Below are 112,072 nucleotides of genomic sequence, written 5' to 3' on the forward strand. Positions count from 1 at the left end.
ATACATACTATAATATAGAGAAATATTTATTTACTTATTTATTTGTTAGTCTGCAAATTTTACAATTAATCAGACTAAATATGAATGAATGAATGAATATAAATGCGGATTACAGTGTAAAATTAACAAGCATACATAGTGAGCAAAATTATATTATAAAATATGTATATACATATATTATTGAATCCGTTGTCGGGATGGACTGTGATGCCGAGCAACGGAATTGATTATCAGTGCTGTCGGAATGGACGTGATTTCGAGCAGCTGATGTATATTTAACACACAATTAGTAGGGCTGCGATGTGTGGGAGGTTGGAAAGGACGGATTCCAAGCCACCCGCCCAAAGTAATTATTGATTATTAGTGATGTCGGAATGGACGTGATTTCCAGCAGCTGATGTATATTTAACACACAATGAGTAAGGCTGTGACGTGTGGGAGGTTGGAAAGGACGTGATTCCAAGCCACCTGCCCAAAGTATTTATTGATTATTAGTGCTGTCGGAATGGACGTGATTTCGACCAGCTGATGTATATCTAACACACAATGAGTAGGGCTGCAATGTGTGGGAGGTTGGAAAGGACGTGAATCCAAGCCACCCGCCCAAAGTAACTGGAGCAGGTAACAGATTTAGTTTAACATATGATTTTGAAACAGTTATGAGTTCAAGGCAGTGAGTATATATTTTTTTATACTGTAAAGTGTGTCGCAAGTATCAATATTATTACAGTGATTATTGAAATCTTGACACAGACAACGAAGAGGTTCATGCATTTGAAAATTCGATCTACATGTATTTAAATATAGCGGTTCGAAATACCGAGAGGGTCTAAAAGGGACATTAAACATCACCTCGCCAAGCAGAAATGGACTGTTTATCATCCCCCTTAATAGTTTTACCATAAATAAAACGCCAAGCATCTCCCTACGGCTCTGTAGTGAAGGCAGCTGTAAAAGTTTTAACCGGCTGCAATAGGGCGGTAGGTTCCTTGATGGATCCCAGGGCAACTGATTTAAAGCAAAGAGCAAAAATTGCTTCTGGACCGATTCCAATTTATCGCTATGAACCTGATAACGCGGGTTCCAGATAATGGAAGCATATTCCAATATAGGTCTTACTAATGATAAAAAAAGAGTTTTAGTGACATAGGGGTCATTGAATTCCTTTGACCACTTTTTACGAAAGCCAAAGCGCCTCTAGCCCTATTCACACACGATTCGATATGTAATTTGAAGTCCAGTTTAGGGTCCATTATAACGCCAAGATCAGTAAAGTTTGTGACTTGCTTAATGATATAATCGCCTATCATGTACTGATAGGTTTTAAAAGATTTCCCCGTAAAACACATAAACTTGCACTTCGGTAAATTTAGTGACATGACGTTCACGTCACACCACTCAACCAGGTTATTCAGATCCGATTGAAGAAGTGCCCTATCTTCAGGTGAGCGAATGGGCATAACCAGTTTGACATCGTCAGCGTACATTAGCGGTATGCAGCGCTTCAAAACATTTGGGAGGTCATTAATGAAGAGCAGAAACAACACTGGACCAAGGTGACTGCCCTGTGGAACTCCAGAAGATACATTGATGAATTCAGACAAGCAATTGTCACAACGGTTTGCTTTCTACCTATCAAGTACGAAGAGACCCAAGAGAGAAGCCGTGATGGAAAACCCAATCTATCGAGTTTTAGTAGGAGTAATGAATGGGAAACTTTATCAAACGCCTTACTGAAATCAGTGTAAATGACATCAACTTCGCAGTTCGTCCTTAAGCTATTGGATACGAGGGTTGTGAACTCCAGCAAGTTAGACACAATGGATTTACCCCTGCAAAAGCCATGTTGTGAAAGGTTCACTGCCGAAGATACTGCAAAAGCCAGTTGATTTGTGACAACTGATTCAAATAGTTTTGGAATAGCACAAAGTTTGGCTATTCCTCTATAGTTTGTGACACAAGATCTACTCCCACTTTTATAAAGTGGTATTATAAACGACTCCTTCCACTTCTTAGGGAATATCCCTTGCCTCAAAGAGGCATTAAATAAGCAGGTAAGGGGTTGACAAAGAAATTGAGCGCAAGTTCTCAGCACAACAGATGGTATTTCATCAGGTCCACTGGAGTAGGAAATTTTCAGACTTTCCAGATGCCTTAGTACCTCATCTGTATGAATATATGGGATACCTACTGAGTAAAGCGAAGGTAACATGTATTGATAATCCACCGAAGGGGAGTCAGGGATAGTCGAGTAATTGGATTTAAAAAAGTCAGCAAACATATTTGCAATCTCAGAGTCAATACTAGAAATCCGATCGTCATACTTCATTACAGAAGGAAACCCTTTAATTTTTCTTTTGGAGTTGACGAAGGAATAAAATGCTTTTGGATTGGAAGAAATCCGATGCTTAATCTTCATCAGATAATTCTTATAGCATCTTATCTGTAGCCTGTTGTACTTAAGGCGCAAGATGGAGTATGCAGCATAGTCACTATTAGAGCCAGATAATTTGAAACGCTTGAAGAAGCGTGTTTTTTGTTTTTTAGATAATTAAGTTATCTAGAGCTCCAAGCAGTAGCTGGAGATGCTGAGGAGGTTTTGGAAAGGGCACATTTGAGGAATATCGCATGTAAAACGTTGGTGAAATGGACGGAGCTCGCTTCAATATCTCCGTCGTACTCAGGCCACTTTATTTTAGAGACTTCGTCAAGACCAATTGGCCTTTCTTGCTACTTTGGACTAGGTAGGCAATTGAAAAGTAAAGTCCTCTCTCGGCGAGCGAAAATCATACTCTAAAAGTCACTTATCGTACCCGTCCTGCTATATGGGGCAGAAGCATGGACCATGACAACAGCAGATGAAGCGGCTTTGGGAGTGTTCGAGAGAAAAGTTCTTCGAAAGATTTATGGACCTCTACGCGTTGGCGATGGCGAGTACCGAAGAAGATTTAATGATGAGCTGTACGAGCTATACGCAGACATCAACATAGTCCAGCGAATTAAAACGCAGCGGCTGCGCTGGCTAGGCCATGTTATGCGAATGAAAGATGATGCTCCGGCCAAGAAAGTGTTTCTATCGGAACCCGCCTATGGAACCAGAGGTAGAGGGCGGCCCCACTCCGTTGGAAGGACCAGGTGGAAAAAGATGTAAACTCCCTTGGTGTGACCAATTGGCGCCGGTTGGCGGAGCGACTGGCGCGCCTTCTTGGACGGCCATAACCGTTTAGACGGTTAAGCGCCAATTAAGTAAAGTAAGTAAGTAAGTAATTGGCCTTTCTAAACAGAAACCGGCGCGAAGACGCTTTCGGATCGCTAGTGTTCCGCACCGGTAAGCTAAGACAATCCAGGTAAATTGAAAGTGCTGGATGATAAACATCCTCAGGCAATACCACTGGATCACACCGAGTAACAGAACAATTCGATGTGTCGTCTGAAAAAATCAAATCAAAATATTTTCCGAATTTATTATGAATTCTGTTAAGTTGATAAAGCCCAATGTCTTCCAGGTCATTTAAAAACTCGTAGAATACAACATTACAAGCAGTGGGAACTAGCATTCCGCCAATAAAATTCCACGACACAAAGGGCAGATTAAAATCGCCAGTCACTAAGACAGAATCAACAGACCTTGACACAGCAAATATAAATTTCAATAGGGAAGAATGTATTAAGTATACAGAAATATCTGACTGGGGCGGAATATAGGACGCAACAAAATATTTATAAGTAGATAAAAGTTTAACTCGCACGCAGAGGATTTCAACATCAGAAGAATCATCGAAGTACACTTCTTCAGCAGAGAACCTAGTATGTACGGCGATTAACACGCCTCCACCAACTCTGTTTCGTCGGTCTTTTCTAAAGATCTCATAAGAATCTGCTAATATCTCAGAGTTAAACACAGTTGGTTTCAACCATGTCTCAGTAAAAACCAAAACGTCATAACAGAGTTCATGACTACGGAGAAAAAGATCAACTAGTTTAGTATTTAGACCCCTAACATTCTGATAATAGACGTTGAGGCCATTATGAAAGGTGTCAGACAAATCTATGACTCCGCGGGAATTTCTACATCTTTTCGAAAAAAACGGAAGGGCTTAATGTATACGTTACTGGGCCAAAGAGAAGCATTGAAAATTTTGCTATATTCACTTTCAATCACTCGAACTTTAAAAGCGACACTCACTAAAGTGTTAATGTCGACATCTCTCTTTACTAACTTAAAACAAGCGACATTAGAAGCAGCAATGCCAAAGTGATCAGAGATGTATTTAACAATACTCTCCTCAGTGACCGATGGCTTAAATGAAGACAAATGAATCCATTTAATGCCGGAGTCATTGGTGCCGTATGTCGTATCGCTGTATCCGTATACCTAACGTAATCAGCTGTTTATCGTTACGACGGTAAACCAAAACCCAATTGGTTGGCTACGATACGGTTACGACCTTAGCGGCACCAATAATCGATTGCATTGATTCTCATAAGGTTGGTCGATTCAGCTGTTAAAAGGTTACCGATACGGTTACCGATAAAGCAGCAATGTCTCCAGCTTATACCGCACAAATACATCTAATTCATCATTGTCATTGCTACCACTAACAACGCGCGATTTTTGGGTAATTTGTTTTGAAGCACTCTTTCGTTGTCTGTCAGAAACATCAACAGATGGCACATTTGCATTAACTGCGCTAGCTGCAGCATCTGCATACGATACAGGGCCAGCAGAGCGCGACACTGCACTAGTATTTGTCACATTGTTGACAATCATTTCAGCATCAGACGTATTGGAATTTTCAGAAGGCGCATTTGATTTATTTTTGTTATTGTTAGCTTTAGTTGATTTAGATGTGGATGCAGTAGATTTAGTTTTAGATGTAGAATTGGAACTAATTGATGTTGATGTATTTCCAGAAGTAGATGTAGTTTTAGACGAATGAGAGACTGTAGAAGATGAGGCGTTTTTAGATGTAGATGTAGATGCAGGCGAAGTAGAAGTTGTCTTTGTAGTAGAACTAGTAGAGAGAATTATCGATGTTTGCGGCTGAGTAATAATAGCAGCAGTTTTAGATGTAAGAGTAGTAGTAGGTGCAGGTGATGAATCATTAGCTCTCAGATTATCGATAGGAGAATTAGAGAACTCCGTGCCAAGCGGGGTAGCGGGAAAATCCATTAGGTTGCTTTGTATTAAGTTGTTGTTATTGGATGCCATGGGGAGAGCAGAAATAATAACCTTGTTTTTGAGCCACAAGGATAGCGTTCAAAATATTAGACAGCTTGTCCGGCATGTTCACACACTTTTCACACAAGTAAAGCAAATGCGGGTTAGCCTTGATTAGCTTTACTTCATAGTCCGATATACCCTCACTACAGGCTCTGTGGAAAATCCTCTTGCAGAACCCATTACACGGCACTAGAATATTGTCACCAGATCTGGAAAATAGTTTATTACACTTTCCACAATATTCATCCATTTTTGGTACTTTAAAGTAAAAGAAAATATAAGAATACGTGAAAATATGAGAGCGATTAAAAAACACGTCCGTACGCGGTGAGAGAATTGTTTCTTTATTCACGCAAATGCTAAATAACATAAGAATATTCGTAGTAAAAAATATAAAAGTTGTATTGCCCCTCTTCATTTACCTTCATTTTAAATTAAATTCACTCCGATAATTCTTTCCGACACAATACCTCTTTAGTACTTTGGCATATGATCCTCTGCGGGTGCTCCATGGAGTACTACAGTGAAAGTACTTTGGAAAGTACTCTCACGTATGTACTCTATGGAATACTCACAAACAAAGCGAGAGTGGGATCACCTACTCCTCTCCTAGGACATCGCTATGTTAATTGGAGCATATTTTTTGTATGAATACAAATTAGTTTTGGATTACTCCTATACTCCCAAAGGAGTATTCCTTACATTATTTATGGTGTACTCGCGTTTTTTTAAGGGGGTTTTTATTTGCAAATATATTAAATTTTATATATCGTTATGCACCAAATGTCAACAGTGAAAACATTACAGGGTGAGCCATGTAAGAGAGCTTTAAATGACATTAAGTACAGAGTGAGATTGAGTGCGTTCAGCCAAGGGATAAAGGATTTTGTAATTCGTAAATTCCTTGCTTTGAATGCGACTGGTAGAAAGATGGATAAAATCAAGATTCAATTACAAAAGGAGAGGAAAAAGGAGAAGAATTCAGTCCCGTTTTCAAAAGTAATAAAATTTTACAAAACGTTATGGATTGAAGTTACTAATATTGTTTTAAATAGCATATAATATCTGACGAAGGTAATGAAAATAAATTCCCGGTTTTTCAGTGCCAGTTTAAACTCCGGTTGAAGTTGACTAGAGTTTACCTTACGTTTAAAACCATAACCAGATAAAACATCTGATCGAACCTACCTTATGGAAATATAATGTAATCGATTAATGGTGCCATACCATAACGCTAACGCCATAATCATACCCAACCAATTGGTTTTTGGTTTCTCGCCATATCCATAAACTAAAAATATTTGAGTTGGTGAATTTAATAACTTTTTGTAGATTTTATGCATAGTTTTAGATACGTTATTACTAAGAGACTTATTTTTTGTGGAATATGTTTGTAATTTTTTGCGTTTTCTTCATTTTTATGAAATTTTCACAATTTTTAGGTTAAGCCACCATTAATCGATCACATTGGAGTTGGTTATGGATATGGGTATGGTTACGACTATGGCGTTAGGGTTAAGGAAGTTTAATTAGCCCTTTAAGCAAAGATGAACCGCAAAACTTTATGTTATTGAACAAAAAGGCAATGTTAAATTCTACTCAACTTTAACTGAAGTTTAAACTCGCACCGAAAAAGCCGGCCTAAGCATCTTATTTGCAAAACTAGCCCGGAGGCCACAGTGTTGAATTACCTATAAACATTTTGCCGCTCGAAGCCAGACGTTCTGTTCAAAATTTAATGTTTATCATCGACATTATCGATAACTCTTCTTGGACAAATTTATTTTAATGTTCCCAATAGAACCCTTCGTTCTTATAACATATTTTATCTAATAAGATCTAATAATCTTAATTTTGCACCTCTCGTTAAGCGCCAATACACGACACGAACATTTCCGCGAACATTCCGCAATCTTGTTCGCAGCTTTGGCCATACACCATACGAACTTTTGGCCGAACATTAGTTCTCTTTCAGACAGCGATGAATACGGACAACAATTGTGCTGCAGCAAAATTACTCTCTTTTTTTTTATTCACGCCGGTATTGCGCCCGCAAACTACTTATTTTTTTTATAACTGTATCCTTTGTGGCATCATTTTAATTTTTCGATTAAAGTCGCATAATCATTATTCTTTTTAATTCTATTACAATAATCTTTGCTTTTTACTTGCCACAATGATGGCAAAGATTTATACATTTCAATAAATTCACTCAGAAATTTTTTATTGTCCATTTTACTTTTCCGCGCACGTCTGTTCCGTTCAGAAATTCCTACGATTATGAGCTATTTCGCCATACACGCACGAACAGTTCGCGCTAATGTTCGCGAAAAATTAAAATATTTTGATTTTTGGCGAACATTTACGCGAACTGGCAAACACCACCATACACGACAGAAAAGGTCGCAGAAACATGACATAACGGGAATGTTCGCGGAAATGTTCGTGTCGTGTATTTGGCGCTTTAGAGGACTTGAAGAGTTTAATTGGATCTCTAGAAGTCTGGATCTTAACTTTACGATGTCAAGAACTTTGTTTAAGTTACTGATTGAGTCTTACTACCGAGCAAATACAACTGTTCCTTGACCTAATTGTTAATTGGTTTTAAGTTAATTTATAACATTGTAAATCTAGTCAGTAAAGTCTTTTGCCATTGACTTAATAAAGATATGAACATGAATATGAATATGAATATGAATATGAATAAACTGCAACTTCTTTATGGTCAACTCCTTTTATACCTCAAAAGTAAAATTGTTTTGTATTTAAACACAAGAACTGAATTTATTTATTTATATTAAGTGTACAGTACAGAGCACCCAACAGACTGCACTGATATTGATAATCTCATTTCTCCATATAACTTTACACGTTTATGTCAATCACGTATGCATATTATAGCACGATTTTGTTTGGCTTCTTCATAGGTATATTTCACGGAAACGAGAAAATAAACCAAAACGTTCATAATAATCGGCTAAAAAGTTACATAAATGGCCAAATTGGTCGGTGTAGCGCCTAAGCACACTGCGTATAGGCACCTACATCCAACAAATCATAAAATTTGTTCCATAACTTATTTGATTTTCTATGCTTGAACAAAACATTTTCATCTCAACGTCCCACATCTGCTAAATACTAAATACACTCTTCGGATCCTCTGGGCGTTATTTCACCTAGCTTCTACACATGCTAGCATGCGCAAAGCATTGTACAAATTTCAAATAAATACATGGCGTTTTGTCCATAAATACAATTTTACGCCTTCGGTCTCTTCTTCGTAGGGCACATCTTCATCGGGAATCGATATCCTCAGGGGCCAGTGTACATGAGCTTAATTTTATAATTTTCTATTTAATTTCAAGCGTAAAGATCTTTTATTCGCCTAATTCATGGAAGTAAATGTGTTATGGAGAGGGACGCACAATTTAGATTAAAAAAAGAAAATAAAGCATAAAACCAAAATATAAAGAAATTTTGACAATGCAAGAAAAATATCTTATTTTTTAACGGATGAGAACAAAGTAAACAATCAAAATCATATAAGTGTACCTATCTTGTACTTTTTTCCTAAAAGTAAAACTTTAAAGACGTTTTTAAAATGGGTGTTCAATATTCTGAATGTACAGGGTCACATTACGCTACATGGGTAACCTTGTATAATTAAACCATGGGTAAATTGACGCAAATATTCAAGCTTTTTGGGTGGCTCTCCATATAATTTTAACATTTCACCTGCTGAGGGGAATATCACCGCTTCCAAACGCCCTATCTCAGAATTCATTTGAAGAACGCCCTATCCTAGATTATGTTTCCAAAACTCCCTATCTTAGCTCAAACTGAATACATTTTGACATCGGAGTGTTAATGAAGAGATGTTGAGGTAGGGCGTTCTCGAAACAAATTGTTAAATAAGGCGCTATTCAAACGTTTTTAGAGATAAAGCGTTTTCGAAGATAGGCTGATTTTCTACTAAGCTGTGGATTGAATATTGCTTTTTATACTCAGCTCAGCAGAGCTCACAGAGTATATTAATTTTGTTCGCATAAAGGAACCCGCAACGGCATAAACTAATCGAAATAGATATATATATCAAAATCATCTGGGTGAAAAAGAAAAATCATTTAGCCATGTTCGTCCGTCCGCCTGTTCGTAAACACGATAACTTGAGTAAATTTTGAGGTATCTTAATGAAATTTGGTATGTATATTCCTGGGCACTCATCTCAGATCGCTATTTTAAATGAATGAAATCGGACTATAACCACGCCCACTTTTTCGATACCGAAAATTTCGAAAAACCGAAAAAATGCGATAATTTATTACCAAAGACAAATATAGCGATGAAAATTGGTGGGTGGGTTGAACTTATGACGCAAAATAGAAAATTAGTAAAATTTTGGACAATGGGCGTGAAACCACCCACTTTTAAAAGAAGGTAATTTAAAAGTTTTGCAAGCTGTAATTGGCAGCTGAGTATGTAATGTTCGGTTACACCCGAACTTAGCGTTCCTTACTTGTTTTCATTTATTTTTGCGTGATTCAGTAAACTCAAGGACGCGACTTGCCTACCGTAGGTTATACTAGGTTGAACTGACCGGTCAATAAAAACCTCACATAGCCTGAATGTGTACATAGTGTTACCAGAATTGGTTTGACGACCAAACGGAGGAGCCTCAATCAGGTGCCAGGACATATGTCATAGAATAACTCCAACACCTTTGCAAATACTAGCAATTTTCTAGGACCCAGCTTAATTGCTGCCTCGAGATCTGGCAACTCTGCTCCCCCTAATAGCTGGAGCCTTGACCTGGCGAGAGCAAGACAGGAACACATAACGTGCTGAACCGTTTCTTCCTGCACTTGCTGTTACTGACGAGACCTAACTTATAAGCATATGACTCCAGTATGTCCATTGCCAGCCTTAAGTATTCTCTCTTCAGATATATGACCCACTTTGTGAGTCTAATATGGCCTTCTGCAACCTTCTTTGATTTTTATACTTTCTATCAAAGAAAGAAAAAAGCAGAGGCACAAACGCGTGAGTGCGAGCCAGCAGAATCAACGCCAGGAAAATGTATCAAAAACAAGTAAGGAAGGCTAAGTTCGGGTGTAACCTAACATTACATACTCAGTTGAGAGCTGTGGAGACAAAGTAAGGGAAAATCACCATGTTGTAAAAAGAACCTAGGGTAACCCTGAAATGTGTTTGTATGACATTTGTATCAAATGGAAGGTATTAAAGAGTATTTTAAGAGAAAGTGGGCCATAGTTCTATAGATGGACGCCATTTAGGGATATCGCCATAAAGGTGCACAAGGCCTGGCTCTAGAATTTATTTGTACGATATGGGTATCAAATGAAAGGTGTTAATGAGTATTTTAAAAGGGAGTGGGCCTTAGTTCTATGGGTGGACGCCTTTTCGGGATATCGCCACAAACGTGGACCAGGGGTGACTCTAGAATGCGTTTGTACAATATGGGTATCAAATAAAAGGTGTTAATGAGTATTTTAAAAGGGCGTGGGACTTAGTTCTATAGGTGGACGCCTTTTCGAGATATCGCCATAAAGGTGGACCAGGGGTGAATCTAGAATTTGTTTGTACGATGTGGGTATCAAATGAAAGCTGTTAATGAGTATTTTAAAAGGGCGTGGGCCTTAGTTCTATAGGTGGACGCCTTTTCAAGATATCGCCATAAAGGTGGGCCAGGGGTGACTCTAGATTTTTTTTGTACGATATGGGTATCAAATGAAAGGTGTTAAATGAGTATTTTAAAAAGGAGTGGGCCTTAGTTCTATATGTGGACGCCTTTTCGAGATATCGCCATAAACGTGGACCAGGGGTGACTCTAGAATGTGTTTGTACGATATGTGTATCAAATTAAAGGTATTAATGAGGGTTTTAAAATGGAGTGGCCCTTAGTTGTATATGTGAAGGCGTTTTCGAAATATCGACCAAAATGTGGACCAGGGTGATCCAGAACATCATCTGTCGGGTACCGCTAATTTATTTATATATGTAATATCACGAACAGTATTCCTTCCAAGATTCCAAGGGCTTTTGATTTCGCCCTGCAAAACTTTTTCATTTTCTTCTGCTTAATATGGTTGGTGTCACACCAATTTTACCAAGTTTTTTTCTAAAGTTATATTTTCGTCAATAGACCAATACAATTACCATGTTTCATCCCTTCTTTCGTATTTGGTATATAATTATGGCATTTTTTTCATTTTTCGTAATTTTCGATATCGAAAAAGTGGGCGTGGTCATAGTCGGATTTCGGCCATTTTTTACACCAATACAAAGTGAGTTCAGATAAGTACGTGAACTGAGTTTAGTAAAGATATATCGATTTTTGCTCAAGTTATCGTGTTAACGGCCGAGCGGAAGGACAGACGGTCGACTGTGTATAAAAACTGGTCGTGGCTTCAACCGATTTCGCCCTTTTTTACAGAAAACAGTTATCGTCCTAGAATTTAAGCCTCTACCAAATTTCACAAGGATTGGTAAATTTTTGTTCGACTTATGGCATTAAAAGTATCCTAGACAAATTAAATGAAAAAGGGCGGAGCCACGCCCATTTTGAAAATTTCTTTTATTTTTGTATTTTGTTGCAACATATCATTACTGGAGTTGAATGTTGACATAATTTACTTATATACTGTAAAGATATTAACTTTTATTTTAAAATTTTAATTAAAAAATTTTTTTTTTAAAAAGTGGGCGTGGTCGTTCTCCGATTTTGCTAATTTTTATTAAGCAGACATATAGTAATAAGAGTAACGTTCCTGCCAAATTTCATCATGATATCTTCAACGACTGCCAAATTACAGCTTGCAAAACTTCTAAATTACCTTCTTTTAAAAGTGAGCGGTGCCACGCCCATTGTCCAAAATTTTACTAGTTTTCTATTCTGCGTCATAAGTTCAACTCACGTACCAAGTTTCATCGCTTAATCCGTATTTGGTAATGAATTATCGCACTTTTTCGATTTTTCGAAATTTTCGATATCGAAAAAGTGGGCGTGGTTATTGTCCGATATCGTTAATTTTAAATAGCGATCTGAGATGAGTGCCCAGGAACCTACATACCAAATTTCATCAAGATACCTCCAAATTTACTCAAGTTATCGTGTTAACGGACAGACGGACGGACGGACGGACATGGCTCAATCGAATTTTTTTTTTGATACTGATGATTTTGATATATGGAAGTCTATATCTATCTCGATTCCTTTATACCTGTACAACCAACCGTTATCCAATCAAAGTTCATATACTCTGTGAGCTCTGCTCAACTGAGTTTAAAAAATCGGAGACAGATAGAAGGTTTTAAGCCTACGGCAAACTCCCCACGGCGACCTGTTAACCGATATCCAGAGAGTACTTAGATTATGGAGGGGCACTTCTCTGTGCTCCTCAATGGAGTTAGCAATGGAACACCTAGGGAAGATGTAGAACACGATGCCGCAATCGATGAATTATTTATGTGACCCCGTATCGTGCCATTTGATGCTGGAAAAAATTTTACTAACTGCAGAACTTAACCGCTTTGCAACGATATTCTATAAGAGCGCATAATTACTGGCGTAAGCTGATGACCTTGACATCATAAGCCTGAACACCCGCGCCGTATGTTATGATGGTGAATTGGAACAAAACGAAGTAAATTCTGTCATCAAGCAAAGGTTCGGCCCAATTGAGTCTTGGCAGCAACGCCACTGTTGACAACCATAATTTTGAAATAGTATTAGACTTTGTTTGTTTGGGAACCAGCGTTAACACAAACAACAACGTTAGCCTTGAAATCCAGCAAAGAATCACTCTTGCCAATTAGTTCTACTTTGTACCAACTAGGCAACTGAGGAGTAAACTTCTGAGGGTACTGACAACGTCTGATGAAGTGCTCGAGAGGAAAGTTGTTCGAAGGATTTATGAACCTCTACGCGTTGGTTATGGCGAGTACGAAAGATTTATTAATGAGCGATATGAGCCTTACCCAGACATTAACATAGTGTAGCGAATTAAACCACAGCGGCTACGTTGGCTAGGCCATGTTATGCTCCATCGGCTACGCTACGCTAGGAAGGTTTTAAACTTAACCCCTGTCTAGAGAAGCGGGTTTGCTGTCTTTTCTGGAAAAAGAGTACACTGAGGGCGGTCGCATTCACGTCAGTATGTCAGGTGTAAAGGATGGTTGGTTGCATCGCTCGCGGTATTCCGCGGACCTGCTTGACTCCAGCATCCATTGATCTCGTAATATCGATAAAACTTATGTGGTACCTTGCCGCTCTCGCCCTAGGACGTCTCGTAGTTCTCGCCTAAGCGCTTCCAACTAACTTGCAGAAGCAATACTACCAGCAAGCCCCAGATCAAACGACCACCCTACATGGCTACAAGCTATTTATCTTATTCGGAAACAATACCGTGCTTATTCGGGTGCAATTTCCGGCATAAACATACGAATATGTGAGGGAAATAGACTCCTAGTCCCTGTCCCATATGCACTGTCTGCCAGTACGGAATATATACGTTTGCGCCATTTGCTCAATGCAGTTCCTGTCTCAGACAACGCAATTTTTGAAGATGTTCTGGACCCAGCAAAATTTGCTCTGCCGGCCTACTCTAGCTTTAGCGTCGACAGAAAATATAGCGTTTTCTTTGGATGGGGCACAGTTACAAGAAGAAGATGGCGCACTAATTCTACAAAACCAAATATCATGGATTGTTGTTGTTGTAGTAGTGCTTCGCCCCACCTAACAGACGCGACCGATCAGAAATTGTCATCAATATCCTCTAACGGGAGTTCATGGAAACTTGCTGTTTCAACAGGGGTGGACCATAATGAAAGGGGTGTTAGAGGCGTTGGTTACACATTACAATTAAAGAGATGGTTGGTGTCATGTGGGGACACATTGCAAGCGGGGCATAAATTTTGTATGTCGGTGTTGATTCTGGATAGGTAAGAGTTTAACCTGTTACAGTATCCAGAACGAAGTTGAGCCAGAGTGACTCGCGTTTCCCTGGGGAGTATGCGTTCCTCTTCCGCAAGTTTTGGGTACTGTTCTTTGAGTACTGGATTCACAGGGCAATTCCTGGAATAAGGGTCCGACGCCTGTTTGTGGAGTTCACCAAGGACTTGCTTATGTTTTTTTGCTTCATACGGCTGAGTTCTCAGGTACCGTATTTCCTCAAAATGCTTAAGGAGATGACTCCTTAAGTCCCTAGGCGGTGTTTACTCATCAATCAGATGTCTGTTTGGACTACGGGACGTCCTAGGGCGTGAACAGCATGGAGCCACAAAAGATTTATAGAAGTTACGTGGATGTCTGGTTTTGGGGTCTAGCCCAGAACAACCTGTCCGAGGCAACCATCCCTTACACGAGACACAATGACAAGAGTATGACCGTCCTAAAAAGATTCTTTTCCGGCAGATGCAGCAAAAGCATTTCTCAGGACCGGGGTCAGGAGAGGGACCCGAATTGGGTTCGATACCTTCCCGGAGCAAGAGAATATGGAGCAGTCCCGCTGCAAGGAGCTGCTGGGAGGATGACAATTTGTGGGAGGGACGCAACAAATTAAATGGGGTTACACTGAAATGACAGTCCTTGGTCGGGAAGAATCCCGAGTCGTTCCGGTACATAGAACCGACTGCCTTGGGAAGCGAAATATCATAGATCGTACTTATTTGTTCATTTGATTTCGTCATACTTACCTTAAAGTTAAATGATGTATGTCTCTAAAACAAAATAGTTTGTATATAGGAGCAAACGAGCAGTTGTCATTTTTCACGAAACTGGTACTATGATAGCACTTCTCATGTATTAAAACCCCTCAAAATAGAGAAAGTCAATCACTTTTACACGTCACTTTCCCACTAAGTATAATGTTTTCGCATATCACACAGCAAAATTCATAAAAAATGTTCTATTACATCTTGCTATTAAAACGTCTATACACATATCGAGCTGCCCCTAGCCGACATTGTTCGCCTACAGAGCAAGATCGGTTGAGAGTTTATTTATCCTTCTAAACACGGTTGACACTTTGATCCATTTTAGAGGGATTCAAGGGGTTGTGTAGCGCAACCCTCACAAGGGGTTTCCAGCGCAATATATAGCTTCTCCAACCCAATTGTCAACCTCACCTACCCGCGGCGAATCCTGTTTCATTAACAGACGAGGCTCTGGCGACCCCAAGCTCCTCATGGAACCAGGGGGTGGGGAGGTAGGGATGGCATTGAAGGTTTAATGTGGCCATATAAATCGTTCCCGAAATGGTCGGGCTGGTACCTTAATGGTGCTTTGTTACCGGAGCGTACCAGATCTGTATCCGGCAAAGGACCATCAACATCGATAACACTCCCCAAAGCCTTCGGGGAGTGTCTTTATCGTTAATACAACAAAGACAACATCCATTGTAGACTAAATGTGACTTTATTTTAGTTTAGTGTTTGGCCATTTCATTGCACCAGAATTACGGAGCCAAGAAGAGGAAATGGTAAAGTTTTAGTCAACGGAACTGAATTACTAGATCTGGAGAGTATTATTATTTTTATTATTTTCAGTACAAATTTAACTCAGTTTGACAGTTAAACTACGCTTAAACTTATTCTGCAGTTGTTCAGTCTACTTTAACTAAAGTTTAAGCTGAGCTTAAGCAGCCAATCTGGCAGGGTTAAACTTTAGTTAACCTACCAGTTATTTGCGTTCGTTCGAAATGGCGTCGAATATACCCAACAAGCATTTGCAAGCTCATGTTTATAACTAGACACACTTCTAAAATATCAAGAATTGTTTCGAAACAGCGGCTCAACTCGAGAATCATAGCATACTCAGCAAAAGAGGGAATTTTTTATAAAGCCAAAAATGGTATTACTTAAGTTAAAAAAATTTAATTCCCAACTTGTGGTTCTCTAACTGGACTCAAATGTAAGATTCCATATTACAGTGTTTTCACGAAACTAAAAGGAAATATATATAATTTAAAAAATATATAAATGTGAGATGAGATAACCTACGAAGAGATTATAGGCCAACCTTCTCTTCCAATTTGCGTCGTGCTCATTTTAATTTTTCCTACAAAATGGCGGGACGGGACCTACTTGTTTTATTCCGAGTGAGTTTTCACTGAAAGCTTTTGATGGCAGAAATACACTCTGAGTGTTTGCCAAACACTGCCGAGGGGCGACCCCGTTTAGAAAAATTTTGTACTAATTGAAAAACCTTGTTTCTAGAACTTTGATGTTAATTTGCCCGGGCTCTGAACCCTGGATCTTCGGTGTGGTAGAGGGAGCACGCTACTATCACACCACGGCGGCCACCTATATAATTTATTTTTGATTAATTACGCTTCATTACTACTATCAACCAGGTATTTATTTCTCACAATAAGCAGCTGTTGGTTTTGGTGGTACCTCCTTGGAGATTTTTTTCAACTCCACCTCGAATCTCGATATGCAATGTAGAATATCAACTGTAGAAATGTGTTGCATATTCATTTGAGAAATGTAAATTTCTCAAAATCTCTCGAAATTAGGATAATAATTGGAAAATATTAATGACGTTAGGGATCAACTCGAAAACTTTTAATTTTACAAAATTTCTGCAAGGTTGGATAGTGATTGGAGAATGAAGTTGAATATCAACTCGAGAACTATCTGGTTTAAGAATAATTATATAATGATGTCGGATATCACTTCCGGAACTAGATATACATATATTTCGCTGGAGAACCTTTTTTCCAAGTTTGTTGGGCAAACAAAATCCAGCTGTTGCCGTATCTACAAAATATCTAGATAATAAACAAACCAATGTTGAGCACAAAGGCGGGTTTAAACTGTGACTGAAAAACTGCTCAGTAGCAAGGCGAATCCATACCAGGTGGTGGCAAAGCATGATTCAATTACTAGAGGTTTGTTCTTCAATGACGGGAGAACTTTGACACTCCCAAATTGAAAAATCTGGACGGGTTGCTTTTACGAAGTAAGGAAAACGGGTAATAATTCAATCCCCTTTAGCGAAAATTGTAGTACAAAAGTACCTTTAGTAGTATATTAGTAGTGATAAAAAATTTGTAAATGGCAACAGGTTTTGGAGGAAATAATTAATTTTCTACTAAATATTTCATGAATTTATAAAGAGCTATGTTGGTTTAGAATTTTATTCAAAAATACACTATCACAATTTGTTTCAAAAACTCCCTATGTGAGCATAAGTTCAATGCATTTTAACATAAGGGGGAGTTAATGAAAATCGTTCTGAGGCGTTCTTCAATCTAATTCTAAAATAGGGCGTTTTTGTGACAAATCATGAAATGGGAAGTTTTTGAAAAATGTTTTGGGATAGGACTATATTTAAAAGGCAGCTGACATGGTCTGCCAAAAAAAATGTAAAAGAAAATGGCTTATTCTCTTAGAACTTTATATTCCGGTCTTGACTTTGACAGAAGAGTTCAGCTTTTATGCGGTCCTGCTGCACAGGGAGTATTCACCTTTTTACTCTGAAATTTCGGAAAGCTCCTTTACGTTGAGTATTCATAGAAGTCTTCCGTTAATTTAGAATATTCGGAACACGTTCGTTTCATACTACCTCACGAAGTCCGAATATATCAAATAAGTATATACTACATAATATTCCAAATATAAACCGATTCCCCAAATTCTTAAATGGTGACGAATTTTCCGAACGTACGGAATGAATAAGTTAACATGCTCAATGAGTACATTTCGTTATGGCATCTCCGATATTTACTAATTACATTTTTACGTAAATCGATTAACTAGTCGAGTTTTTGACGTTGAACGATGAATTTTGAAGTGGTTTAGGCTTCGTCTGTTCATAGGTTTACGAAAGTGCACGATTCCTTGATGTCCGTACTTTTCAAAAAATTACCTATGTTCAGCCACACTAATAGATCATGGCATAGTTAATAAATTCATCATAAAATTAAAATAAATGTTCTAAGGAATTATGCACTTCAGTACTTATCGGGGATTTGTAAACTGATTGCTTCCTATGTCTACTACTAATATTTTTCGAAAAATTGCAAAGAAACAACACTGTTAACGGATGTCAATTCGATTTGGGAGCAAAATGGCTGCAATTGTCAAAAAATTCGTCTGTCGAGCAAACCTCTTCTGATTGAATCATGGTGGCAAAGTGAATTCAACCAATTCGCCGTGCAGAAGAATGTCAAGTCAAAAGAAAATTTTCATTGATTTCGATTAACTGACATATTGTTGTGCAATGCTTTGTATGGAAAATTATCAAGAAGCAATCAGCTGTTGGGATAACACCACCTCTACTGAATTCGCTAGTTTAACTGGCGTTTAAATTTGACTAGAGTTTAAGCAAACTTAGTTTAAGATTAGCTTAAACAAATACTGAGAAACCGGGCCTAAGAGGATGAAATGCCAAGAGGAAATGGTAAAGTTTTAGTCAACGGAACTGAATAACTAGATCTTGAGAGTATCAGGCCTGGTTTTTCAGAACAGGTTCAACTCAGTTTGTCAGATAAACTACGCTTTAACTTATTCTGCAGTTTTTCAGTCTACTTTAACTGAAGTTTAAGCTGGGCTTAAACGGCCCATCTGGCAGGGTTAAACTCTAGTTAACCCATCAGTTATTTGCGCTCGTTCGAAATGGCGTCGAATATACCCAACAAGCATTTGGGTTTGAGTACCATTAGAGCTCATATTGATAACTAGGCACACTTCTAAAATATCGAGTTTTTTCGAAACAGTGGCTCAGCTCGAGAATCATAGCGTACTCAGCAAAAGAGGGAATTTTTAATAAAGCCAAAAATGGTATTACTTAAGTTGAAAAAATTTAATTCTCTAACTGGACTGAAATGTAAGATCCCATATTAAGTGTTTTCACGAAACTAAAATCAAATATATATAATTTAAAAAATAAATAAATGTGAGACGAGATAACCTCCGAAGAGATTATAGGCCGACCTTCTCTTCCAATTTGCGTCGTGTTCATTTTAAATTTTCCGACAAAATGGCGGGACGGGACATAATTGTTTTATTCCGAGTGAGTTTTCAATGAATGCTTTTGATGGCAGAAATACACTTGGAGTGTTTGCCAAACACTGCCGAGGGGCGACCCGTTTAGAAAAATTGTGTACTGATTGAAAAACCTTGTTTCTAGAACTATGATGTTAATTTTCCCGGGTCGTGAACCCTGGATCTTCGGTGTGGTAGAGGGAGCACGCTACTATCACACCACGACGGCCACCTATATTTTTGATTAATTAGGCTTCATTAATGCTATCAACCAGGTGTTTATTTCTCACAATAAACAGCTGTTGGTTTTGATGGTACCACCTTGGAGATTTTTTTCAACTCCACCTCGACTCGATATGCAATGTAGGATATCAAATGTAGCAATGTGTTGAATATTCATTTGAGAACTGTACATTTCTCAAAATCTCTCGAAATTAGGATAATAATTGGAAAATATTAATGACGTTGGAGATCAACTCGAAAACTTTTAATTTTACAAAATTTATCCAAGGTTGGATAGTGATTGAAGAATGAACTTGAATATCAACTCGAGAGCTATCTGGTTTAAGAATAATTAAACATTGATGTTGGATATCACTTCCGGAACTAGATATATATTTCGCTGGAGAACTTTTTTTCCATGTTTGTTGGGTAAACAAAATCCAGCTGTTTCCGTATCTACAAAATATCTAAAAATAAATAAATGTAAGGCGCGATAACCTCCGAAGAGATCTAAGGCCGAGCTTCTATTCCAATTTGCGTCGTGCTTCTCTTGATTTTCCCTACAAATTGGCCGGAAAATATCTAGATAATAAAAAAAACCAACGTTGCCGCACAAAAAAGCATACCCCAAAGGCGGCCTTAAACTGTGACTAAAAAACTGCTCAGTAGTTTAATTGAAATTTAAATTTGACTAGAGTTTAAGCAAACTTAGTTTAAGATTAGCTTAACCAACTACTGAAAACCGGGCCTAAAGAAAAAAAAAAATATTAGATGTGCCCAATTTCGAACTTGGAAAGCCAATATGTAGCTATGTTTTGGAGACTACCTTGGCGATCAATTTTTTAAAAAAGTGTGGGTTGTTGTACTGAGTAAATACTAGACACAGTTGTTCCCTTGTAAACTTTAGCCATCATCCGGTGGCAAAGATCCTGAGCCAGATAAATAATTTTGCATGTAAATGCAACAACAAAGATTTGAGCCAGATAAATCCAGATAGAGGTATGGTTCGATTTGTGAGCAAGATAATTTGTTAATTACTTCTTTTTAGTTTGGTAACGCTGCCTTTAATAAACCTACCTTTTCAAAAATAGATGTCGCTGCTTAACCTTTCGCCGTATGAGTTAAATGAAAAACAGCGGCGACATCTGCCTATCACATTTCACATCTGCTTCTCAAGTCCCTCAATGATCCAGAGCATTCCCGTGAGAATTGAGCGTGAGCCGGAGCTGTAAAACTCACTGGATAACGGCTTTTGTCATTACATACTTACTAACTTACTTAATTGGCGCTTAACCGTCTAAACGGTTATGGCCGTCCATGTCATTACATAGTACAACAAAATTATAACTTTTTGTTGCAACAAGCAAATGCCTTGCCAAACTTGCAAATCGCATAAACTTAGTAAATTTGCATGGAAATATCGAGGTTGCCGAGGCGTTAACGAGCTTAAATGGTATGCCCTAATGTGATTGCAACCGCATGTAAATATGAATTTATTTAAATTTTTTCTTCAAATCTATGTATGTATGAATGTTTTTGGTATACTATATACTTTGTATGTAAGTATGTATGTATTTACAATTTTAATTGCTACGCTTAATAATGAATTTGGTATATATGCTTGACAAGATTTTTACGTTTGATTCGTTTATTTATAGTTTCTTATAATTTTTGTTTTGCTAACATCCGTTTCGTACTAATTACATATTTATTTTTACTTATTTTTAAATTATTATATTAAACTTTTTGATATTTTCTACTTTGCGTTATTTTTTGTTTCAACTACGGTGAAATGCGTTTCAATGAATTTTTATTTGTTTGCTTTTAATGATAATTTCGTCAGTTTTTTTCTACTTTTTACTGTTGTTGTGATTCTTGTTTGTGATTTTCCTCTTTGTTTCAAATTATTGTTTATAATTTTTTTTTTATGGTTTTAGTAATTTTTTTATATTTGAAATTTATTTTTTTGTTCAATTTTGTGAACATTGAATGTCCTTTTTTCCTCCCGAGCTTAAACTTAAATTACATAACTACATATATATATGTACGTGTATATGTATGTAAATATAGTTTATATGTATGTATTATGTATGTTTGTATATCAAGTTCATTACTTAATTTAATCCTTCCTTGCTCCATCAATAAACTTTACACGCTTTTTTATTGTTCTTATAAATTAATTGTTGATTTTTTGTTTCATATTTACTTAAAAATGTATTAGAATGGAGGGAAATAAAAAAATTTATTTGTTTTTGAATTATTGAAAGTTTTGAAACCAAATAAAAAATTTAAAGAAATATTTCGAAAATAATTTAAAGGCACCTCATTTGAACTCGCTAAAACCCAACAAATTTTGCAATCAACTTTATTTTGATTCTGAAAATCGACCAACGTAGGCTTGTCGTGCAAGAATTGCATGCAAGAGCGTGGTAGGCATGCAACTTCTGTTGATCAACTTAATTTTCGTAAAAAAAAAAAACATCAACGGTATTGAACGTAATTATGTATGTCAAGATACAACAATCTTCCTCCGAACCGCATTAAATTGATTCCAATATTGATCAACGTCAACAGAACTTTTAGCAAACTAAAACTATTGTTTACATGGTTTCCATGATAATGAGGCGTTCGTAGGTTGAAATAGATTGCGCTAATAAGATTGTCGGAACAAGAAGTTCTGTTCAGAAAAACAAAAAAAAAATATAATTTGTCTACAATGGGCCCAATTTTGCCCGCAGACCAAATTTGTAAAAAAAAGTTTGAAGCTAGCTAGTTGTAAATATATGAGCCCGAACTCAATGGTGCTTTTTTAGTTTATTAAAATAAATAACAGTCGGAATTTAATAGCAGCAAGAACTACTGCGAAAAACTAATTTTTTTCCAAAATATGACAAATTTGAGCCCAAAAATTTTTCCTCAAAATCGACAACTTTAAAAAATATGCCTTAAAATTAAGCAGCAAAAAAATTGTATGAGATTTGCAAGTTTGGATATTGAACTGTTTGACATCTTAAGTTGGAACACCGACGTCGATTCGTTTTTTTAAGTTAACGAGTGAAAATTTTAAATATTATTCTTACGTACGCTAAACATTTCTAGAATCTGCAAAATATAGATGTATAGAGATATCTAAAAAAACTGTCTAAAATTTGTTTTAATATCAGTATTTTTTTTTTATTTTTTCCAAAGAAATCTAATTTCAACTCAGGACAAATCTGTTTTCCAAACTTTATTTATGTCGAAAAATTAAAAAAAAAAACAACTTTCCATAAAAAAAATCGAAAATGTGTATCGAAATAATAAAATTTTTTTTAAATTTAAAAATTAAAAAACAGAACATTTAGTTGTGTAGCATGTTTAATTTTAGTCAAGTGTGCACTTTTTTTTAAGCTATCAGCAATTTTCTGCTATATCAAAATAAGACAATGAGCAATCGTCCGCGTTTTTACTGTCAAAAATTAAGTGAAATAAAGAAAAATAGCAAAGAGAAAAGGAATATAAGCAATAAATTCAGAAACTTTTGTATTGAACCATTAAAAATATGCTAAATTAGGATTTCCTTCAAACAGATGTGGCTTTTGCGAACTGACGGCCAAGACAGGGTGATATTTCACCCACCCAAATTGTCTACTACTTGCTATCCACTTATTCAGGGCTACTCGAATTCGACCCCAAATATTTGATGGATTTTAGAAACTTAGAGGAGCTCTTCAAATCGAATTCGAGAAATTCTGTAAATTCTGTCAAATTCGAAAACTTGAACAAGATACATATTTTAATTCCAAACTACATAAGTAAACAATATTTTTTTTTATTCCGCTCCTCCGTAATGCATATACAATTTTAGTTGTTCAATAAATCTTTTTTATATACATGAAATGACATCGGCATTTTCGAGAAAAAAAGTGTGGATGTGTATATTTTTAACTAGCTTCTCATCATGATGCATATTACTTGTGCTTTCCTTCCCCTTTCAATCCACCACCCGCTTTTTCTAACTTTAATATTTTAACAAGTACACATCCAGAATTTTTACATTCTTTTCTTCACATTTTCCCGTATTTATTGCGTATTTGTGATTTTGTTAAAAATTTTGTATTTTATTTTATTGTTTATTAGTGTTTGTTTTCCTTCTTTTGTAATCTCAATGCGGCGGGGAGTTATATTGGTTTAACAAAAAAACATCTCATTTTTCTTGTCATCAATTCAAAATTCACAACGTTTCCTAATCTATAAACTAATTGAATGTTTTTTCTTGTTTTAGTTTTTTTTGTTAAAAATTTTATTTTTTCTTTTACTATGCACATGTGTATATGTATATGGCTGCGTTTATAATTCAAACCAAATATTAGCAAAAAAGCGGTTAATATTTAATGAAATACGCATAAATCTTATACAAAATAGATTAACTTAGTAACACAATTCCAAGTCTGATTTACTTCAATAGTGTCATAACTCAAAGGACTCCAGGAGAGCCATTCAAAGATTTTAACTGCAATATGTTGCCCATATAAAGGCATATTTTAATTTTTATAGCACGTGGTAAATTTTTAACTGATCACAACGATTTTTCTATACTATATAGATCATGATATTGGGTACGTTTATATGTTATTAACTCAAAAATCGTGTTTTTTGAGTTATGACACTATTGAAGTAAATGAGCGATATGTACATAAAATAAACAAACGCACACTGGGCCAACAAAGTGTGCAGCACCATTATTTGTATAAAGCATTTTCATGAATATACACTACATATGCACAGTGGCTCAAACAGTTGATTAAATGGCTTAAAATGGATGTCAAATCTAATTATACGTTATGCACTGAACACAACCCTTCGGCTGTCGCTGAACGTCTATAAAGAAATCATTGAAACCAACAAAGTTTTTGAATGTGCAGCAAGAGTTTGCTATTGTCAGTGCGTAGCTTTATGCGAGAAAGTTCGAGAATGTTCTAACACGAGGGTGTTCTGAATGAACTTACCGTTATAGATGTTAGGGTCTTTATACCCAGGAACATGCTACTTAGCACCTTAAATTGCTTTGAGTGGAATAATATCTAGTATTTGTGAATACTCGTTTGCACCTCTAAGAAAAGGACGAGAGCATCAGCTGATCGCATATACTTTTCGAGAAAAGATGGGGTTTAAGAAGGCCTGCCATCTAGAAGCTATGATAGGCGAGAAGCAATTTTCATTTTCATATGTTTTGCAAGCTTGAAACGTTTCTCACAGTGCCAGAAACTGTTAGAACTTAACATAAGATATCATTTTCATAGCTTTCAATCTTTATATTAAAGCAGCGCTTCTCGCATTGAAATCGTGAAATTAGGATTTATTTAGAATTCTTTTATAGTTTAAGGCTGAGGTCAGAGTGAAAGCTTTTTCGAAAGGGGAGAAAAAATAAAAATACACGTGTATCGGCGATTTTCATGTACACGTCAGATTTTTTTTTATGTATAAAGTATAAAGTTCGTAGTGTCCGCCTGTCCGCCTGTGTGAAAAACTTTGGATCGATTTTAGCCCATTTTCCGTGATCCAATCGAGCTGAATTTGTGCAGCAGACTCGTGGAAATGTCTGTATCACGTCAAAATTTTTAAAAATTTATCAATTCTCAGTTTTTCCTGATTTTTTTTTTTTTTTAATTTTTTCGGCATAACTTGAAGGGACTCCAAATTTTTAAGCTACTAAAGCGTTCCGAAAAAAATAAAAATTGTTTTTCGACCCATGAAGTAAGCATATATTTGTAGTTTATCAAGAGTAACTTTCTAACAATAAACTGTTTATGACTTTTACAACACTTACAACTGGTATGACAGATGAAACATTGAATTGCACAATCAATATTGTGTGTTTGTTCCGATCAGCTGACAATTGATTTTTTAATGAGCTGAAACCGTTACAAAAAAACCGATAACCATTTAAAAACAAAAAATGTTAGGAAAATCTGAGAATTGATAAAAATCTATTTTTTTTTTTTAATTTGACGTGATACAGGCATTTCCACGAGTCTGCCTGCAAAAATTTAGCTCGATTGGATCATGGAAAAAGGGTTAAAAATGGATCCAAAGTCTTTCACACAGGCGGACAGACGGACACTACGAGCTTTATAGTTTATACATAAAAAAAAATTCTGACGTGTACATGAAAATCCCCGATACACGTGTATTTTTATTTTTTCTCCCCTTTCCGAAAAAGTATATTTGGTTCATAGGACAGAACCAAAGCTCGTTTTTGTAACGCAGTGTAATATACACCTTAAAGCAAGTACTTGACATCAACCTAAGAGATTGAAATAATATGGAAATATTTCCATACTTAGGTTTATATCCACTTTGAAGTTATTTAACAACTTCTTAGAACCACATTGTACATTAGGGTGCGCTTTATTTTGAAACAAAATTTCTTATAAAAGTGCTCCTAGATCATAAGAACGTGCTTAGTAAAAAATTTATTTCAAATGAGATAACGAACCCTATAAGTTAGCAAATATACGAAAATTGTCGCAATGGAAATGGATGGAATCATAGCAACGAAGCAAACTAGACTCAAAATTAGTGCAAGTATAAACTACAGTTCAAGCTTTGCTTGACTGACAAGCAAATTGGCTTCACAAGGTCAATTTTAGTTCCAGCACAACATCACACTGAAAAACTTTGCATTAAGCTAATATTGAGTAAGCTCAATGTATACGAAGCTCTAGGAAATCCCTGAAAATACCACACCGACACCTTTATGCCAAGGCCATTTATTGAACAACAAAAGCTGATTTTGTTACAGCTTGAATATCTGTCACATTTAACTTAGAAAAGCTAGAACCTGTCGCTGAAGTTCTAGAGTTGGAAATTTCGTAGAATATGGCAAGGAATAGCATGCCTTCAACATTCCAATTTCTGATTTTTAGAATAATATGGAGACCACATTTTTATGCCTTAGGCAACATCTATAAAGAAAATCTTGCTTTGTAGCTTTACATAGTTTCTCTATAAGAATAAATAAAACACACCCTATTGTAAATTCATAGATATGTATGTATGTATGCATGCGACGTTCAGCATTCCAATAAAGATTTTTGTTCAATCTTAAATATACGTTGATAGCGTATTTGAATTAAAGGGCATACGTTAGATCCCGTTTTTCATATAACATAATGCCGACTTACACAATCCCGAGATACTTAATCCAGACATGAGCTTGAGCATACAAAATATAGATAAAACAAAATCTGGACATAAATCCCTACAAAATTTGAACATTATTAAAAATAACTGTTTAAAAATTACCTCTCTTCAGTACAACGACGGCTGCGTACAATATCACAATATCCCGGTTACCAATTCGAAAATGCCAATTTTGGATTCGGTTTGAAGAACGCCCTACCTAAGAATTTAATTCAAAAGTGCCCTATCTTAGATTTTCTTAAAGCGCGCTCTCCAAGCATTAATTCAATAGGTTTAGACGAGAGATATGAGCTTTATTTTGATATAGGGCATTCTTCAACCGAGTTCTGAAGGTGATAATTCACTCAACAGCGCATATCGACTGCTAAGTGGAATATCGCCCTATCTCGCAGGCCGTTTCAAAAACATCCTATCTCAGAAAATTTTTGAATAACACCCTATTAAATTTTTTTTTTTAAACGCCCTATCTCAGAATTTGGTTGAAGAACGCCTTATCTCATAATTTGTTTCAAAAATCCCCAGCTTATGTCGAAATGTATTGAATTTGAGCTTCGATAGGGCGCTTTTTAAACAAATTTCGAAATACGGTGTTATTCGAACGTTTTCTGAGATAGGGCGTTATCCAAGCGGCAGCCGAGATAGGGTGATATTTCACTCAGTAGTCGATATATGTGACCCGGTCTATGAAAAGGTGGCTTATGACTCAAAAAAGAAATTGCGAGAAACAGCTGTTAAAGATAAACAATGCATTTCTTCAGTTTCTTAGTAGTTTTTCTTTTGCATTGTGAACAGTCATGCCCAAAAGGCAAAGCACAAACCAGTTTCTGACCGATATTTTGGCTCCATTGCCATCTAAAAAATGCTATCAAAAAAATCTGAGGATGCTTCACCAGCCACCAAAGTGGCATTGAAAGAACCAAAGCTTCATCGTCTTTCATTTGTGCTCTTCTTTCTCTACATTTTTATTACACTTCTAAGCAAGTTACCACTTTCTAGTTTTCCCCACGTGAAAGAGCGTCTCAAAAACTATCGAAACCAGAAAAAAAGTGGAAAATTTTTTTGAGTCATAAGCCACCTTTTCCTAGACCGGGTCACATATATTAAATTTTTTACAGAAAATTTGCCTGAATTGTGTCCTTTCGGAATTACGCTTTTCTAATATTTGTATTTTTGACTGCCTGCACTGTGTCTTGCCGGAAATTGTGAAATTGTAAGGAATATATTTTGTTGTATTCAGAACGCGCCTTTTCAAACATTTCATAACTTATACTAAAGCTTTTCTTTATTGAGATGTGATATTCTTGCCCATAAATAAGCTTTGCCGTTGTTGCTGTTATTATAATTGTTCTTTTTCTCCTTTCTTTTTGTTAAACATTTGTTGTTATTCAGCAGAAACATGACTTTATAAAATTAAATCTCACTGCGTAGCTGTTTTTGTAATATAGACTGCTTTTTTATTGTTGTTGAGTTCAATGCGATTTGTTGCTTGTTGTTGCATTAGTAACTTCAGTTTCTTGTTCCTCCTCGCCTTCTTCTTTAGCTACCACTACGCTTACAAACATACATATTTATTTTTGCATCTCTCTCAACCTAACATCATTTAAGTATTATACAATACAATTTAAATCACAACAAAACTATTGTATATATGTATTCATATTCATAAAACGGTAAGACACATAAACTATTACAAACATACAATATATATCTTATCTTTTCTTATGCTTGTATTTTGTATACTTAAAATTGTTTTTTTTTTTTTGTTGTTAGTTCTCATTTTTACAATGTTAATTTTTTTTGTTTTTCATTTAATTTAAAGTTTATATATATACTATATGTGTGTATGTATATTATTATTTCCTATTATTACGTCACAGTATAAAAAAGAATTTACAACTAATTTCTATTGTTATTATTATTTTTTTGTTGAATATAGATTCTTTATCACTAGGTTCATTATTACTCAAATACATTGATTAGTTATGATTCCAATTAATGTCCCTCCACTTAAACAGTTCTGTATACGTAATTGAGAAAAAAAATTAAAACATAAAATATATAACAAAAGGTAGAAGAGTAAAACAAATAGAAAAAAGTAATTATAAATTTGAGTAATCGTATTATATATGTATTTATATTATTAGCTAATTTACTTAGTGAGGTTTAACTAGTCGCCGGGATGCTCGGGGCAAGATCGATTCACCTCGAACCATCGATCGATGCAGCTGAAAGACAGAAAGAGAGAGAGAGAGTGATGATTATTGGATTTGGATTTTGTAGTGAGTTATAGGCAGAGCTGAGTAGTAATTATTACTTTGAGTATTAAATAGCTCTCGATCAAGAAATGGATTATTTTTCCAATTTTCCACACAAAATTTCTTTTACTCTAAGACCAATTTTAGATATAACGAGATTATCTACATTTTCTTACTTAACTCCTGAGCGGTGAGAATATGTAAGATTATATTGAGAAAGTGTAACTAACATAAATTATAATAACGAGAAAGCCTAAGTTGAAATGAGAACGCGTACATTCAAATTGAGAAATTTAAGTTTAAAATGAGAACATTGAGTTAAATCACGTGAACTGGACCCCCCATTCACCACTTGAGCCCAGAAATAAAGTCCATGTATTTTTTTCATAAGTAGATACCATGAAAAATTGAACCCCAAGATATTTTTAAAAAATTTTTATTTTAAGAGTACTTTTTTTTAAAAAGAAAAATTTTGGTACTTTTTGTTCAAAAATTAATTATAAATCAACCGTGAAAGATAAATTGATGAAACTTTGAGGGTTTATTTTTAAACGTTCATATTTTATAAAAATATTTTTATCATTCAAGGTTCGAATCGAGCTCAAGGCCAGAACAATAATTTTTTTCTAATGATAATTATTGTTATTTTTTAATTTTTCTAAATTTGAAAAATTGTATTTTGTTTTTTTTTGGAATAGTAAGTAGAAAATTTTTCAGACAACCTGCCATAGCTGCGCAGATAGATCCATTTCGAAGGGTGCTAAGCCTTCATCATCAGTACGCTTTAGGCATGCTGCGCTAACCATTTAGCTATACAGCGGTGGTTTGTTTGACTGGCAAATTTGCTACTTCTATTCCTTTTTACCAACTATATTTATTCAGTCTTGCGCCATCTGGTGCAAATCACTGATAATGCTGGATTTTTGTTTATTGTCAATTACTTTGTTTGACATTCCCAAGTGCTCATGGTTTATTAACAATTGTTTTTGTTTTTATCGGCCTATTGATAAATCATGATGATGATTGATAATATGAAGAAATTCTGAAGAGAAACTTTTTCGGGCATCAACCTCTAAATGGAAGCACAAAACGAAAGAGAAACGTATAGTTTTTTTTTCAAGTCTTTTGAGATTATTTGAAACTGTGGTGAACTTTTCTTTTAATTCTTATAACCAAAAACTGTGAAAGTATTTTTTTATCCAGCCTCGTTACAAGAAATTGAGCATTTTTTTTTATTTCCTTGATACCTATCTTTGACATTTCTGTTAAGCTAATTAATTAATTAGTGCTAAATTGAATTCTTAACATAAGTCTTGAGAGATTATGGAAATGTAATGCCAATTTCAGACAGAGGCTTAATAAAATAATTAATAAACAATTAAGTTCAATCGTACATACAATCTTCAAATTCTTAATTATCTCATTATTGCTCGAATGCATAATGTAGTGAAAAAACTAGTCTATTTTGTTTGGGGCTTCTATTGTCAATTAAACAAATGACAATCAATAATTTACGAAAAAAAGAAAATGTTTAGATAAATGCATATTTTTATTTTTGCAGCATTTGCATCATTGTCCATTTTAACTATTTTTCGAAAAAAAGCATAATACTTGTTTGGGGCTACTGACACAAAGATGTTCGTTGACGAAGCAAAAGGCCCTGTGTGAAAAGGAAAAAAATTAATTATTTCATTCAACGAAATTGTGATTCCATTAAGTTTCTGTGTGATACCGATTTCACAATTTTTCTAGCTCTGGTTATAACTAAGATAGCTTAATTAACTCACCCTTTATGATAAATACATAAGCACGGCAATCGCGCAATAATATCACCGGGGTTTAAATCTTCTAAGCAAATTACGCACTCGCCCTTGGCATCCGATAAAACATCCTCTGAAAAATATAGAAAATTATATTAGAATTGTCTTTGAGAGTCTAATTTAGCAATTAAGTAACGGTTTAATAGCATAGGTGAGGAGTAAACAATAAATAAGGTAACATTAAAGGACCATCAACATCTATTAGGCTCTCTTAGGCTTTGATTACAAAAGATGTCAAACTATCAGCCCTGTATTCTGTCCGGTGCAGATGGCTGATTCTGTCCGCTATCGGTATGAAGGCTACTCGAGCCGTTCTTCAAGATTGCGGGACGTGATTCAGTTTTTATGCAACCCTCAAAGATTCTTGTATGCCATTCTACAATTTTTCTACCCGCCATCTGCAACAAAGTAGGGAATAACCCGGTGATTTGAACTAGGCAAGAGTTTTTATAGCCCATTCAATTTGGCTATTTGTCACCAATCCTGGTACTACTAGCTCCTAATTTGGAGTGTAGACGTTGTAACACAATTCATTCATCTCCTGATGGAGAGTGTGTGCTAGGTAGCGCCACAAGGGACTCTCCACCTTTGTTTGACCTTTTTCCATCCTTATTTTATTAGTATACCTTAGATGGAATTTCATTCGATGGAGCATTTCATGTATATAGGTATTTAGTTAAGACCAAACTTTATTGCGCCCTTTTCAAAGGCTACTTTTTGTGCCTTATTTAGCCATATTTTGACCCCCTATGTAAGCTTATGACGTTCGTTCAAAGTCCTATCAGCGAATACTAAACACCTATTGGCTATATTGGATAGACCAGTATGTACCAATGAATGAAAATACTTCCGCCGTGGGAGTATTCCTTCCGATATCCCAACGCTTACCAAAAAAGGAAATGGTTACATTCCAACAAAGATCGTAACTGTATGTTGAACACAACCATATTCTAAACAACCCACGCATACTCACTCCGAAAGAGGGGAGGGTTTTTTTCGTCGCACCAAAAACAAGTCTACGCTAAGGTATTATTATTGCTTTAATAGCAAGTAAGGGATTTATAGTGTGAAGTGTTATCTTAGCAAAACAATTTCACAACAAATCAATAAAATTTAAAAATAAAATAATAAGCAAGTATTAATTGCTGTTATAAATAATCATGTTTTTATTATTAGGGATTTCGATTAACTAACTCACCATTATATGACAGTCGCGGCTTTGTGAGGCACATAACTAAATGGCATTCAATGTCGTCGGGCAACACAAATTTGTTACATACTGGACATTTAATACCTGAAAAGTCACAAAGAAACAAAACAAAAAAATATAATTAGTTATCATGCATAGGATATATGGTACTTAAAATTATTAGCAAAACATTGACGTAAATACATATATAAGTACATATAAAGGTGTAAGTGCTAGTGATGGATAGAAACAGGGAAGCGTGAATCGGGTTTATTGCATAATCGGTTCTGACTCTTGAAAATCCGACACACTGATTTAAAGTGACAGAAACTCCATTCCAAAAAATGTTACAGAAGATTCGAAAAATTGTTTCCAGATGCTCGAAAAGTGAATAATGATAACAAAAATTAAAATAGATGAATGATACATCTTCGGAAAGTATATCGACTACTGAGCGAAATATCACCCTTATATCTCAGCAGCCGGTTCGAAAACGCTCTATCTTAGAAACGCCATATTACAGAATTTGTTTCAAAACCGCCCTATCTCAGAATTTGTTTCAAAATCGCCCTATCTGAGCTCAAATTCAATACATTTAATACAACAAAATAAGGCGTTTTGGAAGCGGCAGCCGAGATAGGGTGATATTCCAATAAGCAGTCAATATGCCAATAGTTGATAAATTACGTTTAATGACCAAACAAGATTATAACTAGAACTCTTCAAGGTTTGAGAAAATGTTAATTCTCAAACTTATCTCAAACGTTGATCCTTAACTAAAGTAGCAGCTGTGAAGGTTCTGAAAAGGCCACCTCCGACAATATTTGACACCACAAAAAGAAGCTGCCTACATGAAGCGAAGTCTAGAGTTTGGTTTTCCCGAAAATGACGTTGAAAAACATCATCAGCTCAGTCAGACACAATTTGCAAATAGTACAACACTTCGTTTATTTGGAAACCAGGATTTACACAAAAAACAACATCTGACCAGAAGTTTGGATACACCGGCTAGGCCATGTTTTGCAAGGTGATGCTTCGGCCAAGAAGATAATCTTATCGGAGCATGCCTATGAAAGCAGAGTGGGAGCGCGGCCGCCAAGTCGTGAACGGCCTCTTTACCTATTCTAAGTTGCATTCAGTTTAACAAGCCTTGTCCTCGTGGCAGCTTAAGTGCAGGCCGTATGGACATAGCAGTAAAGCGCCAGCTAATATAGGCCGAAAGGATTACAAGGTTCCGTGCCTGAGCTTCGGGAATCTATACTGGATTCCCGTCATAAAGGGATAGAAGGTAACGAAAGGGCCAATGAGTTGGCAAAGGAGGGTGCATCACTACATGAATTTACGGTCTCAATCTGCTAGGGAAAAATCAAAAGGAGGATGGGAAGGAGTTGCATTTGATCGTGTTCTGCGCTCACGAGGTCAAGGCTCCAGCTACGGGACGGTAAAGTTGCAAACCTCAAGGCAGTAATTAAGCTAGCCCCTATAAAATTTCTACTTAGTACGAGGGTTGCTATTTATATTTTGAGCCTAATAATGAAAGGATAGTAATTTATTATCGAAAATGGCTTTATTGTTTTTCGAAATATTCTCCATGATAATCAATACACTTTTGCATTTTGTATCATTTTTTCCACTCCGTTTGAGGTATTGGGAATTGAGCTTTTGTCAAATTATGCGGGCTCCAACGCGAACAAATTTTTTTCAAAGCTAAATGTTCATGCAATATCTTATTGATGCTCGTCATACTAATGCCCAAGGAAGAGCCATACTCACGATAAGTCGTATGACGATCTTGCAATATAAGTTCGCGCACAGCGTCAATGTTATGTTGCACAACAACTGATTTTGGACGAACTTCACGACTTTCGGCCCTGAGCGAACGGCGGCCACGATGGAATTCGTTATACCATCGTTTCACAAAGCAAAGGATGGGGCTTCATCACCAAAAGTGGAAGTAAGTTGTTCAAAGCACTCCTGTCTTGATAATCCACGTCGAAAGTTGTAAAAAAATCATCGCACGAAAATTTTCACGACTTAATTCCATTTTTTCGCAGAGGTACAATTTTTAAATTACTGTAAACAACAAAAGTTGTGCTCAAATGTCAGAAATTTCTGAAGAAGGTTATGCTTAAAAATGTCAAACTTTCAATTGAAAACGTCAGATGGCGCCGGCAAACAATTAGTGTTGGCAAGGCTCAAAATATAAATAGCAACCCTCGCATTTACCAAGAGGACGGAGGTATTTTATAACATAAGTCCTGGTGCCTAGTTTGGGGTGTTAGTTTGGTCGTCAAAAACAGTCTAGTAACACTATGGACACATTAAGTCCATGTGAGCTCTTTATTGACCGGTCAGTGCCACCTAATCTAACCATGTACCGAGGTGTTTCGCCCATGCACAATAAAAACGTTTTTATAGAATTATGTACATGAAAAACAAACTCAAAATCTTAATTGCCTTATAACCATGGAAGCATCGCAAATATAACGATTTTTCATATGCATTTGCGAGTTTTACAAGGACTTTGCGTGGGATTTGCGAGCTTTCTTGAGTTACCCCATTAAATTAAGGAAAAATTCAAAATGTTACAGTTATCCATTCCCTATATATCTGCCTGGCGGAAAAATTCCGTTGAAGTATTTCTTGTATCTGTGAAATGAACTTATATCGCCTTAATAACTACAAAACGTAACGAATTAGTTACTGCTTGGCGAAAGACCATAAAATGATCTGGAGATTGCTAGCAGGGCTGAATCATACCTTCAATTTTTTTCCTGTACTTCTCTTTTACCATCCGTAATTTTTCCTTTTAATTTTTCTTCTCATTTTTCATGTCTATTTCTCTTCTCCAACCCTTGGTTTTTGGATAAAATTGCCGAAGTAGCAGTTCCGTAGAAATAAAATAATTATGGTCGGATATTTTTTTTAGCCAATCTCACTTTGATTGTCTGTTTTTTGAATTAGATAATATTTGATTTTTCAATGGCACCTAGCTTGGAAGGAAAGTGGAAGTACATCCGGAATTAGACAGAACAGAACCGGGTCTCAAAATACTCTACATTACCCATCACTGATATATACTAAAAATATTAATTAATCGCTGCGTTGGGCTGTATAAGTTATTGCACCAACTCATTTTTGCTTGGAAGACCAAATCAACATACGATTTCCTCGATCAAATGTTCTCACGACGAGTTTTACTACTGTTTTATGGAGAAATAGACACACACTTACACAATGCAATACATACATACGCAGCTGTGTTATAAATTTAACATTGCATTTACGATCTGATCTTATTTAAAGGTCATATGCGGTTATAGCGCGTAACAAATTCATATTAACTTAGAATCTTAATAAATTGTTCCACATACAGTTATTCCAATTAATTTTTCCTAGTACTTAATAAGTGAACGTACTTGGTTTTTTGTTGGGCAATTCTTCAGGCAACTGCTTTAAATATCAAGACTGTTTTCTCTCCCCACTGACTTAATAAATTTGTTTTGGTGAGAGACGGTCATATCCATAGAAATGCAAGCCACATTGATAATCTGAAACCTTGTCCAACCATTTATGCGGTGTTTCAAAGTGTCGAAGACCACGTGCAGATCTTACAACTTAAGACTAGCAAATCTACTCTTATATTTGAAAAGAGTGGATTGTAGAGTGATGATGGGTATTCTGACTGGACACTGGCTTCTGGCGTCACATGCTTTTAAATTAGGCCCTGACAATGATAACAGATGTAGTAAGTGGTAGAGTTCTGGAGGAGGAAACGATCGAGCGTTTGCCAGACTAAGACTCCAGCTATTAGGATTGGCACAGCTATCAGATCTAGAAGTAGGAAGTGGCATAGGTCCTAGAAAGCGTCGAGTATTTGCCAAGTGGGCGGAGTTATTGCATAACATTGATAGGGTTTTTCAGTTTAGTCGTTGAGCAAACCTCTGGTAGCACTGTGGACTTATTCAGTCTATGTGATGTGATGTCCGATTTCAAAATTTGTATGAGAACCGTCTTATCTGAAAACACTCTTTGTACACTTAGAGTGTTGCTGAAGTTGCAGTTGGCTATACCACATTTACTCTCTTAAGATACTGCGCCAACTGTCTTGGGGACGGTTTGTATGGGGCCGACGAAAATTCTTCGTAATCCCAAGCCCTCACCTGTTTTAACGTGTCTAGAGTATACATAGATATTTGTAAGAAGATTTGACTCGCCAGCCAAGTTTGACCCTGAACAAGCTATTCACTTTAGAGCACGTCTTTATTAGGGATACCATTCATACGCCTTTATACGGTTATTTGTATGAACTCGTTATGATCTTTTGTACGTACATTGAAACTGTTGGTTTCAAGTGTTCAGGCAACTATAATGAGAAAACTTTTTCATGTTTCCGCAATTTAAAAATACTAACGAAAGCAATGGGCGGCCGCCGTGGAGTGATGGTAGCGTGCGCACCGTACCACACAGATCCCGCGCTCACGCCGCGGGCAAAGCAACATCAAAATTTTAGAAACAAGTTTTTTTCAGTTAGAAGAAAATTTTTCAAAGCGGGGTCCCCCTCGGCAGTGTTTGGCAGCACTCCGAGTGTATTTCTGCCATGAAAAGCTTATCAGTGAAGACTTATCTGCCTTGAAGTTTCCGTTCGGAGTCGGCACAAAACAAGTAGGCTCCCTCCCGCCAATTTGTAGGAAAAATCAAAAGAAGCACGACGTAAATTCGAAAAGAAGCTCGGCCTAAAATATCTTCGGAGGTTATCGCGCCTTACATTTTTTTACTAAAGCAATGAAAAGTGTATATCTTAATTCGTTGAGATTTCCGTCTTACTTGTAGCAATTTATCCCAAGTTGAGTGAGATTAAGAAAAGCATTTGTATAAGTGGCAAGGAAACAAAGGCGTAGCAATCAAAGGAGTTGGATTACCAGGAATTTGCATAAATTTTAAGTATTTCAAATACAAATACAAAATAAAAACCATCATAACAAGAAGTAAGTTAGCAGGTCATACCAGTGACACTTGCTTTGCGATAAGAGACGCCAGTTAGGAGCACCAAGGAAGGTCAAGTCTTCCTCTACTTGTTTCTCGCAGATCAATAGATGTCTTTCTTTCCTCTTCTGCCAAACACGTGTGTCGATAAGAATGCTCTATGTGCTGCACCGCCTCTATCCATCACATACAAAGATCTAGGAAGCACGACCTTTTAGCTTTTATTCGCTGCACTAAATCATATCTGCCCAAAGCAGAATTTTTCTTTCGAACACTCAAAGAGCCATCCAATCGTATCTCGACACAGTCCATGAGAACGAACCGTACACAGATATGATGAGAGACCTATACAATGTGATTTTGGTTCGTCAATAGAGAACTTTATTTTTAATTCCCCACTGAGTTCAAGATAGCGCTAATGGGAGATAGTGATTCTTCATTCGATTTTAAGACTGACATTGGTTTTGGTTTTAATGCTAGTTCCCAGATAGACGAAGTTTTTTACAGTTTCGGAGTTATTTCCTTTAACAGTGACGTGGCTGCCAAGGCGATCATATGATCATTCATTCCTAGATGATGGCAAACCTGCCTTTCCTTCGATCACTACAAGGTGTTTTCGTCTCTTTAACAATTAACCGAAGGTAGAATTTAAGACGTTTGTTAAGACCAAAAAATATCGATAACATGACCATAATAGATTGTGCCTTTACGGTTTAGATATGCTCCTAGACCGTTACGGAGCTGAAAGTGTTCTTCAATGTCATATGGGTTGGCAAATGAAAGTAAAGCTCTTCATAACTAGATATACACGTCGCAATCCGCCTTTTGACGACACATCCTTATTAAATAGGCTTACATCTTGTAGCAGTGCTTTTCCCATCCAACAGGCGCGGTAATTTAAAAATGTTCATAGATATCCTTTAACGGAAATCCAAGGAAACTTTCAGTTTATATATGGTTGAACCAAGAGACATATGACATATAAAAATTTTACGTATACGCACGGGTAGCCAGCGTGTAATTGGTTGGTTTTCAGTAAAACAATATGCTTATTTTAGAAAACGTGGTTGAGATTGTTTTGAGATTGTTTTGAGATTGGTTTTGTTTCATTTATACAGCTAACTGAAGTATAAAATTAACGAAATGTGAAAAATGTAGAAAATAATTAATAAAATTTCCTAAGAAGTGTCACTGCACATGTTTCAGGAACACCCGATTAGGCAAAAAGCCACTAATTCTAGGCCAGTCGATTATATGAATTCCAACGCCTACTCTAGATTTTATGGTTAAAAAAGTCTCCAAAGGGAACGCCCGTAACGAAGGAAACGGCAATGTGGTATACTCAGATTTAGACTTTACTTTTATGGTTTATCTTGAAATGGGAACCTAAGGACGTCCCTTTTTCGAATAACAGTTATCGATTTCCAATCGAGTTCCTGCTATTCGATTTTTAATTCAAGATAAGTGGGATAAGTGTACCACAACTAAGGCATGACGTGGCTGAATGCGTTTGTAACACTTCAACCATCGTAGGAGTGCGGTGTCGGATCCCACTCCCGGGAGAAAAGGCTTTGAAGAGATTTACAAGGTATAATCGAAATAGTTGTCGCCTTGTCCGTCCTGATGCCACGTTGTTTAAATTTTTTCCAAATTATTAAATACAAACCAAAAATTATTTTTGGAGCTTTGAGCTCGATTCAAAGATGGCTCGTTGTGATATCACTAAACGACACCAGTACTCCTACTCTTCGAACCATTTTCAGTACCTGAGATTGGCGACAGTTTATTGTTGTGGTCGCATAGCGAGCTGTGCTTTCATGAAGAAAACTATATTTGTTTAGATCGCGGGTTCGAATCGAGCTCAAGGCCTAACAATAATTTTTTATATTCGTTTAGTATAATAGAGTGTCTCATGGTATTTGCCTAGGAATGATATTACATGTTCAACTTTCACTAGCAAAAGGCATTTTAAGGCATTTTTATGATCTCATAATTCGTTTTTCGAAAATCATTAGCAAACAAGATTGCCAGGGTGTCAAATGTTGAAACATCCAAACGTTTTAGGCAGAGTGCTATTTATCTAAATTAACAAAATTCTTTAAATTTCATTCATAAATGATAATGAAGGGCTTTCGTCTCGAAATATATTCGCAATCTTCTGAAATGGTGTAATGTTTTATTTAGGCTGTGTGCGAGTTTGCCTAAATTGCTACCTAAATACACAAAAGACCTAAATCACTGAAAACTGTCGGTAAGGCAGTGCAAAACAAAAAAATTTTAATTTTTTTGAGCATACTTTTCAACCTACATTGAAAAGTCAAGTTTTAAAAATAAACCAAATTTTTGATTTTTCTAAATATGGTACCAATTAGTTGAGTTTTTGCAGTGAAACCAAATCGCCACACGATGATGGCAAGGAATGTGGATCAAAGTATGCACAAATTTTTTAGAAGTGGTCATTTGCTGGCCAAAAATGTGTAAATAGTGGCATGCTTAATGTTAGCCGCTTCATTTTACCCTAGATAGAGGCAGATCCCCTCAAGATGTGATACAATACGGTCGCCGAAAAAGGCCCTACAAGTTGAATCAGATGCAGTTTCATGTATTGCTATCTTGGGATGCCCACTTAAAGCATGCATATCTGCAGATTGTAAATACAACAAAAGTTTCAAAGTGCAATTTTTTGTATTAAATTCCAAGCTTGAACAAATTAGATTGTCAAAGGTACCCGCACAGTTTTGACAGCTTTGTACCTACATAAATTGTAGCAGTGCTGGAAATTTCCATTGGAAAATTAGTTTAGGTACCTAAAATTTAGGCTAACTCGCACCCAGCCTTAATGACATTTTTGTTTTCTTATTTATTTTTCTTAGAAATGAATTGCATTTTTCCTAGAAATTTTTTATTGCCCTGTGTATTATTTTGCTTCATGCTTATCTTTTAGCGATAAAGAACAATAAAACAGATCTATGTACTTATGTATATAGCAGCAAAATTTAAAGCCCTCAACAAATGCGTCTATTTATTAATGGTGCTGCGCCTAATATACCGAACTCCTGAGCAAAGCAACATCAAAAGTTTAGAAATAAGTTTTTTCAGTTCGCCCCTCGGCAGTGATTTGGCAAACAGTCCGAGTGTATTTCTGCCATAAAAAGCTTCTCAGTGAAAACTCATCTGCCTTGCAGATGTCGCTTAGAGTCGACGTTAAGGACGTAGGTCCCGTCCCACCAAATTGTAGGAAAAATTAAAAGGAGCACGACGCAAATCGGAAGAGAAGTTCGGCGTCAATTCTGTTCGGTGGTATATCGCGCCTTGTATTTATTTATTCTTTTATTGCTTTACTTCAAAAATAAATTCTAAAGGCCTTTTTCTCAAGTAAACTTGAAGGTTTATCTGTTTTATTAAGGTTTGTCTTTATAGGCCAGTTAAATTCCCCGAAGGTTTTGGGGAGTGTTATCGATGTTGATCGTCCTTTGCCTGAACCTCTCTGAAGTTTGCAAGACAACTTTTACGTGGAATAAAATTACCTATTGGGGAATCAAAAAAATTTTCCGCGACCATATTTTAGAAAATATCGAGTGGCACGTCAACTTTGCGTGAAGTTAGCGTGCCACTTTTCGAAAACCACCATGAAGACCAGCTAAGAAAATAATTCTTGCACGTGAATTTGCCGTAGATAAGTGGAATAAATTCGAAAAAAAACCTCATATTTTATAAGTGGCATCACTACATAGTATACAACAAAGTCGCTTTTTCTGTTCCTATGTCCCTATGAATGCATAAACCTTTAAAACTACGTAACGGACAACTATGTTTACGACATGCAAATGCATCACAGTGATGCCTTGGTTTTAAAAGCGGGTTGTAAAAACGCTAATTTCTAATAATTTTTTTTATTTTCTTTTCTATTACTAAGTTAAATTAATTTTTTCATTTACATATGTTCTGACTAAATAAATTTCTAAAGAGAAAAATAAACTCCAAAAAGAAAAAACATAGGCATTTCAAAGTGGGATTTTTCAAAATTTTCCCCTACGACCCAAAGGGGGGGGGGGGGGGGGGCATCAGAATTTGTTTTAGACGTATGGTTCCTTCGGCAAAGTTTCTTATTTTGATCCCTAGAATATGATTTTTACAGAGCAATGGGCGATTTTTTTGCCTCCCCACAAGTCGACCCGGCCTAATGTACATAAAAATATTTAAAATTACAAATTTTTAATTCCGCTTTACTTTTTGCAATAGTAAATAAAATTTATTTCACGAAGTCACTCTTAAAGTTTTCCTGCTTCTAAAAACGTGTTTATTTTAGTGAAAAGTGGTGTGATAACAAATAGAATTTATTTTCGACGTCACTCTTTTCAGAGTTTTTGTGCTGCTACAAACGAGGTTCTTTTAGTGAAAAGTGGTGTGATAACAAAGAGCATTTATTCGACCAATCTTTTTTTTAAGTTTTGGGCTGTTAGTTTTCGTGAAAAGTGGAGTGAATTACAAAATGCCTTCCAGGGCAAGTAGCACTATTGGACGTCGGTCGCGGACAACACAAAATAGGTCCAACGAAAGAGAACGTCGATCAGACGAACAACGGGTACATCACAATGCCATTGACAGGGAACGATATGCCAGGTCACGTCCAGGTCGACGCAACATTAATATTCCTTTGAGTGGTGCCGAATTTCAATATAACAACGATATCGATTATAATTTGCATAAATCTGTGGTAATTGGCATTATGAACAATGTATGTCCATTTTGCTGTGCACTAAAATTTAAAAGCGAAGCGCCTGGAATGTGTTGCGCCTCAGGAAAAGTTCGGCTAGAGGAATTGCAATGCCCACCAGAACCATTAGCAACACTAATTTCTGGTTCAACAGCGGAATCAAGACATTTTCTAGCCAATATTAAATGTACAATTCAAGTTTCCGAATGACTTCGTTTGAAGCTACCAATATAATAAGAGATAACTATATGCCAACGTTCAAGGTAATTTCGGTGTAGGGTTGCGGTCGTGTCGATTTTGTAATTTTTTTCATAATGAAGCAATATGCATGTTATTAACGATATTTTTCGCTCTTTTCTTAGTTCTTAAAACCATCAAAGTAAATTTTTTTCCGACATAAGAACATGAGGAATATAGTTGACCATGTGAAAACTTTAATTTCCCATATTCAGACCACACTCAACGATTGGTTCTATGATTTATTGATTGTCATGATCAGGGGCGTAGCGACGGGTGGGTTTTGGGGGTTTAAACCTCAGGATCATTTGATTTTTTAGGTCGTTACAATTCAAATATTTGATGTTTTTATGTCTATGTTAATAAATTTCTTTATAATTCTGCTACGTATTTACTTTGTTGGTGATATTATATTTTTAATATGCAAGCATATGTATGTACGAAGTGAACACTTATATTTTAATCATATTCTGTTTCATAATAATTCTGCAATTTATTAAATATACAAATGTACATGTTAACTTTTACTATAATTTCATAAAGAAGTTTCCTTGTAAATTTGCCTAACGACCATCTACATATGTACATATCAGAGAACAGCAAAAATCGAACACAACAACGTTCGATTACATTCGGCAACATGATCGTGTTCAATGATCCAACTTGCTTAAACGAACATAATCGACATTGATTTAAAAACAACCAACTTATTGCATGCGTGAATATAATCAATTCAGGCGATTGCTCGTTTGCCTCAACCGCGATTACATTCATCGGAATGAAAAGGCAAATATGAAAACTCCATGCGTCTGAAAGTTTGCATGATTCTTCTCCCCTTACGTCGACAAGCTACATATAAACATTACATATGTATAAACATTGCTTACGGTTCTGTTTGTTTGCCGTACTAAACGATCCTAATTCCCGTGCTTTGATTTTATTCTCCACATTGAAATAATGTTAAATTTACAGCATTTTTTCGAAGTACACATTTCCTATTTTGAAATATAATGCAAATTTGACATTATTTTCCATGTGGAAAACACATTATTATAATGTAATATCTAAATTTTTTTTTCATATCAAAAACACATTTCAAAAATGTAAAATTCAAATTATTTGATAAATGAAAAATAATGTGTTTTTCACATTTTAAAATGTAAAAAACACATTAGTGTTTTTTCCGTGTAGATATGACTTTTTTAAATTAAATTTTTTTCTTTTCGACCAGTTTCTTTCTTTTGATTTTTAAAAAAGCATGAATTCTACTTATTCCTGGAATGCGATTCTGTGGCTTTTCCTAATGTTCACATGTTGTTGAAAATCTTGTGTACGCTTCCAGTAAAAACGGCAACGAACGAGAGATCTTTTTCAACTCTTAGGCTGATTAAAAACTATTTGAGAAACACGATGAGTGAAAATCGATTGAATGGCTGTGCATCACTAAACATCCACCGTGATCAAATTGTTACCGTTGATGAAGTTTTAGATGAAATGGCAAAGAAAAGCCGACGCATGCGCTTGAGTTTTTAATGTAACCTTTTTCATATCATATTCTAAATACACATACTTTAATGTTAAAGCTAAAGACAACATTTTTTTTATTTATTTAACTGAAAAAAAGAAAAAAAATTTTTTTGGACCCCTCCAAGGCAATTTTCTGGCTACGCCCCTGGTCATGATGAAAGCTAGGAGAATTGAAACCTGGATTCGCTAAACTCTAATGTCATACCGCAAGAATTGCATACTATTTGCACACTTGCCATTCATTGTCAACAGAAATTGAAATCATTTCTTTGAAATTCTTGGAATGAGAACTCCCACAACTTTTAAGTTTCCTTTTAGTATGTTCGCTAATTTATGATATTTTTTTTTTCTGATTCATTCTTTTGGTCATAATCATTAACAATTCGTGTGAATCATCGTTATCAGTCTAGGTGCTCTTCAGTTATAAGCATAGTAGCTAACGTCACTTTGTTCGTTCCATACAAAATACCTACGGAAATTATTTGCTTTATATTTTTTTTTTGGGAATTTTCTTAGATATTTTCCTTTTCTGGTCGGAACCAGTCCAGAATTTGGTTTCATTAAATTAAAAAAAAATCATATAATTACATTATTTAATTTTTTAGCTAATTACAGTATTTAACTATTCACCAGAAAATATTAACACAAATAATAAATATATGTGACCCGGTCTATGAAAAGGTGGCTTATGACTCAAAAAAAATTACTACTACTAAGAAACTGAAGAAATGCTTATTAAAATGTATGCATATAGACCAAATTTAGCGCAGAACATCGTCTGCCGGGTCTGATAATATTTAATAAATTCGAAAAAAAAAATTTTTTCTCGGATTTATAAAATATGCCACTTATCTACGGCAAATTCACGAGCAAGAATTATTTTCCTAGCTGGTCTCTAAGGTGGTTTTTCACATGAAGTTGGCGTGCCACTCGATATTTTCTAAAATATAGTCGCGGCAAATTTTTTTGTTTCACGAATAAATTACGGCAAATTCACGGCAATTTTCCCAATAGGTAATTTTTTTGCACGTAAAAGTTGTGTTGCCAACTTCAGAGAGGTTTTGCCTGAAGCAGATCCGGTAGCAAGCATCCTTAAGGAACGATTTAGTATGACCACATTAAACATTCTAGGCCATACCGCGCTCCCAAACCCAAGATACATGAGGAAATTGGGGTCGCCAGAGCCTTGGCTGCTAAAAAAAAAAACAGGATTCGTCACGGTTAGGTGAGGTTGACAATTGGGATAGAGAAGCAATAAATTGAACTGGCAACCCCTTGAAACCCTCACACCTTGTCGTTGGTGTGAGGGCTTAGCCGAACTCCATAGCGCCCGACTATGAGGCGGAGCTGTTTAGGACTGACATCTACGCCGTTTCGCCTCATAGGAGGGCGGCGGGATGTCGGTGACCAAGAACTGCCAACCCCCTAATCTAGGGTGTTATGCCGACGGTGCATATTGGACGATTTGCAGCCAGGGGATAAATTCGGCTGTATTCGAACGGTGCCTTCCCGATACAGGGCCACCTCGGAAGTATTTATGGCCTTACCACAGTAAGGGGCGCTGCTGTGGCGGACGGTTCTTTCGCCATATATAATACAGGACCGCTGAGCTCGCCTTGTCGGGCAGGTGGTCGTACGACCAAGATGAACGACTCATTACCTGATTGTAATAAGGACGATGTAAAGAGGAGGACTGAGTCGCAATCAAAGGATGACACATACGAATTAAGCGATGCGTCGGACTCGGGGAGAGAGAGTAGTGCTGATTCAATGAACTCCGTGTTGGAGAAGCACACAAATGAAAACGGAGTAGAAGAGTGGAGAAGGGTACGGAGCAGAGGAAGTAAAAGAGCTCTCTCGCAGTACCGTGCAGCACTAAGAAATGTACAACGCTTGGGAGCAGTGGTCGACCCAACAGAAGTGGAGATCGAGCGCTTGGAATGGGCCCATGAAGCGGTAGAAGTAGGTCGAAGGCAGTTCAAAAGGTTTGCTGCGACAAACCATCGGTTCTGCAACCGGTACGAGGAGGAAGAAGCGTCGAATGGCAGAATGAAGAGACAGCGTTCGGCGGAAGGCGACAAGCCTGCTTTCAAAAGGCAGAAAGGACCCAAAGCTGTAAGACAGATGGGTTCCAATAGCGAGGTAGCAACTACCTCGAAAGCTGCGAGTCAGAGGGAAGTTCCAACTACGGAAGTAGGAGATAAGCCAAAGGGAGATAACGCTAAGACTCCGGCTTTCTCGGAGGTGCCAAAGGGAGATAACACTAAGACTACTGCTTTTCCCGAGAAGATGAGTGATGTGGCAAAGCAGTCACTGACTGTGGCGCTGGTTTATCGTAGCAGTCCTTTCGGACAAATGACTACTGGAGATCTGTGGAAAGGGAGCTTGTTAGCTGAATGCTTAAGATGATGCGGGAACAACCAAGTAAGTCCCTTCCAACCTTTGATTCGGGGGGATGGTATAATGGTGTGAAGATGATAGCGTGCGACAACATCGCGAGCTTGCGGTGGCTGGAGGAAGTGGTTCCGAACCTCCAAAGGCAAGGCATGAACGCGCGGTTTGAGGTGGTGGATAAAGCGCAAATCCCCACGGTACCAAAAGTTAAGGTATGGATACCATGCGTGATGAAGTCGGAGGATACACTGCGACTTCTGCAGAATCAAAATCCGAACATACCGACACAGGATTGGAAGGTACTTACTGTATCTCGGCCCACCGAGGATGGTCAGTTCTACATCTTTCAAATAAAGAAGCAGGCGGAGGATATTTTGTACACGCAGCTTGGCAAAATGCCCTTTGGCACTGTCAAAATTTACATGCGACTCAGGAAAAGAAGTCCCGAGGATAAAAACCCTAACACGCTAGAGGTGAGCGAAGTCGAAAAGGACCTCAGAAGCCTAAGGGAAAAAAGACAGGTGGAGATCCCCGACGTCACCACGAACGTGTTAGAAGAGGACCAACCGCTAAATGGTGCTGTGACTCGCACAGAGGAACACCCGGCACAACAGTCACGAGAGGCTGAAGGGGGCCACGAATACTCTAAACTAAAAGGGCAAGGGGAGGACGACGACGTCAAGACGAAGGTGCTGGAGGGGGACAAACAGCCCAATGGTGCTGCGAGTCCTACAGATAAACCTCCAACACAGTAAGTGGCGTCGAGCGAACTCCTCCTAACCGTTAAGGAGGGTTCGTTTGACGTGGCGCTGATCCAGGAGCCGTGGCTCTCATCGGGAGGTAAGGTTTCTGCACTTAGCGCGCGCAGGTTTGGCGTTTACTACGCGCAAATGGAAGGACGGATGCGAGCTGTAGTAATGGTAAGGAAACAGCTCCATTCATATATGCTGCCTAATTACACCACTGAGGATCTCGTAGCGGTGGCCGTTGAGCAAAAGAATAAACAGGCATTTATCCTGGCGTCCTGCTACATGGCCCCTGCTGCGGAGGTTCCACCGATGGGGGGCAAAAGGCTAGTACAGAAGGAAGGGCGGAAAGGGCGGTTGGTCATAGGCTCAGATGCAAATGCGCACCACAATGCGTGGGGAGGAGCAGATACGAACGAGAGAGGCGAATCTCTATTTTGTTACATCCCGCAAACCAATTTGCAGATAGCCAACAGGGGAAATGTCCCTACATACATTGGTCCAACATCCAGCAATGTTCTGGATATTACATTGAGCTCGGAGCATGATATATCAAGGTATGATTGGATGGTTCTTGATAGACCATCCTTCTCCGAACATGCGTATATCAGCTTCAGCATCCCCCTAAAGAGGGTAGAGAAGGGAGGAACCTTTAGAAACCCTAGGTCAACGATTCCAGAAACATGTAGAAACAAAACTGGGACAACCCAAAGAGGTTCCTAATGTAGAGGAACTGGAGGAGTCGAATGAATTCCTAACAAGGACGCTTATAACTGCGTATAACAAAGCTTGCCCTCTAAGAAGATTCAGAGGAAAAGCAAAGCCGCCATGGTGGAGCAATGAGCTGAGTCTTTTAAGAATACAGGTAAAAGAAATGTTTAAGCTCGCAAAGACCGCGGAAAGCGAAGCGTGTCGGGACGAGTACAGGGATCTACTGAGGATCTACAAGCGTGAAATTACCAGGACGAAAAAGTTTCTGTACGCATATAGTGTGCTCCAGCGAAACAGCAGGGCTGAAAAAAGTCCTAGCAAAGCGAAACTATAAAGAAAGAGAACTAATAAAGAAAGAGAACGGGGAATGGTCACGTAATAGTGAGGAATCCCTTGAGGTGCTTCTCGATACACATTTCCCATAGGGAGACGGTTTAGAAGAGCCAGCAGACATCACTCACACTTCGATCACGGAGCTAGTAGTGCCGGGCTTGGTGACCGATACCAAGATCGAGTGGGCAGTGAAGACGTTTTCTAAGTTTAAATCGCCGGGCCCAGATGGCCATGCTACAAGTTTCAAGTAGGGCGGTCGTGGAATGGCTTAAAATAATATTCGATGGGTGCATAAGACTGCATCATGTACCGAACTCTTGGAGAACTGCTCGTGTAGCTTTTCTACCAAAGGCGGGGAAGATCGGTACGTGTATCCCAAAGACTATACACCCATTAGCTTAACATCATTTCTGCTCATAACCTTTGAGAGGCTGATAGATGTGTACATAAAGTCCAACGTGGATGAAAAGCTGCTCTGCACAAAACAGCATGCGTACACCAAAGGCAAGTCGGTAGACACCGCATTGCATAGGGTGGTAATAAGCATAGAGAAATCCCTGGAATATAAGGAGTATGCTCTAGGTGTCTTCTTGGATATTGCCGGGGCTTTCAATAATGTTGCAAAATGGGCGATTATGGATGACCTTAATTACATTAAAGTACATCCTGCCTTAATCAGATGGATCGGCTGCATGTTAAATTGCAGAAAGATTACATCACAGTGGGGATTGTACGAGGCCACGAAATCAGTGGACAGGGGCACGACGCAGGGAGGGGTGCTATCACCTCTGCTGTGGACGCTGGTCATCAAACAACTGCTCAGGCAATTCGATGAGGGACCCGTAAAACTTACGGCTTACGCAGATGACGTTGTAATTGTCATAAGTGGAAAGTGCCTTCCAACGATTAGTTCTTTGATGGATCGGGCGCTTCGGGATATTCATACCTGGGCTTCTAATGTCGGGTTGAAAGTCAATGCGGACAAGACGGATATGGTCTTGTTTACAAAGAGGTACAAGGTCCCAAATTGGACCAGGCCTAAGTTAGGAGGGGTGACCTTACAGGAGAAACCTTGCACAAAATATCTAGGAATCACCCTAGACAGTAAGCTGTCATGGAAGCTCAACGTGGAGGAGAGGGTCAGAAGGCCTCAACGGCACTCTACGCATGTAAAAGAATGCTGGGGTGTGTAGGGTTCTTATTTTTATTTAACTTTGTGTTTAAGTTACTTTGAAATTTGTATTTTAATATGTTCCATCAATATTTTAATTTTCAATTTTGATATTTTAATTTTCAAAAATTTTCAGTTGGATTCAATTTTTACCTTCAAGAAGTTATACTCTTTATATGTGAATATTCTTAATAAAAATATAAATAATAAAAAAGGATACTACAATTGGCAAACCTGCCAGGAGGATTTAACTAAACATTAACCTTTAAACAAAAAAGAATGTGATATTTTAAATATTTATTGTACGCATAAAAATTTACTACCCCAAACAAACATAATTTATTAGTGCGCCTAAAATCAGGCAGAAATTCGAACAAACCAAAGATTAGTGTGACCATCAGTTCAAATTCAGTTCTAAAATTTTTGAATTTACAATATATAATTTTTATCAGTTACACCATATTGTTGAACGACAATTGGCAATAAACATTTAAACTAGAATTACAAAACAAAAGCAATTTCAAAGCAGAAATTATAGAAGAAAGGAATATTAAAAAAAAATATTGGTTTTGGCGTAAAACTACATAAATCCGAAAATTTCAACAATAGCAGCTCAAAATTAAACAACAACAAGTACAAACAAATAGCCCAGCAGCACCGACAACAACACATCAATTCAAGAAGAGCTTTCAACAACTCATGTTTTAATTAAAAGTGCATGAATTGCAATAGACCAAATGCAAATTCGTTCAAATCCAGAAATAGATTTCCAAAAGTGACTTACCGGTAACTTAAAAAAACCGGAAAAGTGCGCTGAGTTTAACACAACACCGTCAGCCGTCAACACAGCTCCATAAAGAGAACGTAAGTTACAACAATAACAACAATAACGATAGATATAACAAGCAACACCACATCAAAATAAGGAAGAAATGGTGAGCTGTTATTCAGAACTATGTATATAAATTTTGATATATTTTAAATATATATATAACTATATTAGTTAAGGTTTATCTGAAATTAAAATTTAATACATTTTAAATAATTGTAAACTCTTTCTTCTGGAGATTTAAAAGAATATTTTGCATTTAATAACGTTGAGTTTTGAACGTTATTTTAAAAAATTAATTTTTTGATTTTTGAGATTCCATTTCAATTATGCTTCGCACGCCACCAAACGACAGAAACACGTCTACACCAACACATCGGGTTAACGATTCACTTATTGATTTAGAAGGTGTTTCTTCGCAAAATGATCTAATAAATCCATATGCGAACGAAAACAATAACGAAATTTTTTCCACTTCAGTGAAACTTCCTCAGTTTTGGACAAGTTGTCCTGAGGCATGGTTCATACATGCTGAAATGCAGTTCAATACTAAAAAAATTACTCATGAAACGACCAAATATGAGTATATTATTACTGCATTACCTCAGGATGTCATAATGACGATTTTGGATTTTATTCAAAATCCACCGGAAATAAATAAATATTCTGCATTAAAACAAACTTTGATCGAAAGACATTCCTTAAGTGAGAATGCAAAATTAGATAAAGTGTTGTCTGATTCTGAAATGGGTGATCGCAAGCCTTATTTTTTACCGATCTTTAGTTCTACTTTCTGGTTCTAATTTTAGCCAAGAAATGTTAAAGAAACTTTGGATGCGAAAATTACCCAAAAACTTGAATGTAATTTTAACAAGTTCGAATTTCAATGACATAAATGATCTAACTAAATTAGCTGATAACGTTTGGGAAGTTATCAGTAAAAATGAAATTGCTTTGATAAACAGTTCTCAAAATTCTAAAGGCGAAAATTCTATTATTACTAATTTGGTTAAGACAACATCTTTAATTTGTGAAAATTTTCAAAAATTATCTTTGGAATTAAGTGAAATTAAAAAAGAAATTAGTCAGAATTATTCAAGATCACGTTCAACAAGTAGAAATAGTTTTAGAAGTCCTGTTAGATATCGTTCGAAATCTCGTGATAATCCCAACTGGTTATGTAGATATCATTACAAATTCGGAAATAAAGCTAGGAGATGTGAGGAACCATGCGCGTTTGTAAAAAATAGTAATCCAACAAACTAAAATGTTCCGTTGTTGCAGCGACAAATAACGGAATTTCAGAAATATCAACTCGTCGCTTATTTATATTTGACAAAGAAAACAGGTTAAAATTTTTGATTGATGGTGGGGCAGAAATTTCTGTGCTTCCAGCTTCGAAATTCTCGTGTACAAAAAAATCATCAGATATTATTTTAACAGCAGCCAATGGTTCAACGATTTTTACATATGGAAAAAAACTTGTAAATGTTAATTTAGGTTTAAGACGGAAATTTCCTTTTGTGTTTTTGATAGCTGATATAGCAAAGCCGATTATAGGTGCAGATTTTTTATGCAAATATGGACTACTTATTGATATTAAAAACAAATGTTTAATAGATCCATTAACAAATTTATCAGTTAACACAATTTCGTACTATTGTAACATCTCTCTTCCAAAAATGTTTTCAGTAGAAAATCAATACACAAAATTGTTGAAAGAATTTCCTTCTCTTATAGAAGAGCCAAACTATTCAAAACCAGTTAAACACGCCACAGTTCATAGACTTGTTACAGAAGGCAATCTTCCTTTCTCAAAGCCCAGACGTCTAGACCCAATCAAATTTAAGGTAGCTAAAGCTGAATTTGATTTTCTTGTAAAAACTGGAATTTGTAGATCATCAAATTCTTCTGTAGCTTCACCACTTCATTTAGTACCAAAAAAGGAAAGTAATGATTGGCGTCCCTGTGGTGATTTTAGACGACTTAACACTGTTACTGTTCCTGACCGCTATCCTTTACCACATATTCAGGATTTTAATATTAATCTAAGAAATAAAAAGATATTTTCAAAATTAGATCTTGTTAGAGCGTATCATCAAATTCCAATGGCAGAAGAAGATATTTATAAAACGGCGATTACTACTCCTTTTGGCATGTTTGAGTTCATTCGAATGCCTTTTGGTTTGAGGAACTCAGCACAAACTTTTCAAAGATTCATCAATGAAGTTGTAAATGAATTAGATTTTGTTTACGCGTACATTGATGATATTTTAGTTGCTAGCGAGAGTGAAGAGCAACATATTAAAGATCTCCGTATACTTTTTGAACGTTTGTGTGAATATGGTTTGAATGTGAAACCAAATAAATGCATTTTTGGTGTTACTAGAATTGATTTTCTAGGACATAGTATTTCTGAATTAGGAATACGCCCATCGGAAAATAGAATAAAAGCCTTTTGAGATTTTGAACTACCAAAATCCATTATACAAACTCAAAAGTTTATTGGTATGGTTAACTATTACCATAGATATATTTCACAATTAGCCGAATTTACTGGAGTTATATATGATTTAATTAATAAAACAAGTAAAAACCGAGACAAAACTCTAGTTTGGGATGATAAAGCTATTAAAGCGTTTGAATGCATTAAAGACAAGTTTGCATCTAAGGTCTTGTTAAATCATTTTAGCAAAGATGCAAAATTAACTTTAACTGTAGATGCATCCAATACGGCAGTCGGTGGTGTTCTACAACAAAATTTCAACAATAAGTCTGAACCTCTCGCATTCTATTCGAAGAAACTTTCACCAGCTGAAATGAAATATAGTGCTTTTGATAGAGAGCTATTAGCAATTTATCTTAATATTAAACATTTTCGATATCTATTAGAAGGAAGAGAATTCACTGTATTTACTGATCACAAGCCCTTAGTTTTTGCTCTAAATTCAAAAACTGAACGTAGTCCACGACAAACCAGACATCTTGAATTTATTGCACAATTTACAAATGATATTCAGCATATTACTGGACAAGCAAATGTAGTAGCCGATACTTTATCTAGGGTATTTGAAATAGAAGCAATTCAAAATTCAGAACTTAATTTTAAAATTTTAGAAAAGGAACAGCAACAAGATGATGAGCTAAACAATCTTGTATCTCAACAATCATTTCAAAATTTAAAATTAGTTAAAATTCCTGTTTTAAATTTCAATATATGGTGTGAATCATCCGGAGATTGTCCTAGACCGTTCGTTCCAAATAATTTACGCAAACAGTATTTGATAAGTTACATGGGATAGTGCATCCGGGTACTAAAGCCACTCGCCGTCTAATTATAAAAAAATATTTTTGGCCAAACATGAATAAAGAAATTAATAGATGGTCCAAGGAATGTATTAGTTGTCAAAAATCTAAAGTTTATCGACATACGAAGTCACCAGTTAGTAAAATTTCAATACCGAACAAAAGATTCGAACATATTCATTTAGATATTGTAGGACCTTTACCTATTTCAAAGGGACATCGCTATATTTTGACTATTATCGATAGATTCACACGTTGGCCAGAAGCATACGGATTAAGGGAAATTTTTGCAGAAGCAATTGCAAATAAATTTTTATGTGAATATATATCTCGGTTTGGTGTACCTCTAGAAATAACTACTGATCAGGGTGCTCAATTTACTTCAAAATTGTTTACAGAATTAACAAAGTTATTAGGTAGTCATCAAATTACAACGTCAGCTTATCATCCTCAAGCGAATGGCATGGTAGAGCGATTTCATAGGCAATTGAAATCTTCTTTAATGGCTACAAATGGAACCAGAGATTGGTATGGAGAGCTACCTCTAATACTGTTAGGTTTGCGATCAACATTTAAAGAAGATATTTCGGCTACACCGGCTGAAATGGTTCTTGGACAAAATTTAAGATTACCCGGTGAACTTATTGTTCCAACATCTGAAAATTCATCATCAAATGAAATTTTGGGTAAATTACGTGAAAAATTTAGAAATGTTCATTCGAGTTTAAATCATCATAACTGTAAGGTTGGTTTTTATGTTCCGAAAGATTTGCAAACATGTAAATTTGTTTTTGTTCGTTTAATTAATAAGCGTTCTTTACAACAACCGTATGAAGGTCCATACAAGATACTTGAAAAAAACAAGAAGTATTTTAAAATAGAAATCGATAATGAGATCAAAACTATCCCGATTGACAGGCTAAAACCAGCGATTATTGAAACGTTACCTAACAACTCTAACACTCATCACAATAACATTAAAACAAAGAAGAAAGTCACATTTTATTTATTTAATGTTAATTCTCTGGAAGGGGGAGTATGTAGGGTTCTTATTTTTATTTAACTTTGTGTTTAAGTTACTTTGAAATTTGTATTTTAATATGTTCCATCAATATTTTAATTTTCAATTTTGATATTTTAATTTTCAAAAATTTTCAGTTGGATTAAATTTTTACCTTCAAGAAGTTATACTCTTTATATGTGAATATTCTTAATAAAAATATAAATAATAAAAAAGGATACTACAGGGTGTACGTGGGGCCTATCGTCCTATCTTTCTCATTAGGTTTTTACAGCGATACTATGGAGTTCTTGTTTGGTGGAAAGCCACACAAAAAACAACACACCTAAAAAAATTAGAGGGGGTATGCAGACTATCGATGCTTAGCATTACGGGAGCCCTGAAAACAACCCCGACGGCTGCATTGTATACCATTCTGCACATCCCACCTGTAGACCTGGTAGCAAAGAAAAAAGCGTTAACGACCGCAACCAGGCTCGGTGCTTCGGGGCAGCTTGAGCGCCGACCATATGGCCATAATAGTATAGCGTCATCAATCACAAGAAGAACAGACTACATGATTCCCTATCTGCGCTTCGAGGGAGATCTTAAGGCCACAATAGAGGTGGACGGTTGGCGCAAGGGTGCGCAAATGGCGGACGAGGCGATACATGTGTACACCGATGGTTTCAAAGTAGTGGAAGGAGTAGGGTCTGCTGTATACTGCGCTGATCCGGAAATAAGCAGATCCAACACGCTGCCGGATTACTGTAGCGTTCTCCAAGCGTAACCAATGCAGCCGTGTTAACTTTTATATTGGCAGTCAAGCAGCAATTAAGGCAATAATCTCGCATAGCACAGCATCTAAATGCGTGTTAGAGTGTAAGCAGTCTCTGGAGAGAATCGGGACAGGGAGAAGCATACATCTATATTGGGTCCCAGGGCATATGGGAATAGATGGGAATGAAAAAGCGGACGAACTAGCTAAAAAGGGCGCATCCCTTGAAGCTTGCTCCGTAGACGTCCGAATTAGATTGGGCGAGATTAAGCGAAGGCGAGAGGTGTACATGATCGACCAAGCGGGAAAGGCGTGAGTGCAAGCGCGGGGCTGTAAAGTGTCAAAGATTATGTGTAGGTCTTACAACCTTAGACTAACACAGTTGCTTCTATCATTAAAAAGAGAGGACTGTAGACTCATGACGGGTATTCTGACTGGACACTGCCTTCTGGCGTCATATGCCTTTAAATTAGGCTTGGTCAGTGATAACAGATGTAGTAAGTGCGGGATGGAGGAGGAAACGATCGAGCACGTTCTGTGGCCGTGCCCTGCACTTGCCAGGCTAATACTCCAGCTATTAGGAGTGATACAGCTGTCGGATCTAGAAGCAGCAAGTGGCTTAAGTCCTAGGAGGCGTCTAGTATTTGCCAAGAGGACGGAGTTATTTTATAACATAGGTCCTGGTTTTTGATAGGGTTTTTCAGTTTGGTCGTTAAAACAAACTTCTGGTAACACTACGGACTCAATCAGTCTATGTGAGGTCCTCATGGACCGGCCAGTTCAACCTAACCTAAACTAACCCCTTGAAAGGGTTGCGCTACACATCTCCTTCAATCAATTTGGTATTTTATTCCCCTCTTATGACAGGCATACCTGCCGCGGAGGAAGAAGATTGTCTACAACAATCCTGACAGAACACAAAATCTATGAATCTTATAAAATCAAGTCGCTAAATACCGTTGAAATGCCATAACTTCACACAGAATGCTCCGATTTTAAAATGTTTTTTTTTTGTTTTTGTTTTTTTTTTTTGCATTTTAAAGCTTAGCTTTTTATGTGAGATGACCATTTTCAATATAATTTAAGGTATATAAGTTAACTTATTTCACATTTAAGTTTCCAAAAAAATATATTTTCGGGAGCTTAGCTCCTTTATTCATTCAAATTCAACTTAAGACTAACTTTACAAAATTTGTTATTACTTAAATCTAACTTGCTCTGCCACTGCCTCTGCTGTTGCTTTACTCACTTGACGATTTCCATCACTTGTTGCAGATGGCCTTTTGCTGACGGGGTGCTTCTCATCAATTGTTGCATTCCCAATTGCTTATTTTCAAGGAGTCATATTTCCGTACGTGACTTTACTTTATTTACTTTTCTGTGGAATGTGGTGTCTGCTTGTATTTGTAAGCTTTGAATAAATATCTTTTGAATGTGTGTCGTGCTAATAGCTCCCCCCCCCCCCCCCCTGAGATTCAAACGTCCGCGTTTGAAGTGCTGCTTTTTTGGAATATTTGGTTAAGTCCGTCCATTGCGGCTTCTGTTAGTTCAATAGACCGTTTTTCGCCGGGCCTTTTTTTTGACAGCATTGATTTTGTGAGGAATACGATAATGATTATCAGAATTATTGAAAATAGGCTGATGCTAATGGTATGCTTTAATCGACTAGCTGATTCTGCGTAATCTATCTCTTTTGTATTGTTTAGGTTTAGCTGCTTTAGCATTTGTAGGGAGAGTGTTTCTTCGCTTTTGGTTGATGCCGAAACTGGCTGGAGTACAGCAGGAAGGGGTTTGCTTGAAAGTATCTCCGCATTAGAAAAACTTTTTCCTTTAATTTTTATTGAAGCGTTATTAAAATGAATTAGGAAAGTACCGTTAAGTGGTATAATATCTTCGTTTAACTGTATGTTTCCTTTAAAGTCATTCAGGAATAGGATGTCCGGTGATATTTGTACGACTTCCGGGATATGCTGGCTGTTGGTCACGGTGCAGTTTGGCAGGCGCCTTTTTAAAAGATTGCTTATGCAGTATTCTTTGATTAAATCTACTAACCTATCTTTTGGACATATTCGTAAGGAGTTATATGCTCTGTAATCATTTTTAATTCCAAATGTATTATTTTGGCAACTGAGAATTGAGTTAAACTTTATTCTATTAATTTTTCCATTCTTTTTTACTGCTTTTATTTCTATTACTTTATAAATTTGGTATTCTACCGTGGGTAGACTCATAATATAGATTATCAATTTTCCATTAGTTGCTATTTTTATTTCTGCGAATTCTAGAGCTTCGTCCAAATTAACGAAAGGAATATTGTCTCTGTCGAAAATTGTTTTTGCAATATTTATTTCTTCATTTGACAATATGTATGAATTAATTATGTTGGCTTTTGCCCAATGTATTGCGTACACAATATTTACAATTTCTTCTTTCAGAATTTCCAATTTGTATTTTAATTTTAAAAATAATTCCATCTCTTCTTTTTTCCTTTTTGAACCTCTTTTAATATGTGGTTTGTAATATTTGTATATTCATTAATTTTTTCGATTGTAAGCTTATTGATAAGGACCTGGTTGTTGTTATTCTCAAGGGCATTGTTCACTTTATTTAAAACTATTTCGTGATCTTCATGGTCCGGACTGCCGGCAATCCATTTCCAGGCGCTACCCAAGAAATTCAGTGATCTTTTAAATTTTTTTTGTGTTTTTAAGTTACTTATGTATATTTTTATTTGAGATATTAGGTGGGATAGAAAGGGGTAATTTGGGTTTTTGGCTAGGATTTCCGCTTTTGACTCAATATGATCGAGGATTTCGGCATATTTTTCGATGTCAATTTCATGTATTATCCTGAACGTTCCGGTCTGTAACTTTGCCAGTCCTTTTTCTATAGTGATTAGTTGTGAGTTTGAGTAATCTAGTATTTGGACCTCGGCGAGGCATAATTTTATCAGAAGTAGTCTGTAATGAAATGTTTTTGGTCATTAGTTTCGTATCCTGCTTTTATGTATTATTTGTCCTTTCTCTGTTATGACTGTACTATTCCTATTTTCCCTAACTACTTCCTTACTATATAACTTACTTAACTTAGTTCCTAATCTTCTATTTTTTTTTTTTTACATAAATTACCTGTACTGGCAGGTAAGATTTCGCAATCTGTTTTTTCCTGTTGTGATATTCGATGTCTTTACTTTGCTTTTGCGCCAGCTTATGTAGGTTTTCACGTCTTGCCTTTTCTATATCATCGGGTGTAAATGTAACGTTTCTCCCGAAAAACAAGTCGACTGGCCTTTTTCGTGTCACCGAATGGATTGAGTGGTTATATTCTGACACTGCCCTTTCCAACAATTCCTCGAAATTTCTATGACCACCATTTTCCTTAATGCAACGCATTATTTCGCTTAAAGTGGAGTGGAATCTTTCGACCTGGCCGTTGGCCTGGCGCTTATACGGTGGAGTAGTGTAAACTTCTATTCCGAGCTCGTCTTTCAACATGAATTGGATTGACGTGGAATTCAGTGACGGTTCATTGTCAATTACTATTATTTTAGGGACTCCGAAAAAAAATAATATTTCCCTAAGCGGTCTCCTAACGTCCTCTATAGCCCTGCCGTTCAACATTTTTGTTACTGCAAATTTAGTGAAGTTATCTAGAGCAGTCATGACCCTTTTTCCTTCGGTAAGGAATATATCTATGTGAATGGTGTGTCCTAGGAAGGTTGGTAATGGGGTTACGGCTAATTGGGGTTGGTTAGGGTGCCTTTCGTATTTATTCTCCTTACAGACTGTGCAGTTGGCGATCGCACGCTTAATTTTGTTCGTCATTCCAGGGAACTAGCTTTCCTTGAGAATTTGTGTTTTGTTTTCCGTCGCGTTTCTATGGGCTCGTAAGTGTTCCTTTAGGATAACTTCTTCTTGTTCGTGTTCGTTCACGATATCTCGAACCAACTTTTGCGTGTACCTACACTCAATGCTGCTGAAATGATGTGGGTAAATACTCTGTCTGGATCATTCCCTTGGTCTTTCGTCCGTATGAATTCCGTTAACTACTGATGGGTTCAAGTATCTTTATAAGTATCCTATAATATTTTGCTCGTTAAATTGTGGTTCCTCGATTATATAGCGGTGAATAGTTGGAAAAACAATTTTCAATTGGTAGGAGGCTGTGTCCGCCTGTTTGAAAAAGATTTGGTTTTTAAAGACATTTATAGGCACCTCTGCACAGGGTATCAAGTTATGATTCGAGCTTTCATCGCTATGAATGGTCGGTGTAAGTGTATTGATTTGGTTTGGTATCCTAGAGAGTGCGTCGGCCACTACGTTCGATTTTCCTGGTCTGTAAGCTAGTTCGTGGTTATACTCTTCTAATATTGCCTTCCAACGTTTCATTTTGCTATTTGCGTTTTTATGACTAAGGGCGTACGTTAGAGGTAGGTGATCAGTGATTATTTTAACTTTATTTAAACCGTAAAGGTAACTCCTCAGAGTACTTAATGCCAAATTATGGCCAACATTTCTTTTTCGTTGGTTGCATAATTTTCTTCGGTCTTGTTAAGTGTCCTAGAGATATATGTTATCAGCCGATTGTCTTGTGAGAGGACTGCCCCGATGGCAAAATCGGATGCGTCTGCTGTGAGCTCAAAATCCCTCTTAAAATTTGGGTGAGCCAGTGTAATATCTCTTGATACCAAAGCGGTTTTTATCCTGTTGAATGCTTCGATGGCATCTTCCTTGAGTTCTATATCCATTTTCTTAGATTGTCTTTTTGAGACATTTCCGGCTTCTCCTCGAAGGAGTGCGGTCAAGGGCTTAGCTATCCTTGAATAGTCTTTTATGAACCTTCTGTAGTATCCCGACATTCCCAGGAAAGACCTTAATTCCTTCAAATTGTGGGGAATTGGGAATCGTGATACGGCGTCTACTTTTTTAGGGTTGGTTTTTATTCCTTCAGACCCAACAACGTATCCTAGGAATTCGACTTCTCCTTTTGCGAATTCGCATTTATCCAATTGTATTTTCATATTAGCCTTCTCTAGAGTTTTAAATACTACTTCGACATTATTCAAATGCTCTTCTTCGTCCTTTCCGAATATTATCACATCGTCAATGTAAACGTAACATCTTTTGCTAATGTGTTCTCGTCCAGAGCTCTTTGAAATGTCGACGGAGCGTTCTTAAGTCCAAATGGTAGTCGTAGAAATTCGTATTTCCCGTTATTCACGGAAAATGCTGTTTTCTCTATGTCGCACTCTCGAAGTGGTATCTGGTGGAATCCACTTTTAAGGTCAATGACAGTAAATAGTTTGTTGTTTCCCAGGTTCGCTAAGACCTCGTTTATCTCCGGTATGGGGTACTTATCGGGAATAGTGACCGAATTAAGTTTTCGATAATCGATCACCATTCGGTACTTCTTCTCACCGGAGGCATCCGTCTTCTTGTCAACAATCCAGAAGGGCGAGTTGTAAGGTGATTTTGATTTTCTAATGATACCATTATCAAGAAGTTCTTCTACCTGTCGTTCGATTTCTTCCTTTAGGGCGATGGGATAAGGGTAAGGTCTGGAATACACCGGTTTGTCGGTAGTAGTCCTAATTTCGCCCTTAACTAGAGTGGTGAATGTTAATTTTTCATCGGGGTCGGAAAACAAATTTGGGCACCTCATGATAACATTGTTTATGTTTCGTTGTTGTTCTACAGAGAGATGTGGTATTTCCAATTTGACATTATTAACCTGCTGGGATATTCCCTGTTGTAGTGGGATAACGATCCCCGGAAAGATAGTCATTGTGCTTCCCTCAGTGTCTATGACAGCTTTTAGTTTCCTCAAGGTGTCGTTGCCTATAATACCATGAAAGAAATTCAGGGGTGGCAGAATAAAGAATTTGATTTTTTCTACGTTTGGTCCGAAGATAATGCATGGTGGGTAATCTCTATAGTACCCGCGACTGATTCCACCTTAAATGGTTTATTGGGTATTGGGTTTCTTATTCTAGTGGATTGAATGTAGTTTTTATTGGATCCCGTATCGATCAGGAAATCCAATGAGTCCCCGCGCCTTGATGTAAATTTGTAGTTAGGGAGCGAGGACGGAGTTAGTCTAAAAAATTAATCAAGTCGAGATTGGCGTGATTTTGTTCGCTGGTAGTCAAGTTAATTTGTCCTTCGGGAGCTCCGTCCGGTTGTTGCGTTGCCCCGTAATAGTCGTCATAAGAATTGTTGCAATAAATCTGATTTGGATCCGGAGTCGTGAGGTAAGTATTTCCGTCAGATGCCCCCGCGTTCGCGTGGAAGTTGCGTTGCATTTTGTTAGGAGGGCGCGTATGTTGCGATGAGAGTGGGCGCTTCGGCGGTTGAGTATTTTGATTAGGACTAGGTCTATTTTGATAATTAACTTGTCTATAATGTAGAGAAGGGTCCACGTTCATTGGGACTGGTGGCTTTTGGGGTAGATTGGAACGGTTATTGAATCCCGGATTATATTGTTGTTGAGGGCGTGTGCCGAAGCCAGTGTTAGGTTGGAAATTAAAATTTGGTCGATGATAATAATTCGTTGGACCGTTCTGATTGGGTTGGATTCGGGGTGTCGTGTTGAATGGTCGATTGTTGTAATTGTTCATATGTCTTGGAGGATAATTATACCGCTGCGGGGATGCCGCATAGGTAAGTGCGGGATAGAAGGGTCGGTGATTTGTTGCAGTCTGTCGTGGTGGTCGCGGTGGTGGTTGATTTAACGATTTATGCACGTTATGTGCGTGGTTCATCCGGAAAGCCATGTTGTCTAGCTTTTGGCATAGATGAAGGGCTTGAGGCAAGGTTGCGGGCTCTCGAATACTAAGAAGTCGAGGTAAATCGCCGTTAAGTCCCCTAAGAAATGTATCGAGAGCTTTCTCCCGATACGAGTTTGTCATCGTTCTTATGGACTCGTCGCCAAGATCCAGGCATATCTTATCTAGAATAAGTGAAAGGTGTTGATACACCTTTTGATAAAAGGTCGGAATATCATCGCTACGCTGGGCCAACGTAGTCATTTGGTATTCGATGGTACCGATATCCCTCTTATCCGAATAATGCATCATTAGGCATTTACGAATTTGGACCCAGTCGAGTGGAGTACTGTAAGACTCCAGAGCGGTGTCGGCATCGCCAACAATTTTATGTCGTATGGTATGAAGGATTGAAAAGTATTTAGGCGTGTCCTTCAATGCTTCATATGCTTTTAAAATTTTATCTACGCTCTTTCGCCAGGAGCTGAATTCTCCCGGTTTACCCGAAAATTCCCGTAGACATTTAACCATGTCGGGAATCCTGTCCAAGTCATTCATATTCACTGTGCTCAGGACTACGTTACAATCGTGACCACTAAAATCAGTAACGTTAGGTTGGCTAATTCGGTCAAGCACCTCGCGCACAATTGTTTCAACGAAGGTGGGGTTACTAGTAGCAGGGTTGGGGGCGACAGGATGTGTAGGATTTTCGGGATTAGCCCCTCCGTAATCTAGCCGGAGCTGGTTTAGTTGTTCCACTAACTGCTCTGCTGCACCTGGCATTTTAACTATATGTTTTATTACCTTTGTTCTTCGATAGTATTCAAAAAGAAGGAAAGTTCCCTCGCATAAATTATTGACTCTTTTAATTAATTAATCCCTAATCTCTTTTAATTAATTAATTCACTGATTTAATACGTTTTTGTACATTTAGTATATGTTATCAACTTCGTAAGGTATTTACCTATTTTTTTCTTCTTATTTAGTAATAAATTCCCTTTGAACCATATGAATTCTTAATTTTCCTTTTTTGCCTTTCTAGCAATACGCTTCTCAAAATCTTTCAATCAATTCTTTCGACAATACAATTTTTAAGTTTTCTTTTTAACCAACATATTCAAATACTCAATAAATTCTCAAAGTTTATTCACTTATTTTTCCTTCTCGGAATTTATAATTAAAATTTTCGTTTAAATGCTTTCCAAGTTTCAACGACTTTTTCTCTAATAATTTTCACTTTCTTTTTTCCTTTTAAAAATTTCGCAGTAAGTTTATTTTTCTTTTACTCTTTATTATTTTTTTTGTTTAGTTTTCCCTAAATTTTTAATATTCACAAGATTAGAATGTTTCACTTTGTTAAGGATATCTTAAAAACTAGTCTTACATAAGAGTCCAGCGCTGCATGTGGGGTTTTCGCCGCTTCGGTGTTCGTCCTTTTCCCTCCTGGTACTTGGGTACCTCGGTCGTACTGCCTATTCCACTTCCCGGTGCCGCTGTAGACGCGTGGCCTTACTTGTTATTTTTCAGGCACTTCTAACGTTTTGCTATATACGTCACTCGCGTGGCGTTACTTTTTGGTTTTCAGGCACTACTACTTTCCTACACTCGCGCTGGTGCCTGCTCGGGCGCCAGTTAGCTTATTTCACATTTAAGTTTCCAAAAAAATATATTTTCGGGAGCTTAGCTCCTTTATTCATTCAACTTCAACTTAAGACTAACTTTACAAAATTTGTTATTACTTAAATCTAACTTGCTCTGCTACTCAGCTCTGCCACTGCCTCTGCTGTTGCTTTACTCACTTGACGATTTCCATCACTTGTTGCAGATGGCCTTTTGCTGACGGTGCGGTTCTCATCAATTGTTGCATTCACATTTGCTTATTTCCGAGTACTCGTTTGACGATTTCCATTGCTTGTTGCAGATGGCCTTTTGCTGACGATGCGCTTCTCATCAATTGTTGCATTCCCAATTGCTTATTTTCAAGGAGGCATATTTCCGTACGTGACTTTACTTTATTTACTTTTCTGTGGAATGTGGTGTCTTCTTGTATTTGTAAGCTTTGAATAAATATCTTTTGAATGTGTGTCGTGCTAACATATATTATAGGGGCGTGGTGAATTTGGTGAATTGTCAAGTGTAATAAAAAAAAAATAAAAAATTTATTTACACAGAGCTTTAAATCGAAAACGGATGGATAGATTGGCATATTTTTAGTAAAACTTTGAAATATTTACCTACCTTCTGCATAAAAAAACTTCTTTCCTTTCTTATATGATCAAAATTGTTTAAATAAAATTAATATTTTTTCAAAAAAATACAGTTGGTGTGTTTGTTCGCTATAAACTGTACGAGCAAACTTGCTTTGAGTGGGTCTTTCCCCACATCACATTATGCGTCACATACATGTTGAATTAGATCGATTAGTGAAAAAAGCCAGAGTTAGCCAGCTTTATTTAACTTCGGGAGTACATTCATAGCTATGTATACATCATCTCAGCTTGATATATGGGGAAATCCGCCAAAAAAAAATTTTTTTTTGAAACATGGTATCACGCAAATATCTTTTTGTTAGGAACATTGAGGGGTAAATTGGAGCTATAGTGCATCGCCGTTACTCGTCTTACATAATGCCTCAAAAAGATATAGTGAAAAGATCGAGCAAACTATATATAAACTGAGGTAGCAATGTTAAATATACATTTATTTCAACACTTCTGTACCGATTATATCTAAATTTTAACAAAATATGGAGATATATGCAGCTGATAGCTATGTAAAATTTTTTTGATATACGAGACCCGGTTTTGTAGATATCGGTAAAATGATAAAACCGAATAACCGTCAAATATTTTTTACTGCAAAGTTTGCAACACATTTATTTTAACACCTTTCTACCGATTCTTTTGAAACTTTAAAAACATATAGGTATGTGAACGAAGTATGTTGAGGTAAAAAAGTTTTAATACCCGAGATCCGGTTTTGGAGATATTGATAAAAATATATACCCGGAAAACCTTAATTTTTTTTACTTATTTAAACACTTCTTAACCGATTGCGTTGAAATTTTATCAGAATGTACATATCTATGTGGGATATATTTAGGTAAAATTTTGTTGATACCCGAAACCCGGTTTTAGAGATATCGGCAAAAATATGAAACCGGGTAACCGTCAAATATTTCATAATCGTTTGTTAATTTTTTCTCTACACCACAGTAGTATACCATCAATTGCCTCATCTTGGAATATTCACGCAAGGAAAGTTATTGATGTTTATACATGGGGCAAATATACGAAATTTTCGCCAAAAATTGGCAATCGTCAAAAAGTGTAGACATTTTTTTTTTTCTTTTTTAAATTTTTCTACCAAATTTGTATTACTTTTCATTTACTTTTAAATAAAACCTGGTTCAAAAAAAAAATTTTTTTTCTACACTTTTTTGACGATTGCCAATTTTTGGCGGAAATTTCGTATTTTTGCCCCATGTACAAACATGAATAACTTTCCTTGCGTGAATATTCCAAGATGAGGCAATTGATGATATACTACTGTGGTGTAGAGAAAAAATTAACAAACGGGTATGAAGTGATAAGAGTAAAATTGTAGCTGTGCCCACAAAAAAACATGCTCCTGAAAAAAATTTACGCAACCAAGTGCTTCCACTTTTCTGCGTCTACCTTCAAAACTGAAAGGGGCACATCGAATTTGAAGCCCCAGGTATTTTTAGTCCCTGATAGGCTATTATCGTGCATAATTCAAATTTCAATACTCAGTTGCCTCACAAAGCTATAGGCAAAAAACTGCCAATATTGAAAATGCCAAAAAAAGTATCGATATTTTGATTGATGATAGTTTTGAGTATTGGAGGGGCGCATCAATTTTGCTCATACTTTTAGAATCTCCGTCTCAAAAACAACATTCAGTTTAAATTCCATAGCGTTTCAGCGATGCCTCAAAATTTTATCGAAAAAATTCAAAAAAAAAAAAATCAAGAGTATCGCTTGAAAAAGTGTAAAAATCCACGTTTTTTACGTTTCGAAGTTCTGCATAAACTTACTATCAACTTTCTTGATTTTTAAAATCATCAGATCGGATTGTGAAAATGGCAAACTTAATGTCCTTGTGCTTTTTTCTGGCCTTAAGTTTTTTGCCCGTGTGTAAAACCCGAGTATCCAAAAAAGTAAAAGTTTTGGGGATTTGCCCATATACATATATTTATGAGTGTTGCCAAGAGATGCATACATCTCTTGAAAATTACTCTTTCGCTAAAACAAAAGTGCTATTTTTTGGTATGTTTGTATGTATATGCTAATGTTGAGGAGATTTAGTCTTCTATATATATAAAGCAGCTTATGGACCCCGAAACCACTCCGCCGATTTTATTCAAATTTGGAGGATACCTTCACAGCAAGCCGGAGAGTGTTCCTGTGAAGTTTCTTTCCTGGAAGAGGACCAAAGACCGATCTATTCGAATGAATTCTATTCACGGTTCGATTTGCCTGAAATTCGGTTTACGGTATTTGTTTGACATTTGCTATATAGGTAGCCCTTTGCCTAGATTAGTATTCACAACACGTTTTTTTCGGGAACGGACCAGGAACTGACTGGGAATGGGACTTGGGCTGGGAATGGGAATAAGGGATCGACAAGAATAAGAACTAGAGAAAATAGAACAGAGGGAATGGGAAAGAGACTGTAAGAGGTAAAAACAAAAGTTAGGGCAGAACAACGTGTGCCGGTTCTGCTACTAATTACATAAATCCCGCTTTTTAATACCGGTTTTATATTTTGCCGGGATACGTTTGTTCAGATAGTGTTTTGTTGGGATCTGACCGTGCCTGTATTACTTATTTCATTATTTCGTAAGTAGGGATTTCGTTATGCACCCAATTTAATTATTTATATAATATATGATAAAAATTATTTAAAATTAAAAAAAAAATTTTTTTTGGAATTTTTTTTTTTTTTTCATTTATAAATTTATTTTGTTCATACTATAACTTACCAACATATTTCCTCGTTGTGTTAGGATATTGGCCATGAACATTATTAGGGCTGCCGAAAACTTGACCCATGATTGTTGATTCTTATTTACTTTTTCCTTTTTTTAGTTTTGTTTTGTTTTGCTGTTCTCCTTCTTTTTACTACACCCGCTTTGGCGATAGTTTATTTGTTTGTTTTTTTTTTTTATTTATTCGCCGGTTTCTTTAAAATCATGGATTTTTCGTGTTGGTTGCTCTTTAAAATGCGGCTGCCTGCCACCACCATTAACTTTTCAACACTTTTGTGTTTCAACAATTATTTGTCTTGTTGTTGTTGTTCTTGTTTTTAATATTAATTTTGTATTGCTTTATATAGTACAAAGTCTTTGTTCTTTATGTGGCTGCCTAAGAAAGGTAAATAACACGCACACACTTAAGAAAAAAACTACGCGTTCGCTTTTAACTTTTTATATACACACATCCATACATGTGTATAAGTGTGTATGCATATGTGTATATCTGTTTATATACCTGTTTTGTGCACTTGTACATTTAAAAAAAAAAAATCGATTAGGGCCGTGACTGCTTTACGTTCATTTCTCGCGATCTTTCTATATAAATATGCAATTCCGTTCCAAAAGCCCTCTTACTCGACCGTACACTTATCCTCGATAGCTACATTAAACTGAACCAGACAAAAAAACGAAATCATTAGTGGATTTCCTTTGTTTCTTGAGGCTAGGGCCGAACCACAATCCGTTAGTCCAAATCTGATTGCAGACTCGTATTCAGCGCAAAATGGAGACACTTGTGTCGGATGACTAGATCCGCCTGTGTGGCTATGCCATATGCGCTTGGCTTATGTTAAGATAGAACCGAACTGGGACCTGATAGGCCAATTACGATAGCAGATTCGGATTCAGCGTATCAATATGCATGGGAATATTTGCGTGGCATAACTAGATCCGCCCACTTTTTTTTATGTGGCTGTGTAATTTATTGCTATACTTATTTCGACGATCCATCTACAATAATAATTCAGTTTGAAAAGAAAACTTTTTGTATAATTTAAAAAAAGATAAATAGGTAGACTACGCCTACATATTTACTGTTTAATTTTATAAGGATAGTTCCTAATGCGAAATTCGAAAACCAATATCTGTGTTTTGGAGGCTTCCTTCGAAAAACAGCGAAACTAGTTTTTTGCTTGTGGAACAATCTCTTCAAAAAACTTCGTTCGGCCCAAAACCCAGCCGAATGTTGTATAGTATAATTAGATTCATCCGGGTCTTGTATTAGAAAATATCAGATTTTCTAGAAGGTGAAACAAAAAATCCGCTGAAAATGGCACACCCTAATGTGAATACGTGCTTATTAACTGATCCGCACACGAATACTCAATATGAACGAAGTATTAGATGCTTTTCGCCCCACTCCCTTCTGTCAAGCATTACGTACCGATCAATTTTAATCCTTCCCAGCAACAACATTTTAAATAAAAAGTAAGCATTTTACCCACGTGTACCACTTAGCCACGTTTAGTTTCGAGTATTTAAGAAAGTAGATCTGTCGATTATTTTTATAAATCGTTTGGAGACGATATTATGAAATGAAATGAGGCTGTTAATCTTTATTTTACGTTCGCATTAATATGTACTCGTATCAAAAGTGGGCGTGTATATGAAAGCCGGTTTAAGGCGTGTAATATCTGTGCATACTTCACCAGCTATAAAAAAGATCGTAGCCTGTTCGGCCACTTAAATCAATATTTCATGTTTGCAATCTCTATAAAACTTCATAATATTCGAACACGGGCGTAGCACCTGCCATACAAACTGAAATTTTCTTACTGCATATCTCTAGAAGTTTCATGGTGGAGACTTTGAATTCGGTGTAGATCTATCAAATTTATTAGGTGATCCGGCAAGCTGACTCAAGCAATGTCTTCCAGACGAAGGTCTATGGCATAGGATAGGATAGTAAGGCCACACACATCTTTGGCGACAAAATCGAGTAATATGAGATAAGGGCAACGGACTTGCTGTAGACCAACCGGGATGATTTCGAGGTCTCAGCAGGCCATGTTTGGATAGAAAAGGAACTAGAGTCCTTTTCAAACTTAACAAATCTGGAGTGAGAGTACTTACGATTGCCATCACAGGTCATTCCGCTATTGCACTAATGCTCGGTGGCACATACCAACAAGCTCTCTATGCAGAAGCTGTCCGGATGAGGAGAAAGAGGAGTTGACTCATCAGTTTCTCTGCCAATGTCCAGGACTGCAAACAAAGCGCACATGGCAGAGCTGGGGAAGTTGAATCTTTCACTCCAACTTAAGTTCATCAAAGGAAGAAAGTGGTTCGTTGAGTACCACTAAGATGTTATCTGGTTGGACGAATGTGCCGCCACCCAGCACTCACAATGGACAAAAATGTCTCCGAGTGAAAGTGAGTAATTTCAACTCATGTTCTCTTAACCTAACCTAACTATGAATCTGGTCTTTCAAGAAAATAATCAATTTTGATTACATAAAAACTCAAATAAGTTCTTATCTCTTTACGGTCAGTTCTGGGCGGTTTTCTTCAGCAAAAACCGGATTCACACACACAATGGTACCGAGCTCTACGACACTCGAAACATTGTTTGTCAACGCTGTCCATGCCATCATTAGACCAGTTTCGGTTTTGCTGGAGCCGAGTCGGGGATCATTTGTAATTGTTGCTTGGATTTCCTTGGATGTTGCTGTTGTTGTTGTAGCGATAAGGACACTCCCCGAAGGCCTTGGGGAGTGTTATCGATGTTGATGGTCCTTTGCCGGATGCAGATCCGGTACGTTCCGGTACCAAGTCCGACCATCTCGGGAACCACATGCGACCTTTTTGGCCATCACGCCCTTCCACCCACTAGATCCATGAGGAGTTCGGGGTCGCCAGAGCCTCGGCTGTTAATGAAACAGGAGTCGCAGGTGATGTTGACAATTGGGTTTGGAGAAGCTATATATTGCGCTGGTAACCTGAAAGGATTGCGCTACACAACCCCTTGAATCTGGTATTTTAGTCGCCTCTTACGGCACACATACCTACCGCGGGTATATTCTGACCCCCTACAGCGCTGGGGGAGACTTCCTTGGATTAAGTATGTAGGTATGTAACCGACACCTTGGACTGGATTTTGATCCATTTGAACTGAGCAAATTGAATTTAAACTTGATTAGGACTGATAACAATACAATATTTTTACGGGCATAGCTAGAAGAATGAGAAACGGGGAGGCTTTCACATGTTCTACGGTAAAATATGATTTTTCAAGAAGGATAGCAATACAAAAGTAATTGGCAGGAGAGGGGGAAATATTCGGAATTTGGATGCGCTTGCCCATTTTATGCTTGATGATTAAAGAATGTAGAATTAATAAGAACAATTGCAAATACAATAAGTTAATTAGTGTAGCTAGAAGTGGGCAGAGGGAGGCAGCTTTCTCATTTTGTAAAAGTTCAAGGGAATAGGGAAGTGAAACTATGTCTAGGTGACCTTTCTATGTTTATAAAGGAAGTGATGATTGTTATTTTGGCTGACAATGCATTCAAGCATTGCCCTTCAACATACTTTGGTAATTTCTTGGGTGCCATCATAAGTTCCATTTCGCGACCATATTCTGAGTAGACAAAGAATCAATTATATGACCAAGTGATCAATGTTTAAAAAGTTTATGGTTAAGGCAATAATCTCGCATAACAAGGAAGAAGCGTACATCTATATTGGGTCCGAGGGTATATGGGAATAGATAAGAATGAAAAAGCAGATCAACTAGCTAAAAATGGCGCATCCCTTGAAGTTCGCTCCGTGGACGTACCAATTAGATTGGGCGAGATTAATAGAAGGCGAGAGGTGCACATATTCGACCAAGCGGGGAAGGCGTGGGTTCAAGAGCGTGGCTGTAAAGTGCCGAAGATTATGAGTAGGGCTTACAACCTTAGACTAACAAAGTTGCTTCTATGATTAAAAAGAGAGGACTATAGACTCATCGGTATTCTGACTGGACACTGCCATCTAGCATCACATGCCTTTAAATTAGGCTTGATCAGTGATAGCAGATGCCAGCTATTAGGAGTGATACAGCTGTCAGATCTAGAAGCCGCAAGTGGTTTAAGTCCTAGAGAGCTTCTAGTATTTGCCAAGAGGACGGAGCTATTTTATGACATATGTACTGGTTTTTGATAGGGGTTTTCGGTTTGTTCGTTAAAATAAACTTCTACCTGACCTAACGGTTTCATTGTCATACTTCATTTCATATGTCTGGGAAGAAAAGGGTCGAAGAAAAGGCAAATAAAATAAACAACTTTATCATAGGTACGATGAATAGAACCGAGGTAAAACGGAGCAGAAGTCTCGAATTGATAAACGAAGACGACTTTAACGCGATCGCATTCAATGCACGATGTGCCAAAAAAAACCGGAAACAACGAAGCCGAAGAACTTTGTGTGTTGTATAGGGGCTTGTTGTTGTTGTCTATTATTATTTATCCAGACGAACTGGATTCGAACTACTTTGTTGGGTATTTAAATACAGAGGCAGGGATAGTTTAAATACAGACGCAAGAAAGTTTATAACCACGAAAGTACAATAGCCAAATCTTGATTAAGGGATACGTGACGTATGCGAGCAGTATGTACGAAAAGGGATGCATACACGAACGGACGGACAGGCCGTGTGTGGCACTAAACAAATCAGATAAATACACACGCACAAATGTATAAAGTAAGTGTCTCCACTGTCGGCAGACTGGTTCCATATTGACTCCACCCAGCTTTAGCTGCTACCAAAAGCGAAAGCTGCTATACACTGCATTGCTTTGCCGCGCCTTTCCCTTCTTTGGCTCCACTACTTTGTTCTGACTACATTTAATTAAACGGTTGCTTTTGTTGGTACTTATTTTATTTGCATGACTGCGTTTCTGTGTGTGTTCCATCCGCATTGCTGTCTTCCTGTTTTGCAGCCGCACAAAGCTCCCTAAAATTTGTAAACGTCTAAACGTTTAAGGCCGGACGTTGTTCTTGTCACGAGTTCAATTCGACGCACTTCCTGGCATCGATGTGTTTTTGTACTAGCGCGGTATGGTTTGTGGGTTAATAGCCCGAAATTGTGAAATAATTGCAAGTACGTAACACTGTATGCAATGACTAAGAGCATGGGGTGGGTAGAGAATAAAAAAAACATTAAATTGAAATTGCTTTCCAAATAAAATTCTCACTCGTGCAGCGCATTTACGTCAAAGTGTCGCTAAATTAAGTGACAAAGAACCCAAAAAATTCACGAATAAAAAAATGTAATAAAATTTTACTTTTTCACGTCCAGAAAATTTAATACCAAAAAAAATTTTTTGCTTTTACACAAAAACTTCAGCTAGTGCAACTGACATTTAGTTTTTTCTCTTTTTCCAATTTTTTCTTTTTTTTTCTATCACAACAACGTAATTAGCACAAACTTACGTCTAAAAGCTATATAAATAATTTGTTCACTGTTAAATATTTAGCAAAAATCCGCTGTGAAAAATCGAAATTTTCGCACTCGAAAAATCGCCGATCAACTCGGTGTAAAACAACTGACTGACTGAGTACTCGCACTTTGCCAACTCTTGACTATGTATGTATTTACGGTGACTGCTGGTTTTGCTGCCCCAGCTGATGATGATGTTGACGGACTTGTTTGGCTGGTTTGATTGTCGTTGTTATTGTTGTTGCTGTTAACTTCACTTGTTGTTGTATACAATACTAATTTAGACTCATACACAAGCATATACTTATTCCCCCAGCCGCTCAGCTGACTTGTCCCACCAACAATCATTCGGGCTGGTGCCTATTACAAACATTGCAGCTACATATAGTAAGTTCTCATACTAATCAAAGAATTACCAACACTGCGATTGTCTATCTTCGAAATACATATACATATTTTATTACATTATAGATATGTGCATATACATAAGTATATGTACCTATGTAAGTATTCTCACAAATTTGTATACCCAGCGTGCTTTGCACACAGAGTATATTAACTTTGATTGGATAACGGTTGGTTGTACAGGTATAAAGGAATCGAGATAGATATAGACTTCCATATATCAAAATCATCAGTATCGAAACAAAATTTGATTGAGCCATGTCCGTCCCGTCCGTCCGACCATCTGTCCGTTAACACGATAACTTGAGTAAATATTGAGATATCTTCACCAAATTTGGTACACGAGCTTATCTGGACCCAGAATAGAATGGTATTGAAAATGAGCGAAATCGGATGATAACCACGCCCACTTTTTATATATCGTTAGCTTAATGTGAAAATGTGCTAAGTCACTTTTTACGAATTTTACAGGAGACGAAAAAAACTGAATAATTTTTGAAATGACCTTTTTTTCAAAACTGTGAATGAGGATACCTTAGTTGCAATACTTTTGAGTGTAGAAGCCATGGTTCAACTATATGGTTGGATCATCTGTACAATAACAAAATATGTCTGTTCAAATTGCCAAAATCTGTGTATTGGGGTTGGTGCGAATGGTATGGAATGGAAACATAAAACTTAGCAGTTTTTGAATATGTAAGAAAATGTTGCCAATGTGTTGGTTTCCTTTTGAGTTTGCCATCTCCTTTTGACAATCCCATCGACCATGCAATTAAATAAATAAAATCAGCTGATGAGATGAGGCAACCATATAATTGAGCCATGGTAGAAGCTTTGAAAAAGATAAATAAAAATCATGTATGCTAACCCAGCAGCTATTTTATGACTTAGCACAATTTCCTCACTCAAAACAAATTTTTTCTCCTGACTTAGCACTTTTTACTAAATATGTTTCCACATCACTCCTACCCTTTAATGATTGAAATATAACACTAAAACTATATATTTCACAAAAAATACTATTTATTTGTCAAACTATTTCTAACTATTGGCGGCCACCGTGGTGTGATGGTAGCGTGCTCCGCCTATCACACCGAATGCCCTGCGTTCACACCCCGGGCAAAGCAACATCAAAATTTTAGAAATAAGGTTTTTCAATTAGAACAAAATTTTTCTAAGCGGGGTGGCCCCTCGGCAGTGTTTGGCAAGCACTCCGAGTGTATTTCTGCCATGAAAAGCTCTCAGTGAAAACTCATCTGCCTCGCAGATGCCATTCGGAGTCGGCATAAAACAAGTAGGTCCCGTCCCGCCAATTTTTAGGAAAAATTAAAAAAACGGAGCACGACGTAAATTGGAAGAGAAGCTCGGCCTAAAATCTCTTCGGAGGTTATCGCACCTTACATTTATTTATTTATTTTATTTCTAACGGTTCTGATCTGGACTCTTTTGCCGGATGGTGCGTAGACAATAACTTATTTTTAAATTCAAACAAATGCTGTGTTGTGTCTTATTCCATAAAGACAACTGCCACATACTTTATCTACAAACTAAATGCTAAATCTCTTAATCGTTGTCAAGAGAGTAAAGACTTGGGTGTAATTTTTGACTCCAAACTCTCTTTTTCTAGTCACATTGATTTCGTTGTTTCAAAATTTGTTGCAATGGTTGGGTTCAGTAGACGTAACACCAGTGACTTTAAGCACCCTATGACGTTGAAGGCACTTTATATATCCTTGGTCAGAAGTGGTCTTGAATATTGCTCAATAATATGGAATCCTTTCTATTAATATAACTCTATAAAATTGAGAGAGTTCAAAATTTTTTTACAAAAATTGCTTTACGTATGCTTCATTGGCCAGACGGCCTTCCATCATATACCAGCAGGCACAAATTGCTTGGTCTTCAGGCTTTGTATGAAAGAACAACTTGAATCTCACTCATGCTTGCCTATAATGTAATAAACTTTAGCACGAATTGCTCTGATTTATCTAATTTGTTCATTCCATATATTCCACTGCGTGATCTTCGGCATAATAGATTATTTATCGAAATAACTCATAAAACGAATTATGCAATGAATTAACCCATAACTAGGACTAAACATCTAGCAAATCGATTCAGTAGTGTTATTAATTTTAATAACAGCTTATATAAGTTTAAGCTTAAATTGTTTTCTATTTTTAACTAGTCTGTAAGAAAGCATGTAGTTATCGACATGTAAGAATTGAAGTAGATTATAGTCAGCGAAAAGCATTTATCATACACCAAAGGCATGTCTCAATACGGTAAATCCAATTTCAAGGGTTTGTGTTCGCAACCCTTTAAAGGGGTTGTCAGCACAATATATAGCTTCTCCAACCCAATTGTCAACTCACCTAACCGTGGTGAATCCTGTTTCATTGACAGCCGAGGCTCTGGCGACCCCAAGTTCCTCATGGAACTAGGGGGTGGGGAGGGTGGGATGGCCTAGAAGGTTTAATGTGGTCATATAAATCGTTTCCGAGATGGTCGAGCTAGTAGTACCTTAATATTGCTTTGTTACCGGAACGTACCGGATCTATATCCGGCAAAGGACCATCAACATCGGTAACACTCCCCGAAGGCTCCTAGTTATCGTTAATTCAACAACAACAACAAAGCATGTACTTTTAGACTGAATGAATTAAATAAATAAATAAAATGCGCGCACAAAGAAATGACTAGTAATTCAGATTTATATTATTGACAGGTTGACTTAGCACATTTTTTTTAACAGCTGACGACTTAGCACATTTACACTAGAGGTTTACGCCGGACACTTAATCGGCGGCGGCGGCGTAGCCTCTATTATATACCGGCGGCGGCGGCGTGTTCGGCGCGCCGACAAAGTGATCGGCGTAAACCTCTGAATTGACACATTGTCCACAACTAATGAATATGGAAACATACTACTGACGTCAATGGTATGTTTGACGATCTGGAACAACATCATTAACTTGCGGATGGCTTGTAAAGGGAAAATTTAAAAGAAAAATATTTGGAAAAGTTTTGTTTATATGTATTTAAGGAAATCGACGTTTCGACCATTTCGAAAAGATCCGCGGTTTTTGCTTCTCGCGGATCGTTCAGAAAATTTTCTTGCAGAGAGAGGGAGAAATACTTAATATGGTAACACTTTTATAACGTAGTTTCACTGAAGAAGATGTTCTGGGCTAACTATAATACCCGTCGTCGGCACGATTTCTTTAAATCATTTGTGGCTCCTTGTTGGTTACGCACAAACGCGACTTACGGTTGCTATTGATAGTCTATTAAAAGTCATGACTCTCGTGGCACAGTTTTAACGATTAGCATCAATGCTTCAGTTGGCTCTTCCTAAGAGCTACAATTCCCGACGTGCGAACAGTGGCAATGCCGACCACCAGTCGCTACCACGCATCCTGGCCCTTATACAATATGGCAGCACAGAAGCTATAGAACTGCGACTTCGAACTCATACCTTCGTCGACTTCACTTTTCTAGGAGCTCTAGGTGTAGCTCCGAAGACTTTCTGACGGATGTTTTTGTCGTGCTATGCTTCCGAGCTACACCAAAAAAACACCTTGAAACATTAGGAAGTAACTATTCATAAGCAGTCTAAGTGGATATCATTGCATAACTCATGGGCGAAAATCGTATAACCCTTGGCGGCTCTACATAATTTAAACTTGCAAGGACCGTGGATAAAAGTTGTAAAATGTAGACCAAAATTTGCATACGTTTGTGTTCGATAAATTTACTTAATAGTCTTCATTTCCGGCCTTATGATATAAGAGCTCATTATGGATAACCGCCTTCAGTTTTCAGACTAGCTCGACTATCCCCTACGTTAGGGTAGCAGAACACAAGGTCATCTGTTCGACTGCCCTGAGAAAGCTTTTGCTTCACCACTTTGAGTGTTCTTGCGAAGGACAAAGCCTCACCTGGTAAATATATGTGCTTACGTATCCGTATTTGTAACAGCAGCCGTAACGTGTAAGTGATATTTAAACTTGGTTGATAGGCTATAATCAATAAGATTCACTCCAAGGACTGGTTGGGGATAAGGCCACCAACTTTAGGAAATGTCAAACCGGGAGACTTGGGTGTCGAATGATGAAGTGTGAAAATCAAAATTAAGATTTGAAACGCTATTTTATAGTTAAGCAAATAAAGTGATTTTTCCAACCTCATGTTGAAGATATATACAACTTAAGTATGAGCCAAGAATCATTTCAAAGGAGAATTTAAACCACTGGAGCATACTAAAGGATTTTGCATCACTGATTTCCCTTATTCTTTCGGCCACTCGGGATACAAAATTGAGACATTTTATTTAAATTCATTGTTGTTTATTAATTTATTGAAAAAATTATGCGAAGTGAGCTTTTAAATTTATTATATATAACTTTTCTTTAAATGTTTTGTTTTAATAACTTGGTGAATTCGGTAATGCGAAATCCGGGATTGAAAGCGCCTGTTTTCTCAAATAAATTTTGACCGGTTAGAAAGTATTAAATTTCGCAATATGATTTTTATAACTGGCAGTGATACGCATCCCTTGATACCCCTTTCGACCATTTCGGACCAATTTTCGAGATGAACAATAAATGGCCAGACAGTCTTAAATGAGTATAAAATATAGTAACGCGCCGAACGCCGCCGCCGCCGCGCCGATAATTTTGACAACCGGCGGCGGCGTGCAAAAAAGCACGCTAATCGGCGGCGGCGGCGGCGTTTATCGGCGGCGTATATCTCTAATTTACACATCATTGCCCACAGCACGTAAAAATGAAAAATTTAAATATTTTTTTTGTGATCGATGTATTTATTAAGCCAACGATATATAACATTTTGGAAAACACAAAAACCCTGATTATTTAGTAAATAATACACCTCCTAGAATGTTGAAATTTTACATGTGGACTGATAGTGACTTGATAAAAATTAAAAAAAAAAAAAATTTATATCAATGGTATTTTATTTCCCAAGTGCATTTATAGCAATAAATAGGAAAAACTTCAAATTTTAAAAAATGGACGTGGCACCGCCCCTTCTATGACTAAGCAATTTTCTGTTTCGGGAGCCATAACTCGAAGAAAAATTAACGGATCGTAATAAAATTGGGTACGCAAATTTTCTCTATAGCAGGAAGTATTTCTGGAAAAAATGGACGAGATCTGTTAAAGACCACGCCCACTTTTATATAAAAGATTTTTAAAAGGGTCCTAGACGAAAATAATAAGCTATATCTTAGCGAAAAAGAGCTTTGTATCAATAGAATATTACTTTCTAAATTGAATTATAACATTAAATTGGAAAACACTAAAATTTTTGAAAATGGGTGTAGAACCGCCCATTTTAGGACTAAGCAAACTCGAAGAAAAATTAACATAACGTAATGAAATTTTGTACACATATTTTCCTTATAGCAGAAAATATGTCTAGTAAAAATGGACGGGATCGGTTAAAGACTACGGCAATTTAGATATAAAACAAGTTTAAAAGGGTCGTAGACTAGAATAATAAGCTATAACTTAGCAAAAAATAGTTTTGAATCAATGACATTTCACTTATCAAGTTTTATTGTATTGAATGCGATAGAGAACAGAAAGGATATCAAATGGGAAGACATTTTTTTAAACGGGCGGTGCCACGTGTTATGTAGAAAAGTAATTTATCTGAAATGAAATGTATATTTAAAGTTCACGCTGAGTATAGAATGTGCGGTTACATCCGAACTTAGACACCTTTACTTGTTATTTATCACTAAATTGGTGTATGGGTAGTGTACTGTGGTTCAACATGTATTATATACCAAGCAAATATTGGAAGAGATTCAGTTAGCAGCGAGGTTTTCATGTCAGTGGAATGGTTAATGGTTATTTGCTATTGCTAAAGGGAATGTGTGCTTAAGAAAAAGTGTGAAAATACGAGAGGGGAGAGGGAGAATGCGATAGAGAACAGAAAGGATATGATAAAAGCATAGGATGTCAAGATTTGTTTTAAAAAAAAAGCTAATTTTGGTAAAAATTTAATCGAAACTCGGTCATAAAAGACGACTTGGTCAGTAATTTGACGGACTGGCCAGCTATGCGAAAAAAAACTATTATAACCTGTTATTTCTATACACTTTTATTATATACCCCAGACCATTACTAAGGCTATAATCTTACATAGCCCAGCATCTAGAAGAGTTCTCGGTCATATGGGCTTAACGGAAAAGTTGATGGGTTGGCAAAAGGAGGGGGTAACCCTCAAAGCATATACAGTAGACAACCCAATAATAAATTGTCATGGAAACTCCATGTGAAAAAGGGAGGTTGCTAGGATACATGTGCGGCCTCTCGCCAAAACTCTGTAATTGGGTATTTACGCACGGTTATAAATTTGAGACTAAATTTTAAACCATTTATCGGTTTAAGAAAGTTTTGAAACGTTTTTATGGTGAATTTTTTGCATTCATTGTCAGGAAAAACGGTATAATCTTTAATTAAAACCAAATTTGGTTTGGTCATACATATATGCAGAAATGTATTACCAAAAAGTTTCATATTTAGGCTCAAACTTTTAACAGTACGGCGATATTCAATCAAGCACGTTCTGTGTTTAAGTTCTGCGCTCGCGAGATCAAGGATCCAGCTACAAAGTTATCAAATCTTGAGGCAGCAATTAAGCTAGATCCTACAAAACATTTATTATTTGCTAAGATGGCAGAATTATGCTATAACATAAGTCCTGGTTTTTTTTTTTTTTTATTTTATAAGTCCTGGTACCAAATTGACGTTTTTCCGTTTGGACGACAAACAAATTTTGGGAATACTATGAACGCATCCAGTTTGAGGTCTTTACTGACCGGACAGTTTAACGTAATGTAAGCATAAGAAAAAGCTTCAATTCTATCAACACATTTTATGACACTTTTTTAAACTACATAGCCTAACTCCCAATTGTTTGCAATACAAAATTTATAAATTTGAAACTATGCGAAACCTACAGTGCAAAGAGAGGTGAGCGTTTCCACTCTAGAGGTGTGTGAGAGAAACAACTATTGCATATGTATTTCCTATATATATGTAGCAAACCAAATAATGAGTATTGTTTATTTCAATTAGTCAACCACAAGCAAATATGTATTATAATAGCTCACGATTTCAACTTTGATATTATAGGTATGTACATACATTAAGAGTAAGAACAACGGAGTGCTGCATTTAAACAAACACATATAAAAGTTTTCTTCTAAGGAAAAGTCACCAGCTGAGCCAACCAAAAAAAAAGACCTACGGACTTGCAAATCAGATATACGCACATTTACAACTCTCACACTCAATTATTTATGTAAATATGTAGCAACACTTAAAACCAGATGAATTACAACAAAAAGCGCTTTATCATTACATGTCGAAGTCAACGTCGAAGTCACCATTGAAAACAATTTTTAATGATGTCTTTCATTTTCTACGGCCATCATAATGATGCATCGTCAGTGCTTATTTCACTTAATCAGCAAAGTACTTTGATCACTACTCAACCAGTTATTTTGCCTATCACACAAAGAATCTACAAATGAGCATTAAATGCTTTTTAAGTGTATTAATTGCCACCTCAACTCACTGCAGACCTCATCAGCTGCTTTTTCTAATCACTTCCACGATGGGTTGCGATATCGGTTGCCTTTTGACCTGTGAACGCAGTTTTTTGTTATTGTGTTTTTGCGTTATCTTTTTCTTTTAACTTGATTTTGTTGATTACGTTGTTGCTTTAAGCTACAGTTATGCACCGACGTGTGTAACGTACGTATACGTATGCCGTACGCACACACGTTTGAGCGAAATTTATGCCCGTAGTGGCAACGAAGAAATGTTGCCAATCGACCTGTTTGAATGCATGCTTATGGAAACATCAACTTCTTCTATTTTAATTTTTGATGCTATAAAAGGCTGGAATTAATATTAAATAAGTATAAATAGATTATATATTTATAATCTGCACTTTTACATAATTCTTTCGAATTATTTCCACAATATTTCAAACTTTAGTTAGGTGTTTTTTGGCATAAAAACTGCAAACGGTCAAAAAAGTAGGGCGCAAAAGTTGACTAGGCAACTCTGTCTAGTGAGAGAGCGATCAGCTGACACGTTCTTATGGAAAAAATCAAAATTGTTTTGATTTCTACATTCCGGGCTACGTACGTACGTGCGTTGAACGTCGGTGAGTTTTCGTTTACATTACACATTCATAACATAGGCCGTGTCAGCTGACACGTTTTTTGTACGTACGTTCGTGGGTAACTGCAGCTTTAAAGTTTTTTGACTAACCAGATATATCTTGCTTGCGCACGAGTAGTAGATAATCAGGTTATTTTGACTTTTATTTGTATTTACATCAATTTTATAGATTTAAACACACACGTAGCGAATGTTGAAGACCTGCGAATCCCAATACAGCACTTATTTAATTGATGTAAATTTTTTTTACAAAACAAAAATCTTGATAAATCACTATACGAATTGCCTATACATATATACGTACATATGTATATAAAAGTATCTGCTCGTCGTGACTATAACTGAAATACAGCGAATCTCTATGATCTGCCTATTCCTTCTATTTCGTAGATTCTCGCCGTTCGTTCGTATATTCGTTTGATTTGTTTGCTTACTTGTCTTCCTTATTACATATGGTAAGGGCTCCAAAATAAGAGGGAAACAAAAAACCTTCTCGATTTCTGACTGGGGGAACCTTCATTTTTTAAGTGGAAGCCGTAAAGGTTTATTTATGTTTCTCATCAAGAATAAAAGTAAGTATTTTTTTCAGGGGCTGAAACTGTTATTCATTTTATAATATAATTCCTTGCAAAACTATTAATTTTGGACTTTAAATATATTTTGATCAAGATAAAAATTATTTTCGGATTTTTATTTTTTTAGTCCGATAGAACTAGTTAAACTCGGACTTTTAAAAATAAAAGTTCGAAAATAAAAGTTAAATCCGGACTTTTATTTTTTAAGGCCAAAATAAAAGTCCCGCTTGATAACAAAGAAACGGCTTATCCGAAATAAAAAAAAAAATGTATACTCAGTTGAGCAGAGCTCACAGAGTATATTAAGTTTGATTGGATAACGGTTGGTTGTACAGGTATAAAGGAATCGAGATAGATATAAACTTCCATATATCAAAATCATCAGGATCGATTTTGATTGAGCCATGTCCGCCCGTCCGTCCGTCCGTCCGTCCGTTAACACGATAACTTGAGTAAATTTTGAGGTATTTTGATGAAATTTGGTATGTAGGTTCCTGAGCACTCATCTCAGATCGCTATTTAAAATGAACGATATCGGACTATAACCACGCCCACTTTTTCGATATCGAAAATTTCGAAAAACCGAAAAAGTGCAATAATTCATTACCAAAGACATATAAAGCTATGAAATTTGGTAGGTGAGTTGAACTTATGACGCAGAATAGAAAATTAGTAAAATTTTTGACAATGGGCGTGGCACCGCCCACTTTTAAAAGAAGGTAATTTAAAACTTTTGCAAGCTGTAATTTGGCAGTCGTTGAAGATATCATGATGAAATTTGGCAGGAACGTTACTCCTATTACTATATGTACGCTTAATAAAAATTAGAAAAATCGGAGAAGGGTCACGCCCACTTTTAAAAAAAAAAATTGTTTAAAGTAAAATTTTAACAAAAAATTTTATATCTTTACAGTATATAAGTAAATTACATATGTCAACATTCAACTCTAGTAATGATATGGTGCAACAAAATACAAAACTAAAAGAAAATTTCAAAATGGGCGTGGCTCCGCCCTTTCTCATTTATTGGTCTAGGATACTTTTAAAGCCATAAGTCGAATAAAAATTTACCTATCCTTTTGAGATTTGGTAGGGGCATAGATTTTATGACGTTAACTGTTTTCTGTGAAAATGGGCGAAATCAGTTGAAGCCACGCCCAGTTTTTATACAGAGTCGTCCGTCTGTCCTTCCGCATGGCCGTTAGCACAATAACTAGAGCAAAAAGCGACATATCTTTACTGAACTTAGTTCACGTACTTATCTGAACGCACTTTATCTTGGTATAAAAAATGAACGAAATACGAAAAAAGGGATGAAACATGGTAATTGGATTGGTTTATTGACGCGAAATATAACTTTAGAAAAAACTTTGTAAAATGGTTGTGACACCTACCATATTAAGTAGAAGAAAATGAAAAAGTTCTGCAGGGCGAAATAAAAAACCCTTGAAATTTTGGCAGGTATTACATATATAAATAAATTAGCGGTATCCAACAGATTATGTTCTGGGTCACCCTGGTCCACATTTTGATCGATACCTGGAAAACGCCTTCACATATACAACTACCACCACTCCCTTTCAAAACTCTCATTAATACCTTTAATTTGATACCAATATCGTACAAACACATTCTAGAGTCAACCCTGGTCCACCTTTATGGCGATATCTCGAAAAGGCGACCACCTATAGAACGAAGGCCCGCTCCCTTTTAAAAATACTCATTAACACCTTTCATTTGATACCCATATCGTACAAACAAAGTCTAGGGTCACCCCTGGTCCACCTTTATTGCGATACCTCGAAAAGGCGTCCACCTATAGAACTAAGGCCCACTACCTTTTAAAATACTCATTAACAGCTTTCGTTTGATACCCATATTGTACAAACAAATTCTAGGGTCACCCCTGGTCCACCTTTATGGCGATATCTCGAAACGCCGTCCACCTATGGAACTAAGGATCACTCCCTTTTAAAATACTCATTAGCACCTTTTTTTTGATACCCATATTGTACAAACAAATTCTAGGGTCAGCCCTGGTCCACCATTATGGAGATATCTCGAAACGGCGTCCACCTATGGAACTAAGGATCACTCCATTTTTGGTCATAAAAAATAAAAGTTCGGATTTAACTTTTATTTCCGGACTTTTGTTTTTAAAAGTCCGAGTTTAACTAGTTCTATCGGACTCAAAAAATATAAATACAGATTTTACTTATATATGTGGACTCTTATGGAAAAAGTTCGAAAAATAAACAGGATGCATGATTCGACATGATATTGCTATATGGATACCTGGGAACTCAAACATTTTCTCCTAGAACAATTTTTTGACCAGGATTTGACCAGGACTTTTTCGACTCCGAAAAAAAAAATTATTATTTTCCGTCCCTGATTTTTTTATTTTATTTTTCTAAGTACGAAGAAAACCTGCCACTTAAGATAGCTCAAGGGCGAAACCAAGCCAAATATGACAAGGTATGAGAGAAACTCCAATATACTTTTAGGAACTTTTTACGCTATTTGAAAATCAACAAAGCAAAAAACAATTTAAAATATTACAGTATGTTGTCCTGCCGAGGTCTGGTTGGCTACATCTTATTAATTTCTTTCTGATCCTCTTCTACTGTATTTTTACTTTCCCATATCTATTTTTTCCCTTCCCCTTCTCCCTGATGTTAAAATATGCCTGCCGTAAAAGGCGACTAAAAGTCCAAGTACCCAATCCGGAGCACGGTGAAGGTGTTAGATAAATAAAAAATAGACTTGAGACTACAGAGCTAACAAAGAACAGCAAATTGGTATCTTTTGACATAAAAGATTTATACCCATCAATACCATTATCAGAGACTTTGGAGATAGTTAGCTCAACAATAGTTCATAATACAAAAAACAAAGTGAGAAGTATGCAAATCACAAATACGCTAAGAACCACTTTACTTCAAAACTATTTTCAATTCAACAATAAAATATATAGACAAACAAACGGTCTTGGAATGGGAAGCCCACATCAGCAACTCTTATGGAAGTGTTCATGCAAAATCTGGAAGAAAAGTACATACAGGAGCTGAAGTTCAAATTAGGCGTGTCATTTTATGCTAGATACGTGGATGACATAATATGCGTTTTAACTACTAATAAAGAAGAGCTTGTACTGGGGTACCTCAACAAGCAGCACAGAAATATAAAATATTTAGCAGCCACGGCGTATGCAAGATTACCTGCGAATGCCAGCATAGTTACATAGGACAAACAGGACGGCAAATAAGAACGAGGTTCAGAGAACATATTAGAGATTACAACAAAAAAATACGGAATCCAAACATTATACCCGAGTCTAACTTCGCGAATCACATTGTCGAAAATGAATGATCCCCAGCAAACATCAACGAAACAGTTAGGGTTCTTCACATACAAGCAAAAGGCTGACGTCTCAACGTACTCGAAAACATGGAAATCTACAAACAGAAAACATTCGACGGTAGAATAATAAACGAACAGATAAATACAATTTCTGACACAATATTCGAGCCTTTAAAACTTGTTTACAAGAAACAAAGTAGTCACACAACAGACAAACACACAACAGCTAGTAAACACACCAAAACAACAAACCCACAAAGAAGGTCAAACGACTAAAATTACGGATTTTTAACTACCCCACTCAGCCACACAAATCGATTAGTAAACCACCCTCTGTTCTGAATGAACACACAGCACATACACATGACAATACCTGCTCATGTACCTACGAACTATAAATACGGGACAAACGACAACAACAGATCAGAACGAAAATCGACACTGATGATGGCACAACGCCGAAACCGGTTTGTCTCAAAACCAAATTTGACAAGGGATGACGGAAAATCGTTCCAATATACATCATTTATCCACCCTGTCGGAAAATCAACAAAACAAGTCAAATAGAAAAACCGTTACCGCGGAAAAAAGATGCCCAAAAGCCGTATTGCGCATGTTAGGTCATATGCGAGAAACCTTCACTTGAACACCTTCAAGTTCTCCCTTTTAATCAACCATTATCAAAGGGAACTTTTGCCTCTGAGCTTCAGTCGAGTTTTTAGTCATTGAAAACTTTTCATTATAGGAGAACATTTGAAAAGTTTGCTCACATCCCTATTGTGATATATGGTGCAACGTGGAAGAAAAGAGGAGTAAAGGATACCTATAGTCAGAGGAAATAAAAAAAATGCAAGGCGCAATATAGCACCGAAGAGAACTTAGGCCGCGCTTCTTTTCCAACTTGAATAATGTAGCGATGTTCTGATACAAAACAATGCAACAGTAAAGGACACGAGCGAGAGTTTAAGACTAAGGATTACCACTGAGAAAGTCTTTTAAAATAAGCTGATCAAGATCGTACGGAAGATTGCTGTCTATAAAATATTGTTTGAATACTGTATATGAATGGGTCAAAGCATTGAACCCATTTGTTGCTTGTTAATAGGCCCACTTGATGCTTCATATAAAGTATTTTAGGATACCATACATCTAAGAATCGGTGGAAATGGCTTTAAAAATTAGAATTAGGAGAGATTACGTGAAGACCAATCAATCAATATGTCAGTCACTTTTAACCGAGATATCGCAATTTCGGGAAATAAGACGGGCAGAAACGCTATGAGTGTTAAAGTATAGTGTGTTAGTTAGTGTTAATCGGATGCATAGTGTGGCGGTTGATAGACACGCTTATACCAACCCCGTTTATGTCTCAGCTGTATATGTTTAAAGTAATCAATCAAGGGTTTTGACTATGTCAGAACCAGCTACGACGGAACCAGTTAAGAACCCATTCTAAATGTCTGTAAAAGGGTTACCATCACAATGATAAAAGTGTCAGTTGATAGCACTGCGATGTGACAGAATTAGACCTAGTACAGTCTCTTAATGCGATAGTTCTTCGCTAGTTCCAAAGAAGTCCATTACTACAGCGCTTTCAATAAAAGCCGAAAGTATATGAAAAAAAAAACTATGCACCCTTCTTATTATTCGCGAACTGCAATACAAAAACTGATTGGGCTACAAAACTGCATACTCTAAAAAATACTAAATAATAAATTTCTAGTTTTGATACAGACTTTTTGAATTTCCAAAATTTTTCGAAAACTTTTTTGAAATTGGTTTGCAAAGTTTTAGTTACGCAATTAATAAAATTTCTTACATTATCGAAAACAACAAAAGTAGAGTATAATTGATGATCTTTGCTAAAAATTGGCGCTGCGCAGCTGTATCTGTTATAGCACGCAAACATTTACATATAAGAGTAGTATTCATATTAAGCTCCTTGTTGAAATGTATTTTTTCATTCAATAATTTTTTTTTAACTACAATATTTATTCAGCACAAATAAACTAATTAGATTGTGACGCATAAGCTGTGCTTAAAAATACCAGTGGAATATCAGTTGACGTACCTAAAATAAAGACCTTGTCGTACACGAAATTATTAATTTTCTTATTCTAAAAAAGTATTTTTGAATTTTTTTTTTGCCTGACAATTTAACAGATTATAAGACTTCTGAATTAAATTGAACATTTTTTTGGGTTAAAAAATTCTAAAATCTTGTCCAAAAAAATGGGAATATAATAGAAATTATAACTTTTTATTTCCACGTACTGATCACATATGCGAGAGGGGTATTGGTTATTGAGAACTTCCAGAGCACTAAGACTCGACTGAACTGCCATACTAATGAGAGATTTGTCTATAGTCGATAGTGAGTTTTTCAGAAAAAGGTCTTAAAACCATTTACAAAATTACGATGGTTACTAGGACATATGAATTTCACTTCTTCATCAGCTAGTTTTTATGGAGCTGAGTTTTGACCTTAAAAAAATCTCCTACATTCTTACTTCATACTAGTGTTAAGGCAGATGCCTCTATACACTTAACCATATTAATGCCCGCTGCATGCTTTGTAAATTGTCTCTAAGGGAAGGTACACACGAGGTGTAGCTTCATAGACGCGTATGTGACGATACCCCCATAAAAGCTTTTCGATAAGAATCCGGTATGAACGCGGTTCCAACGTAAGCGATTTGTTTGATCTCTAGAACTTTAAACATTTTTTCCAGTCTCACTCTCTCAAACGGTTATACGAAGGTTACGAACTAAAATTTATGTATGACATCATCTACTATAGGTTAGGTTAGGTTAGGTTCGTGTGGCTGCCGTCCACATTGGAGCGGCACACTTAGGCCTTTATAGGCCCATTGTGAAACCACACAGATTTGTTCCTACTCTCCTAATCAAACCACTTCGTTGAGTTTATGAAGCTAACTAAGCGTCGTGTATTGACCTCAGCTATATCAGTCAGATCTACGAGAAACATCTTGCCCATAAAACGTTGCCTTCTTCTACCGAGCGCTGGACATTCACAGAGTAGATGCCTAACAGTTTCAGCCTCTTCTTCGTTGCCGCAGCTTCTACAATAATCATTAAATGGAGCGCCAATCCTTTCCGCATGCGGTCCAATACAAACATGACCCGTAAGAAGACCTACAACTAAGGAAATATCCCTCTTACGGAGGGTGAGAAGCTCTCGCGATCTCTTCTCATTCCATTCCGGCCATGTGAGTTTTGCCGAGTGGCATCTATCATGATGCTTCCACCTGGCTCCCGCTTCCATCAGTAGAGCCTCCTTTATCTTGAGCTTGCAGGTGGAGAGCGGCATGCCCAACCTCTTCCAGGATGGCGAAAGTGGAAGGGAGGTACCCTTTCTTGCAAGCTCATCCGCCATCTCATTACCTGGTATGCCCCTATGTCCCGGAACCCATACCAGATGCAGAGTAAACTGTTCAGCCATCACGTTGAGTGATCTGCGACAGCCTACTACAGTTTCAAAATTAGCTGGGACAGAGTCAAGGGCCTTCAGTGCTGCTTGACTGTCTGAGAAAATATAAATGTACTTCTGAGAGACTGCCTTCTCCCTAAGGCAATCCACAGCGTCTTGTATGGCCGCAAGCTCGGCCTGAAATACGCTACAGTGATCCGGAAGGCGAAACGATCTTTGTATCTCCAATCGTTCCGAATAGACACCCCCTCCGACCCTGTTATCCAGTTTAGATCCATCTGTGTAGATCTGAATGCTGTTACTGGGCCAATCAGGGTCATTCACCCACTGTTCCCTCTCAGGGATTAATATCTCGTATTCCTTGTTAAAGTTGGTATGTTGTTTGCAGAAATCTGTCCATTCTGGTATGCAGAATCTGTCGAAAATTTCAGTATGTTTGCAGTGCGACCATGTGGTCAGTTTCCTCAGCCTAATAGCTTCAGATGCTGCATATTTAATGCCTACTATATCTATGGGTTGGCGTTGTGTGGATGGCTCCGCTTATGCATAGTAGTGCAGATCTTTGCACCTTTTGAAGAGCAAGAACCGTCGAGGATTTATTCAGGGCGGGCCACCATACCGCCACCCCGTGTAGCAATATTGGCCTAACTATAGTCGTGTATATCCAATGTACTATCATAGGGGACACACCTCATTTCCGTCCAATTGCCCCTTTACATGTGTAGAGGGCAACCGTGGCCTTGCGGACACGTTCCGTGGTGTTTTGTGTCCAGTTCAATTTCTTATCAAGTGTGAGCCCTAGATGGTTGGCGGACTCGCATAACTTAAGCACTGTGTTTGCCATCACTGGAGTTGAGAGACGTGGTATCTTATACCTCCTCGTAAAGAGCACCAGCTCCGTTTTATTTGGATTCACGCCCAGACCATTATCAAAGGCCCATGCTTCGATCCTTCTTAATTCCACCTGCATCATATCGCAGAGAGTTTGTGGAAACTTCCCACTTATCACCAAGGCAAGGTCGTCAGCATATGCTATAGCTTTACAGCCCCTCTCCTCCTCCATGTCCCTTAGCAGCTGATTCACCGCCAAGTCCCACAGCAGAGGGGATAGGACCCCACCTTGGGGAGTTCCCCTACTGACGAACCTGCTCACCGATACCCCTACAAGTTCTGCCTGTACTACCCTGCACTACCCTGCATTGGTGCACAAGACCCACCAGCTGAGATTCGATGCCCAGATCAGTCAGTACCTTAATGATTGAGTCGGGTTTAATGTTATTGAATGCTCCTTCTATGTCTAGGAAGGCTGCCAGGCAGTATTCCTTGAAGGAGAACGATCTCTCTATGCACGATGTAATTTCGTGCAATGCCGTTTCCGTTGATTTACCCTTCATATAGGCGTGTTGTGTTTCAGAGAGTTGGTCATTCACTGCCTCCCTGATATATGTTTCCATCAGCCTCTCCATCACCTTTAGTTGAAACGAATATAGACTGATGGGTCTGAAGTCCTTAGGCTTCGCGTGGCATGCTTTGCCTAAAAAAAAAAAAAAATAAATGTAAGGCGCGATAACCTCCGAAGAGATCTAAGGCCGAGCTTCTCTTCCAATTTGCGTCGTGCTCCTCTTGATTTTTCCCTACAAATTGGCCGGACGGGACCTACATGTTTTATGCCGACTCCGAACGGCATCTGCAAGGCAGATGAGTTTTCACTGAGAGCTTTTCATGGCAGAAATACAATCGGAGCGCTTGCCAGACACTGCCGAGGGGCGACCCCGCTTAGAAAAAGTTTCTTCTAATTGAAAAATCTTATTTCTAAAATTTTGATGTTGCTTTGCCCGGGAGTTGAACCCAGGGCATACGGTGTGATAGGCGGAGCACGCTACCATCACACCACGGTGGCCGCTTTGCCTGCCTTGGGAATAAATACCACTTTAGATATTTTCCATATACGTGGGATGTGGTTTAGTGCCACGACACCTCCTATTATAGCATATAGCCAGCTAGTGCTGTATTCCAGTGATTGTTGCAGTTGTATAGGTGTAACTCCGTCCGGCCCTGGAGTTTTGAATGGTTCCAAAGATTGGATGGCCCAAGATATCTTATCTCTTGTAATTAGGTTGTGCAGTATAGGTTTCACTTTTGCTTGTGTCAAGCTTTGTGTATCCCCTAGTTCGTTCCTAGCTGCACCTGGAAAGTGTGTACCTAGCAGTAGGGTTTCCTCCCCGGTTTCGGTCCACGAACCATCAGGCCTTTGCAAGCATCCTGGGGCCGTATTAGCCGATCTGGAAAGTACTTTCCTGCGTCTACCCCTTTCAGACACTGTTTCCATGCTGCTTCAGAAATCTCGCCAGAAGGATCTTTTGGCTTTCCTTAGCTCAAACTTATAGTTTCTAAGATGTTCTTTGAATACTTCCCAATGCTGCTCATCGCCAGAGGCTTTAGCTACATTGAAAGTGGTCCTACTTAACCTGAGAATGTTTTCGATTTGTGAATTCCACCATGGTGGCTTCTTTTTACCCCTTTGAATTCTCTTGGGACAGACTTTATCTAGTGCCTTGCGGCATGCCCCCGTGAAGTTATTTACCAGTCTTTCCAGTTCTGGTATGCTACCTGGTGTTTCGGGTACGCTCTCAAGTGGCAATATCTTAACTAGTTCCCTATTGTATTCTTGCCAGTTTGTATTTTTAATATTTCTGGTGGCAGCGCTCTGCTTTTTTACCAAGTCTAAGTCGATCTGGCGGCCACCGTGGTGTGATGGTAGCGTGCTCCGCCTATCACACCGTATGCCCTGGGTTCGCACCCCGGGCAAAGCAACATCAAAATTTTAGAAATAAGGTTTTTCAATTAGAAGAAAATTTTTCTAAGCGGGGTCGCCCCTCGGCAGTGTTTGGCAAGCGCTCCGGGTGTATTTTTGCCATGAAAAGCTCTCAGTGAAAACTCATCTGCCTTGCAGATGCCGTTCGGAGTCGGCATAAAACATGTAGGTCCCGTCCGGCCAATTTGTAGGGAAAATCAAGAGGAGCACGACGCAAATTGGAAGAGAAGCTCGGCCTTAGATCTCTTCGGAGGTTATCGCGCCTTACATTTATTTTTTTTTTTTATTTAAGTCGATGTGGATGTAACGATGGTCAGAGAATGAATGATCCTTGAGGACCCTCCAGTCTCTGACCAACTCTTCCGCATCTTCTGAGACTAAGGTGACATCGAGAACTTCCCTTCTTGTTTTTGTAATAAAGGTTGGTTCAGTTCCCCTATTGATTATGGTTAGTCTAGAGTTTACGATGAAACCAAATAGTAACTCACCCCTTTCGTTTTCGTCATTACTCCCCCAGGTGGAGTGGTGCGCGTTTACATCTCCTCCCAGTATCAGTGTACCTGATGCAGCTTCCACCAGCTTCCTGACGATCGCTGTCGGCACCGTCTTGTCATGGGCTAGATAAATTGATGATAGCCTGATTTGACCCATACTCAGGCTCAGGCTGATCGTCGTTGTGTCTTCATCATTAATTGAGGAAGAAACAAAACATTAAGCTTGGTACTAACAAGTATACACGATCTTGGCTTTCCCGAGGTGCCACAACTTACCAGTGTGTAGCCGGTGGACTTGAGTCCGCAAATGTTTTGTCCTACCACCCACGGCTCCTGGATGAGGACAATATCAGCTGCCCCTTTAGATGTCAGTCGGACCAGCAGTACAACGGAAGCTGCTTTACTATGGTGCAGGTTTATCTAGAGGACCCGCACCAACATCGCACACTTTCTCTCCCTCCCCTCCTTGAGCGTAGAGTTAGCCACATCCTCCATCATCAGCTCTTCCTCCGTGTAATGCAGGTGTAACCCGCCTATCCCCATGGACGAGGTAGACGAGGCGTAGCCGTCCAGCGTATCCGGCTCACCCCCATCTGCCTTCGTAACCACGTCCTCGTCGCTACCTTCTTCTTCTGGCTCCACCTCGGCTGCCAAGTTCCTAGCGGCGTTGACATCGTTACTGTAGACCCTTACAGTCACGGTGTCTAAACCATAATTTATCTCGCCTCCAGTTTTCCTCAATACAGCCTGACGTGTGGCTCTGTCCCCCTTCTCCACGCTGACAACTCTCCAATTGGCGGCTGGCAGCGTGGGGTTGAGGATCCTTATCATGCTGAGTATCCTCTCTGGTTCAGCTGGTTTTGCCGGTAGCCACATCCTTGCTCGTGGCCGTGACGGTATGTCTTTGAAATCGACCGCCCTGAGCTTCGCTCCAGGGTAGACTTCACCTACAGACTCTACCGCCTTTTTGTATACGGCTGCGGACCTCTCGTCTCCGCATGCCACGACTTTGATACTACCCTGGAACCACCCTGCATCCTGGCATACCTATAGAATAACCGATTTTTGGTTTTAGATATGAAAAAAACATCTAGTTCCAGAGGATTTAATTTTTACATCTGTAGGTAATATTTTTAACCCTGGTATTACCATATCAAATGGTAAGAATACAGAAATTCTAATGTATGTAAATATTAAGCACATTGTTTTCTGAGTTGAATTTACAGTACGACTGTATACGATACCATCGAAAGCTATCGATAGTATTTTTGAAACTCCCGAAAATTTAAAATGGCGACACTATCAATAGTTTTCCAGTCAAATTTTAGGAAGTTGTACCAGACTTGCCGAAAGCTTTAAAAAGACCCCACGAAGCCATCGAAGACTTCAGTTTAGCTTTAAAGCAAGAAGACGTAGTTTCAAATTTGCCATCTCTCAACTCGAAAATCTCAGACTATTTTTTCAAAAACGTCCGGATTTGTTTCGAAAACGTGCTATCTAAGAATATAGCTCACGCAAAAATGTATTAATTTATGCTCAGATAAGAAGTTTTGGAAACAAATTTTAGGATAGGGTATTCTGAGAAAGAGAATTCGGCAGACATTTTCTGAAATAGGGCGTGTTCTGAGATAGAGCGTTTTCGAAACTGCAGTGCAATAGTGTTTTAGCGTGTACATTAGGGTGGATCGATTTGTATGGACGAAAGTTAACCGATATCGCGCCATCAATTTTTCGATAGGATTTGTGCTCAGGAAAAAAAGTTTCACCACGCATACCCAAAAAAATAATTTTCGAGCCTGCGAAATTTCATTTCTTTGACTTTTTTTCGACTTTGATTTTTAAGGTTTTTTTCATGACTGTTATGTATTTATACATTACATAAATTCTTATTTATATTATACTTCGTACATATATCATAGTACCGAAATATCTAACTATACATCACTAATGCAATACGCATAATATGTAGTACAACGTTATGTATGTACTTGGTATGCATAAAAAGAGTGTTACTTAAATATTTGCAAAGATGTAACTTCCCACTTCGAATAGAGCGGCATAAGAATAAAGAGCTAAATTAAAACGCGCGTTCGTCTTTCATTTCGACTCAAGGTCATAATAATGACCTTTTTTTTCAAAAAACTGTTATCGACAACGTTTTTAGCGGAAATTTCTGGGTCGGACAGGGTATACATGAAAATTTTACAATCAAATGAACATTTTTTAGTAGGTCATGAAAAAAGCCTTAAAAATCAAAGTCGAAAAAAGTCAAAAAAATGAAATTTCGCAGGCTCGAAAATTATTTTTTTGGGTATGCGTAGTGGAACAAATCCTATCGAAAACTCGATGGCGCGATATCGGTTAATAAATGAACCCAGTCTAGTGTAAATATCAGCTAATATGTAACAAAGTACCACCTTTGTCCATGTTTAACGTTTGAAGAGCTTCGATCAAATTTTGAAGGGTATACAAATGTATCGTATATTCCTGGATCATTTCCGGAATGTTTCGAGAATATTTCGGGATGATTTCAGGATTTTTTAAGGATAATTTCGAAATTATTTCAAAGCACCATTGGTGAAATTTAAGGATTAAAAATAAAATAAATAAATGTAAGGCGCGATAACCTCCGAAGAGATCTAAGGACGAGCTTCTCTTCCAATTTGCGTCGTGCTCCTCTTGATTTTCCCTACAAATTGGCCGGACGGGACCTACATGTTTTATGCCGACTCCGAACGGTATCTGCAAGGCAGATGAGTTTTCACTGAGAGCTTTTCATGCGAGAAATACACCCGGAGCGCCGCCAAACACTGCCGAGGGGCGACTCCGCTTAGAAAAATTTTCTTCTAATTGAAAAACCTTATTTCTAAAATTTTGATGTTGCTTTGTCCGGGGTGTGAACCCAGGGCATACGGTGTGGTAGGCGGAGCACGCTACCATCACACCACGGTGGCCGCCACTTTAAGGATTGCTTTTGTATTAATTTCGGCATCATTTGGAGACTACAAAAATTTTTGAATATAAAGATGTTGCATGCGCGAACTTCAGTGGAAAGCACACAAAAAGTTAAAATTCTGAACACATTAGCTGAATAAAAAGTGTACAAATAATTATTAAATAACAAATACAGACAGTGGTAGTTTAACAAATTCTGCTGTGGTAAGTGGTGAATGTGACCTACTAGAATTTTGTGAAGCTTGCCTCACACGATTTTTCGTCTATGCAATGTCTCTATATTATACCGTTTCTGGAGACTATTTACTTCAGGATCATTTCGAAACAACTTCGAAACTGTTCTGGGACTGCTACAGGTTTGCAATTATTTCCGGAATAATTTCGAGACTATTCCGCAACCCAAAATGGTTTCAAAATAGTGTCGAAATGATCCTAAAGTTTTCTTGAAATAATATCTAAAATATTCTCGAAGTGATCCTGTAACAGTCCTGAATTAGTTCTGAAAGAGCGTCGAAATGATCTAGAAATTGTACTGAAATATTACCCAAAATAATTTCGAAGTGATTCTGAAATTGTTCCAAATCGGTCCCGAAATAGTACCGAAAAAAACGACCTTTTTTTCTTTTGTCGTACTTTTATGGAGATGTTTATAAGTACATACCGCTTTTATTCACCTTTAATATAAATCCCCTTTTTAGCGCCGAACGATCATATCGCACACCTAGATCAAAACAGCGGTCAACTCAAAAGTTCTCAATGACCAAAAAACGCAAAAACTGACTGCCTCTCCCATACATGCCAAAGCAAATTTTATTTTTTACAAAGCCTTTTCTGGCGGATTACCAATGGTATTAGTATCGAGTATACAGTATTGCATTGGGAAGCCCTAATGTACTCATAACTTCAAAATTTCAGATTTTTGAATTAGCTCCCTATTGATCTAGGTGTACGATATATTTGGTTTGGGTAACGCTATACTAAATTTTTACATAAAAAGAAACTTCAATAAGCTGTTTTTCAATTCAAAATTAAGTAGGAAACACGATGTCATAAAGACAATGGCGCATAGTCATAGTCAAAATAAAATAGGTTTTAAATTTAGTTGCAGCTTTTTTGACAGATATCTCATAGAAAATTATGTCAAAAAGCTGCACCTACATTTAAAACCTATTTTATTTTGACTATGACTATGCGCCAATGGAATTTACTTTTTTTTATTGTACTATAGTTCCTACGAAAGCTTTTCAGTCATTTAGTTGAGAATTATTCTGGAGCTCTGTTAAATACACACATGGATAGTTCATTCTTCCTGCTTTTTGCAATACTCAAATAAGTACCTGCTTTTGTTGCTGTTATGTTACATAGGGGTCGTAAGTAATAGGGGGACTCATGTAACCGTATAAATGCCTTATAAAGTGTGTAAACGTATAAACTTATCTAGTGCGTAAACGAGCTGTCAAATTTTGTATGAAAAATCATTTACACAGTTTGTATAAATTTACGCGCACATTTCATTGTGTAAACGCGGTAAACTCAAAGGAATGCAACCTTGCAGACATTACACCAGGTATTTTCATCAGAAATCTCCAACATCAGCAAGTAAAGGCGTTTTAGTTTTGGTTTTTCACTTAATCTTGGGATTTTTTAATTTGTATAACAATCAAAAAAAAATTGTTTGGCAATAATACAGCTGATAAACAATCAAGTTTATCATGAGTATTACTAGGTGCGTTCATATAACCGCGTGTGTAAATGGATATAATTTTACACCTTATAAGTTTATATGCTTTCATGAGCCCCCCTAATGTGACGGTGTTACCAGCTGCTCAGCTGTTTGATTTGACAGTTGAGCAAATATTTGGAGAAAATGCTCAATAACATTTGCCGTCTTTCAGTGAGTTTTACAGCTCCGGCCAACGCTCAATTCTCACGGGAATGCTCTGGATCATTGAGAGACTTGAGAGCAGATGTCGTGAAATTTTCGCACATGTAAAATGTTATAGGCAGATGTCGTCGCTGTTTTTCATTTAACTCATACGGCGAAAGGCTAAGCAGCGACATCTATTTTTGAAAAAGTAGGTATATTAAAGGCCGCGTTGCCAACCTAAAAAGAAGTAATTAACAAATTATCTGGCTCACAAATTGAACCAGACTTCTATGTGGATTTATCTGGCTCAAATCGTTGTTGTTGCATTTACATGCAAAATTATTTATCTGGCTCAGGATTTTGCCACCAGGGCCCGTATTACGTGTTACGATCAGTGACTAAAAGCTATTTTCACTCAAGCGATAACTATGCAACTGTGAAACTATTTCTAAAAATTGTAATAGTTTATGGATCTAACGAGTACTATTTGTCACTAGCTCGCATATGCCATTCATCTGACCAAGGCGAATCTATACTAGGTGGTGGCAAAGCGAATTCAACCAATTCGCCGTGCGGAAGAATGTCAAGGAAGAATTCGCCTTGCATCTGACCCACCATTTCAGGGGGCCTACTCTGTATTGCGATGCGAAAGAAAAAATACGCGAAATCGCAAAATCGGTACTCTGTATCTTGACATTCGCATGTATATTTTGACTTTCGCATTCACATTTTGCCCATTCGCAATTTTTCTCCCTTTTCGCATTGCCGGCACTCTGTAAAGCGAAAGCGAATGTCAAACAGCATTCATTTTCGCATTTTTCTTGCTACAAGTAATAGGCATTCGCATTGTTCAAATATGTAAGTATTAATTGATGATTTTATAAATTTATATCTTTATATTCATTTAAAAATATATAGGACAACTCAAAAAACAAAACAAACACAAAAGCAACAATTTGTAATCCTAGTGGACTTAAAATACATAAATAAATAACAAATCGAAACCACTTTTTTATAAAGCATTTCTATTTGAAATCATGTCATTTTTTATTTGTTCTCTGATACAACTAGCAATATTTCCCATTCTATGATTTTCCACATATTTATCACGTTCACTTCTTCCAGTTCAATTTCTGAACTGGGAGGATTTCTTCATTTAAATCAATCCTTTCTTCATTTAAATCGTTCCATAATGCTACAGAATCCTTTTTTTTAATTTGTTCAACAAAAATTAATCGTTTGCCGAAATTGTAATCGCCTTGTTTCTTTTGTTCTCTTTCTTTGAGTTTGGTCAGTGATGCATACTCAAGCAAAAAATTAGCGAAAAATAAAAAAGCGACATTGTTAGCGATGCGATAGCGCTACAGAGTTCCAATTACCTTTCGCATCGCAATTTATTTTCGCATCGCACTGCCTTTCGCATCGCAATACAGAGTAGGCCCCCAGAGCTATTGTGATTTAAAAAATGAGTTTGGATCACGGATCGCAACGTAATACGGGCCCAGATGATAGCTATTGAAGCACTATCGAATCAAAACAAATCCTCGTGTTCCAATGGTACATGAACCAGATACGGATAGAGATTTAACATGCAAATGCACCAACAATGTGAACCATATGGAGCTTGACTGCGGGGTATAGAATATTTTTTCTCACTCGGGCTTACAATTTTTCTTTGTTCATTTAAAACTGTAATCTAGCAGCCCAATGCTAAATATTCCCTAGGAATTTTGTACTAGCGGATTTTTATTCCCGCGGAAAAATTCCTCCAATTCTTTTCTCTTAGGGAGAACAATAATTGGGGAATAGGAATTTCGAATTTTCGAAGTCAGCTGTTTTGTCAATTGAAATTTCGTTACGCATTTCTTATTTTGTTTAAAAAATTTAAAAGCTTAATTATTGTTGCGAATTCGTTTGAAATTAAGAAATAAAGTATAAACAATGCATAGTATTGCATTTCATGTGGTATTCACTGAAATGATTAATGAATTGGTGCCACAGCAACATCAGCAGAGGAGCATAAGAAGAAAACAGCGAGATAATACAAATTCGCTCGAGTTGCCTGCTTCCATTCAGCATAGCAATTTTCTGGCGGCCAAGTCGAGTTGAATTCGTCTTTCGTCATATATCAAAATCTATTTAAGCCTTCTTAAAAAATCCTTGCGCAATTTCTGGATGGCTGCATCAAATATACCAGGAGCTCTTCCGTTGCTTATGATATACTTTTCGACTTGAAACTATTTCGATGCATTCCCTTTAATTTAAAAAGTGAAAATACTCCTAAGTAATGGCAGAGAAATCTTCCCTCTCACTCACATTCATAATACCTACTTTTCTCCCATAAACGGTTTCCGCTTTTTCGAACATTGTTCAGAATAGGAGGAAAGGGAGAAGTGAAAAAACTAAAAAGGAATTTTTATTTAGAATACGAGGAATGGGAGAAGGGAAAAACTCGAACAGAATTTTTGTTTAGAATTGGGCTGTATATATTGCAAACTTTTCCCAAACGAATGTAATAATAGTTTGTTATCTCTAATGACAAATAATAAAATTGAATATTTATTGACATAATTGTTGCATATTAAGATAAGAAAACTAATTGAATTAACAACTCAATGTTATGGTTATGGTGGTAACTTTTCTGTTGGGTCTGAACTTAAAGATCTTTATCGACGAATTATTTTGTTTCATCGACCTAAGCTAGAATGAGTATTTATTAAGAGATGAATGATCAGCCAAAAATTGTTCTGCAGGTGCATGTAACGTTATATAATAGAAATAATATAAATCATATATATTATTTCTAATTGCTGTTTTTATGTACGGTCCCTTTTTCGCTCTTATTTCGAATCAAAATCTATAAATAAAGTTTTGGCTGTAAAGATGGAAATTCGGGCTATTAGCGAGCTTTGGGCAATTTTGGTCGTAGTGCTTTTGTTTAGCTATATTCTGAGCACACAAAGAAATCTATTTGTACTATGGCACAATATTTGCACTGCATTATCGGCAGTTGCTACCATACGCTAGATGGCAGCGCAAGGTGTAAGTTTTAACTGATTGATAGAACAGCTGATTTCTGTTGATATTTGATAAGAGACTTTTATATTGGTTACGCAAGATGCGCACGGGTCCGGTGAATTATCGTACTTTTTCGGTTTTTCGAAATTTTCGATATCGAAAAAGTGGGCGTGGTTATGGTCCGATTGCGTTCATTTTAAATAGCGATCTGAGACGAATGCCCAGGAACCTACATACCAAATTTCATCAAGATACCTCAAAATTTACTCAAGTTATCGTGTTTACGGACGGACGGACATGGCTAAATGAATGTCTTTTTTCGCCCAGATCATTTTGATACATAGAAATCTATATCTATCTCGATTAGTTTATGCCGTTACGGATTACCGTTATGCGAACAAAATTAATATACTCTGTGAGCTCTGCTCAGCTGAGTATAAATATGTATATATATTATTAAATCAGTTGTCGGGATGGACTGTGATGCCGAGCAGCTGATGTACATTTAACACACAATAAGTAGGGCCGCGATGTGTGGGATGCTGGAAAGGACGTGATTCCAAGCCACCCACCCAAATCATTTCGTATTTATTTATTTATTAATTAATCTACAGATTGACAAATCTTATGCTTATCAATCTATGGAAGAAGAGGAAGAGGGCGGCCCCACTCCGCTGGAAGGACCAGGTGGAAAACGATTGCCTTGAGGTGACCAATTTGCACAAGTTGGTAGAGCGATTGTTGGAAGGAGCATTTAATTAATACAATCGCTCAAAACCAACCCAAATACCTCATGAAAATTATTTATATTACCCCGCAAGTGGTCTTTGCCAGTACCACACTGTATTAGAGCTAACGATTTCTCGAATTTATTTTGCAAAGAAGTTTCTGGCGGGTATCGGCTACTCGCGAGATTCTGTGTGTAATACTAATTATGAATGAGAAAATATGTGTGAATATATTAATTGTTTATAAGAGATGGCATTTGGCTGGCTAAAGCTGTTTATAGTAGTCGTAAGAAAGGTCTACTTACTACCTTAAACATTCATTGAAAATCGTGGCAAAGGACTCCTAACCCAAACCTTACTAAGAACTCTTTATTATTGAAGTTAAAAAGAACGGGTTGTCAAGTTATTGCTTACGCCGATAACATCACTCCGGAAAACATCTTCAAACTCTAGGTGAGATACTGCAACCGTATTAATCTTCGTAGAGGACTGCGAAGACTAAAATGTTTCTATTCACCAGCCGCTACAAAATACCACCGCAAATAAAATGGATTAGGCTCAAAACTCTCATCAGTGCATAAATACCCCGAAGTTATTTTAGATCAGGGGTCTGCATTCCAAAGACCAATTGCGCCCTTTCACTTTAAATTTTTGCAGACCTATGTTTTAGACAGTAAATTAAACTAGAACAAGCACGTCCAAAGCAGCCGTGGACAAAATGTTGGATTTAAATCCACTATCAGCAGACACCACCCTAAACACCCATAAAGGCTCTAGAGGTTATACTCAACATTCTCCTAATAGACCTGTATGGCAAGCTCCAGAGTTGAAATGTGGTAAGACTGAATGCAGTCCTTCCTTAGAGCGACATTAGATTGTTCATACCACCATTCTGGTAACCATCCCGAAAAACTTCCGTCATCTTGCTTATACTACTCCGACCCGCAATCATTTCGAGATTATTTATGGAATGTTTGGGGTTATTTGGGACTATTTTGAATCGTTTTGGAAGAACTTCGAGTCTATTTTTGGTATAACTGTGTGATCTGTACACTTTCGGTATTATTTGCACGACTATTTCGAACCAAGATTGGTGTTGTGCAGAGATCTACCAAGTATATACAAGAAAAATATAAATTAATTATTTATAAATCTATTATTGAACCACACTTTGTGTACATCGATATTATTCATAATAGCGGACAAAGAAATTGATAAGCTACAAAGCTTCAAAATAGCAGAGCTGTAAAAAGATTGAATCAATTGAGTGTGCATTCTCTCAGCATTCTTTTAAAAATTTGTGTTTGGTTGGTTGCATATTATAAATCTCCATTCCTGAATGGCTTAAAATACTTTAACTCAAAGCTAAAGTGTGTGTGTTATTGAATGGTAAAATATAATTCAATATAGAGTGTGAATGTAAGAACCATTCCCAATCTTCAATGAATGTAAACTTGAAATGAATGCACACTTTTTTTTCCATTCAGTACTAAATACTTTTTCCCCAAGGTTATTTTTTGTATACTTTCATTGCCATCAGATATGTTAAATCAATTTAGGAGTTGGGTGCAAAAAAAGGCGTAAAATTGGTCAATAGGAAAATAGCCACTTCTAATTATTCAAATAGTTTAATATTTAAGAATTCATGAGCTTAACGCGGGCTTATAATTATTGAATATAAATTATTATGTTTGTTTAAGAGCAACTGAAAAGAAAGAAGCTTTTACTGGTATATTGCGACGGTACCATTTCGAAAACAAATAAACAAGTAGTTAATTATAAACCAGGAAAGTCTTAAATCATTTTCATGGTATCCGAACATAAGACATACAAGAAATAGTACTTCATAGCAGATTTTGTATACTTCATAATTGGGTTGATTTTTTTAATTAATCGTGTGAGATCAAAAAATGTTAGGCTCTTGTGAGTTGATTGGTTTCCTTTTTAGGTAAATCTCGCGGATAACTCGCTTACATAAAACCAAAGGGCTCTTGATTATATAAAGTATTCAAAAGGCATGAAGATATATTTGGCTGAAACTTCGCAATGACAATCTATTGCTTTCTTGCTATACATATGTCAAAATGTTACTACTTATTTTGCTATTGTTGTAAAATGGATTTTGTAAATGAACACATTGTGCATTGACCAAATAGAGTAAATTGTGGATATTTTTTGTCATTTAAATACATCAAAGTGCATAGGTCCATCGGCGATTTCGTTGGAGCTTCATAATTCCGAGAATTTGGATAAACATATGTCTATTTCCATGGCATCGTCCTACGGTGATTCAGGCTTTTTCTATTCACCTGATTAACCTTCCCCGTTTTCCTTCATCTGTGCCACAAAAAAAATGTGGGAGAAACTCTTATTGACTGGCTCCATCGGAACACAGTTTTTTTACAGCTGCTATTTTATCAGTGTTTGACGGAATATAGATATAGGACCCGAGTGGTTGAGAATAGTATCTCTGCCTATTTGCGCGGCATTTGTAAAAGATTGAATTGTTTTGGTTGAATTCTACCTTACTTGAGCAGATTTGTATTCAAAGTTAATTTCCTTGATATCAAAAAAGCTACAACTACCTATAGAGCCTACTTTAAATGGCTGCAATTACAAAATATTGTGTTTAGAAGAATATTTCTCTTAGAAAATAGGATATTGCTATTGCAATTAACTCACAAACCAGTATAGATACAGTATTTGACCATATACCGCTAGGAAGAATATATGGAGGAGCTTAGAGCTTTTATAATGTATTGCCTTTTCTTCAATTGTTTAATCACCAATTGAGGACGTGCAAATGTAGGTTAGTACTTTTTAATGCAAGCCTTTTATATGGCACATTGGCAACACTCATTTAGAACGATGACAATTTTCGGAACAGAGATGTTGAAATATTTGTAATTTGCTTTTTTATTATTAAATTTTTAGGAAAATTTCAATATGAATACTTTTCCAGTTAACTTCTTCGTACTTTATTGTCATTTAAATATGGAAAAAACTGGTAATCAGGGACAATAATTAAATTTTTGTGGTGATATTTTGAAGTGGCTTTAATTAAATGCAACCATGTGATATTTGAGCGGGTTTTGTGCATGTACGACATTTTTCATAATTGATTGGTACCAGAAAAGTGTGTGCACACTCACCAAAGGCTTCATTCATTTGAATGCTTATTCTGTGTTGAAAAATGTTTGTGTCTCATTCAATTACTTCATTCTTTCTTCGAATGAGTTAAGGAGTGCATCCTTTTTTTTTTCCACAACTGAATGAAGAATGGGTTGACTTTTAAGCCGCATTCCTTAGCAAAGAATGAATGAATGAAGAGAAAGCATTCTTAAATCAATGATTTAAAATATCAAATGATTGCACACTTTTACAGCTCTGCAAAATAGATGTATGAGTTTTATTCTTAAAAAACGTAGAGATGCTAGAACGGCTGATATGTTAAAAAAGTTGAAATGGTTGAGTGTCAAACAAAAAATTTATTTTCATACCATGAAATTGATATTTAATATAAAACATGGAAATGTACCTGAATATTTAAGTAGTAAGTAGTAAGTAGTAAGTTTTAAGGCAAAATTATATGAATTTTGTAAAACTCGACCTACAAGATAGAATAGTACTATTTGTATCTTGAATTAGGCTTTAAGCCGTAATAAATAAATACTAACTAACTACTCTTTGGGAGCCATTTTGAACTTTTTTGAGATCTTTTCAAAACTACTTTTGAATCATTTTGATCATTTGGATGATTCCGAGGCTATTTGGAGATAATTCGGCAATTATTTTCGTCAGATAGTGGCCACCGTGGTGTGATGGTAGCGTTTACCGCCCCGACCAAAGCAACATCAAAATTTTAGAAATAAGGTCAACAATTAGAAGAAAATTTTTCTAAGCGGGGTCGCCCCTCGGCAGTGTTTGGCAAGCACTCCGGGTGTATTTCTGCCATGAAAAGCTTTCCAGTGAAAACTCATCTGCCTTGCAAACGCCGTTCGGAGTCGGCATTAATTAAACAAGTATGTCCCGTCCTGCCAATTTCTAGGAAGAATTAAAAAGGAGCACGACGCAAATTGGAAGAGAAGCTCGCCCTAAAATCTCTGTGGAGGTTTGCGCGCCTTACATTTATTTATTTTGGGATGATTCCGGGACAATTTTGAGATCAGTTCGGGATCGTTTTAGGTTTGTTGTATTTCGAGATAGTTTAGGTAATGTTTAAGAGACTATTTCAAGATAGTTTCGGGTTTGTGTAAGGGGTAATTTTGGGATTATTTTTTGGAATTATTTCGGAATCATTTCAGTGAATATTGGACGATAACCACGATAACTTTTAATAAATATAATGGGGATTTAAGGGGTTGATTAGCGCAATTCACAACTTCCGCAAACCAATTGTCAACCTCACATACGAGGCGAATCCTGTGACGAATATGAATATATCATACACATATTTAGCAGGCGACCCCAATTTTGTTATGGAACTTGGTGTGGGGGCGGGATGGCCTAGAAGGTTCGATGTGCTGCTTCTAGATCTGACAGCTGTATCACTCTTTATAGTTGGAGTCTTAGTCTGGCAAGCGCAGGGCATGAGCACAAAACGTGCTCTATCGTTTCCTCCTCGAACCCACTTTTTCTACATCTGCTATCACTGACCAAACCTAACACTTAAAGGGATGACGCCAGAAGGCAGTGTGCATTCAGAAAACCCGTCATGAGCCTACACATAATCTGCTGTTGTTGTTGTTGTTGTTGTAGCGATAAGGACACTCCCCGAAGGTCTTGGGGAGTGTTATCGATGTTGATGGTCTTTCGCCGGATGCAGATCCGGTACGTTCCGGTACTAAGCCCGACCATCTCGGGAACGATATGTTATGACCACATGCGTCCTTCTAGGCAATACCGCCCTCCCACCCCCTAGATCTATGAGGAGTTCGGGGTCGCCAAAGAATCGGTTGTTAATGTAACAGGATTCGCCACGGATAAGTGAGGTTGACAACTGGGTTTAGAGAAGCTATATATTGCGCTGGCAACCTTAAAGGGTTGCGCTACACAACCCCTTGAATCTATTTGGTATTTTTGTCGCCTCTTACGACAGGCATACCTACCGCGGGTATAATCTAACCCCCTAACCCGCTGGGGGTACACATGATCTGCGCCACGCCTTTCCCGCTGGCCGATCATTTGCAACTCGCCCTCACTTAATTTCGCCCAATCTTATTGGACCATTTACGGAGCAGGCTTCGAGGAATGCGCCCTTTTAGGCTATTTCATCCGCTTTTTCATTCCCATCTATTCCCATATGCAAATATAGATGTTCGCTTCGCCCTATCCCGACTTGTTCCAGGGATTGCTTACACTCTTAACACACTTTTCGATGCTGTGGTGTGCGAGATTATTTCCTTGATTTTTGCTTGGCTGTCAATATAAAAGCTGACACGGCTGCAGTTTGAGCTATTTTCTTTCAGTGCTTCCTCTGCTATGATTACGGCTACTAAGTACTTCCGCCTGAAAAACACTTCAGTCATCTGGCAGCTTGTAGGATCTGTTTATTTCCGAATCAGCACAGTATGCCGCAGACCCTACTCCTTTTACTCTTTGGAACCATCGGTATACGCGTGTATCGCCTCGTCCGTCATTTGAGCACTCTTGCTGCAACCAACCTCTATTGTGGCTCCAAGAGTACCTTCAAAGCGCAGATTCGGAATCAGGTAGTCTGTTCGTCCTGTAATTGATGACGCAGTACTACTATGGCCGTATGGTCTCCGAGGCACTAAGCCTCGTTGCGGTTGTTAATGCTCTTTAATGTTCTTTGCCACCCCAGGTCTACAGATGCAGAATGGCATGCAGTGCAGCCGTTTGTTTTCTATGCTTCTGTAATGCTAAGCATTGATAGCCTTCATACCCCGTCCAAATGACAACTAGAGATCTTGGACAAATTTACACAAAGCCTCCAAGAAATATTTTTTTAAACATATTTTATACACTATGCACTGTTTTAATATGCCGAAAACTTTATGTGGAACAGATCCTCCAAAAGCGTATTTCATGCAAAAGTGCTCATTCTATACTAGGGAACATAAACAAGTTTGGACAAGAGACGTGGTATCAACCATTAATTATATGGTTGTCTCATGTTGTTGTTGTTGTAGCAATGTTTCGCCCCACCTAATAGCTGCGACCGATCACAAATTGTCATCAATATCCTCTAACGGGAGTCCAAGGAAACTTGCTGTTTCGTTAGAGGTGGACCATAATGAAAGGGGTGTTAGAGGCGTTGGTTCCACATTACAATTAAAGAGATGGTTAGTGTCATGTGGGGACACATTGCAAGCGGGGCATACATTTTGTATGTCGGGGTTGATTCTGGATATGTAAGAGTTTAACCTGTTACAGTATCCAGAACGAAGTTGAGCCAGAGTGACTCGCGTTTCCCTGCGGAGAATGCGTTCCTCTTCCGCAAGTTTTTGGGTACTGTTCCCCGAGTACTGGATTCACCGGGCAATTCCCGGCATAAAGTTCCGACGCCTGTTTGTGGAGTTCACCAAGGACCTGCTTGTGTTTTTTTGCTTCATACGGCTGAGTTCCCAGGTGCCGTATTTCCTCAAAATGCTTACGGAGATGACTCCTTAAGTCCCTAGGCGGCGCTGGCTCATCAATCAGATGTCTGTTGGGATGCCCAGGCTTCAGGGTATTCAACAGGAACTGTTTGGTTAGCATCTCATTTCTCTCCCTGATGGGTAGTATTCTCGCCTCATTATGTAGATGGTGTTCTGGGGACATAAGAAGACAGCCCGTGGCGGTTCTGTTTTTAGGCTTGGCGACCATATAGGGACGCGTAGCACGCAAACGGCTGGCCAATTGCTTTGTATGTGGTAATGAGCGTTTCTTTGTCTTTTCCCCAAGTACTGCCAGCAAGGGATTTGAGGATTTTATTACGGCTTTGGATTTTCGGAACAATTGCGGCTGCGTACTCACCAAAATTTAGATCCTGATCAAACGTCACACCCAAGATTTTGGCGTGTAGGACAGTGGGTAGCGTAGTGCCATCGACATGGATATTCAAAATGGTCAACATTTGGGACGTCCAAGTTGTAAATAGGGTCGCGGATGATTTAGTCGGTGATAATGCCAGGTTTCGCGAGGCGAAAAAAACTGGAGAGATCAGGGAGGTAGCCGTTTTTGTGCAGTCATCGGCGTAAGAAACTGTAGTAACTCCTTATCCACCCTGAGGCACCCCTTGTTTAATTTTTCTTGGCTTTGATATTTCGTTTCTGAATTGCACTGATGCCTGCCGACCACCCAGATAATTTGCGGTCCACCTTTTAAGACATGGGGGAAGGGTAGACCCTTCCAAGTCTTGCAGTAACGTGCCATGGTTGACCGTATCAAAAGCTTTTGATAGGTCTAGCGGTACGAGTACTGTTCTATGGTGGGGCTTCTGATTTAAACCACAATTCATCTGGGTGCTAATGGCATTTAGCGCGGTGATGGTGTTATGGAGTTTTCTAAAGCCATGCTGATGAGAGGCTAGCTGCAAATTTGCTTTGAAGTGGGGGAGCAAAATAGCTTCAAGCGTCTTGGCTACTGGCGATAGGAGAGATATCGGGCGATATGACTCTCCTATGTTAGCTGGTTTCCCAGGGTTTAGTAGCGGGACCACCTTGGCCATTTTCCATTTTTCGGGTATGACAAAGGTGGAAAGAGATAGGTTGAAGACATGTGCTAAATATTTGAAACCCTCTTTCCCTAGACTTTTAAGCATCGGCATGGCTATGCCGTCTGGGCCCACTGCTTTGGATGGTTTAGCATGACCGATGGCATCCTCAACCTCTTTGGCAGTGATGGTAATTGGTGACGCGCTGAACTTATGTTTATGTGCGTGTCTGTTGGCCCTCCGTCTATTTTTGTCGACTGTAGAATACATTATGTATTGACGGCAGAAAGCACTCGCGCATTTTTCGCATCCGACAGCACTTTGTCGCCAAAGGCGATGAAAACTTTGTCATTGTCCCTAGACGGATTCGATAGGGACTTTACAGTGGACCAAAGTTTACCTACACCGGCAGAGAGGTTACAACCGCTTAGGTGCTCCTCCCATTTCGCCCGCTTGTGTTCATCCACAAGCAATCTGATGCGTTGGTTTATATCCCTTATTTGGGGGTCGCCGGGATCGAGTGTCTTATAAGGCCACGTTGTCTCGCTAAACTTGCGGCCTCTGCCGTGAAGTGGGGCCGAATTTCGGGAATTCTACCGGCGGGAATGAAACGAGCCGAGGCGGATTCAATGACCTTGCGGAAAGCACGCTCCCCTTGGCGGGCATCAGTTGGCATAGGGAGGGCAGCAAATCGGTTGTCTGTAAAGGATTTGTATTCGTCCCACTTTCCTTTTTTAAAGTTAATGAAAGTGCGTTTTTCTACGACGATGAAGTCGGCGGGACGCTCGAGCGAAATAAGTATAGGCAGGTGGTCGGATGCCAATGTTACCATCGGCTGCCAGTTGACGCAGCTTACGAGTTCTGCGCTCACGATTGAAATATCCGGCGAACTGTGACAGCTTCCTACCATACGTTTGGGGGCGTCTCCGTTTATAGTGCAGAACGTCGTTTCTTCTATTTGATCCGCTAACATCTACAACACCCCTACTGGTTGGCTCATCTTATCAGCTGATATATTTGGTAGGCTAGGCTCTGGCGAAGCTAGGATTTCATGTTGTTGTTGTTGTTGTTGTAGCAATAAGGTTGCTCCCCGAAGGCTTTGGGGAGTGTTATCGATGTGATGGTCCTTTGCCGGATACAAAACCGGTACGCTCCGGTACCATAGCATCATTAAGGTGCTAGCCCGACCATCTCGGGAACGATTTATGTGGCCACATTAAACCTTCAGGCCATTCCCTCCCTCCCTACCCCCAAGTTCCATGAGGAGCTTGGGGTCGCCAGAGCCTCGTCTGTTAGTGAAACAGGATTCGCCGCGGATAGGTGAGGTTGACAATTGGGTTTGGAGAAGCTATATATTGCGCTGGCAACCTGAAAGGTTGCGCTACACAGCCCCTTGAAACTGGTATTTTAGTCGCCTCTTACGACAGGCATACCTACCGCGGGTATATTCTGATCCCCTAACCCGCTGGGGGACTAGGATTTCATGGAACTAGAGGGTAGGGAGCGAGGTGGCCTAGAAGGTTCAATGTGGTCATACTAAATCATTTCCTAGAAGGTCGGGGTAGTACCTTGATGGTGCTTCTTACTGCAACGTACTGGGTCTATTTCCAGTAGAGGACCATCAACATCGATAACATTCCCCAAAACTATCAGCCAGTGTCTTTATCGCTATAAGAACAACGACAACAACAACAGAGAGAGAATTTATGCAGGCATAAAGCAAGCATTAGGGTGAAGGAAAAGGAAAATTATAATGATGGAGTAAAAATCCAGCAATAACAATCAAAGGCTGTTTTTTTTTTTTCATATGGAACTTTCGAAGTTAAAACCGGGGAGCCATTTTAATAGTTTTTTTTTTTTTTTGTTTTTGAGTCAAAAAAATCAGTTCTTTATATTTTCTGTCTACATAACTAGGGGACGACGGCTCATCCAAATGAAACGTTTTATTATGTTGTTATTGTAGCGATAAGGACACTCCCCGGAGGCCTTTGGGACAAGCATCATAAAGTTAGTAGCCCGACCATCTCGGATCACTAAGGTTGTTTGCTTCTCATAAGGTGCGTTCATTTTGGATCCTCCATACTAGCGTTGAGTGGAGCCTGGAAGTTTCTAAAGGGAAACTTCGTATAATATTCATGTTAAAGCTGTATACTAGCTTCGAATATTGCTGGTGTTGAAGGGGTTATGTAGCGCACACCTTTCAAAACCTTCGGACAGTGTATTTATAGCTACAACAACAACAAGTATCGCTGGATACATCTAACGTAATATCACAGCTTCAATACAAACACACTTGATCCTTCTGCGCAAATCCCAGATGGACTCACAGCTCTCCTGATGCTTGCATTGGAGCTCCAACATCAGCGTTTCTAACAATTCCTAATTTTATTATTCGTATATTCCTTCGAATTTTTATGACACATTTTTAAGAATATTTATTTTGATAGATATCTACAGTAAAAAATGTGTACTTACCATTAAAAGACCAAATATGTGATGGCAGCGACGTCGCAGTGTAGACGCGTCCAATACCGCTCGCACCACTCGATGAGGATGCCGCTAAAGCAAAGCTCTCAACAAAATTTGTGCCCGCACTACCTGATATATCCTGTAGATCTTCAAAATTCAATGTATGCGAATGTGGAGCACTAACAAGTCCTCGGCCGCCGCTAGCATTTACAGCACCACCACCATTAAGTATGAGTGAATTGTCGTGAAATGAACTGCTGCTAACGGGCACACCCATGCGTATATCACCACCAAGTGGATAATGTTGCTGCTGTAAATAGTTGGCTGTTCCCGTTGCAGAATTCATATGTGTGGACACACCAAATGTATTGTTACCAGATAAAGTACCCATTACAGCCGGATGTGTCTGCGGTCCAACGCAAGAAGAATGGGACGACGTCGTTGCGTTACCATGCTGTTGCTGTTGATTATGAATATCTGGTACCGAACTCAAGCTACGTGCACGCTGTCGATCGATGCTGGAACTTTGCACATGATGTTGCACCTGTAGACTAGGCAACGTACGTAGCAAATTAAAACCTTGACCTGATTCCGTATGAGTCGTGCTGCCACTACCTAAAGCACTTGCAGCGGCCTGTGCTGCATCTGTTCCAGTTGAACTACTGGAAAAGGTACGCGAACGTGGGCTTTGGCCGCTGGTGGCTGTCGGTGTACTTGCTTTTGCGCCCATTCGTTGGGTTTCACTTATAGCTTTTCAGTACTAATTTCTACTTGGTGGTGTGTTTGCCGTAGTAGCAATTCGCTTAGCACCCTCGGAGCAAAATGCTCCTAGATAACGCGGATGTTAGGAATTCCGTATATTTGATCTTAACTTATATCCCTTTTAACGCTACGTATTGTGCGTATCAAACCCCAAATGCATTTACATCATATTTTTTTCTGTGCATTTGCTGTGGTCGCGTAAGAACGTTTAGACAAAATCAAATCGATCTCTTTGTTTTCAAAACTGCACGCTGGTTTCAGTATGAGATGAGGAGTAGATTGGCTGCTTAATTCAGTTTCGTAGACAAAGGAAAGTTGCTTTAGCCAAAACGTAGTAAATTGTGAGCTTGGTGGTGGTGAATGTTAGGTGCCGCCTAACCTTTTGTTCCCTTTCCTTTAGAATCTAGTCTGAAACTCTTTCCTTGTAAGTTTTGCTGATCGCTTGACTCTTTCGCTTGCAGCACCAACAACACAAAATCGCAAACATCGACGATTAGCAACGAAAAGCGCCACAGTGGTTTGTAAATTTTATCGACGATTACACGACCATTTATATTTGCAATTTACGTTTAAGCCCATAAATGTGAGAAAACTTCTCCTTCGCCTCAACGCGATTTGATAATTTAATGATTGCGCTTTTCCTCTTATGCTGATACCGCCACCTCTCCTCGACCAAAGAATGCTACTGCTTCAAAATTAATACTTGTTTTTTTTTTGCTTATGTGCTGATTAAAAATTATTTTTTCTTGTTTTTTGCTCGCCTCACTTTACACGTCTACTCTTTTTGACATTTGCCTTAAAATTTTGTATGTTTCCACAATTTTAAGATGAATATTTTTGTTTTTATTTTGGTTGAAATTTTTTCAATTTACGGAGGAAACATTTGGTTAATTTACAAATTCTTTGTATTTTTATAGCCAAATTTGACAGCAAAGTCGAAATTTTTCGGGAAAGACAAAAGAAGACGAGAATAACATTACCGGTGTTGCCAGCTTATAAAAAGGGTTGCAATCTTATGCAAGACGCTCATCAAAACAGTCCTGGGACTTTTCGCTAACTGTGAATTTTAGAGTGTACACAAGTAATTGTGTAAACTTTGAAATTCTGATTCTGTAAAGCAAAACTGTGAACAAAAAACCTCACTGATAAAAACTTCGTGAGTTTTCTTGGCAGCCAGTATACACTATTGTGACATTCAAAACTCATATGCACTTTTACAGAAGGACTTTTTGTTTTCATGGCTTTTCATGAATATTTTCTCACTGACATGACTTTAACATTCATCGCTCATTCAGCAAAACAATGTGCACACTAATTTACAGAATCGCATGAAACTGTAAAGTGTAAATTATGTGTGCAAATGAGTTGTCAATGAGTGTACATTTTTGTTTTTTTCACAGTTAG

At 37.6% G+C, this 112,072-nt stretch overlaps 1 protein-coding gene across 2 annotated transcripts; it reads right to left on the reverse strand.

Annotated features, from left to right (window-relative positions):
* Window positions 1–21,086: 21,086 nt before the first annotated feature.
* On the reverse strand, window positions 21,087–111,594 carry LOC137250441 (E3 ubiquitin-protein ligase ZNRF2). Of its 2 annotated transcripts, XM_067783249.1 has the most exons (5): window positions 109,913–111,594; window positions 31,915–32,010; window positions 30,684–30,789; window positions 28,795–28,866; window positions 21,087–28,658 (listed from the first exon to the last, which is right to left on the reverse strand). In XM_067783249.1, the coding sequence occupies exons 1-4, from the start codon at window positions 110,634–110,636 to the stop codon at window positions 28,809–28,811; spliced, it is 984 nt and encodes a 327-aa protein (XP_067639350.1). In that variant the 5' UTR covers window positions 110,637–111,594; the 3' UTR covers window positions 21,087–28,658; window positions 28,795–28,808. The 2 variants fall into 2 exon arrangements, with proteins under 2 accessions (XP_067639350.1, XP_067639349.1); XM_067783248.1 differs by having other exon boundaries at window positions 21,087–28,866; window positions 109,913–111,593.
* Window positions 111,595–112,072: the final 478 nt, after the last annotated feature.

The sequence above is a fragment of the Eurosta solidaginis genome, chromosome 4 (genome assembly GCF_040869045.1).
Source record: "Eurosta solidaginis isolate ZX-2024a chromosome 4, ASM4086904v1, whole genome shotgun sequence".
In the NCBI taxonomy this organism is placed as follows: domain Eukaryota; kingdom Metazoa; phylum Arthropoda; class Insecta; order Diptera; family Tephritidae; genus Eurosta; species Eurosta solidaginis.

Coding starts and splice junctions, on each gene's coding strand:
- LOC137250441 (XM_067783249.1), bottom strand. CDS start 110,636: ATGGGCGCAAAAGCAAGTACACCGACAGCCACCAGCGGCCAAAGCCCA. Junction 32,011..109,912: donor ACATATTTGGTCTTTTAATG/GTAAGTACACAT, acceptor GTGACTTTTCAG/GTATTAAATGTCCAGTATGT. Junction 28,867..30,683: donor TTATGTATTTATCATAAAGG/GTGAGTTAATTA, acceptor TCTGTCTTTCAG/CTGCATCGATCGATGGTTCG.